The 144,179-nt window shown below is 42.4% G+C and overlaps 1 protein-coding gene across 2 annotated transcripts; it reads right to left on the bottom strand.

The window, feature by feature from the left end:
• Positions 1–28,215: 28,215 nt before the first annotated feature.
• LOC126094979 (tropomyosin-1) lies at positions 28,216–140,881 on the bottom strand. 2 transcript variants are annotated; one of them, XR_007521901.1, is made up of 11 exons: positions 140,725–140,881; positions 100,891–101,053; positions 99,220–99,345; positions 96,941–97,074; positions 88,398–88,515; positions 82,794–82,864; positions 81,045–81,120; positions 80,867–80,929; positions 75,452–75,521; positions 67,843–68,168; positions 28,216–29,026 (listed from the first exon to the last, which is right to left on the bottom strand). XR_007521901.1 is itself a non-coding variant. In XM_049909634.1 (10 exons), the coding sequence occupies exons 2-10, from the start codon at positions 101,002–101,004 to the stop codon at positions 28,944–28,946; spliced, it is 855 nt and encodes a 284-aa protein (XP_049765591.1). In that variant the 5' UTR covers positions 101,005–101,053; positions 140,725–140,881; the 3' UTR covers positions 28,216–28,943. The 2 variants fall into 2 exon arrangements, 1 of the variants encoding a protein (XP_049765591.1); XM_049909634.1 differs by lacking the exon at positions 67,843–68,168.
• Positions 140,882–144,179: the final 3,298 nt, after the last annotated feature.

Raw genomic sequence — 144,179 nt, 5'->3', positions numbered from 1 at the left:
TGTCTCAAGCGATTTGGGGAAATCACGAAAAACCTAAATCTGGGTGACTGGACGCGGGTTTGAACCATCGTCCTCCCTAATGCGATTCCAGTGTGCTAACCACTGCTCTACCTCGCTCGGTCTGTACGCTGTGACGTGCTAAGGGCGTAGTTACATGTGCCATGCAGCTTCTTCGCCTCCCCACAGCGCGGAGCTCTCGTTGTTCGGTAGCTGCTCCCGGACTGTTGTTGCCCAGTAGTGTATTGTTTGCTGCACTACAGACCGACTGTTGACCCTTAAAATTGTCAACACGTCATCGCTCTCAACAGTCGACTCTGGCACTGGTTGATTTCCATAACTCGAGAATTCAGTTTGCAGCCTTTTCACATGAAGACAACAGTTGACTCCGGCAGTGCGTATTTTCGCTGACTCGAGGTACACACGGACAGGTAAAAGAACAGTGCAGAACGAATCTGGAGGTTGAGGTTCCCACGTGTCGGACACCCAAGATCTGGCTGTGTTCAATGTGTATTGTGCACACAGTGTGCTCAACTACGACTTCGATAGGTGGGACAGGGTCTCATGCAGTAAGTTACACATACCAGCAGTTGCGAAGGCAAATAGAGGCCACAGGGGTGCTGAACTGCCAGAGAAGGCGCACACAGCAGTTTCTATTATGCTAGTCACAGGCAAAAGAGGGCCACTGGCGCATCCGAGTTTGTGACTCAGAGCAGCGCGTTAGTGAAACAGAGGCGCACAGCCGAGTATAAATAGGTGTCGTTTTCTAACAAGATTCATTGATGTGTGACAGCTCTTCTGGACGACGGGGCATGTCACACTGCGGGGCTACAAGCAGTAACAGATGGGGCGACAGCATCCCAGTAAACAGCGGGTCATTGGTTTGACCCTCTGAGGCTGACGCAGCGTCCGCAGCCAGCCAGCGACGGGCCACTCTTCGTCTTAGTATACGCAGGCAGTTTTTTCAGCTCCCGACACACACTGGAGACTTCCGGGGCGAGGGCCGCAGATTCGGACGCAGGATCGTGGGCGGTCATTGCCACCACATTCTCAGCTACGCCACTGGGGAAGAAGCAGCAGTGGGGCTGGCCTATGGCTCCCAGCACAGAGTCAGCGGGGATGGTGGCCGCTGAGTCAGCTGCTGGCTCAGCCATTCTGACGTAATCGGAACTCTGCAGCTGACACAGCATTGGGTTGCACAGGCCTTTTGGGTGCTTCCTCAGCATTGCGGGGCCCTGTGATACAGACCGAGGCGAACGGAGCACTATAGTGGAAGCAAATAAATCATTTGGAAAGTTCTCACCGAGTTTTAATACGCAACTTCTGGCACCCACCCACTACATTTAGTGCCTTCCCACTACATTTGGTCATCCTGATACATTCAGTGGTGAAGTCGCCACAACAGTACGCCGTTTGTAGCTGGGGAAGTGGGGGAGGGAAGGTGGAAGTTCTGAGAAGAACTGTGAGAGTTCACGTCTTGTAATAAATTCATTTTAGTCAGAAGATCGATATTATCTGGCTGCCTCTTCTTCTTGGCTCTAGATATTTGCCTTGAAGTGACTGTTCTTTAGCAAAAACCTCGAGGATATGTGTTACATATACATCCTAAATACCTTGGGATCACGTTAGATAGGACAGATTCTTGTAAGTAGCACTTGACACGAACATCTGTTAAGCTCAAAACCAGAAACTATTCTCTATAAACTCTGTGGTTTTCGTTGGGGATTGTCAGCCTACACACTCTGCGAATCAGCATTCAGATTGGTGTAGTCAGAAGCAGAGTACCTTGCGCCTGTCTGACTTAATATTCCACACATAAAAACGACAAACATACAACTTAACGAGGCCGTGCGCATTTTTAGTAGGTCAATACGATCTACTCCCACATACTAGCTACCTATCTTGAGCCACAGTCTATCTGCTGATGTCAGATGGAAGAGTGCGCTACTGTGTGAATATCAGAAGATTGCTGACAGTACTGTTCTTCCAATAATAGACGACGTATTCCCTGCAGAGCAAAAAAGGCTAAGATCAAGACATCCGACTCTCATCACAGCCAGGACTCTCATGAAAACTAAATTCTGTACAATCGATGAAAGGAAACGCTGCTGGCAACAAAACTGTTCTCCACAACGCCTGAAGCTTCCTTGCATCCAGAAGAAACCCCGTAGATTCGACCAGCCTCAGGAAATTAGGAGTCCCTTGAACAGCATCCGAACGGGCCGCAGACGATGTGCAGACACTCTTTATAACTGGGACAAATATTCATCACCATCACGTGACTGTGGTGCGGAACGACAGGTAGTTGTTCGTGGTGTATCGACATGGCCCGCACGTGCCTACAAGGGTCCTTTTGAAGATTTCCTGGCAGCGACGAGTGATGTTATAAAATACTTAAAAGACTTGTCATTTGTGTTATTTTATGCTGGAGAGCTGTGCTTAAATGCTAACCTTTAGTAGTTCCGTAATCTTTGTACATGTATTGCCATACGATAAATAAATCTCAGAAGGGCACCGCACCTACTCGTCACCACCAGTTTCATCCAAATGTGACGGAAGCAGAGGAGTTAGAGGGCCAAGACTTCACAAAAATTGCATTATTGGCGTGGATCGAGCGAGGAATGCGCAATTTATGTTAGCATCGCTTCCACGCAGCGATTGTCCGAGTAGAAGTAGTACGGAACGGACATCCAAGGGTCTTGGAGTCGAATCTCTATTTGGTACCATTTTGTATAATTTTTCGTGTTACTTGAAATGCATATAAACGGAAATAATATTGAATACGTTTTGTATTTATTAATATTTTTATAAAACACATGAAAGGAAGTCAAAGAAAAATCTGGGTTTACAAATAAATTTTAAATAAGAAACTGTAATTGAAACACAAAGGGCTTCGTTACGAGTGAAACATGCAGGATTTCGTTCCTAGTGGTTCGCTCCCAAACTTTCCAGTGAGAGAGAAACTTTTATAAATATAAACCACATTTGTTGTGATATAGAAGCTTTCAAAACAACAATACTGTAACTGTAAAAATGTAGCGTTTATAACGTGTACAAGGTGCCGACATAATTACTGCGTGTCCTGGTTTTACAATAAATTTCACCAAAGCGCTGTAAAATAATAAACTACCTAATTTTATATATATACGAAGGTCGCGTATACGCTCTGCAATCCCTTCCTGGAAATTTATTTGCACTCCCAAATTTTCCTGTGCCTTCCCTGTTTATGCCTTTTATGAAAGTGTTAATAAATACAATATACTGAGCATTATTTCGGTTTATTTTAGGTATTAGTAACACAACACTGAAAATAGAAAAGCTTCCGCATAGAGACTCGACCTCACGACCCTCGGATTACCTTTATATACTCTTTCTTCCGCGCCAGCCGCTGCCTGAAAACTACACTAACATAAACGGTTGATTTCTCGCCCGACTGGCGTCAGGAACGCTATCTTTTTCTAAACGCTCGGCCATTTGGAGCTCTCACTTCTGTCACTTTCGCTTCTGGCCATGCCTTTCATATACAATACATTTGGACGAAGTCGGTGTGTATGTGCAGGCGCGGTCCATTTGTGAGTCATGAGAAATGCCGAACGGCTCTGTTCTGGGTGGTGACAGCAACACTCGGTCTCCTACACAGCAGCTGCCTCTAGTCAGGATGTATCATAGTTAGTAGCGAAAACAGGCACAGTTGTTAGTAGAGGATAATAGAGGAAAACACATTCCAATAAATATGGGACCGCAAATTAAACACGGATTTCAATATGAAATATTGTCATAGTCAGTTGAAATGTATTGAACATCATATCTTTTCGATGAAGTCTCCATCTCATTGGTCTCAAATTTCTCCCATGGTTCGTGGTTTGGGAATGTGGTAGGTGTATGATGAGGCTGTGACACTCTTTGCTGCTGACGTAATACTACGTCTAACTTGGTGATGTGGGTACGTCGATAGGGGCCTTCAAGGTCACCCGACCTTAAACCTACGAATTATTTTGTGTAGGTTGTAACGGGACATCCTCCTCTAGCGTTACTTTTTCTCAACAGTGGTTGTCGAAGCCAGTATTATTTGTCGAATTTTGGACAAGCCAGTACTATCTCAGCGGCTATTCTGAAAACTTTCATATAATTTTATACACAGTATGTTATATTTCAAGCTAAAATGTATGAAAAGGAATTACTTAATTTTGGTTGATAAGTAGTAGTTTGGAATGCACAGTTAAAATAATTTTTTTTAGTAACAATTGAAATTACGACTTATTTGGCATACTTAAAATTTCTGTTATTAATTACTCATTCTAGTACTGTTTACTACGTTTATTTCTGGATTCATTTATGAAATAATAATCGTCACTAATAGAAATTCGTTTGTCAAGAAAAATTGTAAACCCTATGTAATATTGTTATTTCCGCTGAGTGAGATAGTAGTAAACGTGCCTCTGATTGATCGGACGTATTTTTGTATTTTGTGCGAAAAATGTAATGTCGGCTTTGTTAACGTGAAAAACCAAAGACTGTATGATATACTAAAATGTGACAAAATATATTAACGTAACAGCAAAAATTCTGCAACAACAATCTTCGAATTTATTTAGATCAATTTAACCATGAGAACCTAAAATACGAGAATTTTAGCTTCAAGAATCAGACTCCTAGACAAGATGAACTGGAGCCAACTCTAAGTGGAAAGATAAGTTTATTGTAATCTGCGCTCCTCTCAAACCTTCATAAACGACTGATGTGGAGAGTAGCTGCAACTTGGAAAGCCGCGCGGGGTAGCCGCCGGGCTGGGGCGTCCTGTCATGGTTCGCGCGGCTCCCCCCGTCGGACGTTCGAGTCCTCCCTCGGGCATGGGTGTGTGTGTCGTCCTTACCGTAAGTTAATTTAAGTTAGATTAAGTAGTGTGTAAGCATAGGGACCGATTACCTCAGCAGTTTGGTCCCATAAGACTTTACCACAAATTTCCAAAATTTTCCAACTTGGAAGGAGGGGGTAGATTACAAGGTCATCTCCGAAACAGAAATGAATAACACTGCCGCCGGTACGTTTGAAGAGCTGGAGCAGCGAATTTTTTATTCTTGTCTAGCTTTACCTTCTCCTCGGTCTGCCCCGACCGAGGAGAAGGTACCTGGATTCGGTTAAGAATGATTTTGAAGTAATAGGTTTAACATCAGAAGAGGCACCAATGTTAGCACTGATTAGGGGATCATGGAGGAACTGTATAAGGGGGGCTATGCTCCAGACTGAACGCTGAAAGGCATAATCAGTCTTAAATGATGATGATGATGATGATGATGATGATGATGTCAAGCTTTACGAGATTAACCAGAAAAATTGAAAGAATGCAGGAATGACTACAGTGGGTATTCCAGCCAGTCACATTGACTGACTTCCCCGTAGATTCTTGATAGAATACATTGACAGAAAAAATCACAACCCCCAAAAAACTAATTAATGTAAAGTAATGAAATTTCGGGAATACATTTGTCTAGGTGATATATTTAAGGAATTAACATTGCAAGACCAAAGGTCAATGTAATCTCGAGATAAGCCATTGAAAAGGTGAAATGCTGGTGCATTAATAACCGGTGTAGCGCCACAGTGATGAATGCAAGATGCAAAAGTGCATTCATTGTGTTTTACAGGTATCGGATGTCAGTTTGTGGGGTGAAGTTGCATGACGGGTTGGTTGATTTGCGGGAGAGGATCAAACAGCGAGGTCATAGGTCCCATCCGGTTAGGGAAGGATGGGGAAGGATGTCGGCCGTGCCCTTTCAAAAAAACCATCCTGACATTTGCCTGAAGCAATTTAGGGAAATCCCGGTAAAACTAAATCAGAACAGCCGGACGCGGGATTGAACAGTCGTCCTACATCTATATCTACATTTATACTCCGCAAGCCACCCAACGGTGTGTGGCGGAGGGCACTTTACGTGCCACTGTCATTACCTCCCCTTCCTCTTCCAGTCGCGTATGGTTCGCGGGAAGAACGACTGTCTGAAAACCTCCGTGCGCGCTCTAATCTCTCTAATTTTACATTCGTGATCTCCTCGGGAGGTATAAGTAGGGGGAAGCAATATATTCGATACCTCATCCAGAAACGCACCCTCTCGAAACCTGGCGAGCAAGCTACACCGCGATGCAGAGCGCCTCTCTTGCAGAGTCTGCCACTTGAGTTTGTTAAACATCTCCGTAACGATATCACGGTTACCAAATAACCCTGTGACGAAACGCGCCGCTCTTCTTTGGATCTTCTCTATCTCCTCCGTCAACCCGATCTGGTACGGATCCCACACTGATGAGCAATACTCAAGTATAGGTCGAACGAGTGTTTTGTAAGCCACCTCCTTTGTTGATGGACTACATTTTCTAAGGACTCTCCCAATGAATCTCAACCTGGTACCCGCCTTACCAGCAATTAATTTTATATGATCATTCCACTTCAAATCGTTCCGCACGCATACTCCCAGATATTTTACAGAAGTAACTGCTACCAGTGTTTGTTCCGCTATCATATAATCATACAATAAAGGATCCTTCTTTCTATGTATTCGCAATACATTACATTTGTCTATATTAAGGGTCAGTTGCCACTCCCTGCACCAAGTGCCTATCCGCTGCAGATCTTCCTGCATTTCGCTACAATTTTCTAATGCTGCAACTTCTCTGTATATTACAGCATCATCCGCGAAAAGCCGCATGGAACTTCCGACACTATCCTCCCGAATACGAACACAGTGCGCTAACCACTGCGCCTCCTCGAGCGGTGGCGTTGCATCCCTGTTGCTCCTGGTCAGTCACCTGCAGGGGCGGGTAACGCTGTGGACGACACTGTAGTTGTCATCCGATGATGTCCCGTAGGTGCTCGACTGGAGATAGAGCTGGTGATCCGAGCAGGCCAAGGCAACGTGTCAACACTGTGTAGAGCATGTCTGGTTACAACATCGGTATTTGGGCAACCGTTATCCTGATGGAACACGCTCCCTAGAATTCTGTTCATGAATGGCAGCACGACAGGCTGAATCACCAGACTGATGTACAAATTCGCAGTCAGGGTGCGTCACACCGAATCGCAGCCCAGGTCGCAGCTCCAGGTATAGGTCTATTTTGTCTAGCGTACAAACAGGTTGGTTGCAGGCCCTCAAATGGCCTCGTTCTAACCAACAAACGGCCATCGCTGTCACCGACGCAGAACCAGCTTTGTTCGGAAAACACAACAGTCCTCTGCCCTGTCCTCCAATGAGCTCTCGCTTGACGCCACTGAAGTAGCAAACGGTGGTGGTTTGGAGTCAGTTGTACGCACGTTACAAGGCGTCTAGCTCGGAGCTGTCCTTGAAGTTAGCGATTTGTAACAGTTCGATGTGTCACTGTGGTGCCAGCTGTTGCCCAAATTGTTCCTGCAGATGCACTACAATGCATCAGAGCCATACGCCTAATACGATAGTATGACCTTGTAATGGTCGCCTAGTCGTAGATATAGCTAATTGCTATAATCGCACTATTTCACTCCCATTTACGGAGCTTGTTAGCACTTGATGTTAGGTTGGCACCATTAAAATGCATTGTGTTGTGGTAATCGCTGCTACTTGCTGGATCGCTGCTTTGTCTCGATGCTGATGCTGGCTCTAAATCTGGTTGTCCAGGGTTAAAAACGTGAGGTCCCGTGTTTTTTATGTGCTTTTGATGATAAAGAACGATCGAAACCAACAAATATGTAAACTTCAAATATTTGTTACTCTGGTGGCCATCTTAATTCCACTGTCCACCACAGACCATGACACAACACAAAGTAGTATTTCCTTTGCATGTTCTTTGCATTGTTTATCCACCTCAAACAATAACACACAAACAGTGACATTCCGACTGCGCCCCGACCCTTCTTGCTGCTTGTATTTATAACATTGTCAAAGAACTACTAAAAAGAGATATAGTTTATAAGTCACATGTACATCTGTTATCATAATTTGTGCAGAAAAGTTATTAATTTGCATCGAGTGACATAATTTAACATGTTATTAAAATGACAGACAGATTTGTTGACTTGACAGAATAATTCTTTGTTACAAAAAGACCGTGTTTTAGAAGTTTGTCAGTTGACTTCGCTAATTTGCATAAATAAGTAAATAACATGAATTATTAAGAATTACATTGGTTTTCATCTAAAATAGGATTGATTACATGAATACTGAGTGAAAACGCTCCTAGTGAACAAATAGGTTTCACTGGGTGATTTTTATTTAAGGAGCTCCAAAATACCTAAGTTGGCCACTATTTTTCGTACTTCATATTAATTATTTAAGATGAACTTAGCGTTTTTACATGATGACATTTGCTGTATCAGTGACCAAGTGATATTAACTTTTGTGTGGGTCAGTTATTCAGTATAATTTAAGGGGTGGACTGTTTATGGAGACATGTTATGCAATCATTGTTAACATACACAATAACTTTTCTATAATCATAAATACTCGTTAAACTGGTTGAATTTGGAGGGTATCGCATACTTCGGTAAAGTAAAGCCTTTAATATGTTCCGTTACAACCTCCAGGTAGCTCCACGTGGCCTCCGGAACCCTGTCTTCTTGTGACTGTACATTCTCGTGACCACCGGTGTCAGCAATCATGCGCAGTGGCTACATTCCTGCCAGGCCATTCTGCAATATCACTGAAGGAACTTCCTGCTTCTCGGAGTCCTCTTACAAGACCTTGCTCAAACTGAGTGGTGTGTTGATAATGGCTTCTTTGTCACTTTAAAGGTATTCTTGAGTAATATCAGTTCACCACGTCCAGTCTCAAAGCCAGCTAACGTTCATGACCGTTACAGCGTGTATTTAAAACAAATCTGATTTGCATCCTCATAGTAGGGTTAGTAGCGTCACTCTTAAGTGACTGACGCGAAATTTGAAAAGACATATTCTTCCATATGTAGAAACACGCCTACCAATTTTCGTTTATATGGCACAACTCCTTCTTGGTACTGAGAACATTTTTTTCCGTCAGGGAATTTTATACATTATGAATGAAAACAAACACGACACTGGTGTAAAGACAGAAGTTCATGTTTGGAAAAATGTAAAATATACAAAATCACTAGTATTCTACGAGGGTCAGTCCAAAAGAAATGCACACCATTTTTGTAAAAATACAGTTTCCATTCTGCATGTGTGAAAGTTTTACAGTGTGTAGATACATCCTTCCCGCTTTTTTTCAAACTTAATTCAACCTGTTCCCGTTAGTGGCGCCGTAACAGCATGTCTTAAAGATGGCTGCTTTACTTGACGTTCGTCAGGAGCAACGTGCTGTCATAGAATTCCTGTACTGTGAAAACGAGACAGTGGGAAACATCCACAAGAGGTTGAAAAAGGTGTATGGAGATGCTGCTGTCGATCGCAGTACAATTAGTCGATGGGCAAGCAGCTTACGTGATGATAGCGGGCACGGCAATATTAAGGATTGAAGGATTGTCCCCGCAGCGGCAGGCCTCTTACTGCATACACTTCAATGTGCTGAGAGTTGACGAATTGGTGACTGTTGACAGACGCATCACAGTGAACGAATTGTCACGCTACGTTGGGATAGGGGAAGAAAGTGTTTACAGAATACTGAAAGTGTTGGCGTTAAAAAAGGTTTGTGCCAGGTGGGTTCCCAGGATGTTGACAGTGGCTCACAAAGAAACAAGGACGGTATGCAGCGAACTTTTGGAACAGTACGAGAATGGTGGAGATGAATTTCTTGGAAGAATTGTGACAGGTGATGAAACATAGCTCCATCATTTTTCACCAGAGACGAAGAAGCAATCAATGGAGTGGCATCATGAAAATTCACCCAAGAAAAAAAAATTCAAAACCACGCCTTCTGCTGGAAAAGTTCTACGGGTTTTTCGATTCCGAAGGACTCTTGCTTGTGGACATCATGCCAAGTGGAACCACCATAAATTCTGATGCGTATGTGACGACACTGAAGAAGCTTCAAGCTCGACTGAGTCGTATTCGACCACATCGGCCAAACAAGCATGTTTTGCTGTTGCATAAACAATGCACGGCCACATGTCAGTCAAAAAACCATGGAAGCGATCATAAAACTAGGATGGAGAACACTGAAACACCCGCCTTACAGTCCTGACCTGGCTCCATGTGACTATCATCTCTTTGCGAAACTGAAAGACTCTCTTCGTGGAACAAGGTTTGAAGATGATGACTCCCTTGCGCACACTGCCAAACATTGGTTCCAACAGGTTGGTCCAGAATTTTACCGTGCGGGTATACAGGCGCTGGTTCCAAGATGGCGTAAGGCAGTTGAGAGGGATGGAAATTATGTGGAGAAATGAAAATATTGTTCCTAAAGGATGTATCTACACACTGTAAAACATTCAAACATGTAGAATAAAAGATGGATTTAAAAAAAAACAGTGTGCATTTCATTTGAAGTGACCCTCGTATATAGGTAAGTTTGGCATGGCAATATGCAACCGCTTGAAGGAACACCGTAGAAGTGGGAAGCTAAGAAAAGGAGACTACTTTTGCAGACCACCTACTTACGGAAGGCCATAGTTACAAGGTGCTATACGAAGTGTAACATCACATACATAACGGAAGGAAAATGGACTATATTGAAATAATGGAAATTAATAAACATATGTCCATCTCCCCAAGCTTAGTACTGAATGACCAGGTACATTTCCGTTAATCGCCACTCACTTGTGCCATGTTTTCATTTATTTCAGTTACTACAGTTATTCATGCCCTGTTAAGGAAAAATTACTTTTTATAATCACAACTGCTTCACTTACCTGCTTAATCTGTCTAGTATATCTTATCTGTTTGTAATTTAGGACCTGTTAAAGACAATTTTTTTTTCAGCCACTGTCTTTGAACACGTCACTTATGTCTATTGTTCAGTTTGTTTTCTTCTAAGAACAACTGGTGCAGTCGTGTTTGAAAGGGCTTTACTTCGAATTTTGACAACATGAGTTAAGAACGGTACCAGATTTTGTATACATAGATATATCATTCTGCAAGAAAAGGCCTTTATCCCACACAATGTAATTATGTTTTTGCGACTTTGTTACAGAGACTTCATTTTTGAAAGGGCTTTACTCCTGTAATCATCTTCCCATCCCAACTACTGAATACATGATGCAGTATGCGTTACGTTTCCCCCTTCGTGGTTCAACTGTTGTAATTTCTGAACAGTGCAAGATCCTTTTATTTCCAGAAGCGTCTGTTGTTTTTAACTTTGAAAACGCGTACACTGGACCAGCGACTATTGACAAGAGCAAAATGCAAGGCATACAACGTTTACTTGCTTATATTCTGCACGAACACAGGCATTTCTGTGATGATCTGATGAAATGCCTAGTACGTAACAGTGCTGCTGCTGGTAATGGTCAGTGAAACCATTTTGTATGTACTTTGATCAGAGTTACAATATTGTGCAAATGTATGAGTAAAAAAGGAAACAACCTAAAAACTACTAAAAACGTAACCTAACCATGCGAATGAATTGCTTCCTTAAGAAAAGGATCTGATTCCAAGATTTTCGACTTGTTTTTCTTTTCAAAGAGACTGCAAAACATAGCAACTGCGGTAACTGCAAGATATCCACTTTATCATGTTCCTTAAACGTTGGAAAGCCCAACCAGTTACGTTTCATATACTCTCTCGTAGAATGGTTTCCTTAGTTCCTGAAAACCTAAGATTTTGGAGTAAGGTCCTTTCATAAATCACTGTATCAATTGTTCTAATTTATTGTACAGTTCACTGGTTAATGTGTTACATATTTCCTCTTAATTAAATAATCTTACATCGCATTTTCACTGGAACAATTCCTCTCGTTTTATTCCTAAATCTGACATTAACCGTTTCTACACTACTGGCCATTAAAATTGCTACACCACAAAGATGACGTGCTACAGACGTGAAATTTAACCAACGGGAAGAAGATGCTGTGATATGCAACTGATTAGCTTTTCAGAGCATTCACACAAGGTTGGCGCCGGTGGCGACTCCAACAACGTGCTGACGTGAGGAAAGTTTCCAACCGATTTCTCATGCACAAACAGCAGTTGACCGGCGTTGCCTGGTGAAACTTAGTTGTGATGCCTCGTGTATGGAGGATAAATTCGTACCGTCACGTTTCCGACTTTGATAAAGGTAAGATTGTAGCCTATCGTAACTGCGGTTTATTGTATCGCGACATTCGTGCTCGCGTTGGTTGAGATCCAATGACTGTTAGCAGAATATGGAATCGGTGGGTTCAGGAGGGCAATACGGAACGCCGTGCTGGATCCCAACGACCTCGTATCACTAGCAGTCGAGATGACAGGCATCTTATCCGCATGGCTGTAACGGATCGTGCAGCCACGTCTCGATCCCTGAGTCAACAGATGGGGACGTTTGCAAGACAACAACCATCTGCACGAACACTTCGACGACGTTTGCAGCAGCATGGACTACCAGCTCGGAGACCACGGCTGCGGTTACCCTTGACGCTGCATTACAGACAGGAGCGCGTGCCATGGTGTACTCAACGACGAACCTGGGTGCACGAATGGCAAAACGTCATTTTTTCGGATGAATCCTGGTTCTGTTTACAGCATCATGATGGTCGCACCCGTGTTTGGCGATATCGCGGTGAACGCACATTGGATGCGTGTATTCGTCAACTCCGTACTGGCGTATCACCCGGCGTGATGGTATGGGGTGCCATTCGTTACACGTCTCGGTCCCCTCTTGTTCGCATTGACGGCACTTTGAACAGTGGACGTTACATTTCAGATGTGTTACGACCCGTGGCTGTACCCTTCATTCAATGCCTGCGAAACCCTACATTTCAGCAGGATAATACACGACCGCATGTTGTAGGTCATCTACGGGCCTTTCTGGATACAGAAAATGTTCGACTGCTGTCCTGGCCAGCACATTCTCCAGATCTCTCACCAATTGAAAACGTCTGGTCAATGGTGGCCGAGCAACTGGCTCGTCACAATACGCCAGTCACTACTCTTGATGAACTCTGGTATCGTGTTGAAGCTGCATGGGCAGCTGTACCTGTACACGCCATCCAAGCTCTGTTTGACTTAATGACCAGGCGATCAAGGCCCTTATTACGGCCAGATGTAGTTGTTCTGGGTACTGATTTCTCAGAATCTACGCACCCAAACTGCGTGAAAATGTAATCAAATGTCAGTTCTAGTATAATATATTTGTCCAATGAATACCCGTTTATCATCTGCATTTCTTCTTGGTGTAGCAATTTTAATGGCCAGTAGTGTATATTTGGAAACGGAAATACTCTGTAGAAGCATTAGTTTAAAATCTTTGAGTGTGCAAACATTTCACTGCACCGTATATTTATCTCTATACCTGACGCTGGCTAACAGCCGAAAACCGTTTTGTAAGATAAAATCATCCCAGCGTCGTTTGTGTTTCCATTCATAATGTATTCCATCCAAGTGCACAGTAAATTGTAGCATGCAGCGGGCTGAAGCGGTATTGTAAATCTCGGTCAGGTAGGCAATTGATGAAGCTTGAAATCGGTTACATAAGTTCGCATTTTAAATACATTTGTACTAATTATGCATACTGAAGTCTGAGTCACAGATTCCTAATTATCTCGTAAACGGCTCGTTTGTGACCCTACGTATTCCGAGAGCTTTTTGCTCTATTATCTGATACTATCACCCATGTCATTCTTCACTATTAATCATAATACACGATGCATATGCACTGTTCTATGATTCAAAAGTTTATAATTACTTCGTGCATTCGCCTAATTATCAGGGGCCACGAAAAAGTTTCCGTTCAGAGATCCAGCAGACCAGAATCGCTATGTCAGTTAGGCGAAATCGCTGTGAGCATTAAGGCAATCAACGCACATACGCTCCGGCTTCAAGATAGACGTTTGGTAAAACACAGTGTCCTGCTGTGCGAAGAAGTCCGTAACTGCTTGCTGCTCATCTTGATCTGGCAGGAATCGTCGACCTTTCAAGATCTTATTTAAGGGACCTAATGCGTGATAATTGCGTAAGGAGGGATCTTGAAATGGCGTAACTTCTGCGTTACGACATTTGCTGTACAGAGACGTGCGTTATCATAAAGCATCAGCGTTCCTTGTCATAGTTTTGCATAACGATGGTTTTCGACAGATATGCTGGCCCATACACATTCTTTATTATCCGATGGACATCTACCGGTGTTTGTCCTTTGGCAGCCAAGAAGAGAATAACAACACATTGGTTCCGTTTGAACGCATTTGCTAATAACGTTGCCATAGTTCACGTTTCCGCATTTGCCGCATGCTGGCCGGAAAGACACAAAACCCACACTAATCCTTTGCCTAAATGTCGGTAGCCGGCCGACGTAGCCGAGCGGTTAAAGGCGCTACAGTCTGGAACCGCACGACCGCTACGGTCGCAGGTTCGAATCCTGCCTCGGGCATGGATGTGTGTGATGTCCTTAGGTTAGTTATGTTTAAGTAGTTCTAAGTTCTAGGGGACTTATGACCACAGCAGTTGAGTCCCATAGGGCTCAGAGCCATTTGAACCTAAATGTCGGTGTTTATATATGCAAATCGGAGTCGCGATACGATGCATGTAAGCTGCAGCAACACCATCAAACGGAAGTTTTTTCATCGCCTGTTGTACAATGGCCAAAAAACTAAGTTTTTTAATGTTAAACGAAGTGAGCCGTGTTGCGGCTCGCGTTGGTACCCATGGTAAGTTGGCATCGTATAATAGGGATAGTGGCGTCTCGCATTCTTCTCGTGTTTAGTGACACCGCTACGTTTGTTAGCACTGTCTGTCCGAGAGTGGCAGCAGCAGCGGTTATCGATATCTAGTACCTTAGTGCTATCTTTGGAAGGGCGTCGAGTGTTTTCAGGATAGTAGTGTTTTGGGTAGTTCGGTTGGGGCAGAGCAGCAGTGAGGTCCATCAGCGCGAGCACATGCCAGGACCTCTGGCGGCACGCAGGCACTGCCGGATCGAGGGGCTGTAGTTGCGAAGGCCACAACCTTGTTGTCCACTGGACCCAGGGTGTTTGAGTTGAGTGAACATTAATCCACTATTTTGAGACCACGCCGTTTGTTCGCGCGTTGCTGCTCGCAGGGTCACTGAGATGAAGAGCTACGAATAGAGTGCTTGGATTTGGCGAAATTAATTAGCCGTCCTCCACTTCTTATTATTAATCATTGAATTCCTTGTGTTTATTGATGAAGTTCAACCAGCGGTATTTTTCTGCCTAGTGGCCGCTAACGCCCCAGTTAGCTGCCCTGGAGGTCAGCGTATTTCCACGGCATTTTGCCTTTCCTCACCTTGCCGCTGCTGTCCGGTAAGGGCTGTAGTTCGACAGCCTCCTTGATTGTGGTTCGGATATTTTGTTCTTTTGGACTACCTTGGTCGTAGTGGTTCCTTTTGCTGTCCGCCAGTTCCGCCGTGCCTGGGTTATTCCGTCGTTGTGTTGGTTAACAGATTTTGCAAGAGTGTTGGTCTGCGTTTAAACTGTCACTAGTTTGAGTTGCCATCCGGTTAAGTGAATACAACTCTTGGCTGTTTGTCTCATCGTGTACGAAGTAGAGCGACTTTCACAGGCCGATCCTTGGAGCACTGTGCGTGGCCCACTTCTCTCTTGGTTTGCTCAGATTGTGATGATTGTTTAAAAAATAATTTCAATTTTCAGTTATTACTATTGGGACCTTCAGCCAACAAATAATTTGAATTTCTTGCCAATAAGGCCTTCAGCCATGAGTGCAACTTGGTTCAAATGGTTCAAGTAGCTCTGAGCACTATGGGACTTAACATCTGAGGTCTTCAGTCCCCTAGCACTTAGAACTACTTAAACCTAACTAACCTAAGGACATCACACACATCCATGCCTGAGGCAGGATTCGAACCTGCGACCGTAGCGGTCGGGCGGTTCCAGATTGTAGCGCCTAGAACCACTCGGCTACAACAGCCGGCTGAGTGCAACTTGCTTAAGAATTTTTTATTTAGACATTGTGTCTTATCAGTCAAATTTGATAATTGTTCGTTATTGTCAACCTTATTTGCAATTGGTTCCAAATAAAGTGTACATGATTTAAAAAAAAAAAAAAAACTCAGCAACCAACGGTAACTGAGTAAGGCTCCGTCCACACCGAATCTTGCCTTTACTTAAGTCCCATGTTTCAAGATCACTCTTACATAGATAATATTGTGGGTAGAGCAAACCAAAGGCTGCGATTCATTGGCAGAACACTTAGAAGGTGCAACAGGTCTACTAAAGAGACTGCATACACCACGCTTGTCCGTCCTATTCTGGAGTTTTATTGTGCCGTATGGGATCCGCATCAGGTGGGATTGGCGGATGACATCGAAAAAGTACAAAGAAGGTCAGCCCGTTTTGTATTGTCGCGAAATAGGGGAGATAGTGTCACAGACATGATACGTGAATTGGAGTGGCAATCATTAAAACAAAGGCGTTTTTCGTTGTGACGGGATCTTCTCATGAAATTTCAATCACCAGTTTTGGGAAAACATTCTGTTGGTACCCACCTACATAGGGAGAAATGATCATCACGATAAAATAAGAGAAATAGGGATCGCACAGAAAAATTTAAGTGCTCGTTTTTCCCGCGTGCCGTTCGAAAGTGGAACGGTAGAGAGACACCTTGAAGGTGGTTCATTCAACCCTCTGCCAGGCACTTTATTGTGAATAGCAGAGTAATCACGTAGACGTAGATGTACTGAATTTTTTGTGCTGATTGCAAATCTTTTTACATATACTTTCCATCAGCTACCGTTTCTGAGTAATCACACTAATAACATTTCTGGTAATTACGCATTTGAATAGCTGCAAACCCTTAGCTAGAATACATTGTATCTACTTAAAATGTATGTGAATTAGATTAGTGACTCTGCCTGAAGACCATCTCTCTTGAGCGTCCAACAGTAGTCCGCCAACACATATGGATTCTATATCCGTGGTAGATTTCATTCCATTTCCGCGACGTCCTGATCGGAACGCTTGCCAAGTTCGTTGCTGACAGCGCAGAAGTTCTCAGGGAAGAAATCAAAATTAGTCTGACACGTGTATTTTGAACGACATATTACATCTCGTTAACTTGTAGTCCTCAGTCAACTCACTGCCAAGTTCTCTGTAATTTTCAGACCTCTAGTTTCGTAGAAAGTTTATGACAACGTTTTTAAAAGAAAACGAGCAGCCGATCCTTGTACATTAAACAGGCTTTCAAACTGCGAATATTTCATAACTTTTCTAATTTCAGCACCAACGGATATTCTCTATTTCAGTTTCACTTCACTACCCTTCGGGAACTTGGTTTTTAGGAAAGCAAATGTACTCTTGTCACAGCCCATTAATTTCATAAAACTCTTAATCAAACCTAGTTTGATATTTAATAAAGGCAGTAAGATTTTATCAGCACTTATAAGTGGCTGATGAACAACATTTTCCTTTCCTGGATTGAATGATCTCTCTCTCCTAGCTTTTCTTAATATAGTGATTGCTTCTATCTCTGCTAACCCACACACAAGCAGCAACATTTTCCGTAGTCAAGTTGTAATCCAAGCAGAGTAGCTATCACTTTAACATTTGCAATATCTGCCGTGAGTAGTCATCACATCCGATACTGGATAGAAAAAGATGCATTTTCTTGTCAAATTGTGAGCTATAGTAATGAATGGAAACTTTATTTTCATTATGAATAAGGTTCCCCAAACAAAGGGCAATCTTCAGGTTTATGTTCAATGATTCAGACAAAGAATTAACATTACTCCAGAAGACCATGTCCTCCTGTTTAGAAAATAAATGCTCAAATTCCTTTTGAGCTGACAGAAATAACTTACATCAGTGCCATGCTGGAAGAGATGCCAGCCTTTTAGCCTTGTAGTAATTATTTTTGCTTTAACTTATGGTAATCAGAGATCACGAAGCAGGTCATTTAGCTCCTCCTGTCTTACATAGTGAGGTTCATTTGCAATTTATTAACATCATCAAGACCTTCAGTATCTAAAGTCTCATGTTTGGCGTCTGGTGGTGTTGTTTTGGGAAGGTCTATTCCATGAGGCATTGCTCGAATTGCTGATTCTAAAGATATTTAACAGTATGTTTGGACTTTGAAATAATTTCAGTTATATTTCTCAAGCAGCAGTAACAGTCCAATACATCATCATTAGGATCCTGCCTTATCACAGGAATTACAGAAGCGTACGATCGTGGTATCATGTGACATCCGAGGAGCCCCCAGCACCAACCATAGGGGGCCAAAAAAATTCTGAAGATTGCTTGTATATAAAGCGAAACCGATTAATTAAGAAATATTATTGCGATCTCGACTGTTTATGTTAAATTAAATTGCAGAAGGCACATGACAGGACCCTTTTAACCAGACAATTAGTGAAGTTACACATTTGGTATAACAGATTTCTGGAGTCCTTAACGTATGCTGTTGTATTTTACTGTAAAAACATTCATAAGCTATTTTAATTCGAGAAGGAATATTCCGCCTCTGCACTTTTAAAATGAATTCGCCACACACTACTTAAGAAAACGCACTATGAGATGACACTACACTTGTCATTTCACATATTAGGAACACACACGACAGCTTCTTTCATTAAATAAAACTTCTACTCCTCTGGCAACTAAGTGGGAGATTTTCTATCTATAACAGGTCTTCTTACGTATGTATTGTTCGAGCCATTCTTGGCGTGGGCGGAAAAGCCATTATTGTGAGAAAAAGTACATTGTTGAACATTATTATAATCACTGTAGTCACAGACAACGATCGTCAAAGCTAATTCGTTAATTGTTGACCCAAAAACAAAATTATATTCTTTTACTCATTGCACTGATCACCCAACGCTAATAAAAATGAGAACATTTTTTTTATATTATAAAAAAGTGATAGGTGATGGATCCTTTCTAACTCCATTTTTGTTTTTGGCAGATGAAAATACATAAGAATGACCTGAAATTATTTATTTAACACTTTCTTTATCAGCCAGTGTTACTTTTGGAAATGTATGTTCAGAAAAGTCAAGTAGATGTTTACGCTTTCTACAGTTTAATGCGGGACATACTACAGAGGTGGGCTAGGATGTGCCCTACGCTTGGTAAACTTGTAATTTGTGCAGCTGAGAAGTAGAACAATTCTTCTTTCCTTATTGTCGAGACAGAAACTGATTCTTTTCGATAATGGGATAGTATTATACTGGGTGAGCCATAACTCAACCGTTAATACTTCATATGTTGTTCAGGGATATTATCTCAAAATATCGGTATGAGGAACACGTGGTCTGCGGTGGTTGGTTACACAATATTTGCATTTCGTTTAATTTCTTACCTTATTTTATCTGTGTGTCTGTACAATACCACAAATGTCGACGATATGCGCTATGTGTCTTATTTGGGTACAAACTTGTTCTATTCACTCACGTTAGCTGCTGTTGGCAAAAGTAATGCCCACTTGACTTTTTACCTTCAAACTTACATCCAGTATTGCTCCTTTCTGTCTCAAGAAATATTACAAGGGTAGCATAGAGAGATGGAAAGACCGCGAGAAATGCATACTTGAACGTAAATGCAGATTCTGTGCAAGCCTGCACGGGACGTTGTTGTACACTCCTGGAAATTGAAATAAGAACACCGTGAATTCATTGTCCCAGGAAGGGGAAACTTTATTGACACATTCCTGGGGTCAGATACATCACATGATCACACTGACAGAACCACAGGCACATAGACACAAGCAACAGAGCATGCACAATGTCGGCACTAGTACAGTGTATATCCACCTTTCGCAGCAATGCAGGCTGCTATTCTCCCATGGAGACGATCGTAGAGATGCTGGATGTAGTCCTGTGGAACGGCTTGCCATGCCATTTCCACCTGGCGCCTCAGTTGGACCAGCGTTCGTGCTGGACGTGCAGACCGCGTGAGACGACGCTTCATCCAGTCCCAAACATGCTCAATGGGGGACAGATCCGGAGATCTTGCTGGCCAGGGTAGTTGACTTACACCTTCTAGAGCACGTTGGGTGGCACGGGATACATGCAGACGTGCATTGTCCTGTTGGAACAGCAAGTTCCCTTGCCGGTCTAGGAATGGTAGAACGATGGGTTCGATGACGGTTTGGATGTACCGTGCACTATTCAGTGTCCCCTCGACGATCACCAGTGGTGTACGGCTAGTGTAGGAGATCGCTCCCCACACCATGATGCCGGGTGTTGGCCCTGTGTGCCTCGGTCGTATGCAGTACTGATTGTGGCGCTCACCTGCACGGCGCCAAACACGCATACGACCATCATTGGCACCAAGGCAGAAGCGACTCTCATCGCTGAAGACGACATGTCTCCATTCGTCCCTCCATTCACGCCTGTCGCGACACCACTGGAGGCGGGCTGCACGATGTTGGGGCACGATGAAGACGGCCTAACGGTGTGCGGGACCGTAGCCCAGCTTCATGGAGACGGTTGCGAATGGTCCTCGCCGATACCCCAGGAGCAACAGTGTCCCTAATTAGCTGGGAAGTGGCGGTGCGGTCCCCTACGGCACTGCGTAGGATCCTACGGTCTTGGCGTGCATCCGTGCGTCGCTGCGGTCCGGTCCCAGGTCGACGGGCACGTGCACCTTCCGCCGACCACTGGCGACAACATCGATGTACTGTGGAGACCTCACGCCCCACGTGTTGAGCAATTCGGCTGTACGTCCACCCGGCCTCCCGCATGCCCACTATACGCCCTCGCTCAAAGTCCGTCAACTGCACATACAGTTCACGTCCACGCCGTCGCGGCATGCTACCAGTGTTAAAGACTGCGATGGAGCTCCGTATGCCACGGCAAACTGGCTGACACTGACGGCGGCGGTGCACAAATGCTGCGCAGCTAGCGCCATTCGACGGCCAACACCGCGGTTCCTGGTGTGTCCGCTGTGCCGTGCGTGTGATCATTGCTTGTACAGCCCTCTCGCAGTGTCCGGAGCAAGTATGGTGGGTCTGACACACCGGTGTCAATGTGTTCTTTTTTCCATTTCCAGGAGTGTATTTGACCACGACCGGCACCTGTCCAATGCCTTCAATACGTTGCAAGCGTCAGTCGTCGTAACAACACAGTTCTGTGTCGTTGTTAGTGAATTGTGTCGGACCTGAGTGAATTTCGAAGTTGGGAAAATTGTTGCTGATTTGCTGATCGTATGGTTGGTGCTTCCGTAACCAAGATAGACGAAGTGTCTTCTGTTTCAAGAGGCTCTGCACCAAATATTGATACCACATACAGGGAAAACGGAAAGACATCATCCGTTAAGTCACAATGTGGACGAAAGAGTGTGTTAATGATCGTGCGAAGCAGTCACTGAAGAGGAATGTGGCGAGAAATAAGAGGACGACACCTGCAAAAGTCACTGCTGAAGCGAATTTAGTACTCACAAACCGTGTCAGCACCAAATCAACTCAAAGGTAGCTCCACAAGCAGGGAATTTCAGGGTGGGCTGGAATTCCAAAACCGCACTTCAGTGATTCAGATTCCCATAACAGGAATACATGGTACAGACGTCATTAAACCTGGACTGTAGAGTAATGGAAGAAAGCCATTTGGTCGGGTGTATCTTGTTGCACACTGTTTCCAACTTCTGTTCGAGTTTACGTCCCAATAGTGAAAGATGTTGGGAATTCAGTGATGATTTGGGCAGCCATGTCTTAGAATTACATGGATCCCATGGTTAGTCGCTAGTTCGCAGTACTATCAAGAATTATTGGCCATTTTGGCTGACCAGGCCCATCCCATGGTAAAATATTTGTTCCCCAGTGGTGATGCTGTGTTCCAAGACAGGGCTCTTGTTCACGTTGCTCGCATTGTTTTGTGGGTAAGAGTACGAATTGTTGCATTCCTCCTGGCCACAAGAGTCACCAGATATATTACTGACCCTTTGTGGTCTGCTTTGGAGACAAGGGTGTGTGATCGCTATCCATCTCCATTACCTGAACTAACCACTATTTTGTGGGAAGAGTGGTGTAAGGCGCCCTTGAAAACAGTACAGGACCTGTATTTATCCATTATGAAAGGACTGGAAGCTGTTTTGACTGCCACCGGTTTTCTTTCACCGCGGTACGCACTGTATGTATTGCCTTTTTGGTGTTTCCATTTTTGTGTCCACCGCCTGTAGTTGTACGTTAACAGTCATACGCGGTAGTACGGACAGGTTCACTGATGAAGGGTTGACTGGTATGCACCTCGTGTATGAGGCACCTAAAAGCAAAGGAAAAGTGGCCGCCGACACAATACTGACCTTCTCCCGCTGCAACGGCGATCACATCACAGTACTTTTACGCCTAGACATGTGTTCTAACGTAACTACAGATCGGCAGTTTTACAACAGTACGTAAATGACGTAGTAAATGGTAGGGTTACCAGTATTTCTGCTACCATTTGTGAGGAAAGAAACATAAATGAAGTGCGTGTGAGATAAAATGGCTGCCGACTATTTCTCTTTGTTTTCTGTTCCTTTGTTTGTTTTGCTCATAATTAGAATCGCACATTATTCAGCGTTACTCCACTGTGAATTTTATACCTTCACAAGATATAAATTGCATTTTATAAGTAATTAAAATTAGTTGTTAACGTAACTTTGGCGATCTTATGAAACGAAAGCAATTACTTTTGCCGCGCGGTTAGAGACGGATTGCGCGGCTCCTCCCGCGGGAGGTTCGAGTGCTCCCTCGGGAATGGTTGTGCGTGCTGTTCTTAGCATAAGTTAGACTCATGCTCATAAATTAAGGATAATGCTGATACATGGTGTAACAACGCTCTGGTGGGCGGTTTGCGGGTTTAAATCACCTCGGGGTATGACCACGCGGTGCATTTGACCTGCGGTCGTCGCACGGCGGCGCTGGCAGCAGTCCACATACGCAGAGGTATGTTGGTGCATGTCAGAGTATGGTGCAGCGAGTAAGTGTGCAGACGTTTTCAGACGTGCTAATGCTGACTGTGTGTTGAAAATGGCTCAAAGAACACATATTGACGACATTATGAGAGGTAGAATACCAGGGCAACTGGAGGCTAGTCAAACACAGCAGGTCGAATCACGGGCCCTCCGTGTGCCACAAAGTGTGTTCTCATGAATACGGCAATTATTCTAGCAGACAGCACTACAATAAGGGAAGTCCACAATGTACAACACGACAAGAAGACCGATACCTCACCATCAGTGCCCGCACACGGCCACAGAGTACTGCAGGTAGCCTTGCTCGGGACTTTAACGCAGTCACTGGAACTGTTGTCTCCAGACACACTGTTACAGACGACTGAACAGACATGGTTCATTCGCCCGGAGACGTGCAAGGTGCATTCCACTGACCCCTGGTCACAGGAGAGCCCGTAATGCCTGGTGTTACATGGTCATTGGAACAGTGGTCCCAGGTTATGTTCACGGGCGAGTCCAGGTATGGTCTGAACAGTGATACTAGCCGGGTTTTCATCTGGCGTGAACCAGGAACCAGATACCAACCCCTTAATGTCCTTGAAAGGGATCTGTATGGAGGTCGTGGTTTGATGGTGTAGGGCGGGATTATGATTGGTGCACGTACACCCCTGCATATCTTTGACGGAGGAACTGTAACAGGTCAGGTGATCGGGACGTCATTTTGCACCAGTGTGTCCGCCTTTTCAAGGGTGCAGTGGGTCCCACCTTCCTCCTGATGGATGATAACGCACGGCCCCACCGAGCTGCCATCGTGGAGGAGTACCTTGAAACAGAAGATATCAGACGAATGGAGTGGCCTTCCTGTTCTCCAGACCTAAACCCCACTGAGCACGTCTGGGATGCTCTCGGACGACGTATCGCTGCATGTCTTCAAACCACTAGGACACTTCAGTAGCTCCGACAGGCACTGGTGCAAGAATGGGAGGCTATACCCTAGCAGCTGTCGACCACCTGTTCCGGATTATGCCAACCCGGTGTGCGGCCTGTGTACTTGTGCATGGTGATTATATCCGATATTGATGTCAGGGTACATGCACAGGAAACAGTGGCGCTTTGTAGCATATGTGTTTCGGGACGGTTTTCTCAACTTATCACCAATACCGTGGGCTTACAGCTCTGTGTCGTGTGTGTTCCCTATGTGCCTATGCTATTAGCGCCAGTTTTGTGTAGCGCCACGTTGTGTGGCACCACATTCTGCAATTATCCTCAATTTATGGGCATGAGTGTAGTTTAATTTAATGTAAGTAGTGTGTAAGTCTAGGGACCGATAACCTCAGCTGCTCGGTCCCTTACGAATTCACGCACATTTCAAAATTTTTGAACAATTACTTTTGATGCAAGTACAATTTACAAGCACAAACATAAAAAATCTATATAATTATTGTTGTTATTTTGTGCTTAAAAGTACGTTCTTCATAGTGATCGAACCTAAGAGATTCCCGTCATTATTAATAACAGCGAAAGTTGTTCATAATAACAGAAATGTGTTTTTCTGTCAGCTTCACCGAGTAAAATTGATGCAGTGTTTGACATATTTTTGTTTTGCATTATTTTTTAAAAAAATACGTAATTTTTTTAATGGAAGTAGCGTTTCCACGTTAAAAAACAACAATTTCCGACTAAAACCTGAATTAAAAATTTAAAATTTCAATTTTTCTATAAATATAGTTTATTTGTAAGTAGCAGATCGGAGAATTACTATGTAGAACAAAAATTTTCTGTACGTTGCACGGCGGTCACTTTCTAGATGGTTTACCGTGCCTATTTTCTAGAGGAATCTAGTAAGAAAATGATCGCATACGTAAACAAATTGACTGAAATGAGATAACGCCCGATAGGTATGGAACACATCTACATACAGTTGACGCGGTTACGATCGTAAACATGGCCACGAAAATTACTAAAGTCTACACTTGCTTATGATAGTCTGTGGTAACCAACGGTAGTTGTACAACTCTACTTACACCTGTCCATGCACATCACCGCATTTTGTGTTGTACTACAGGCTATTTAGCTATTATGAAGATATTTTCCCAGATAAAAACGTGATTGCGCAACAAACCGAACAAATCATAATTATATCATTAATCTGAAACGAAACGCCGGAATCGACGGACCTCTGATACGAAAATACTAAGCAAATATCAGGTTTGATGCTCTAGTGGTGAACTGCGTGCCTAGAAACAATAAGGTCGTAGGATTGAATTGTAGTCACACGCTGGCATTTTTCAGTCTACCGTTAAACTAGCCTTTACGTCTCAATGATGTGAAAATATGCCACGGTTTCGATTCCACATTAAATTATGGGTCTCCTTTACCCAGCAGGATTACTGTATGTTCAGGTATTTGGACGTTACTGTAATAGAATCATATTAACGAATTTAGCAGATATTCATTACAGCAATCAGGAAAGAACGCAACATTCTTGCGTGGATACAGTGCTCATCAGCCTCCAAGAGAGCCAAATTTAAGGCCCAATGACGTCGTTGCTGACATCATCGTCTTGCATACAGGGGTTGAGTATACTAACTGTGGTGTCCCGCCCGCTAGTGTCTTATAGAGTGCCTAGGAAGCTGTTTTCGGATAGTTAGACAACATACAAGCAAATCGTATCAATTGAGTTTACTACAGTAATTGAATTGACAATACTTAACTTTGATATACAATGTCGTATCGAAAGCAATTGGCGACATGCAAATAATCAATGTCTTTCGCTGTATACAGGGTGAGTCACCTAACGTTACCGCTGAATATATTTCGTAAACCACATCAAATACTGACGAACCGATTCCACAGACCGAACTTGAGGAGAGGGGCTAGTGTAATTGTTTAATACAAACCATACAAAAATGCACGGAAGTATGTTTTTTAACACAAAACTACGTTTTTTTAAATAGAACCCCGTTAGTTTTGTTAGCACATCTGAACATATAAACAAATACGTAATCAGTGCCGTTTGTTGCATTGTAAAATCTTAATTACATCCGGAGATATTGTAACCTAAAGTTGACGCTTGAGTACCACTCCTCCGCTGTTCGATCGTGTGTATCGGAGAGCACCGAATTACGTAGGGATCCAAAGGGAACGGTGATGGACCTTAGGTACGGAAGAGACTGGAACAGCACATTACGTCCACATGCTAACACCTTTTTATTGGTCTTTTTCACTGACGCACATGGACATTACCATGAGGGGTGAGCTACATGTACACACGTGGTTTCCATTTTCAATTACGGAGTGGAATAGAGTGTGTCCCGACATGTCAGGCCAATAGATGTTCAATGTGGTGGCCATCATTTGCTGCGCACAATTGCAATCTCTGGCGTAATGAATGTCGTACACGCCGCAGTACATCTGGTGTAATGTCACCGCAGGCTGCCACAATACGTTGTTTCATATCCTCTGGGGTTGTAGGCACATCACGGTACACATTCTCGTTTAACGTACCCCACAGAAAGAAGTCCAGAGGTGTAAGATCAGGAGAACGGGCTGGCCAATTTATGCGTCCTCCACGTCCTATGAAACGCCCGTCGAACATCCTGTCAAGGATCAGCCTAGTGATAATTGCGGAATGTGCAGGTGCATCATCATGCTGATACCACATACGTCGACGCGTTTCCAGTGGGACATTTTCGAGCAACGTTGGCAGATCATTCTGTAGAAACGCGATGTATGTTGCAGTACTCTCCGATACACACGATCGAACAGCGGCGGAGTGGTACTCAAGCGTCAAATTTAGGTTACAATATCTCCGTATGTAATTAAGATTTTCCAATGCAACAAACGGCACTGATTACGTATTTGTTTATATGTTCAGATGTGCTAATAAAACTAACGGGGTTCCATTTAAAAAAACGTAGGTTTGTGTTAAAGAACATACTTCCGTGCATTTTTGTATGGTTTGTATTAAACAATTACACTAGCCCTTCTCCTCACGTTCGGTCTGTGGAATCGGTTCGTCAGTATTTGATGTGGTTTACGAAATATATCCAGCGGTAACGTTAGGTGACTCACCCTGTACAGTGTCCACGCAAGTAATGCTTATGGGTCACAAGACACGGCTCTTCCAGTGCTCTCTTCTAGTCTGCGCGTCTTCTACTGTCCGTCCGGCCAAGGCTGGCAGAAGCGGCGGTTATGTTCTCTTCGGAAAGAGGCCGATCCTGTCGTGGTGCGGTCCTAGTCAGCGTACTATCGACTGACTTCGTCTCACAGCCTTCTCTGCTCTTTCTTTCTTCATCTTCGTGCAGGCGCTTGTCGTCACGCCGGAACACTGACTATTCCATCTTCATAAAGTTCATAGTCTCCTTTTCCCTAATCGATTTGTCTCTTATTCATTTCGGAAAATATCTCGGCATTATCTGGCGTGTCTTTCTTCCCTCATTGTATGCACATATTATTTCTACCTACGTCTGCATTCAACAGTTTCGTTGTTGTTAGCGAATACATTCAACTCACCTTGAACTTTAGTTCTATCAGATCTATTCCAGGACAGCTCTTCGCTCTCCTTAAGAGTCCCGTACCTTTTGCTTGTATTTTTCAGTCATATCCCTATTTATTTAACCAAATTTTGCTTCGATACAACAGTAATGTCATCGCAACAGTTTAACACAATTCTTTTTACTCTCCTGATTTTGCATCTAAATATTCTGTTTCTGTTCTTAAAACTGCTAGAATTTGTGCATAATTTACTTGTATCATTATCGTAACTCATATCTCAACCCATATATTTAAAATGTGATTACTCTTCAATTTTTTTGTCCTTAATTGCTAACTCTTTCATTACTTTGTAATTATGTTGAAAGGCCATAACTTATGTTTAACGCAAAGAGATTCTAAGATTGTGTTCTGAATTTTTTTTTTTTTTTTTTTTTTGTATAAGCCAGTCTACTAGTAACAGGAATTTATTTTCACTTTCTTGGATTATTACTTTATCACCAAAAAGCAGTGCACTTACACTGGTGTACTTACCGATTTAAATCCTCCATAATTTTATGACTTCCATTGTTTGAAGACACCGTTAGTACAAATGTCAAAAACAGGCACACTCAATTATTTATTTTTATCTTATCCGCCCTTTCCTGCTATTCGTTTATTACTAACCTTGTTTCACGGTATAAATTGTTGATGCTCATCATGAGGTGTGGTCAGTAAAAACTTTTTTCATTGTTGCCCAAAACTTTGATGTAAAACTGTAAAAATTTGTGTAAAATGGTTAAAGGTAAAATAATTCAGAGCAAAGCAAAGCTCGTTGAACGTCACAGTTATTTTATTCGAAAAATAAAGTGGACAGTAAACTTCTGGTTTAGTTCAATAATTTAATTAAAGAACTAAAATTTACAGATATTGAGCTTTTAGTTGACATATCTGCTCTATATTTAACACACAAGTACTCTCAACATTGTCAATATGTTACTCCATATCAGAACTGGTCTCGAGTATTGTCCAGTTAACTTCTTACAACAAAACTGAAAGAAGATACAGAAAACATAATAGTCATATGATATGTTGAATGTAATGTTTGCACGCGTCTAATTTTATGCAGGCTTCATTCGTGGTATGTGATGAAAAGTGTGAAACATCATTCGGCGCACTTAGTTTTGAGAATGCGCCTCCCGTAAGAGCCCCATGGACGTCAGAATGAGTGGACGATTGCCTGTAAGTTTCTTTTCCCGTATCAATCGATTGTAAAGCAAGCCGAAATGGAGAAAGACAGAGAGAGAAAGATAGAGACAGGAGCTGCTGAGCGATTTTACAGCTAAATTAGAGAACGAACGTAGGAGAAAGAGAGAAGCGACAAGAAAGTAAGAGAGGAAACACACGAAAAGCATTGTTGTGAGTGGCAGTGCCATTTGCCAGTTGGTCGTTGTTGCAGGACTCTCGCTGCCTTTGGTGGATGTCGGAGGAGATGCGGCAGCCTGCGAGATGATGGCGCTGGTGTCGGTGGCAGCAGTGACGTCAGAAGCGGGTGGCAGCGCTCTAGTAGCCGGCCAGCTCGGCGAAAGTGGAGTCCATCTCGTCGGCCAGCGACTTGTATCTGTCCTTGTTGATGCCCAGCTCGTCTGCGGAACAAAAGGTACGTCGCACCAGTTAGCGAGGACAGACTGGCAAAGCGTGCTTGCAAACTGTCGTTCGTCATTTCCTTTTATATCACTACCTATACCCAAATATTGTCACAGAAACAGCTTCGTAAATGACTCGCGCTGAACGCTGAAAGTATATGCTTTCTTCCAATCTAACGTATAAATACTGTATGCGAATGGATGTTTTCTCGGTAAATTACACTGATAAAATCATGTCGGGTAATCAGCCGAGTTGCAGCGTGTTTTTTAGTAACGTTCCAACGAGTTTCCTTCTCGTCACAGTCGCCTTGTAGCAACACTGCAACGTATTTCCTAATACGCATCGTTGCCTGAAGATAACGAGTAGGAAACTCGTTGAAACAATTTGCTTGATATCCCTAGAAGGCTTCAGAAATCAAATACTGCATTGGCTAGTTAAATCTCAGCTAGAATTCCAGCTAACGAATATATGCAGGGTTGGTGCAAGAACATTTTTCCATACAAGTTGCATATCATCATCTTGTTTCCCCACCCCCTCCTCCCGCACACATTCCTCAAGCGTTAAATACAGTGATGCTGCAAATAGATTTGCTTATTTTATTTTAAACTAAGAACTACAGAGGCAATCATCTGTAGCAGAAACAAGTTTCTTTATCTTATTGCAGTGCTAAATACAAAAAGAGGAAAAAAATCCAGCATAATGTTGTTTCTGAGATCTTTAAGTGAAAACAGAAAGAGGTAGAACCATCGTATTGTTCTAACGTTAATAAAAATGTGCTCTCTCTTAAATTTTGTAGAAAGAATGCTAATACACAATTTGTGTTATATTTGAGTTTAGTAATGCAGCTGGTAAATAATATTATTTTGAAATTGTTTCAATTTACATCAGAAAAAGTGCTACAGAATGCAAAAAAATCACGTAATGTTTTATTGATATCCGTAGCCAAGCGTCTCTGTATTTGGTGCAGAAAGATCTGGCTTCGATTCCTGGTACCTCCTGAGTTGTTCTGAGTAAAGAAACGCTCGTAAGGGGTCCACTCAGCCCTTGTGAGGCCAAGTAAGGAGCTGCTTGAATAAAGAAGTAGCGGCATCGTCAGGATTCGTCTACTGGTAATAACGGCTGGAGGGACTAGCGGCATGTTGATCACACGTATCTCGATCATAGATTGCTCCTCGTACTGTCGTGTAGGCAGCAATCGGAACAGGCTCAAGGCCTAAGGCCTAATGCGTGAGTGGTGTTTACTTACTTTACTTGCCTTAAACATAAGATACTATTTAGCTGTGTAAACTGTATGTTACACGTGAAGAAACTCAATAGCAAGTAGTTACATTTTAGAAAAAGTGTAATGAAAGTAGTTAGAAATTGACAAACATGGTCAACCGGCCGCTTGGGCCCTAAACCGGCCCCGAATACAGGAAGACGACATGTCGATACTCAACTTTATGGTTTAAAAGCATCAAGGCTATCGTAAATATTTCCTTATATTCATTATAAATGAAATAGTGGAGACATTTAAATACTTAAGAGAATGGATCTGACTCAGAAAAAAGATGCTGTGAGAGCACTCATAAACGAGCTAAATTTAGCATACTAACTCACTACGAACACCTACAGTAAAAAGAAACATTCGATCAACGTCAAATTAAGACGTTACTAGACGTGATAGATCCTAAGGCTTTAGTATTTATAAAGTCAGAACCACGTAGGAACAGGATTATGTAGGACCCAGCACTTGCGGAGAGAGGGACCTGAGCACATTAAATATTGAACTTTCTTGTGATCCCGAGAATTGAAGTACGCGCGATCTAAGAGGTACACAGGGATATGACAGAAATCGGAAAACAGGCAACAGATATTTTCTGCAGGATAAATTACACATCACAAATTGATGGTGCCATAGGTTTCTATAATTGGATTAGACCAAGGAAAATGAAGTAATGGACAGTAGAGCAAAGAAGGTTGCAAAGTATGACAACGAAATAATATTGTGAGAGAACAAAGACAAGAAGAAAAGAAGCTCATCCGAATTAACGAGTTCTTAATATGGGCAGAAAAGAAACAAAATGCTATGGCATCATAGAGACGAATTCTTCCGCTAAACCGAGCGAGGTGGCGCAGTGGTTAGCACACTGGACTCGCATTCGGGAGGACGACGGTTCAATCCCGTCTCCGGCCATCCTGATTTAGGTTTTCCGTGATTTCCCTAAATCGTTTCAGGCAAATGCCGGGATGGTTCCTTTGAAAGGGCACGGCCGAATTCCTTCCCAATCCTTCCCTAACCCGAGCTTGCGCTCCGTCTCTAATGACCTCGTTGTCGACGGGACGTTAAACACTAACCACCACCACCACCACCACCATCTTCCGCTAAGAAGACATTGTCTTAAATCAACTTGCCAATTGTGAAGCGTGAGGAAACGTCAGTTAGGTTGGTATACTTCATTTTGAGAAACGCCGTATCGCGCATTAGGCTGTTTGCAGTTGCAGGCAACACACAACAACACACTAATATAAATTTTTTGTCAAACGTTATTAGGGGTGACCATACGTGGCGTCATGAGTGCGACCCAAACACCAAGCAACAGCAGAGAGAATGGAAAACTGTCTCATCACCACGATTATGTCCACTTCTGCAGCAGAGCGCTCAGCGTCTCTAATTTCCACGCAGAAGACCTGGCTTCAATTCCTGGTGCTTCCAAGGATTATTTTCTCTTGAGACCAACTAATGAGCTACTTGCTTGAGAAGTAGCGGCTTCCAGGTTCGAAAAGCTGCCGACAACGTCTAGGAAAGCAGCATACCGACCACAGACGCCTCCATATCACATCCAAATGACTCCATTAGCAGAGGATGAAACGGCAGCTGGCCAGACTCGCTTAGTATTCAGGACCCGACCGGAACGTTCATTTTTGTCTACTGTGACTACAGACAGTAGCTGATAGCAACGGAGAAAACGATGCTGGTTTGTCTTTTCGACGTGGAGAGGGCAGTTCACCACGAATTTGTCCTGCGATGTGTCGTAGTTAACCAGCCAGTGATGTGTGACACATAAAAGTGCTACTAAAATGTTTGTGTGAAGCATTATCTTCTCCAACACGACAATATCGCCATCCACAAAGAGTTTGAGAAACTCATGTGACGATGGCATACTTGGGCGGAATATTTTAATAAATGGCTTTGGAAATGGCTGCCGGTGACTTACATTGTTCTCTAGAGTGAAAAAGCGTAAATCTTTCTCGGGAGAGAAGAGTCGTCAAAAATCATCTAAGGAACTTTCTGAAATAATTTTGTGTGGATTTCAAAACAGTTTGCATCGACGGATGAAACGTTGAAACAAGTGTATTAGGTACTACTTTGACACTATTGTCAATGTGATCCCAAGTTCAGATTTTTCTTTGAAGTTGAAAGTGCATAACTAATTGTAAAGTCCCCTCTCGAATTTACAATTTTCTCGTCCCCAAGTCTGTTACTCGATTCTTCTAGCAACTACCAAATGAATTATCGATAAGAATAATAAACTCATCCCAGTAGGTAAACACACTTCTCCAGCATAAAAATATTAGCTGTTCCCAAAAGAAGCAGCAGTTACAATTTTAATTATCACCTACATTGGAAGATGCAAATTGTATTATGCATTTTTATAATGTCAGACAGTGTACACATTACATATTCGAAGTATATTTATCTTAATTGATGGATCTTTTATATATTTAAAATAACTTACATTAATTTCTTTCTTAAAACAAATACTATTGGGGACAGCCGCAACACACACACTTATTTAGAAACACATCGAAGTAAGGATTTTTACTGTAATAATTCATCGTCAAAACTATGTAAATAGTAAGCTGCGTTCGTCCAATCATATTGGTCGATCTACTGCTTATATTTTCATTAATTCCCTGCTGTGGTACGACAGTGTTCGCTTCAACTTTTTGAAGAAGTGTTATTTAGTTATAATTCGACATTTTTGCATAGTAATTTTTCTTTCAATAATGTTTTCCAAAAATCTGTTGTGCCAGGATTTGGTCAAAAAGTTTTCTTTTTGTTTTGTGTATATCCTGGAGGAGACGACTTTTTCTATTCATTTATTTTCTTTAATTATAAAAAAATCTCCTTATAAAAATGTGCTTTCAGTGTTAAATGAAATTTTCATGTCGTTTTCATGTGGAAAATACGTTACCTCATGAGCCACAATGAGAATACTTTCATATATTTCGAGCTTAGTGAACTAAAACTAATTATGTTACAGTTTGAGGCTTGCATGCCAGGGTTTCTTTTTAAATTAGCTAGGAGTGAATAAAATGAATAATTTTCTATTCAAAAAGTGTAAATACCACACTTATATTATAAATGGAAGTATAACTTCATTGGTGCTCTTCTGTTTAGTAAATGTGTTTTCTTTTCTCTACAAGTCAATTTACCTCCTTCTGAGAAGTTAATGTTACACTCGCATAGAAAATGCACCTTTCTGTCTGAAACTCAGAATCTTTTTCCTTGTTTGCTCTCCATGACCAGTGTTGGTATTATGTAGATTATTTTGAGGAAATATTGATGGTCTAACGACCGCCAAATTTCATTAGTGTTGTCCGTGTTTAGTGTTATTGCCATGCCTTGTAGGATATAGAAGGGGGCGTGAACGGCGTCAGACGTAGAGTCATCACTGTAACGCATACTAAGATACCGGGTACTCGTATGAGGCAGCATTATCAGTTGGCGGCGACATGGGGACGGAAGCCATTTTTCCGATGATGTGGAGATGCACAGCAGTGTTACATCTTACGTCGTGGTGTGGAGAGCCATCGGGTATGACTTCAGGTTTTGGATAGCACAACGGTACACCACGGACATCCTGCATCCTTATGTACTACCTCTCATGTGACGGTATAGTGGTACCCCTATTCAAGAGGACAATGCTTCTCTACACGTGGCACATGCCTCTATGGACTGTGTGAGTGATGCTGAGGTACTCTCATGTTCAGAAAGATCTGGATCTCTGTCTGGAATAGAACATTCGTGAGACCAGCTCGGCTGTCAATTCCGTCCCATTGTTAGTGTCCAGCATACGAAGAACCAGTTATAAGAGCTGTTGGCAGGCCTGATTCAGGAGAGTTAAGGTGGTCTCCCCCCCCCCCCCCCCCCCCGTATCGAATCAGTGCGTGCATCCAGAACAGAGGGTGTGCAGCTTCGTATCGATAAGTGGACTTGTATTGCCCAGTTGGTTGTAAATTAACTGCATTTTGTAATTGCTGAAATAGTACCACGTACCAACTCAATCCGTGAAGTTTCGTTTCGTCTCCTCCTTCTCTCATGGGTGTTTTGTTTATTTATTTATTATGCAATATATTATATTTCTAAAGGTGGCAGGAGTAAAATACAGGGAGCCAAGGCTATTTACAATTTGTACAGAAACCAAATGGCAGTTATAAGAGCCGAGGGGCATCAAAGGGAAGCAGTGGTTGGGAAGGGAGTGAAACAAGGTTGCAACCTCTCCCCGATGTTATTCAGTCTGTATATTGAGCAAGCAGTAAAGGAAAGAAAAGAAAAATTCGGAGTACGTATTAAAACCCATGGAGAAGAAATAAAAACTTTGAGGTTCACCGATGACATTGTAATTCTGCCAGAGACAGCAAAGGACTTGGAAGAGCTGTTGAACGGAATGGACAGTGTCTTGAAAGGAGGATATATGATGAACACCAACAAAAGCAAAACGAGGATAATGGAATGTAGTCGAATTAAGTCGGGTGATGCTGAGGGAATTAGATTAGGGAATGAGACACTTAAAGTAGTAAAGGAGTTTTGCTATTTGGGGGGGCAAAATAACTGATGATGGTCGAAGTAGAGAGGATATAAAATGTAGACTGGCAATGGCAAGGAAAGCGTTTCTGAAGAAGAGAAATTTGTTAACATCGAGTACAGATTTAAGTGTCAGGAAGTCGTTTCTGAAAGTATTTGTATGGAGTGTAGCCATGTATGGAAGTGAAACATGGACGATAAATAGTTTGGACAAAAAGAGAATACAAGCTTTCCAAATGTGATGCTACATAAGAATGCTGAAGATTAGATGTGTAAATCACATAACTAATGAGGAGGTACTGAATAGAATTGGGGAGGAGTTTGTGGCTCAACTTGACAAGAAGAAGGGACCGGTTGGTAGGACATGTTCTGAGGCATCAAGGGATCACAAATTTAGCATTGGAGGGCAGCGTGGAGGGTAAAAATCGTAGAGGGAGACCAAGAGATGAATACACTAAGCAGATTCAGAAGGATGTAGGTTGCAGTAAGTACTTGGAGATGAAGAAGCTTGCACAGGATAGAGTAGCATGGAGAGCTGCATCAAACCAGTCTCAGGACTGAAGACCACAACAACAACAACAACAACAACATTATATTTTGGGGACTTCTGAATACCATCGTATTTGGATCTGGCGATGGGTGACTCAACAGGGTGTCAGTGGTGTTAATGGACTGCCAGTGCTGCTTTAAGGGCGCTCCATGGCGGGTGACCTTACGGACACGCCGACGCCTCTCTACAGATTACCAACAATGCGGACGCCGTATCGAACGGAGCTGTTGGCGTGACTCACTGTGCGTGTGGTGTGGCAGCGAGGAGAAAAAACGGCGAGCCTGAGGTGAGGCGAGGGTAGGGGAGGCGGCTAGGCGCCTGTGTAGACCATCCCAGCCCAGCCCGGCGAAGCGGAAGAACTCGACGCGCCACGCCCCTCCCAGTTTGCGTCTCTTCTCACATAAACGCTGCCACAGCGCGCCTCGTTCTCATTACAGGCGTCACATCGACAACATGGCCGCCAACGGCAGGTTCATCTCTCTGAGCGACACTAACGTTATTGCATCAACAGCCAGTTTCTGTAGAGATATCTCGCCGACTGACATCCCACGGTAAAAGCTTCGTTTAAAGGGGAAAGAAATGGTGTTGTATATGCATTTGCAGTATACAAAAAGAACGTCCTTAACCCTCGAAATACCAAGGGGCCATTTGGGTTCAAAATCGTTCAAATGGCTCTGAGCACTATGGGACTTAACATCTCAGGTCATCAGTCCCCTAGAACTTAGAACTACCTAAACCTAACTAACCTAAGGACATCTCACACATCCACGTCCGAGGCAGGATTCGAACCTGCGACCGTAGCGGTCGCGCGGTTCCAGACTGAAGCGCCTAGAACCTCTCGACCACATCCGGCTGGCAGGCCAATTGGGTTTGGGGGTGGGAGACCTGTACTTTATGCCCACCTTTTAAAAATATTGTAATTTAGTCAGTCAATATGTATTTTAAAGTTCTGAAAAAATACTTATTGTTTTCAACGAATTCTTATGTCGTATTCCATAAATCTTTTACATTTCTCAGTTAAACATAATCCAAAAATTTAGTTCTTAGAAGTGATCTCACTTTCTGCAATCAATGTCATATTCTATATTTTCAAGTTCAGGAACTTAGTTACACATGATTATCTCTTCAGAAAGTATGTTAGAACTAAAAGTGAACAACAATAAACAAAATGTTCATTTTTAAATTTTTTTGTTGGTGGTTATAAATGACCCCAGCTTAGTAGTTCACATTATTGAAAATGTGTTGATATTGATACGAGTGAACTTAAGGGACATTTTCAGGTTCTGGACTCTGCTTAGACTTATGAACCTCTTTAAAAATCATATTGTTAATGGAAATCAAAAACAGTTAAAGATTTTTTTCTATTTTTTAGGGTCGTAGCCTATCCACGATGTTATTCAATCTGTACATTGAACAAGTAGTAAAGGAGACCAAAGAAAAATTTCGATTAGTAGTTAAAATTCAGGGAAAAGGAATAAAAACTTTGAGGACTGCCGACAGCGCTATAATTCTTTCAGAGACAGCAAAGAGCAGTTAAACGGAATGGACAGTGTTTTGAAAAGAGAATATAAGATAAACATGAACAAAAGCAATACAAGAATAATGGAATATAGTCGAATTAAATCACGTAACGTGTATCCACAGGACATGTGGCCTGTAACTGAAGAAGTGTCATGATGATCTCTACATTGGCAAAAGATTCCGGAATAGTCCCCCATTCTGATCTCCGGGAGGGGACTGCCAAGGGGGAGGTTACCATGAGAAAAAGATTGAATAATCTACGAAAGGATAACGTTCTACGAGTCGGGGCGTGGGATGTCAGAAGCTTGAACGTGGTAGGGAAACTAGAAAATCTGAAAAGGGGAATGCAAAGGCTCAATCTAGATATAGTAGGGGTCAGTGAAGTGAAGTGGAAGGAAGACAAGGATTTCTGGTCAGATGAATATCGGGTAATATCAACAGCAGCAGAAAATGGTATAACAGGTGTAGGATTCGTTATGAATAGGAAGGTAGGGCAGAGGGTGTGTTACTGTGAACAGTTCAGTGACCGGGTTGTTCTAATCAGAATCGACAGCACACCAACACCGACAACGTTAGTTCAGGTATACATGCCGACGTCGCAAGCCGAAGATGAACAGATAGAGAAAGTGTATGAGGATATTGAAAGGGTAATGCAGTATGTAAAGGGGGACGAAAATCTAATAGTCATGGGCGACTGGAATGCAGTTGTAGGGGAAGGAGTAGAAGAAAAGGTTACAGGAGAATATGGGCTTGGGACAAGGAATGAAAGAGGAGAAAGACTAATTGAGTTCTGTAACAAGTTTCAGCTAGTAATGGGGAATACCCTGTTCAATAATCACAAGAAGAGGAGGTACACTTGGAAAAGGAGATATGGGAAGATTTCAATTAGATTACATCATGGTCAGACAGAGATTCCGAAATCAGATACTGGACTGTCAGGCGTACCCAGGAGCAGATATAGACTCAGATCACAATATAGTAGTGATGAAGAGTAGGCTGAAGTTCAAGACATTAGCCAGGAAGAATCAATACGCAAAGAAGTGGGATACGGAAGTACTAAGGAATGACGAGATACGTTTGAACTTCTCTAACGCTATAGATACAGCAATAAGGAATAGCGCAGTAGGCAGTACAGTTGAAGAGGAATGGACATCTCTAAAAAGGGCCATCACAGAAGTTGGGAAGGAAAACATAGGTACAAAGAAGGTAGCTGCGAAGAAACCATGGGTAACAGAAGAAATACTTCAATTGATTGATGAAAGGAGGAAGTACAAACATGTTCCGGGAAAATCAGGAATACAGAAATACAAGTCGCTGAGGAATGAAATAAATAGGAAGTGCAGGTAAGCTAAGACGAAATGGCTGCAGGAAAAATGTGAAGACATCGAAAAAGATATGATTGTCGGAAAGACAGATTCAGCATACAAGAAAGTCAAAAAACAACCTTTGGTGACATTAAAAGCAACGGTGGTAACATTAAGAGTGCAACGGGAATTCCACTGTTAAATGCAGAGGAGAGAGCAGATAGGTGGAAAGAATACATTGAAAGGCTCTATGAGGGTGAAGATTTGTCTGATGTGATAGAAGAAGAAACAGGAGTCGATTTAGAAGAGATAGGGGATCCAGTATTAGAATCGGAATTTAAAAGAGCTTTGGAGGACTTACGGTCAAATAAGGCAGAAGGGATAGATAACATTCCATCAGAATTTCTAAAATCATTGGGGGAAGTGGCAACAAAACGACTATTCACGTTGGTGTGTAGAATATATGAGTCTGGCGATATACCATCTGACTTTCGGAAAAGCATCATCCACACAATTCCGAAGACGGCAAGAGCTGACATGTACGAGAATTATCGCACAATCAGCTTAACAGCTCATGCATCGAAGCTGCTTACAAGAATAATATACAGAAGAATGGAAAAGAAAATTGAGAATGCGCTAGGTGACGATCAGTTTGGCTTTAGGAAAAGTAAAGGGACGAGAGAGGCAATTCTGATTCTGGAAGCAAGGCTAAAGAAAAACCAAGACACTTTCATAGGATTCGTCGACCTGGAAAAAGCGTTCGACAATATAAAATTGTGCAAGCTGTTCTAGATTCTGAAAAAAGTGGGGGTAAGCTATAGGAAGAGACGGGTCATATACAATATGTACAACAACCAAGAGGGAATAATAAGAGTGGACGATCAAGAACGAATTGCTCGTATTAAGAAGGGTGTAAGACAAGGCTGTAGCCTTTCGCCCCTACTCTTCAATCTGTACATCGAGGAAGCAATGATGGGAAATAAAAGAAAGGTTCAGGAGTGGAATTAAAATACAAGGTGAAAGGATATCAATAATACGATTCGCTGATGACATTGCTATCCTGAGTGAAAGTGAAGAAGAATTAAATGATCTGCTGAACGGAACGAACAGTCTAATGAGTACACAGTATGGTTTGAGAGTAAATCGGAGAAAGACGAAGGTAATGAGAAGTAGTAGAAATGAGAACAGTGAGAAACTTAACATCAGGATTGATGGTCACGAAGTCAATGAAGTTAAGGAATTCTGCTACCTAGGCAGTAAAATAACCAATGACGGACGGAGCAAGGAGGACATCAAAAGCAGACTCGCTATGGCAAAAAAGGCATTTCTGGCCAAGAGAAGTCTACTAATATCAAATACCTGCCTTAATTTGAGGAAGAAATTTCTGAGGATGTACGTCTGGAGTACAGCATTGTAGTGAAACATGGACTGTGGGAAAACCGGAACAGAAGAGAATCGATGCATTTGAGATGTGGTGCTATAGACGAATGTTGAAAATTAGGTGGACTGATAAGGTAAGGAATGAGGAGGTTCTACGCAGAATCGGAGAGGAAAGGAATATGTGGAAAACACTGATAAGGAGAAGGGATAGGATGATAGGACATCTGCTAAGATATGAGGGAATGACTCCCATGGTACTATAGGGAGCTGTAGAGGGCAAAACCTGTAGACGAAGACAGAGATTGGAATACGTCAAGCAAATAATTGAGGACGTAGGTTGCAAGTGCTACTCTGAGACGAAGAGGTTAGCGCAGGAAAGGAATTCGTGGCGGGCCGCATCAAACCAGTCAGTAGACTGATGATCCAAAAAAAAAGAAGCTAAGGGAATCAGATTAGGAAACGAGACACTTAAAGTTGTGGATGAGTTTTGTTATTTCGGTAGCAAAATAACTGATGATGGTACAAAATGTAGACTGGCAATGGCAAGAAAAGCATTTCTCAAGAAGAGAAACATGTTAACTTGGATGTAGATTTAAGTTCCGGAAGTGTTTTCTGAAGGCATTTGCGAGCCATGTATGGAAGTGAACCATGGATGATAAACAGTTTAGATAAAAAGAGAATAGAAGCTTTCGAAATGTGGTGCTACAGAAGAATGTTGAGGAAACCAATTAGGAAATACTGAATGCAATTGGGGAGACAAGAGGTTTGTGACACAACTTGGTCAAAAGAAAGGATCGGTTGATAGGACACATTCTGAGTCATCAGCGGATCGCCAATTTAGTATATGGGGGAAGTGTGTGGCAGGGATCGTGGAAATCGTAAACGGAGACCAAGAGACGAATGGAGTAAGCAGATTCAGGAAGATATAGGTTTCAGTAGTTATTCGGAGTGGAGGCGCTCACACGGATAGAGTAGGCAACAACACGGGAACACGGGTATAAAGTAGCCCCCCCCCCCGGTCCTGTAGGTAATGCATGTTTTGCAAAATATGTTGATACTAGTAAAGTAAAAAGAGAAAATGAGCTACCACTGTTCATGTCGCTCTTCTCTTTAAGCCTGGACGTTACAAATTTGACGGCGGTGTAAAAACATTTAATATAATTACCATAAGTTAATCACTTTTTAATGAAAAAGAGCGCTTTCATTGACAGATCATTCAGCCAATAAAAGCCAATTTAATAACGAATGACATACTGTCACGAGAGGTGTCACAGATGAATAAATTTTTTTCAAATATTTATTGTAACAGCCTTACGTGCAATTAGTCACATTTCATAACTTGATTCGATCACTTTCAGTGATCATGTTCAGATCTAAAAGTAAAATAAAATAAACCATTAATAAATAACTATTTAAGAAGATAACATAGACGGAAAATATTTAAAATTTAAAATTCTTAAAATTTTATCTAAATAAGTAAATAACAGTGATTGACACAACTTAAAACTTAAAATTCTTAAAGCTTTAACTGATTAATGACGAGTTGTGGAAAATCAAACACCTTTTAAAAAAGATATAAGCTTTAAAATAAAAAGGAGAGGACTACAGTAAACGTGTGGCAATATTCAGCGGTACCCAGTGTTATACTAACTCACTTGACATCATACAGCCTCATATGTAATGGATAGTGTGTATGGGGAGGAAGACGGCTTTGAAGAGTGGCCGCATGCACACTGAGTGCACTGTACACAAACAGAAGAAGCACACCTCAAACGCCCTCTCGTGAGTGCTTCGTGCAATCAGTATTTTAGACCAATGCTGTAATTCAATTATAAATTTTAAATTAATTGCATTACTCACTTCAGGTAACATATTTGTTACATTTTAATAAACTATAAGTGTCTCTTCTTCTTCCATCTTTCTCTCTCCTCTACCCATCATCCATGACACATGGTTCTGTATGATGCACGGTGGGTTTAGTAAAATGCTGCATGCAACTGAATGTTGTGTCAAGTGTACTATATTGCTGTTCCTTTTATTTTGCAGCTTATGATTATGTTCTTTTTAGAGAAAAACTTTTAGAGAGAAATTTGACTTTTCACAACACATGATTAATTTTAAATGTTGTGACTCTATGTTATCTACTTATTCAGGCACAAATTTAAGAATTTTAATTTTAAATATTTTCATTCTACGTTATGTAAATAAGTAGTTATTTATTATTGTTTTGTTTCATTTTATTTTTAGATTTGAAGATGATCTTTAAATCTTATAGAAACTTGTTTGTTATCAAATGCAACTGCAGCTGAGAAAGTTACAGTACACATTTTAAAAACTAGTTTTTTCATAAATACCTGATGTAACGATCCCGGCCAAATAAAGGTTTTTAATAAACATGTGATTGCTTATTGTGTCTTGAAACGAGGATATAAGACGAACACCAACAAAAGCAAAACGAGGATAATGGACTATAGTCGAATTAAGTCGGGTGATGCTGAGGGAATTAGATTAGGAAATGAGACACTTAAAGTGCTATTTGGGGGGCAAAATAACTGATGATGGTCGAAGTAGAGAGGATATAAAATTTAGACTGGCAATGGCAAGGAAAGCGTTTCTGAAGAAGAGAAATTTGACAACATCGAGTACAGATTTAAGTGCCAGGAAGTCGTTTCTGAAAGTATTTGTATGGAGTGTAGCCACGTATGGAAGTGAAACATGGACGATAAATAGTTTGGACAAGAAGAGAATAGAAGCTTTCGAAATGTGGTGCTACAGAAGAATGCTGAAGATTAGATGGGTAGATCACATAACTAATCAGGAGCTATTGAACGGAATTGGGGAGAAGAGGAGTTTGTGGCACAACTCGACTAGAAGAAGGGATCGGTTGGTAGGACATGTTCTGAGGCATTACGTGATCACCAGTTTAGCATTGGAGGGGAGCGTGGAGGGTAAAAATCGTAGAGGGAGACCAATAGATGAATACACTAAGCAGATTCAGAAGGATGTAGGTTGCAGTAGGTACTGGGAGATGAAGAAGCTTGCACAGGATAGAGTAGCATGGAGAGCTGCATCAAACCAGTCTCAGGACTGAAGACCACAACAACAACAACAACGTGATTGCTTTTAGTTTGACAATGTGGTGAAATATCTAAGAAAACGTAATATCACAACAGTTTAAAAATGCGAGGAGGAGTTAAATGAAAACCAAAAAAAAATTTAATAAACACACTCTTTCTTGTGCCACTGTTCTATAAATTAGCAGCACTGTTACCAGTGTTCTAAACAACCTCCAGCAGGTAGCAGCATGCAGCAGACAAGCGAAACGCTGCCACGATACCCGTTTACAGCGATTGTCCCGCTTGCGACATGCACCCACGAGGAATAGCATTCTATCACACGTCTTCTGAGCAGTGGAGGGACGGAAAATATTGAAATTCTTTTTCGCATAAGTGTACAGTTGGTTGAAGCATGTTTATCACAGCAACAAGTGTTTGGAACACACAAAATTTGAAATTGTTACACTTCTGCAGTGTATATAAACAGATGTCTAGAACAACATATTTTGTTACATCGTCTCGATATTGCGAGAACTGCACTCATAACATGTCATCTTACTGCAAAATGCTAAATTCAAATTGCATAAAGTTCAAGCTGACAAGATTCTGAAGGTTTTGTTTCACTTTAGTGGTAGCAACGACGCAGCAAAAGCTTGGATATTCGAAGGACAGCGCTCCGTCCTTTGCAAAGGAAATGTGCCGACATTCGTGTTAATCGATTTTAGAAAACAACGAAAATCCTAAATCTTGACAGGTCGGACATGGATTGAGCCGACGTCCTCCCAACTGCGTGTCCATTGTCCTAACCATTACAGCACTTCCTCAGACGGAATTTCTACGTTGTGCTGGATCATCTTTCCACGTCAACACATCTTATATCTTGAGACAATATAATTCACAACATATGCGTTTTTATAGCACAAACTGCACATTCGTTTGTGTCCTACCCATTTATGTAGCAACGAAAACTAGCAGGTAGTTATATTACATAACCATCCATAACTATTTTGGGAAAGTAATTCGTCGGCTATTCTAGGACAAATATTATTGGAAATAAACTCACGCTAGTGTTGGATGAAAATGAGGAGGTACAGGCACATTTTTTACATTATGTATAAACTTTACATTATGTATGAACCCCCTGATGAACCGATTACGGAATATCACACCAACTATGTGAGTGGACTGAAGAGTTTCTAAAATTCTCAACGCAGAGAAGCTTTCAGACGTAAAAGTAACTTCGGGTGTGCCAGGGAGGTTTTATAGGACCACTACTTTTCACAATATGTATAAAAGACACAGTAGGCAACGTCGGAAATCCATGACACATTTCGTGGATGATGCTGTTGCGTACAGAGAAGTCCCGGCGCTAGAAAATTGTAGCGTAATGCATGAAGACCTGAAGAGGATCGACATTTGGTGCAGGGAGTAGCAAAGGGACTCTTAACATAAAAAACGTGAGATATTACGAATATATAGACAGAAAGAGGCTTTATTGTATGATTACAAAATTGTAGAACGATCATAAAATACCTAGGAGTTTGAGTATGGAAAGATTTGAAGTGCAATGACCACTTAATGTTAATTGCGATTAAGGCGGATGCCAGACAAAGTCTTTGGGAGACCTCTCAGGAAATGTAGTCCATCAACAAAGGAAGTAGCTTACAAAACGCTCGTTCGACTAATACTTGAATATTGCTCGTAAGTAGGTGATCCATACCTGATGAGAGGCCGGCCGTAGTGGCCTTGCGGTTCTAGGCGCTACAGTCTGGAGCCGAGCGTCCGCTACGGTCGCAGGTTCGAATCCTGCCTCGGGCATGGATGTGTGTGATGTCCTTAGGTTAGTTAGGTTTAATTAATTCTAAGTTCTAGGCGACTGATGACCTCAGAAGTTAAGTCGCATAGTGCTCAGAGCTATTTGAACCATTTTTGAACCTGATGAGACTGATAGAGAAAATAGAGAAGATACAAAGAAAAGTGGTGCCTTTCGTTAGAGGTTCATTTATTAAGCACGAAAGCGTCACAGAGATGATCAACCAACTCCTGTGCCAGACGTTGCAAGAGAGGTTTTCTGCCTCACAGCGTGATTTATTCTTAAGGTTCAGATTGCGCACCTTCCCAGAAGAGTCAACAAATATGTTGCTTCCCAGCGTGAAACACCTTCCTCGAAGTGGACGTTCTCCTGCGCCTCAAGCACTTGTTGACAGATGCAAGCTACATTTCAACGCACCCCATATTGGAGTTTCAGTATGCAATATGCACTGAATAACATGATTCCTGTGAGGTTGAAGATCTTGATGCTCCACTTCGCACGACACCTGCGCCCAACGGATAGACTATTTCTTGCAAGGTTAAGTCAAGGATTTCAAGTATGCAACAGTCAATGACATTGTTCCTCTCCGTGGGCGAATCAACAAAACAGAAGTGTTGACTCTGCGATGCTGGCCTGTACATAGCCGGAACTCTAGTATCATCTTGATGTTCCACGGCCGACAAGTGGATACACAAAGAAATTCTGGAACAACAGAAAAAAAACTTGGAGAGCTGCTAAACGTTTTGAAATCTACAACGATGCTATAATAAACTAATAGTTTCCAAGTTATTATCTTTTTGAAATGATAGCGGGACTTTGTGGACATACTATACGTTCCAGCTCTGCGTACTGGCCACGAGGGACCGATCGGCCGCCGCGTCATCCTGTGCCAATGACGTAATTAAGGTGTGGTATGGATAGGCTCCGGTTCAGCGCACCACTCACTCGGGCGTTATCGATTTCCCTAGCTACTGTTCGGTCAAGTATCTGCTCAGCTTGCATCACGAGGCTTAGTGCATCCTGTTCAAGTCCTGCCTCTAAGAAAAAATCCCTGGAAGTACCGGTAATTTATCCGGTTCCTCCACACAGCATTCTGCAATGCAGGCAGACATCCGTAACATATGTTGCAATAAAACCTAACCATTGTATTGTATTGTATGTTAACCCGGGGCCTAGAAACGACGGAGAGGCTCCTTCCCCGCCGCAACCGCAGTGGTCCGCAACCCCACGACGACTACCGCAGTCCACTTCACCCCTCCCCCGCCCCACGCCGAACCACTCTTTCAGAGTTGATTGTGCGGTTCGGTCCCCGGCCCGGTGCACCCCCCCCCCCCCCATCACCCCACCCCCTCCCCCAGCGAACTTCTCACGCCAGACGACTTGTAAGTAGGCTGTTTATGTTTTCTTATTGGCAACGTTACGTAGCGCTCTGTACGAAAATCACTGGCTGTGCTGTGTGCAGTCTGTGGCTAGTTTGCATTGTTGTCTGCCATTGTAGTGTTGGGCAGCTGGACGTGAACAGCGCGTAGCGTTGCGCAGTTGGAGGTGAGCCGCCAGCAGTGGTGGATATGGGGACAGAGATGGCGGAGTTTCGAAATTTGTAATACTGGATATTATGAACTGCTATGTATATTATGATTTTTCAACACTATTAAGGTAAATACATGGTTTGTTCTCTATTAAAATCTTTCGTTTGCTAACTATGCCTATCAGTAGTTAGTGCCTTCCGTAGTTTGAATCTTTTATTCAGCTGGCAGTAGTGGCGCTCGCTGTATTGCAGTAGTTCGAGTAATGAAGATTTTTGTGAGGTAAGTGATTTGTGAAAGGTATAGGTTAATGTTAGTCAGGGCCATTCTTTTGTAGGGATTTTTTAAAGTCAGATTGCGTTGCGCTAAAAATATTGTGTGTCAGTTTAAGGACAGTCATGTATAATTGTTCTAAGGGGACGTTTCAGACTGTAACCCCTACGTTTGCGTGGTAGATTAATGGTGGTGTACGCGTACGTGGAGAACTTGTTTCCGCAGCAATCGCTGACACAGTGTAGCTGAGGCGGAATAAGGGGAACCAGCCCGCATTCGCGGAGGCAGATGGAAAACCGCCTAAAAACCATCCACAGACTGGCCGGCTCACCGTATCTCGACACAAGTCCGCTGGGCGGATTCGTGCCAGGGACCAGGCGCTCCTTCGCAATCCGAAAAGCAGTGAGTTAGACCGCATGGCTAACCGGGCGGGCAAACCTAACCACGCATCCGTGAATGAGTCGGAAATTAATCTTATACAACAAAAAGAAAGAAAACTGAAAATATCAGGCAGGATACAGACAGGGCCGTTCTTGTCCAGAGCAGACGTCAGAGGATTTGTAACAAAAACTGAGTCTGCAGATTTGTTAATTTCAAAAAGGCCTATGACGCTGTTGACTGCGGATCACTCTTTTCGATATTAAAAGAATAAGGTCTACATCTGAAACCACCTGTTGTAGCCATAAAATAGTCACTGATACGCTCAAAGTCCAAGGCTAAATTTATGGGAGAAATCTCACATCCTTTCGAAATCAAAACGGGTGTAAGACAAGGAGATGGGCTGTTTCCATTACTTTTCAACTGCGCCTTCGAGGAAAAAGTTACAATAATGATGCAAACAGGTATCAATCTTCAAAGTTGAGCAACCACTCACTTTAGGCGGAAGAAAAATATCCATAGATTGTCTACCTTAGAGACGATTAAGCAATCTTAATTTGTAATATTCCATCAGCCCAAAACCAGACTGAATTCTTGAAAAAAAAAATGCTGCGGGAAAGTCGTTCGCCATATATCTTTTGAAAAGACACTATAAGTGACAGGCAACAACCGAGCACCAAAATTTGTGGAGACGTAATATGGCATAATTAAAGAAGATACACAGTTTAAATATCTTGGTGAAACAATTCTGGAAAATGGAATCGAAACGAAAGGAATCGATATTAAATACCAAAGGTGGAAACAACATATCGACTTACCCAAGATATTCTACAAAAAGAAATGTATCTCCAGGTACAAAAAAATTCAGATATTACAATACAGAAATTAAACTAGAATGCCGCTATGGATCAAAAACATTGAGAAAAAGGAACGCAAAATCATAAGAAAAATTGTTGACCAAAGCGTGTAAGCATGTAAATGAACAACATCGACTTAGACACAAACAGGAAATTAAACAATCCGTAATGATATTAGCAAACGCTGGTTAGGATTCTGTGGACACATTAAAAGAAGGAACCCAGGAAGGCTTACAAAAGCGAAAACGGATAAGATCAAATAAGCTGGCATAGATAAAAAATGATCCGTAATTTACTAATTTCCAGGATTCTGGAAGGCATGACGTCAGCAATTCTATGGTTTAGGAAATTATGGAATAAATTGCAGAGAAATGTCGAAGTTGCTAAGTGTTAATCCTCTGTATTACTTAATGGCTAGTTTCGAACCTAAACTAGTTATCAAATCATCCTTAAAAAGAGAAACCAGATAACAAGTACTTTCCACCTCACGAAACAGTGCCACACTACAAAGATAACTTATAATAACTGGTACGTAACACAAACCTATGCAATAACATCCATTATAGCAACCACATAACTTTCCAGTTAAACACATCTTGTAAATTAGTGCGGGGCTGAACTCGATCCACATAGCTGAGGCATCACTCTGTGGAAGCTATTAGGAATATTACAATGGGAGCGCTTATCGGCACTCCACCGTCTAGCAGTAATTTTATTTTACGTATTTTCTTCTTTCTCTCTTATTTGACTTTTTTATAAAGTGATTAACTGCACATGCGGTAACAAGCTTTACAAAGTAAATATTTAAAATATAACAAAAATCTTTGCAAGAAGATATTTAAGCTACAGTTTGTAACGAACGCAAAAAGGCGTCTCGACGTCAGCATTCTGGCATCGATGAATAAAATTTTGAAAGCCTCCATCACGCTAGTAATAGGAAAACAAGTTTTCAAAACACAGACAAATAGATCCATAATCAAATTTTTACCCACAACTTAGTGCGATATGGCAGGATAAGAAACTCCTACAGTATCGAAACCATACATTCAGGTAGCAAACAATTACATAAAGTCAGACACAAAACAGTTGTAAGACCACATCGTCAGGTATAAAATATTACATACAGTCAGAAATAATTGCCAGAAGCTACACCAGATGACTCCAAAACGGCGAAATCTTCGGGTCCAAAATAAATGGCAAGTTGACTAAGAGAAGAAAAAGAAAAGCAGAAGACTGGAAAAACGAATTCTGAAAAGAGAAAAGAAGCACACAGGAAGAGTACGAAAGAAATGTGGGCACGAAGGAACGCAAATGCCCACTTCTAAATGCATTGTTTATTCGCGCGTGACAAAATAACAATAAAAAGTAATTATCTTCTCATATTTTTGTGGCTACAGTCGTGTAATAAAGACGAAATGATAGTTTCGCCATTTTAGTGTACAAACTCCTTTTATTTTATGTTACTGTCATGATTTCGGCCTTAAGTCACTATGAAGTGCAGCAACGGTGGGTATAATTTGACTTAACTCAGTCTAATAATATCCAACAGTTTTGTACCTGACGATGGCTTATGGCCAAAATCTGATAGTAGTCTGTTTATAAAAGGCGAAGTCTCGACTGGCTGACTCACTCATTCACAGATTCATCATCACCCAGCCCAAACCGCAAAGGATAGAAACTTTAAATTTGAAAAAGGTGTTGATCTTATACTATAGACGCCGTTTAAGTAGTGGTTTCTCGAAGTTCCAGCCGTAAGGGCGAGGGGGGGGGGGGGGCAAAACAGGGGATAGAGGTTTTTTGAAAATATGTCGCTATTAAGGCAGTTTTTCTAGTCAGACCTACGAAATTTGCTATTTGGTTTCTCGGTCAGAAATAAAGAAATACAAGTTTCAGCATTATTGTACATTTGACCCCTATGTGGATAAAATAGTGGGTAAAAAGGTTTTTGAAAATAAAAGATTATCGAAGTACTACTATAGTTTTTTTAAAGTAACATCTACGAAAATTGGTATTTGAATTTTCGGTTGCAAATACAAAAAAAATACGTGCTGCAGCATTTTTGGAAATTCAACTCCCAAAGGGTTGAAATAAGAGATGAAATGTTTTATAAAATGTTTCATTATGAACGCATTTGCAGAGCTAAATCTACAAAAATTTGCATTTGGCTTATAGGTTAGAAAGTTAAACACCTAAGGGGGTGAAATATGGCCAGACTGACTCAATGACTCATCATCAACCTGCCGAAATCGTCAAGGACACGAAATTGAACTTTAGAGAGTGTGTGGCTGCCAGACTGTAGGTATCGTTTAAGAAGGGATCATTCGAATTTCCACTCCGAAAGCGGATGAAATAGGGGATGGAAGGCTTTTTGAAAATATGTCGCTATTTCGAAGACAGAACTATGAAAAATCAGTATTTGGTTTCTCAGTCAGGAATAAAAAAATATGTGTTTCAGCAAAATTGGTAATTCAGCCAAAAATGGGTTAAAATAGCGGAGACAAGTTTTTTGGAAATAATTCATTATTAAAGACTAAAGCCTTTTTAAAGCTACGTCTATGAAAAATGGTAACTGACTTCTCAGTTACAAACAAAAATAAGACATGTTACAGTGTTTTTGGGTGTTCAGCCTCTCAGGGGGTAAAAATTACAAAAAAAGTACTTTGTTATATTGAAAAGTTTTAAAACTGGTGTTTCACTTCTCAAATAGGTGTAAAGTAATATGTGTTAGGGGATGAAAATTCCTGTGGAAGTATGACCACAAGAACGCAAAAGGCATGGTTAAACAGAATCGCTTTTTGGTCAGAAGTACATTCGGAAAAGCCGTACTTCTGTGGCCTTAATTAGCATGAAAAGCTTATAAGATATTGCAATTTGTGAACAACATAAAAATTTGATTAGAGAGGAACAGAAAACAAAAAGTCTGTGCAGACCATACAAACTACGCGGGCGAAGCAGCGGATGCTACGATTGAGTAAAGTAAAGAAATTTGAACAATCAAATGCGTATCATTAAAAACAATAAACAGTAACCCTGCCGTGTACTTCACGGTGATTCGGAGAGTATGGATGTAGGTGTAATGCGTAGTACGAGATTTGTGTGGCGGAGCCGGAGAATGAGGTCAAGCGGGTGGAGCGCAGGTGAAGAGCAGGTGCGGCCAGGGTCAAGGTGCGCGCCGGACAATGGCCCTGGTGGTAGGTAGGCCACTGCGGACAGCCGCGCGCGCCGAAATCAATAAAGAGCCCCAAACAGCCACCGCAGGCCGGAAGCGCGCCACCACCCAACCGGCTGGGAGCTCCTCCTAGGACTCCACCACGCTCAGGTAGGTGTCAACTGGGGATGGGCTAACAGCGAACTTCTATTAATGTTATTTTTCTGTAACTGGTATTTTTAGTTGTAATTTGTTACAGTTTGAAATAATGGTTTGCGAATTCACGAGCTGTATGTTTCCGCACTCCACCATCTTTTTTTTTTCCTCTTGTTTATCACCGTAGCTGTCACACTTCGATTTTATTTATCCATTACTGGCACTGCGAACGGCCTTGCTGCAGTGGTAAGGAAAACATCACCCGCTAAGCCACAAAGATGACGAAAATGCGTGTTCAGTGACCGTGACAGACGGTCATTGAAGAGACTGTGACGAGAAAGACGAGGACATCTGCAAAACTATCACAGTCGCCAATTCTGTCAGCACCAAAGCAACACTAAGGGAGCTCCATAAACTTGGAATTCCGGGACGAGCAGGAATTTTAAAACCACTCACCAGCGATGCAAATACTCGTAACAGGAACATGTGGTGCCGAAGCCACATAACCTGGACCATGGAGCAATCAGACAGAAAATCCTGGGAAGTTCTGGTCTTACGTTAAATCAGTAAGTGGATCTAAACAGCGTATCCAGACACTCCGGGATGATAAAGGCAATGAAACAGAGGATGACACGCGTAAAGCTGAAATACTAAACACCTTTTTCCAAAGCTGTTTCACAGTGGAAGACCGCACTGCAGTTCCTTCTCTAAATCCTCGCACAAACGAAAAAATGGCTGACATCGAAATAAGTGTCCAAGGAATAGAAAAGCAACTAGAATCACTCAACAGAGGAAAGTCCACTGGACCTGACGGGATACCAATTCGATTCTACACAGAGTACGCGAAAGAACTTGCCCCCCTTCTAACAGCCGTGTACCGCAAGTCTCTAGAGGAACGGAAGGTTCCAAATCATTGGGAAAGAGCACAGGTAGTCCCAGTCTTCAAGAAGGGTCGTCGAGCAGATGCGCAAAACTATAGACCTATATCTCTGACGTCGATCTGTTGTAGAATTTTAGAACATGTTTTTTGCTCGAGTATCATGTCGTTTTTGGAAACCCAGAATCTACTATGTAGGAATCAACATGGATTCCGGAAACAGCGATCGTGTGAGACCCAACTCGCTTTATTTGTTCATGAGACCCAGAAAATATTAGATACAGGCTCCCAGGTAGAAGCTATTTTCCTTGATTTCCGGAAGGCGTTCGATACAGTTCCGCACTGTCGCCTGATAAACGAAGTAAGAGCCTACGGAATATCAGACCAGCTGTGTGGCTGGATTGAAGAGTTTTTAGCAAACAGAACACAGCATATTGTTATCAATGGAGAGACGTCTACAGACGTTAAAGTAACCTCTGGCGTGCCACAGGGGAGTGTTATGGGACCATTGCTTTTCACAATATATATAAATGACCTAGTAGATAGTGTCGGAAGTTCCATGCGGCTTTTCGCGGATGATGCTGTAGTATACAGAGAAGTTGCAGCATTAGAAAATTGTAGCGAAATGCAGGAAGATCTGCAGCGGATAGGCACTTGGTGCAGGGAGTGGCAACTGACCCTTAACATAGACAAATGTAATGTATTGCGAATACATAGAAAGAAGGATCCTTTATTGTATGATTATATGATAGCAGAACAAACACTGGTAGCAGTTACTTCTGTAAAATATCTGGGAGTATGCGTGCGGAACGATTTGAAGTGGAATGATCATATAAAATTAATTGTTGGTAAGGCGGGTACCAGGTTGAGATTCATTGGGAGAGTCCTTAGAAAATGTAGTCCATCAACAAAGGAGGTGGCTTACAAAACACTCGTTCGACCTATAATTGAGTATTGCGCATCAGTGTGGGATCCGTACCAGATCGGGTTGACAGAGGAGATAGAGAAGATCCAAAGAAGAGCGGCGCGTTTCGTCACAGGGTTATTTGGTAAACGTGATAGCGTTACGGAGATGTTTAACAAACTCGAGTGGCAGACTCTGCAAGAGAGGCGCTCTGCATCGCGGTGTAGCTTGCTCGCCAGGTTTCGAGAGGGTGCGTTTCTGGATGAGGTATCGAATATATTGCTTCCCCCTACTTATATCTCCCGAGGAGATCACGAATGTAAAATTAGAGAGATTAGAGCGCGTACGGAGGCTTTCAGACAGTCGTTCTTCCCGCGAAGCATACGCGACTGGAACAGGAAAGGGAGGTAATGACAGTAGCACGTAATGTGCCCTCCGCCACACACCGTTGGGTGGCTTGCGGAGTATAAATGTAGATGTAGATGTAGAATCAGAAATGTCATTTGGTCGGATGAGTCTTATTTCACAATGTGTCCAACATCAGGTCGAGATTAAGTCCCGAGAGCGAATTGCCGTGAGGGATCTGTGATGATTTGAGCAGCTATATTGTAGTGTTCCGTGGAACTGATGGCTACTCTTGAAAGGTCGTATTATAGCCTAGGATTATGTAACCATTGTCGCAGGTCAGGTTCATCCCACGGTACAATATCTGTTTCCCAGTCGTGATGCTGCGTTCCAAGACGGAAGGACCACTCTTCACATGTCTCGTATCGTCCAAGACTGGTTTTGAGAGGAGGAGGCTGAGTTTTCGCATCTCCTCTGACCATCTCGGTCACCAGATCTCAATATTATTGAGGTCTACTTTGGAGAGAAGGATGCCTGATCGCCATCCACCAACGTCATCATTAGCTGACAGTGCAGTTATTTTGCACGAAGAATTGTATAAGATTCCCTTGAAAATCATACAGGGCCCGTATTTATCCATTTCGAAATGACTGAAAGTGTTTTAAATGGCAACAGGTTTCCTACACCGTATCAGGTCTAGTAACTTAATGCATTTATGGTGTTTCGATATTTTTCTGAGTTGGGTTGAGTTGTTTGGGGAAGGAGACCAGACAGCGAGGTCATCGGTCTCATCAGATTAGGGAAGGACGGGGAAGGAAGTCGGCTGTGCCCTTTGAAAGGAACCACCCCGGCATTTGCCTGGAGCGATTTAGGGGGTTGGGTTGTTTGGGGAAGAGACCAAACAGCGAGGTCATCGGTCTCATCGGATTAGTGAAGGATGGGGAAGGAAGTCGGCCGTGCCCTTTCAAAGGAACCGTCCCAGCATTTGCCTGGAGCGATTTAGGGAATTCACGGAAAACCTAAATCAGGATGGCCGGACGCGGGATTGAATCGTCGTCCTCCCGGTGATATTTTTCTGCCCCCGCCCCCCCTGTATATCTGCTAACTGGTACATCAGGGCAAATAAAATGTGTCTAATCAACGGAAGTGATATGTTCTCCCCTCTCCCCTGTGAAAGTCATCACTTGTCAGAATATGTTGTCCCCTGTGAAAGTCATCACTTGTCAGAATCTAAGTGTAGCGCTTTTATTAACGCAAATGACTAAAAGTTACATGAGATGAGGCTGTTATTATTTGCAAACTAATCTTCACCGGCTGTGACGTGATAGGCTAGGGTGAGATATTGTAATCCTCAACGAAATCTTGGCTGTGCTGGCAGACTGATCTGTAGCGTAGCCCGAGGTTTAGGTTAGGCTGAAAGGTTATAATTTGGTTGTGAGTTGGCAAAGCCAACGAATGTGATTGCCAAATAAAGGTTATGGAAACAGATTAACCTGCAACGTAGCCTAATGTTTACGTTCACGCCATATTTAAAAACCATTTGCTACATTCAATGTCCTTTTCATCACAAAAACTAAAACTGCAATGTAAATGCAATCTTATATAATGTAGAAGACTCTGACGAGTATTTTGATTCATATTATACATCGTACATAAAATTCGAATAATGTAGCGGGTGAGAGTGGGGAGGGGTGTGCATTACGTAAATTTTACCATGTGATAAACAAAAGTTACATGAAACGTAGACTTGAGCACAGAGAAAATTTTATCCTAACAGAACAGTCTGTAGCCAGTATGGTTTACATTTGTTCTACCTTTGGCTTCAGATTATGTAGTAAAGAAACAAGTGTGAAAATATTAATAGTGACATGTTGAGAGTCGTAAAATAAATTTCCACGCAGAATAGTACGAGTTAGTATTCAAAATACGTGATTCACTTTTTCAACCATTGATAGGTTATACTTCTATAGCGTGAGAAACAAAATTCTTAGAACAAAGTACAAACGTCGGTCAACTAATGGCATATGGCGTAGAATGTTATAATGCTACTTTTAGTCGTTATTTGTGATTTATACTGCTGTTGATAAGAGTCAAAATAACATTATAAGAGTCTACACTCCATAGCGTGACACAATATTTTTAGAAAGAAGTACGAACTTCGCTGGCACAGGGCGTTGAATGTAACAATGCTATTCTTAGTCATTGTTTGTGGACAGTATAAATAAAGTTTTTACAGCCGAAATAACTTTATAGCAACCGAAGTAATATGTAACGTCCACGGTAGTAAGAATACAGTCAAAGTACTTATAGATGGCGCGTAGTCTAGTTGTGACTGAAATGACAGACAGATATTGATAATTTGTTACTGTGAAAAATGTGATCTCTGAACCACTTGTGATCTGCATCATTTAAGTTCTTTCTTGCCCTTCCCCACCCCAGTGTGAACACTGCGAACACCTACTGGGGCGTCCTTCACACATTAGGAAACACTTCACGAATCTTGCAGTCTTGAAGCACATTGCGTGTAAGATTTCTTTATAGATCTGGAACCATTGATAGAGATAGCACAGTACCAGTTGTTTACTCTAAGAAGAATGATGGCCCAGTGGCTCATGGGAGCAGAAGTCGACTGTCTGCGGTCGGCAGCGGCAGCTTTCACGACGCAGCCAGCCTCATCATTCTCAGAGAACAGACGACGCGTCGTTTAATTGCTTCTGCGAAATCGTAAACGAGGCCAGACATAACACGCAGAGTTAAATGTTACAGAACTGTTGCATGGAATAAAGTTCTCTGTTGGTTAAATTTACTGATATAATCAAGGTAGACACCCTTCGCACACAGTATTCCAAGCTAAGGGTACCAGCCAACGGAAAAAAATGAATACTGTCCAAAGTCATACACCGCTACTTTCCTCTGTCACCCCACCTAGACTGTTCTTAGAGCGAATGAGTAACACATGTAAAATCATACAGCTTCTCACGTGTGTGGTTACGGCACAAAGCTTCATATCGGTAACACGCAGCGGAAAAGTTGGGGAATTTAACTCTTCTCGAGGAGTACATATGTTTCCTTTTTTTAACCATTAGTAACCGGGATGAAGCATAGATTTTCATCTTCATGGAATTTTCGCTTCTAAATGGAAATAATTTAAGGGGGAACTTCCGAGAAGTTTGGCAGGAATAAAGCTGTGAGGACAGGTTACACTCGTGTCTGGATATCTCAGAATATTTGCCTGCGAAAGACAAAAGCTTCGGGTTCGAACCCCGGTACATCACCCAGTTCTAATCTGCCACGAAGTTTCAGATTGCAGGTTTGATAGCTACTAACCTCTTCAACTACGTAAACCGAGCCCCGTGAAGGCAAATGAGAAGACGCTTGATAAAACATGTAGTGAAACTGAAGCGCAATCCACCGAACGGGTATCAAATAGAAAGACATGCACCATGCTACATGCCACAAGTGATTTATTTGTGTACGATAACTCACATCGCACCCGTAACGATGCAACGTACAGTGATAGACTGAGCTAGGGAGTAGGAAGCGTTCAGTACTATAATAGAAGTGCTCTGAGATCCAAGGAGGTCCAGAATTGTCAGAACAGCAAAATATCTCATTTGAATAGCTCAGCTGTTGTCGATCCATAGCTAATATTTTAAATCTTTATGAGTTATGGGCCAAAATGTATGAAAATATAAACAAGTAATCGTTTTTCCGTAAAAGCGTTATCCACAATCGGCCGAAGAAAGAATGAGCATGTCAACATGAGTTTTGCTGTTTTGGCAGCAAAGCAATCGGAGATGGCAGAAGTGAAGAGAACGTAAAATGCTGACTGGCAATACCAATAAATTAAAACGTAAGTATTAGGAATTCTTTTCCGCAGGTATTTCTCTGGAAAGTAGCTTTGTACTTAAGTGAAACGTAGACGATAAACAATTCAGATGAAATGAGGAAAGAAGATTTTGAAATGTGCTGCTGCAGAAGAATGTTGTAGGTCAGACAGTCAGATGAAATATATGCTGACGAGGTGCTGAATAGAAATGGAGACAAAAAAAATTTATGGCACAATTCCACTAAAATTTGGGATCGTTCGATAGGACACATTCTTAGGGATCACAGAATCGTGGAATTGATAATGGAGGGAATTACGGTGAGTAAAAATTGGGAAGGAAGACCTAGGTTTTACTGCAGTTATCACATTCACATATATGTGCAATAGTTATGCAGAGATGAAAATGCTTCCAATGGATCAGTAGAGAAATTTAGGAATCTGAGAGATACGTTTAGGTAACATTACAGGGAGACTTAAAAAGAAACAAACACGTGAAACCAATGACAACAAAACGAACGGAGGACCCAAATTTGTTCAAAGGATTCTGCAACAGTGGAATGCATCTTTTACAGTAACTGCACGCAAGTTGTTGTACGACAAATTCTAAATTTCAGCTTAAGTGCGGGGGGTTCTGCCAAACCACCTTCGTTTCGTGGATGACATTGTCCTGTTTCCCTCTAGGATAGGTAAACGTCTACAATAAATGGAGGAATTTAACAAATAAAGGATGCAGGTCAGAAAATCAGTTATTCGACTGTCGACCGGAAAGTAATTCCGCTCATTTTCTTTCTCAGCCGACTGCAAAATTGCGAGTTTGAAACGTCAGGAATGAATTCTTTGAAGTTTCTTTATTGCGCACGCAAATTTCCTTTTCCGTTGACAGATAAGATTGCTGCAGCAATGTTTCGAAATAGCGTCTGTAAGCGAAGTAGGTTACTAGCAGTGTGTCATTATTGCATTTGTCACTGTGGAGAAAAAAGCTGTGGGGAAGGTCCACAAACGTTTGTATTAAGTCTGTGGAGCATCTCCGGTCGACAGGAGTACAACTGGTCACTGGATACAGATGATAGAGCCATCAGAAAGCCATCGGCGGAGGTCTGTAATTTGGAGCGAGCAGAGAGGTCATACACACCTGTAATGTTGCCGCGGGACAATGTTCTCATTCGTGAGGATCGAAGCATTGCGATACGGAAGTTGGCGTTGCTGCAGAAAATCAGCAAAGCAAGTGCTGGGGCAGTTATCCACTGTCTTCAGTACTTAAAAGTGTGTGCAAGATATGTCTCAGCACTTCTGATCACATTACGAAACAGAATTCGACAGTGACACCCCATCCACGCTACAACCCTGACCTAGCTCATAGTTCCACTTGCGTGGGCCATTAAATGATAGAATTTGTCGAAGACATTTTGAGGACGACAACGAGGTGACTCGCGCAGTGAAACAATGGCATCATGGCCAGAACAAGGACAGGTACCGACAGGGCGTACACACCAATGTGTCTCGCTGGAGGAAATCCATAGAACAGGAAGAGGATAACGTGAGAAAATAGGATGTGTAGATAAAACATCATTCTTTCACGTGTATAATTATTGTTGCGTGGAATAAATAACTGATGAAGCAAAAGATGTGGGATATTACTTTCTGGGCAACCCTCGTAGTGACACTAAATTGTTGTGTAACCAACATACACTACTGGCCATTAAAATTGCTACACCAAGAAGAAATGCAGATGATAAACGGGTATTCATTGGACAAATATATTATACTAGAACTGACATATGATTACATTTTCACCAAATTTGGGTGCATAGTTCCTAAGAAATCAGTACCCAGAACAACCACCTCTGGCCGTAATAACGGCCTCGATACGCCTGGGCATTAAGTCAAACAGAGCTTCGATGGCGTGTAAGGGTACAGCTGCCCATGCAGCTTCAACACGATACCACAGTTCATCAAGAGTAGTGACTGGCCTATTGTGACGAGACAGTTGTTCGGCCACCATTGACCAGACGTTTTCAGTTGCTGAGAGATCTGGAGAATGTGCTGCCCAGGGCAGCAGTAGAACATTTTCTGTATCCAGAAAGGCCCGTACAGGACCTGCAACATGCGGTCGTGCATTATCCTGCTGAAATGTACGGTTTCGTAGGGATCGAATGAAGGATAGAGCCACGGATCGTAACACATCTGAAATGTAACGTAAACTGTTCAAAGTGCCGACAATGCGAACAAGAGGTGACCGAGACGTGTAACCAATGGCAACCCATACCATCACGCCGGGTGATATGCCAGTAAGGCGATGACGAATACACGCTTCCAATGTGCGTTCACCGCGATGTCGCCAAACACGGATGCGACCATCATGATGCTGTAAACAGAACCTGGATTCATCCGAAAAAATGACGTTTTGCCATTCGTGCACCCAGGTCCGTCGTTGAGTACACCATTGCAGGCGCTCCTGTCTGTGATGCAGCGTCAAGGGTAACCGCAGCCACGGTCTCAGAGCTGACAGTCCATGCTGCTGCAAACGTCGTCGAACTGTTCATGCAGATGGTTGTTGTTTTGCAAACGTCCCCATCTGTTGACTCAAGGATCGAGACGTGGCTGCACGATCCGTTACAGCCATGCGGGTAAGGTGCCTGTCATCTCGATAGCTAGTGGGATACAGCACGGCGTTCCGTATTACCCTCCTGAACCCACCGATTCCATATTCTGCTAACAGTCATTGGATCTCGACCAACGCGAGCAGCAATGTCGCGATACGATAAACCGCAATCGCGACAGGCTACAATCCGACCTTTATCAAAGTCGGTAACGTGATGGTACGCATTTCTGCTCCTTACACGAGGTATCACAACAACGTTTCACCAGGCAACGCCGGTCAACTGCTGTTTGTATATGAGAAATCGGTTGGAAACTTTGCTCATGTCAGCACGTTGTAGGTGTCGCCACCGGCGCCACCCTTGTGTGAATGTTCTGAAAAGCTAATCATTTGCATATCACACCACCTTCGTCCTGTCGGTTAAATTTCGCGTCTGTAGCACGTCATCTTCGTGGTGTAGCAATTTTAATGGCCAATAGTGGACTACACTCATGTTCAGAAAAAGCGGAACGCCTTGAACGACTTGAGATAGGTCGTTTAATATTCACAGGACATGTACATTACTATGTTGTACCGAAATGATGAGCATTTTGACCATTGATATCGTGGCGCAACACCGCCCGCCAGTGAAATGTGCCTGCAGCTCTGGTTGTCGCTATGAACCGAAGGTAATGGATCAGTGTGACTTTAGCAGACTTTCAGGATGTCTCGCAGACATATGTGCGAACGGTACTGTCAAATCAGCGACTTTGAAAGAGGGCGCCTTATTGGCATGAGAGAGTGTGGTGCATCCATCCGGGAAATCGCTGCTTGTGTTGGACAAGGTGTTGTGGCAGTCCAAGCTTCTGTGCAGAACGATTCACGGAAAGCCGTACAACACGGCGAGCAGGGTCATGTCGCACTACTAAGCAGTGGAGCAGTGTAACGCATCGTATATCTACCTTTGACGAATGCGCAGAAACATGCTAGACGCAATGGTGAATGGAACGACGTCACTGGGGACAGGAATGGCATCAGATAGTGTTTTCGGACAAATTCAGTTTATGTTTGTTTGAAAATGATGGCCGCATTTGGGTTTGGCGCAGACAAGGGGAGCGCCATCTACTGACTGCATTCGCACAAGACCACACCGCCAGCTCAAGGCCTTATGGAATTGGGTGCTGCCGCGCGGGATTAGCCGAGCGGTCTAGCGCTGCAGTCACGGACTGTGCGGCTGGTCCCTGCGGAGGTTCGAGTCCTCCCTCGGGCATGGGTGTGTGTGTTTGTCCTTAGGATAATTTAGGTCAAGTAGTGTGTAAGCTTAGGGACTGATGACCTTAGCAGTTAAGTCCCATAAGATTTCACACACATTTGAACATTTTTTTGGAATTGGGTGCTATTGGGTACAACCACAAATCACAGTTGGTGCATATCCAGGACACTGTGACCATTGTGACTGACGTGAATGACAACCTGCGACCCGTAGCCATTACCTTTCTGCACAACATCCCGAGACGCCATTTTTCAGCTACCAATACACGACCACGTCTAGCTGCACGAACACTTCTTGGTGTCACAGAATGTCAACATTTTTCCCTGGCTTGCCAGATCACCAGACTTGTCGCCAATCGAGTATACAGGGTGTTACAAAAAGGTACGGCCAAACATTCAGGAAACATTCCTCACACACAAATAAAGAAAAGATGTTATGTGGACATGTGTCCGGAAACGCTTAATTTCCATGTTAGAGCTCATTTTAGTTTCGTCAGTATGTGCTGTACTTTCTCGATTCACCGCCAGTTGGCCCAATTGAAGGAAGGTAATGTTGACTTCGGTGCTTGTGCTGACATGCGACTCATTGCTCTACAGTACTAGCATCAAGCACATCAGTACGTAGCATCAACAGATTAGTGTTCATCACGAACGTGGGGTTTGCAGTCAGTGCAATGTTTACAAATGCGGAGTTGGCAGATGCCCATTTGATGTATGGATTAGCACGGGGCAATAGCCGTGGCGCGGTACGTTTGTATCGAGACAGATTTCCAGAACGAAGGTGTCCCGACAGGAAGACGTTCGAAGCAATTGATCGGCGACTTAGGGAGCACGGAACATTCCAGCCTCCATGGCCTCCACGCTCTCCTGGCCTCAACCCTCTTGACTTTCATTTATAGGGGCATTTGAAAGCTCTTGTCTACGCAACCCCGGTACCAAATGTAGAGACTCTTCGTGCTCGCATTGTGGACGGCTGTGATACAATACGCCATCCTCCAGGGCTGCATCAGCGCATCAGGGATTCCATGCGACGGAGGGTGGATGCATGTATCCTCGCTAACGGAGGACATTTTGAACATTTCCTGTAACAAAGTGTTTGAAGTCACGCGGGTACGTTCTGTTGCTGTGTGTTTCCATTCCATGATTAATGTGATTTGAAGAGAAGTAATAAAATGAGCTCTAACATGGAAAGTAAGCGTTTTCGGACACATGTCCACATAACATATTTTCTTTCTTTGTGTGTGACGAATTTTTCCTGAAAGTTTGGCCGTACCTTTTTGTAACACCCTGTATATGTTATATGGTGAAACGGCGGGAGCAGTGCTTTGCCCCAGTGCTAACCGCCACAGATGAACTTTGGAAACAGGTGAATGCACCATGGATAGCTATAGTACAGGACGCTATTCGCGCCTTCTACACGTCGATGCTATCACGCGTGAAACAAGTTATCAGGGCCTATGGCGGACCCTGTACCTTCTATGTTCAAAAGGTTCAGATGGGACTTAACATCTGAGCTCATCAGTCCCCTAGACTTAGAACTATTTAAACCTGACTAACCTAAGGACATCACACACATCCGTGCCCGAGGCAGGATTCGAACCTGCGACTGTAGCAGCAGTGCGGTTAGGGACTGAAGCGCCTAGAACCGCTCGGCCACAACGACCGGCTGTGCCTTCTAGGCAAAAGGACATGTGCTGAACCTTGGTGACTGAAATGCTAATCATTTCTGCAGAACATACACGACCTTTGAGTACGAACGTCCTATCTCTAATCGATCAAAGTATTCTGGTTTTTTTATGAACACCAGTGTAAAACTAAATTGGCATGAGTTAAAAACTAAGTCACACGATCAGCTGACGAGTTTGTGTATTTAAGGCTACTGAAGAGGATGACTGGATGAGCAGCAAAAGAAATGAACAGGAGGTTACAAATCGCCAGGAATGAGTAAGGTTAACTAAATAGGATATTCACAACTAAGGCTCTGATCTGCCTGAAGAAAGAAATTGACAGACTCTATGTATTACTTGTTTTCTCTTACGGTAATGGGAAGTGGGCTTTTGATGTAGAGTTCAGCAGAAACCTGTTGTAAAGTTAAATGAGTGTATGGCATTATTGGCCTGAATGAGGATGAAATGGCGATAAGGACAACACAACACCCAGTCCACGAGCGGAGTAAATCCCCAAGCCGGGCAGAGAATCGAACCCCGGCCCGCTGCATGAGAGGCAAGCACTGGGAGTGAGGACGTCCTGGAGTGGATTATGACTGTTATGAAAATGAAGTGAAGCTGACTGGGATTTGGGATGGTCAAGTATATTATTTGTGCAATTCCACGAAAAAGTAAAACACACGTGACATCAGAAAAGGAATGATAAAGATCACGATCATGATAGTGGTGATCATGGTAATGATAATCATGATGATTATGACAGTGGGGACGGGACCTTATGGAGATTTGACCTTATGGACAAATCTTACTCAATGATTCGTCAACGATGTGTAGCCATAATTGTACTCTCACAAGTCGATAAGTGGCAAAAGGAAGTCAGAGTCGCATTCCAACAAAGGATATATGTGCGCAGTATTCTGATATGAAAGCCACGTCGGAGACCCTCTGCCAGCCTCCCAGCGTCATTTAGCCAGAGATGAGACGGAAGCCAATCTCGGCAGACAAACATTTGCTGTGGGGCACGGAGCATGCATGCACCGTGTTTGTTCGTAGCGGATCGAAGCCACTCACTCGGCTGCATCCCTGTTATCCGCCTGTCTCACCGTAGTACGTCTACCTGGCGAACATCCCCGCAGAAACTTCCAGAAATATTTACATTGTTTCTCGAAGCATTCTCTGCACACTTTAAGCTTACGGTCAGCAACAGAATAAAGATTTGTATAATACCGATAACCAGGTATCTCCCCGTTCAAGTGAATGGCATAGAGAAGAAAAAAAGACGGTAATTAGTCACAATTTGTAGTAAACACTTCATTTAACGCACCTTAGATCATAAAGCCTCACGAACAAGTACTGCATGTTACTCAAGTGCTTACCGCAAAAATATTGCAATAACAGAGTTCAGGAAATTGTTACGACGAAAACAAATGTATTCATCATAGTGAGGTCTGAAGTCGTGAAAAGTGTAACATAAAACTACAAACTTTGTGTGACCGAATAAAATGTACCATGAACCATGAATTATTTACTACACCCTATTTGCAATAATTTGTCTTGTCCGTCAAGTAATTACAAGAAAAAAATAAGGTACTTTGTATCTCATCCTCATAAAAACTCGTGGTACACATTTACTTGAAAACTATAAAACTATGAAAGTTTCTGCAATGTGTTATTGGCAGTGTTACACGAATTCATACTTCGTTAATGTTCGTAATAGCCTGACTCGTGATTTATTTCCATTAAAAAAAGGTAACTAACTGTCAGTCCAATGGGATACACAAGTACTGAATTCTAAGTGTGCCTCTCTTGGAAAACAACATACAGACGAATGACAAACATTCAAAGTTCTGGTAGTACCAAAAAGCCTTATAAACAGTCGTCGTTAACGAAAAGATGGAAAGCGAATAACAATCGAAAACCTGTTTTTAATATCTGAATTACAGAACTGCAGAAATAGATTTATTGCGTAATTAACACCTTCCAATGGGATGAGCTGATTAAAATTCTCGTGGTAAGTTGTAATTTATTAGACTATTCTTGCTGAAAAAATTCTTTTGTCCCTAAGGTATTTAAATAGCATCATATCTTACAGTACTACAACTGTATTATGTTAAAAGCAACAATTATCTCTCAAAAAACTTCATTTCATACTTTTTAAGAATCCGTTTCCCAAATATGGGCAATAATTTGGTGAAGCTGTTATTCTGAGTACTATTCTAAAAATTTCATTATGTTCAATTATGTGTAATCTGTAAGTAGCGAAACGGGTTGAAATAGGAGTCCTTCCATATAGATTTAAGTTAACTGTAGTGCCAGTTCTGTCAGTAACAGAAATGCTCCTTCGACACGAGTGCGTCCTGTTTATTTAAGGTCGTGTTGACATTCAAAGGTGATGTTTCCAATATGCTACTTGCAATCAATTTTAATAACGTAAGGATAGCTTCACACTCCCAGTATTTCCACATTTCAGCATTTATACATCACAGTCATGACCTTGAAGTCCATTCGACTATTAAAATTTTCATGCTCAATGATAAAATCCGCTACAGTTGCAAAAATTGTTTATTTCTAAAAAGGAAAGCAGAACCCGTTTTCAGGACCGGGTTGAGCTTTTCTTTTTGTTAATAGATAATATTCCAATTTTATCAGATATTATGTTACCTGTTGGTCAAAAACCATTAACATGTGTAATCTATAGGATCAGACATTAAAAATGAATGTAAGTGGCAGTGCAATGTTTAGTTTGTCAAATTCGATACATTCATGTTTATTGACCAGCGAGGTATATTGTATTTGGCGAAACATGAAACTGAACTCTTGTAGAGACTTGAATGTCACGTTTGTAAAGCACAAATGCTAGAACGTTGTTATTGACTCAGTTTGACAGTTCTATCTCTGATACCAGATACATTGCAGCTTAGATGTCAATATCACATCAAACGCTAAGGCGCACCATGAAGGAAAATATTTATTACATCTTTTTTTATAATTTTACGAACGTCGAAAGTCAAATTTTATTGCACATATAGAAACCGAGGAAACTGTCTAATCCAGTTGCAATTATTTGCTTCAGTGGCTACAATCGGTTGAAACATTTAGGTAATTATCAAGTGCGAAGAACAAGCCCATCCTTCTTCGCGACAATTCTCGGCCGCACTCTTCAGAGGCAATGACGATGCCCCTGAAGCGTTTTCGATGGCAAGTGTTTCAACACCCACCATAGAGCCCGAACTTGGCTCCCTCTGATGTCCATCTCTGCTTACATGAGCCGCTGGCCATGACGACATTTGGGCACAGGAAACGAACTGCAGACCAACGTACAGAAGTGACGGAAAGCACACGTGGCTGCCTTCTATGACGAGGGATTGTGAAGCTGGTACAACGCTAAGACCAATGTCTACGTCAGTGCGGCGATTATGTAGGATGTAGCTGGAGGATGTATCTAACTGTTGCAGAAAAAAAAATCATTTTTGATTTTCACTGTGGTTGCAATTTTGCGACCGATAGGACCTAGCTTTCAGAATAGCCTTCGTATTGCCCGAAGCCTTCCATCCTCTGCAGATCTTATCATCTCCTTGGTTTTACTGAGAGCGACGTGTTGAACCACCTGCAAACGTCACAACGTCGGTACTTCGTACAAATATTATTGATTTGTTGTCCTGCTCCGTTTTTATATCGAGAGAGCGGAAAGATGACTGTTAATGTACCTATGTAGGCACCTGAATCTCTTATTCTCATGGTCCCTATGTGAGATATGCGGTAGCGACAGCGTAACAGTCTCACAATCTTCTTCTCAAAATTTATTCAACAATGTTTCGCGACAAGCACATCACATTTCTTCACTCGAATTCCACTACTATTACTGTAACCATCCCGTGCCAGCTATTGCGACCTGTTAAGAATTTAGCAACGCGCCTTTGAATTTTTTCGATGTCTATTGCCACGTCAATTTGATAGGGACACTAAAACTCGAACCAATAATCTGGAATTGATCACACTGGCGCCTCTTATGTAATTTCGTTTACAGATGCATTGCAGTTTCCCAGGTTCTGTACAACAAATCCGTTTTCCACTGACCTTCCCTAATGCTGATTATAAGCGATCGTCCTGTTTCATATTGCTACGTAGCATTACCCCTGACTCCTATACAAAGTGATATATTCAAGGTGTTCACAACTAATCTTGTATTCGGATACCATCAAGTTCACTCTCTTTATTATTACGTGTACAGGCAGCGGACAATGTTTTTTTTTTTTTTTTTTTTTTTTTTTTTTTTTTTTTTTTTTTTTTTTTTAGAATTCCGTATCTCAGTCAGTAAAAACGGAACCCCAATAGGAATACTTTGTTGTCCGTTTGGCTGGCTGTCTGTTAAGACCCACTTTTTTTCAGTAGTGACGAATAAGAGTATAAAGTTGAAATTTATGTCAAATACTAGGGTCGACGGTCCCTTGGCGTTGTGTGTAAGAAATGTGAACTTCTAAATTAATGAGATCAAAGTATACTGCCCTTTATGTCACACATTACGTCTCGCAAACTCACTCGTCTAAACCTATAAATGAACTGTCTATTATACGTAATTACGGAACGCTCAGAGCGCAAATCCTACTCGCACGTGTCCGGTTTTTATTTTTAGTCCACCTTTCATTGTCTTGACTTCCAATTAGTGTGGCTGTCTGCAGGCTGGAAGAGAGATGAAGTTTGGGGACGGAAGTCTTCTCACAGTTGACACACATAGATGAATGCCGTCCACATAAAGCATCCCGTGACGAAAGTCTGCCTGGGAGGAGTTACTACTATGTAAGCATGGCCTAGACGTCGGTGCCGTTCTTCTGTATAGCTACATCTGCACGGAGAGAAACTTTTGTGTAACGAATATGTGCGACGTATTGAGTCCGCGAACCACACGACTATCGGTGGAATAGAGGCTAAATTCATAGGTAAACATAGCTAACAGGTTAGCAATGACTTCATACCACAGAGAGTTTGTTGACCTGTCTGGAGAAAGTTTTGTGTCTGAAATGTTGACAGTACGAAAGCGGGGTACCATTGCAAGCTGTGAAAGTCCATGTGAAGTGAAGCAGACAAACAATTTGCAAGCTCAAGCAGAACCATATTCGTGAAGCCACGCCGGACGCACTTGACATGTGAGCACCTGAAACAAGCTTGCTGCAGAGGTTGCTATGGCTATCCGTCTTTTTTTTTACTGTGGTTTGTTGGAAAGTATTATTCTTTTAACTTAGCTTGTTGCAGAGTAAATTGTAATACAAGACCATACAGTAAGTAATGAAACTAAGATCTATGCATAAGAGAAGGAAGAGTCTAGTTATCTACTGAAGCACTCTAAGCTATATTAACTACAGATCAATATTATTAATAAATGAAAACTACAGTTATCATTATATGAAAGCAGCTATTTTAGTGTTACGTACTAGCAAAAGATAGTTATGTATAGGCTTACAGATGTCAAAGCAAAGAGTAATAGAATATGACTACAATTTTAAAAGATTTGTCTAAGAAGATGTACAAAAAAAGAGAGTTGCAAATATTTTAAAAATTATATATGTGATATGGCATAAAGAAAGCTTACTACCTTCTTGCAGCAGTCCTCACGAGGCAGCAGCAGTTAATAGTCCGTCTTTTTTTGTTTGCATCACCCGGAAAAGTCTTTTTTTGGCAACAGCACAAAACACACACAATGCGTTGTTAAGTCGGACAGAACAGTAACACATTTTTGTTGTTGTTGTGAGAGAAGAACGGAGACGTGTAGACAAGTAACAGACATTTGCATGTGCAACTTTTTTTTGTTTGTTTTGGAGGCGATATTTTTTTTTGTTTAATATCCTGTAAGCTCGGCAAACGTGGAGTCCAAGTCGTCGGTAATCGACTTGTATTTCTCCTTCTCGTTGAATAGGTTGTCTGGAACACGAAGCAAGCAATGCCGACAGTTAGTGAAGCCAGGAGCGTTACATCTGGCGCAACTGCACACAATACACAGGCTATGGCAAATAGCAAAGCGTTTATGACGACACAAGTAAATATGACATTTCCAACAATGCAATAACATATTCGAAGCTCCACGTACAAGCACACGTTGACAAAACTACAAGTATTAGACAAAGTATAAACAGAAAAGCTAATTTGTTAGGTACAACAATTTCTACAAGGTGAATCAATACTACAGATCTACTTAACTACAAGTACTACAAGACGCACAAGGTAAAAGCTAACTCCACCGACGAACTTAGGAAGATCGTTCAGGGATGTAGAATTGGTGGTTTGATACTGGGAGCCTATGGACTCCATTTCATTACTAATGAAATATTTCTTTGTCTTATGGTAAAATGTATTATGATGATTGGTCCATGACAGTTAGACTATAGCACATTGAGTTTCAAATACATCTATATTCTGCATAAAGGAGCATTACACATGATAAAACATGGATAGACTTACACAGGGCCCAATGCTTTGTATTTTTGGCAGATTTATGTGTTCTGTGTGATCGTCGTATGTAGACAAACCGATCCTCCATTTTATATCATACCCGCATTGATTGGTAACTGATCCTGAGTTATTGAGCTCACAGTTATATCTCAGTTATCGAGCAGTTAAAGAAGCTGTGGAGAAACCTGACATTCAACATGACTGAGCAGATTCAGTGGCTGAGTTTCGGAGCCACAGATAACACAAGATCTTGATCCTCGCAGTGTCGGACTTCAGGATAAAATTTCAGCATGGTACAGCCGCTAATAGAAATAAAGTTATGTGAATACTGGATAAAGATCCTCAAATTGCCACGTCAAAATCTGATAAAATCCCAAGATTTTGATGATTTTACTGACCTCTTCCGCGGCTGATGACGATAATGGAGGCAGCCATCGAAATCTGGTATTTTATCCGAACTTGACGCGGCAAGTTAACTGGGAATCTCGCAGTGAAAGACTTCGTAGCCGTCCATGAATATTATTTCTTTTTAGGAAATAAACATTTCTCCGGCATTTGAAAGTAATTCGAGCTAACTCGCAGTTTTCTCGGGGAAGAAGGGAAAACGCCTGTAAATATTGATAGCTCTGTCGTGGGAAGTCTCTTAAGTAGTGAACAGTTAAAGTTCGCAGTCTACATCGTGGTTGTTGGTCTTGCATGATAGACGAAAAAGTCGTTTTGTCTGAAAAATCTAAGCAAGGGTTTACAACTTTGTGATATACAGGACATCAAATCCCGTCTGAGGCCTGCGATCATTTTTATGTTAATACTTGGCAACCAATGCCTTACAACCCAATAAAGTCATGAGATGTTCAATTGCTGCTCTGCTTCAAGACTGCTTTTGTTGCATTTATAGTTACATGTTATTGGACACTTTCTTTGAGTTGTCAAGGCTGTACGCCTGGTTCGATACTAAGGAGTTCAAGTTTGTGACGTCTGAAGATTGGTGTAATCCCGAAACACGTAACATGTTCCAATAAAAGAGTCAGTTGATCATCTTATGACTTTATTGCGGTTGTACAGCATTGTTTGCCAATTTTTTACGACTTTAATCTTTCATATCCTACTGAACTGCAGCCCAGATAAAACATCTTTGACCTTCCACATCTGTCGGAATGCCAGCATAAAGGTCATATCGTTTGTTATTCCCTGTCTGAAACAATGCTTGCAGCAAGTGGAATTAGTAAGATTTCATACGCAGCAGTTCACACAGGACACGCTACAGTGCAGTATTTCGTAGTTTCAATATGACTACATACCCTAACAATGTATATCTGAGTGTTTACGCAACCATTTGTCATATAATTTTCGTAATCCTAATCTGAAATCCGTAGATGCCCTGTACTCGAATACTTGCAAAGGCAATCCTCTCCTAAAGCAAACTTAAGAAACTCTATCTTTCCTTGTGGCAGATGCCACGATCATTATGATACATAGTATGAATATGTGGCATTTCTGTGAGGTGTTATAGCCTAACTGTCGTGGCCCAACAAACAGAAACTAAGGAATGAAACTGCTAAGTAATAATAACAATAAATGTTAGTGGAGTCCATACATTATTTGAATCACAGTACATCAGACTCCTGATCAATCACTCCAGGTTCATCGGTATAATAACTGTTCATACTTGGTACTTCACAGCTAATTACGGACAAATTGCACTAAGAAACTACAGGAAATAGGCATCACATAGACTACAACTACACATGCATTGTAGACAAAGGCATACGCTCGCAGATAGCGATCAGCATTCTACCTCGCAATTTGGTTAACAACTACTTGAGATGGGTGCGACTACTTGCTCGCTACTCTACACGTGTTAGCTCTCTTCTACAGCCACACACTACCACTACGTACTACTTTTCCGATGCCGGAATGCATCCTCGTGGCTAGGAACGCCCCGAAACGGTCCTCTTCAGGACTACGCATCTCGTCTGTGTGATGCGGGATGCTGAGCACCTCCGTTTGGTCTCCGGCGGGAGCAGAAACCTCAGTTTGTTCCCGTACAGGTATTACGACGTATCATGGGTGATATTAGTATCCTTGCGTCACACTGTTTGAGCACTAAGGTCATCAGAGCATACCAAAAGATAGTCACCCTCCAAGAATCATCACGCTGATGCCTTTAAACAGAATCTTTGCCCTTGATAATGGCATCCGTTCGACGTTGATGACAGTCTACAGGCAACCATAAATAAAATAGCCTCTGGCTGCAAGAATGGTTTCATAACTTTTTTATTACACATCGATATCGGGACTACCAGTCCTAATTTTAGATGAGCCTTAAATGCACGTCTCACTGATGTTAGCTGTTGTTTTTCTGGATCACTGCCGGCTGTCAACCGAATCATAAGATTACAAGCCCCATGTTACAATACCACACAAAATAACACCTCACTCGTCAGCAACAGACTGTAGTTTGCGGACTGTACTCTGTTGCCTCTAGCGAGCTGTCATTTTGTGTGGTACTGTGCACGTGGGGCATGCACACTTACCATTCACTTGACAGCCAACTGTGATGCAGAAAAAAATACATAACATCTGTTAGATGTTTAGTTAAGGTGCATCTGAACTTAGGACTGGCAGTCCTGATATCGAACGCGTGGTAAAAGAAAGTTATAAAACCATCCCTGCAGCCAAAGGTTATTTCACTTATAATTGATAATCATCTTTGGCTGCGTTCCGACCATCCACTACTATACACAGTCGAGAGTCTGCAAGTTTTTCTGGTTATCCATCTTCAGCAGAAGCCACTCATTCCTAATTAGACGTCGTAGAGCTACCAAATTGCAGGAATATTCTTTCCTAGGTTTCTCTTGCTGTTGCAAATAACACCATACATAATCTGTGGCATTAAAACTGGTTGATTTAGCGGGCTGGTCGAGTTGTAATAAGCGTTTAGACGTTCCTCGAACCGGGAATGCATGTGTGCAACTCTATGAACACGGCTGTTGATGTCTTGGAAGACAGGTGTCCACAACATACTCGCCAAAAAGATGTGGGAGCAAAGACAAACTCACTGAGGATGTTAAACGTCCTGCTTCACTGTGTCAGTAATCTGAATGAATAGCCCCAAGCTATGGTACAGAAAACGCCCCTGAAACATCACAGAACGATCTGTACCTAAAGTACACCTTCCACATATGATGGCCTAAATGCCTTGAGTGGCTGTAGTGTCCTACTCATACTTTGAGCAACATTAATAATTCTTTAGCAAAAATAATAAGAAGTGGTGAGGAAGCTGCGCGAAGTATTGCTGGTGGGCACTGAGATAGCGACATGTGTGTCACAATAACAAACATTCAAGGGGATTGTGAGGAGAATATAGCTGGGTTTCTGCACTGGTATACATGTCGCAAATCTCATTCTTTATGCCAACGAGAAAACGCTTACGAGAAAATAGGTGATAGCGACGTAGGGGATAAGATGCGGTAACACCGGAAGTCGTCATGCAAATGTATAGTTTGTATACCCACGTTAATTATCAATCATTTTCACCTCTGTCAAATGGTTCAAATGGCTCTCTGGATGCAGCAACAGACTGCACCAGACGGCAGTAATCATACAGCAAGTGGGTCGACGTCACCACACCAGGCCAAGTCTCCAGTTATGGGCGATGTGACTAGGTAGCAGGTTTTTGCGAAACAAATGAGCAGCAGAGGCATATAAACATGTATAAATATTGAGGTAAGGGGACTTTTCGTCGCCGGGAACCAGCAGCTCCACTATAACGCCTAATCCGGACAGCGAGTGGACAGGGGGAATAGCAGCAGCCATGAGCTCTACACCGGACTATGTATTCCGCCAGCACTAAGTCCTTCACTGGACTTGGAGCCATAGCCGCATGACTTGTCGTCCACGCCTGCTGCCGCCGACGCTGAGTCCCTAATGGGATTTGGCGCCTCAGCGGCAGCTGCCACCCGTTTGCTGCCAGAGGGGAGCGAGTCAACCCTTCTCCACATGCCGCCGCAGTGACGTGCGCAGAGCGAGGGTCACCAGGTCTCCACGCCGCCGAGGGAAGTAGCTCGCCACTGACGTCAATGGCCGTGTCCTCGAAAGGCTGCAAGCCTACTGCAGGCCTGTCATCATCATTGCACGGCACCTTCTCAGCATTCAGGGCAGAACCCGCTGCCCACACTTCAGCGCCGGCCATGGACAGCAAAGAGACTTTTCTGGCTCGCTCAGTTGTGATGCGTCTTGAATTGGAGTCTTTCTTTACTGTCAACTGTGTTTCCACGAGGCCCTCCAGCCCACCACTCACCACTCTGACACTTCACGGCCGTCGATGTACTCAACGCCTTGTATCACATCTATCTACATCTACATCCATACTCCGCAAGCCACCTGACGGTGTGTGGCGGAGGGTACCTTCAGTACCTCTATCGGTTCTCCCTTCTATTCCAGTCTCGTATTGTTCGTGGAAAGAAGGATTGTCGGTATGCCTCTGTGTGGGCTCTAATCTCTCTGATTTTATCCTCATGGTCTCTTCGCGAGATATACGTAGGAGGGAGCAATATACTGCTTGACTCTTCGGTGAAGGTATGTTCTCGAAACTTTGACAAAAGCCCGTACCGAGCTACTGAGCGTCTCTCCTGCAGAGTCTTCCACTGGAGTTTATCTATCATCTCCGTAACGCTTTCGCGATTACTAAATGATCCTGTAACGAAGCGCGCTGCTCTCCGTTGGATGTTCTCTATGTCTTGTATCAACCCTATCTGGTACGGATCCCACACTGCTGAGCAGTATTCAAGCAGTGGGCGAACAAGCGTACTGTAACCTACTTCCTTTGTTTTCGGATTGCATTTCCTTAGGATTCTTCCAATGAATCTCAGTCTGGCATCTGCTTTACCGACAATCAACTTTATACGATCATTCCATTTTAAATCACTCCTAATGCGTACTCCCAGATAATTTATGGAATTAACTGCTTCCAGTTGCTGACCTGCTATTTTGTAGCTAAATGATAAAGGATCTATCTTTCTGTGTATTCGCAGCACATTACACTTGTCTACATTGAGATTCAGTTGCCATTCCCTGCACCATGCGTCAATTCGCTGCAGATCCTCCTGCATTTCAGTACAATTTTCCATTGTTACAACCTCTCGATACACCACAGCATCATCTGCAAAAAGCCTCAGTGAACTTCCGATGTCATCCACCAGGTCATTTATGTATATTGTGAATTTAAAAGAGGCAATATTCAGACCTGTCATGGCGTACCACACGCACCCAAGCAAATACTGTCCAGTTTTTCTGATCCATTGAAGATGTGCAGCTGCATGTACGACTGCAGTCAGTGGCCCTTAGAGATGTATCAGGATCCAGATGTCCGTAGCATGCAGTGCCCTCCAGAATTCCGCTTCGCAACTGATTGACATTGATGTCCATTCACTAAATACAGCAATGTCAGTGGCTAAGTGTGACTTGTGTCTCCGGTCACTGTCACTTCCTCTGCCGGCGTCTTATTACGGCCATTGCTCTGACACTGTGTTACTTGGTAAACCATTCCTTGTAGACAAGTTGGACAGTCGACGTTGATACGTCTACAATTTGTGGAACTTAATTCACTTTCTGGTCATGGGAACGTCCAAACACGATGGATCCTGTCTGCCCTTCTGTCACGTATCCACGTCAACCTTTCTAACTCCGCTGATTGCGTACAATCGACTGCCACGTACACACCACTTAACTGCCGTGATTTACGTTAGCATTAGAGGGTGACATGACCGTCTGCCACGAGATCTTCACAATCTACAGAGCTCCAGAGCGACCACTGTGCGACTTAAATGGAGTGACTAATACTGTGTCCGCTGAGATTTGTTATCTCGATCACGTGGATGATTTTAGGTAGGGTAGCTTTCAAGATATAGCACCAGATACAATTACGCGATATTGAAGTTATGCTACAACGAAAAACAGACATAGTTACCGTTAAAACCCAACGGAATTCGAGAATTACAGTTCGCTGATACTCTGAGGAACTGGTTTACGAATAATTAGAATATCACAATACTATCGCTGAAATCTGTTGTTGAACAGCTACGTTCGCAATACCTGTCGACAAGTTTCCTGCATTCTGGTTTTAAAGCCACTAACTCTTAAATGAAATCATTTTTAAATACAGCGAAACTTTTTCATTACGGGAACAAACTCGTATATCTCCCTACGGTGACCAAACGGAGGCCTCTGTTTTTATGACACGGGGGTGGGTATCTTGCAGAATCCACTTGCAAGTTCACTGGAGAAAATAAGAAATTCTAAATACACATTAGCTAGCCGCAGTGATGAGAATTGTTTATGTACAATGGATATCACATATTTTACACAGTTCCCAGTGGTAGTGACTCGTTTCGGGATTCGGCTTTAGCTTCTCTAGTCCTTTAGAACAAATGTATAAGGAGTACGATTTCATGGAATACGATTTGTTACATCTCTGGCTTTCCACTACATCCGTACATATGAAATTACCAACCGTTAATAGAAACAGATCGTGTTGGCAGCTGATATTCGCTAACTTTACAGTAAAAAGCAACTCATGATTCACAAATCGAATATGCATAAAAAAAAGAAGGATGTGTTCAGGGTAGTCATGTCACCCAGTCCTAAAAATGCCATATTTCGGCTTGTGCGATCCGGAGTTGTCGCTACCACTGGGGGCGTAGCGGCAGAGGGCGCTAGGGAGCAGAGTGTGGAATGAACAGATGCGCTGTGTGTACCTTCCAGCCTGTCCACCTCCTTCTGCAGCTTCTTGACCGTCTTCTCGGCGAACTCGGCACGGGCCTCCGCCTGGAACATAGGCACACCAGCACAACTTTATACCATTGACTGCAGACATCCACTTGGCTCGCTAAAAAGCTAAAAACAACGCGCGCGTACGCACACACACACACACACACACACACAGTATTTTAACGGCAACAGCCTTACCATTTTAATAAACAGATGATACACGTAACTAATATCATATTTTGTTTCTGTGATCTTTACTTACAATGGGACAGCGAGTACTCGTCATAACCGATTTTGTCCATATTGATGGTAGACGTTGGTCAGAAATGAAAGTGACAGAAGCGAGAGCTACAGATTGGGAAGCATAAAAAGAATAGCAATTTTAGCATGGACCTGATAGGCATGTGTTTATGTTAGGGTTGTTTTCCACCAGCAGTTGGCGCAGCAGAAAGAGAACGGAACGGTAATCCGAGGGCAGTGGATCGAGTTTCTACCAGAAAACTTTTATTTCCTTTTATTCTTATAATTTTTACAGTTCTTTGCAAATAAACCAAAAAATGCTTAATATATTTTTTCAATTAATATCTACATCTACGTCTACAGGGATACTCTGCTAATCACATTTAAACGCCAGGCAGAGGGCTTATCGTTCGCGAGAAGATTCCGCTGCAAGAAAAAACGCCTGTGTTTTAATGCTGGCCATCACAAATCCTGCATCATTTCAGTGACACTCTCTCCCCTATTTCGCGATAATACAAAACGTCCTGCCCTTCTTTGAACTTTCTCGATGTACTTCGTTAATCCTCTCTGGTAAGGATCCCACTCCACGCACCAGTATTCTAAAAGAGGACGGACAAGCGGTGTGTAGGCTGTCTCTTTAGTAGATTTACATTTTCTAACTGCCAATAAAACTCAGTCTTTGGTTAGGCTTCCCCACAACATTTTCTACGTGTTCCTTCCAATTTAAGTTGTTGGTAATTGTAATTCCTAGGTATTTAGTTGAATTTATGGCCTTTAGATTTGACTGATTTATCGTGTAACCGAAGTTCAACGGATTTCTTTTAGCATTCATGTGGATGACCTCACACTTTTAGTTATTTAGGGTCAATTGCCAATTTTCGCACCATACAGATATCTTTTCTAAATCGTTTTGCACCGGCTGGTGTGGCCGAGCGGTTCTAGGCCCTTCAGTCTGGATCCGCGCGCCCGCAACGGTCGCAGGTTCGAATCCTCCCTCGGGCATGGATGTGTGTGATGTCCTTAGGTTAGTTAGGTCTAAGTAGTTCTCAGTTCTAGGGGACTGATGACCTCAGGTGTTAAGTCCCATAGTGCTCAGAGCCATTTTAAATCGTTTTGCAATTCATTTTGATCTTCTGATGACTTTATTAGTCGATAAACGACAGCATCATCTGTCAACAACTGAAGACGGCTGCTCAGATTGTCTCCCACATCATTTATATAGATAAGGTACAGCAAAGAGCCCATAACACTATTCGGGGGAACGCCAGAAATCACTTCTGTTTTACTCCATGACTTTCCGTCAATTACTACGAACTATGACCTCTCCAACAGGAAGTCGCAAGTCCAGTCACATAACTGAGACGATATTCCATAAGCAAGCAATTTCATTACAAGCTGCTTGTGTGGTATATTTTAATAACCTTCTGGAAATCTAGAAACACGGAATCAATTTGAAATCCCTCGTCAACAGCACTCAGCACTTCGTGTGAGTAAAGAGCTAGTTTTGTTTCACAAGAACGATGTTTTCTAAATCCGTGTTGACTGTGTGTCAACTTAATGAAAGGCTTGAAAAGGAAAGGCGAAGGAAATTTTGAATTTAAAATAAATTTCCAAGAAATCCCGAGAAGACTGCATCAAAATACATTCCACCGCACATCACCAGTTATCCTCGTAAATATCTGGCGAAGTGATGCCTTAAGCGTAGTTTGTTGCCCAAATGTGTGTTGAGAGATAACGTTTTACGAATGTAAACCAACTCCTTTTTTCTATAGAAATTTCAAAACAACCAAGTTACTGTAAAAATATAGCGTTAATATCGTGTGCAAAATGCCGGGAAAATTACTACGGCCGCTGCTTTTAGGATGAATATTACCCCAGCAATTATAAAACATAAACTGTAAAATTATAGAGCCATATACTTTTAAATGCAAAGTTCCTGGAAATTTATTTGCAATCCAAAATCTTTCTTTACCTTTCCTTGCCTTTCCTTTTCATGCCTTTTATGATAATATTAATAAATAGAATATAATCAGCATTATTTCCGTTTATTTTCGGTATAAGTGACGTAAAAACAGAGAATAAAAACAAATTTTAAAAAGTTTTCGCATAGGGATTCTACCCCATCACCCTCGGATTATTGTTCTGTACTCTTGCCACTGTACCAGCCCTCTACATGGAAACTATGCTAACATAAATGGCTCATGTCTCGTCGTACGAGCGTCAAAAATGCTATTTTTTCTTGGACATCTAGGACTCCCGCTCCTGTCACTTTCTTTTCTGGTCAAGGGTTTCATTCACAAAAAGTTTGATTGAAAACGTAGATGTTAGCTACATCAACTGAGGAAGATAGAGGAGAGAAGGAAATGGTAAAATATAGCAACAGGTGAAACGACAAGAATGTGTAGAAGACTAAATGATGAACTAGGAAGAGAGACAGGGGAAGTAAAAGAGAAATGGGTGAGGGGAAAATGTGAGTAAACAGAGAAGTTGAAGGATCAAGGTAAGTACCAACTGAGGCATAGGTAAGTCAAAAAGATAGCGTTTCAAGGAAAAAAGAGAAACAAAAGTGGACTGATAATTGGTATAGGGACAGGATTCTAGTTCGTAATCAAAAACACGTGATAAGAGTACGTAGAAGAACTAAATGAGCCAAAACAAAAATAATGTTGAATATCTGTTTAAGATGAACAAGCAATGATTGAATATGAAAAAGGGTATCATTTAATGGAAGACGAGGCGGGAAGGGCTCTTAATAAAATGAAAAATTGGAAACTAAGTAGAGCAGATGACCTGCCAATATAAGTATTTAAGAGAATTGCCAGAATAATTATTTAAGAATCCAGGAAGTAACGGAATAAAAGAGATTACATTGTTCTGTAATGAATCGTATGAGCATGGGGAATGGTCAAAAGACCTGTTACGACGATAACGGTACCTTTAATAAATGTGAAAAATTCAGGACCATCAGCATAATACTAAATGCAGTTTAAGTGTTACAGAGTGTACTGTAAAGGAGATTGTACTCAAAAATAGACAGCTAAATAGATTAACAACAATATCGTTTCAGAAGAGGAATGAGAGATACAACACTATTATTAACATCAACAAGAGAGAGAAAAACAGTGAAATTTACCTGTCTATGCCGACTTGGAAAAAGCGTTTAATAGAATACACTGGAAAACAGCTTACAAATTTTAAGAGAAAAAGAAGTAGGTTGGTGAGATATAAGCCTAATCATGAACCTACACATGGAGCAGAAAGTCAAGGTACAAATTGGAGACGAGATAACAAATTAAAGTCTAGTAGACAGAGGGATAAAACTAGGATTCTGTATTTCTTCCACTAAGTTCACTAAAAATTTGGAGGAAATTTGAAAGCAATGTTTCGAAGGGAATAAGGGTATACTGTCGGTGGGAAAATGACTTAATGTATACAATTCACTGAACATCTCGTGCTTTTCTCTGAGGATGAAATCACAATAAACCAAATGGTAAAAGATCTGATTGCAACATGCTAAGTGTATGGGATGAGAATTCATAGCAAAACAAAAACCAAGAATAAGTGCATTAGTGCAGAAGAAAAGATGATGACCTTAAGATCAGAACAGAACCCAAATGAACAAGTAAAAATTTCGAATACTTAGACACCTTAATAGAGTAGGATATGACTTGCATCCGAGAATTTAAAAGCAGAATTCCAATGGCTGAGCTAGCATTCAACAGCAGGAAGTCACTATGAGGAAAACTGAGCAGACAACAGAGAAAAAAAGTAAAATTTTCGGATGGGAGTGTAGTTTTGTACGGCACATATACGTGGACACTGAGGAAGGAAGATGACAGATTGGAGACCTTCAAAATATTGATATTGAGGCGAATATATTGGACAGAAAGACATAAGAATGTAGAAATTTTAAGAAGTGGTGCAGAAAACAGACAAATATTACATATGTTTTAGAGAGATAAAGGAATTGACAGATGCTTTAAAGGGGAAGATGAAAGGGAAAACGAATAAGGAAGGAAAACGTACTAGTTGATAGGTAAGGTGAACGTGCAAAACAATTATGTAGTGACAAAAACAATAAGAGAGGACCAAAAAAGGTGGAGAGCCAATATATGTAAAGAACGACTTAACAGGGGTAACGGTAAAATAAGGATCTAGGCAGACTGTGAGCAACAAATGGTGATGAAAATCTGTGTGATGACTGACATCACTGATGTGGGGGAGGTGGGCACTTGAGGAACTGGAAAATTCCATAAAACTGGAGCTGAACCAGTAGATTCACTCAATAGTGAAACCTCGGGAAAATTCGTTAGAGGATAATGCGTTAGTAAGAATACTAACAGTTTTAAGTCTCTCGCCCGTATGTTTCGGACTGGATTAATACGTAGAGAGAAATGGAAGAGGTAGTAGGTGGTTCCCGTAAATCACTATTGTTATTCCACGTGTGTATCAAAGAAGCGCCAGAGGAGAAAAAATTCGCACACACGGCATAGACTTTCCTGGTAAATTAAAAATAAAAATAAGCTTTAAACTGAAAAAAATACACACAGAACATAATATGTGAACAATTCACAAGTGTGAGGTGTAGAAACTACGCTAAAGCTAACTAGTTAAACACGAAACTAGGGAAGCAACACGAAACAAAATCTGCTTATGTCAACGGTAGCACAAACTTCAGAAAAAGTTTTTAAGCTGTATATTTGGGCCACAACACTATCTGAATGTGAAGCGTGCTAAAGTTTTGAAGAGGAATCATGAGGAATTTGAAAACGTTGGGCAATGGAAAGACGTTAGAAACTAATGGTTGCTGAATGACTAAATGACTAGGTGTTAAAGACCAGACCAAAAATGATGTCATGAAATCAGTGATAAACATCGTACATATAAGCAAAAAATTACAAGAACAGCAAAAATCGAAAACTATATTATTGTTTTCCAAAAGAATTCGGGTGTGTCGGATATAGAAACTAGATCACTGCAATTTCTTCCCTTCCTGACTGAACAGAGAGTCATAGGCGCAGTATATAATTAAATATCATAAACATCGGTACACATTCCTAGAGCAGGAGATAAAAAAAGTTAATGTGCTGTGAGTTCTCTAGTTCGTGAGCGAGATCAGTTCATAACCTTAAAGACCAGTGGCCGTGATCCTTGTGACGTACCTCTTTTAGCTTGACAGTCAGGGTCTTGATCTGCTTCTTGTACTCCTCTACTCGCTGGTTGGCCTGAAAGGGAAACAGGAACTGTGAGCTCTCTATTTTTTCCAAAACATACTCCAGAACAAATGTTTGGATGTAGCGCAACATCAATAAGAACATTGCTACGTTGTTGGACACCTACCTTCTCCTCTGATACTTCCAGAGATTTCAAGCTGTTGCCGACGACCTTCAACTCTTCCTCAAGCTCCATGATCTTGCTGAAAAGGAGTAAATATCCAAATTAAAAGTATTATCTAAAATAGTTAAAGCGTCACATTAATTTATTAATTTAATCAGATGTCTACGGGTACTGATTCGTACTGTGCTTAAGGACGTATAAAATCTGTCATTGTAGCTTGTTCATAACACCGCATTAATTTGCTTAAGTTCTCTGAGATACATTATAAAAAATAGTTTTGTTGTCAATTAGTATTGCTCCTCCGTAGATAATGTATTGTTTTTCTTTAGGTGATGACTTGAAGAGAATCACCTTCTAACCACAGATGTGAAACAGATAGCTTGCAGAGATAGATTTAGTTGGATTATTTCGTTGGTTCATATTCCTGGCCCCACAATTCTTTATGATATTTCAGTTAACCAATGTTGAACTAACCTAGCACTTGTTAATGCAAAAGATGAATCGAATACCTAGCTGAAGAAAACAGTAATTACTGATCCCAGTATAACCTCGTAACCTCTTTTTTTTTAACAGGAGGGGATTTGGAAACGGATCCTCTCATTAATTTTAAATAGAGAAACAAGTAACAGTCACCATCCACCTATTGGGAAAGTGCAAAAATCAGTGTACACGTCAAAAAAGAAGGACTTAAGTGTAACTGTTTCTACAGTCATTGCAAGCGACATTAGAAAGAAATTATTGTTCCGTAAAAGGACCAAGTACTATCAGTATGGAATAACTTAATTACAAGCCTTATAAAGTACTAAATGAAACGAATTTCTTTATGTTAGAAATAAAGTCACACTGCTATAGATATCAAAATGTGTATCACAGAATTATATGCAAGCACGTAAACTTATTGTGCTGATATATACTTCAAATGATTTCCCAGATACAAGGAGTTGACAGTAGATTCGCTGATCTTTGTATAAGCATGTTCATAAACTGTCGTTGGAGACTAAAACATTTAACAAACATTTGAAAACACCGCACAGCAGAGAGAAATTAGTGAAAATGTAGAAAATTAAGAGTGATAAACGTGAATAACACGCGTCGTGAAAACGAACTCCAGATACCATTGCCCTAGAACTATCACTCAAGATTTAATATTTTACATAAACGCCAATGTCGACGCTGGCAGCAAATTATGGCGGAGATTGTCAGCTCTATGAAACAGAAGTAAAAATTAACTACCTACAGAGGGGTTAAGTGTCAACATTAGCAGGGACTGTAGCAGATGATAATTCAAATACATTCATTAAATATCATTAAAGTCAGTGCTATTTCAGAGTAATGAGTGAAATGCCGAACGTCACACGAAAACCTTGTGAGTTACAATCGCAATTGTTGAACCTTGTCTTACAGGACTCTACTAACGGAATATTCTCAAAAGATAAACTACATGAAATAGGACAGTTCAAGTAAAAGAAATAAATCATGATATCATGGCTTTCTTGGTATATTAAAAATGTTAATGTGCTGGACGTGATTCTAAGCTTAGTATCTATTTCATAATCACTTCAATAAGCCTGTGACATATAAGGTTCACAATAATATTGATTTAATTTGTATTATTCGTCTTCAATTATTGTTGAGTTTGTATGTATTTGTTCCTGATGTTTGTTGTTTCCTGGAGCGGACTAATGACAGTGAAAATCAAAGTATTAGCCAGTACTTGAGCGTTAAGTCTCAACGTGTCGGTTCAGAACTTACGCATCTCCGGACTTGACTCGGTCCTCAGCCACTTCCAGCTCGTCTTCAACGAAGGCCAGCTTGCGTGACACCTGAGAACACCAATTACACTAATGACGCTCTATACCGAGGCAAGAAATATTAACAAAAAAATCAAACTGAAAGAACAAAGAGGTAAATGGTTGTAGGTTGGAAAGAAATAGTAGAAAACAGGGTGTATATGATGTACCAAAGCAGTTTTAGGAATCTTTTAGTTTGATCTTAGCGTCAGTTATGATGTTTAGCAGTCATGGGAAGGTTTACGTTTGCATTCGCCTCTTTGACGTCATTGCTAATATACAACAGCTATTTTCACCTACCTAACGGTATTCATTACCTATTTCCCCGCATTTTGGCAGCTCCACAGTGCCTGTCACTCGATATATCTTAATAGCGCTATTTTCATCATTTAGACTATCGCGAGTAATCTTTTTACTTCTAATTATGGTATCGCAATTCGTATGAATCAAACATGGCCTTCCTTTCTCTTTTTTTCTAAGAAATAGACTGAAGCTTTGGACTTCTATTTTGCACGAATTAGAGATGTTGATAATATAGCGTTAAGTAAGAACGTAAGACGAAGATATGGGGCCAAGTTACTTTCGTAATTGATTTTAAAAGTATCAGTTCAAGACAAAAAAATAGCAAAGAAGAATTAACGGAACTGAGTTTACCACCAAGTCGGCAGAAAAGATGTTAAAACCAAGTTACAGTGCCTAATAGTCAACGTTCCTCGTGAAATGAAACTACAGCACTCATGTCCAGGATGAGTAACAAATCCATCGAAAAATCTCGGAGACTATTCCGGGGAACCTTGGTCTCTGGTGGATCATTGCTTATCAATTACATTTCGTTTCATTTTTTACCCAACATTTAACTTCACATGTCCTTCACTAAAAATGTTTTCACAACAGTGCAGAGTCGGCGCATGCGCTGTGTATCATGTTTGAAAATTGTCTCATCCCATTCATTCACAGTACTTACTGCTGACAACATTAATGCCTGCTTTTATTCTTCGCTCTCAAGATTGCATTTAGCACTATTCGGTTCTGTCTCGGATTTGTTTGTTTTTGGGCAGTGTTAATTGTACGTCAACAGTGATACCCAACAATATAGTAGGTCTGCTGTTCTGCGTCTTGTGTTTGGGTCCAATGAATGCACTATGACAGCGGGGCAACGATGCTATGCTGAACTGTCCTTTCAACGACTACTACCTCCTCAGAGTGCTTTTGCATCCGTACCTGGGCGCCTCCGAGAAACTGGATCCTTCTGGATCAGAGTGAAAGCATATTACAGGCTTTTTCTCTGATGGGAAGGTGTCTTCTCAGAAATAAACGTAATTGAAATAAAAAACCGTATAAATCATAACTCCGTTATTACTGTGTAACAAACCACAGGAGATCACGCCTCCTTTATGACAAAATATCTGTGACTAACCTCCGAAATTTTTACGGTGAGGTTCGGATTCCATTCGGTATAAGAATCAGTTAGTCTTGCACGGTCTTGTGCTTCCGGGAAAGTTTCAGTGGCGTTATAGTGCTCTATCCATAACGCGAAACATTGCATTTAGCGTGTAGGAAAAAACAGTGGATAACTTCTCAATACTGACAAGTCATTCAGCTAATGATGACAAGTTCTGTAGGCACATCATATAAATGTCTACAACAAAGTAAAAACCTCGTTTTTCCGCAGCACGTTACTGAAATTTAAAATCTAAAGGTAGGTATTGGCAGTCATCGGCCTGACTGAGACATATTTGCACATAAGAAAACTGAACAACACATTCAAATTTAGACCATAAAATGTTCACTTTTTCGAAGAGAATCTAGAAACTAAACTTTTTGAAACTGAGTTGTAATAATCTACCAGGTTATGTTCATCAGAACAATACAGTTCGTTCTGAAAAGTTTTGAAGAGCCATGGGGTAATTTTTTGCGAGTAATAAAACATTGAAATTATATGCGAATGCCCGATAAAGTACTAAAAATGTAATGCTGCTTTCCAAATAAAATTTGCATTAGCTATCCCAGAGTTATTGAACGAAGTATAATTGAAAGTCCTGAGGAAGAAAGTGCTAACCCACATGAGCGTCACTTTGAGCTATTGCATGTGACGTGTTGGTTAAATTCTAAAACAAGAACATAAACACAGTATGACAAACTGTTTATTCAGGAAGCTCATTTATCTTGACCACCGCAATTAACTTTTTGTCCAGAACAAACTAAAAGATGTATAATCAACTGTTGTTTAACTATCAGTGTCACAGTAACCAGCAATGTTTGCCTTTCTTGCAACTTAATTCGCCACGACGATATGAACAGCAAGACGTATTTTTTTATGAAGAACCTTCTATTTTTTTGTTCTGTAATCCACTTCCTTTCGTCAAGACTTGTTCTGACACGTGTGACAGTTTACCATTTTAGTAAACATTATGTTATTAAAAATGTAACAAGCTCGCCTTCCTGGTAGCTGGGCTAATTCAAGTGGCTTTCTTGCTGGAAATGATAGTAAATGAACGGAAGCACAAGGAAAATGAACACGGTCACACAGTCAACCGCCTTGGTTTGAAGGATTGTGTGAGGCCAACGTACACCAACAAAGTGAAGGTGAAATAACTTCCGGGAATTCAGCCAGGTAACACTTTCAGCGACCGCCGATATTTCGGCGGGAGAACACCCCGCCATTTTCAAGGCAAACTGCAACGGACAGGCGCCGTACATGCAAATTTAATACCTCGGTTCTCGGACCGAAGCAGGAAAGATAACACACACACACACACACACACACACACAGAACACTAGTGCCACCAAAGATGACCAAAGTCAGAGCTATCGATAGTGAGACTATGAATTCGCAGGTGAGGCAGCATTGACTCTGTTCCTCTGTTTTTTGACAAGGGAGAGAGCCGGATTCCAAACAGAGTTTAAACAGAAACCTCCATCCCTGTTAACGAGGTTGCTCGCTAATTTAATCTCAACTGCCTCCCGAATCACACTGTCCCAATAGCTGGACGTGCATGCCAATATCTCGGTGTTATTATATAACATGGGGTGACCAGTATCCAAGCAATGTTCGGCAATAGCAGATCTATTTGGCTCCTGTAATCGTGTGTGCCGTTTATGCTCAGTACATCTGTCCTCCACGGTCCTGATAGTTTGACCAATATATGCCATGCCGCAGCTACAAGGGACACGATATACACCCGCCTTACGCAGTCCAAGATCATCCTTAACGGAACTCAAAAGTGCTCTAATTTTAGATGAACGTGCGTTGCGCTATCGACCAACTGTACATCAGGTGATTGATGATAATTCTGAGTCAACACCTAAGTCTACTGCCTTCTTGCCTTACGTAGGAAACACGTCCAATAAGATCGGTCGTATTTTACGGAAATACGATGTGAAATGTGTTTTCCGACCTCCATCTAAAATTAGAGCACTTTTGAGTTCCGTTAAGGACTTTGGTCATCTTTGGTGGCACTAGTGTTCTGTGTGTGTGTGTGTGTGTGTGTGTGTTATCTTTCCTGCTTCGGTCCGAGAACCGAGGTATTAAATTTGCATGTACGGCGCCTGTCCGTTGCAGTTTGCCTTGAAAATGGCGGGGTGTTCTCCCGCCGAAATATCGGCGGTCGCTGAAAGTGTTACCTGGCTGAATTCCCGGAAGTTATTTGAAAGTTGTATACGCCAGGAGAAACTCAGGTCTCACAAAGTGAAGGTGGGTGATGGTTTGTGGATGAGGGCGCTAAGCGGTAAGGTCATCAGACCCCTCAAGATGCAAATGCTGCTCATTTAAGTAGGACGTAAGTTCGCAGAGCAGTAACTGCAATAATGTTCTTATTTACAACATGGGGACAAGGTCCCCCCTCAACATCTGCACCAACGGTAGATCGCTGTATACATTCATACACTGACAGCCAAAACATTATGACCTCTGCCCAACGCCAAGTTGGATGCCGCCAGGTAGTGTTGCGGGCTTCTTACGCGGTAATAAAAGTATGTAAGCGGAGCAGACACGGAGGGGGTATCACCCTAGTGAAGATGTGGGATTGAAATGGGGAAATCCATTGAGATAAGCGACTTTGACGAAGAACAGATTATTATTACGCAGAGCCTGTGAACGCTGGTCGAATATTCAGTTCTGCTGTCGTGAGCATCTACAGAAAGTGGTAGAAGGACAGTGAAACTGCCAATAGGCGCTAAATGGTTGGACGTCCACGACTCTTGACAGAACGTAGGGTTCGGAGGCTTGTCTGCAATGTGGGACAGTTGGTGATCTGTGACATCTCTGCCGACAGAGCACCATGCTGGCTCATACGCAAGTGTTTCGGAGCATATCCTTCAGCGTGCGTTGTTGAACATAGATCTCCGCAGCAGATCTACGTGTTCACAGTTTGACCCAACGACATTGTAATTACGACTGTAGTGGGCACGGGACCATAGGGATTCGACAGGCGATCAATGGAAACATTTCGGCTCTTCGGGTGATCACATTTTTGCTCCACTAGGTCGATGATCGTGTCCACAGACGCCGTAATCGAAGTTAACGGCGGCTAGAAACGTGCAGTGCGCCACCGAAACAGACTGGTGGTAGCAGTATTATGCTACAGAGACAGTCTCCTGCGCTTGCATGAGACACGCCAACAGCTGCGAATCACCTGCATCCCTTCACGCTTGACATTTTCCCCGATGGCGATGTCATCTTCCAGCAGTATACTTGTTAGCGTCTCGAAGCCAGAACCGTGCTACAGTGGTTTCAGGAACATTATAGTGAACTCACGTTGATGGTTCGGCCACCAAATTTGCCTGATGTAAATAGCATGGAACCCATCTGGGTGACTATCGGGTGCCCACACCGTGTGTTCAAATCAGCTGCCCACTGTTTACTGGAATTACATGAGGTGTCGTTGACATTTAATGTCACATACCTCCATAAATCTACCAACAAATTGTCGTATCTCTTATACGCAGATCAGTGATTTATTTCGTTCCAAACACGGACAAACAAGCTGTTAAGTATGTGGTCATAATGTTTTAGCTCACCAGTGTACATTCAACTGAAGACGATTGACGGTGGAATTAGCGGCGTGCGTTTTCCTTATGTTTCCGTTTATTTAGTGTAACTCTAGCAAGTGGACGAGCCAAGCTATCTCAAGTAACTGCACTTATTGCTAATACGGGAAAGTCAAAGTAAATTTTGTGTTAAATTATTAATAACGTCATGTTTACGTGAATAGTGACACGTTTCAGAATATATCTTAAAGAGAGGTAATAGATTACCAAATAAAAGGTATAGGATGCTATATAAGAAAATGTCCTGCCGTTTGTATCTTCGTAATGAACAAATATGTAAGAAAAATAATCATGCTTGTTTATGTCCTCTGGTAGCTTAACAACATATACTTGTTATGATTTTATTTTGGTTCTGGACAAGAAGTAATTTGGGTTTTGAAGATAAATGGCACAGCACTTGGGGCGCTCGAAAACACAGCAGATAATGTGATCAGACCAGTCGTTGCGAAATCGAGAACTAGCACTTTCTTCCGCCCACCCCTCCATTCGTACGCTGGTGGGTGCTCGTCTGACGCACCTCGTCGGACTTTCCGTCGGCGTCCTCAGCGAGCAGTCGGGCCTCCTTGAGCTGGTTGGTCAGCTGGTCCATGCGCTCCTCGTCCTGCAAGCTGCGGTTCTCCAGCACTTTGCACATTCTGTGGACACAGTTCACCGCTCACTTAGCACATAATATCACACCTTTATCTACGCTGTTAATTGAAAAATTCTATGTAAAACGTTCCAAGCGCCATTTTTTCACAAAACAAGTTTGAGTGCTATTGTGTTCTCAGCACTTTTTTACATGTCCCTAGACTTCAACCTGGTGTCACACCACGGAGAAAGTCTTTCATAGACTACTGGCCATTAAAATTGCTACACCAAGAAGAAATGCAGATGATAAACGGGTATTCATTGGACAAATATATTATACTAAAACTGACATCTGATTACATTTTCACGCAATTTGGGGGCATAGATCCTGAGTAATCAGTACCCAGAACAACCAACTCTGGCCGTAATAACGGCCTTAATAGGTCTGGGCATTGAGTCAAACAGAGCTTGGATGGCGTGTACAGGTACAGCTGTCCATGCAGCCTCAACATGATACCACAGTTCAAGAGTAGTGACTGGTGTATTGTGACGAGCCAGTTGTTCGGCCACCATTGACCAGACGTTTCAATTGCTGAGAGATCTGGCCAGGGCAGCAGTCGAACATTTTCTGTGTCCAGAAAAGCCCGTACAGGACCTCCAACATGCGGTCGTGCATTATCCTGCTCAAATGTAGGGTTTCGCAGGGATCGAATGAAGGGTAGAGCCACGGGTCGTAACACATCTGAAATGTAACGTCCACTGTTCAAAGTGCCGTTAATGCGAACAAGAAGTGACCGAGACGTGTAACCAATGGCACCCCATACCATCACGCCGGGTGATACGCCAGTATGGCGATGACGAACACACGCTTCCAATGTGCGTTCACCGCGATGTCGCCAAACACGGATGCGACCATCATGATGCTGTAAACAGAACCTGGATTCATTCGAAAAAATTACGTTTTGCCATTCGTGCACCAAGGTTCGTCATTGAGTACACCATCGCAGGCACCCCTGTCTGTGATGCAGCGTCAAGGGTAACCGCAGCTATGGTCTCCGACCTGATAGTCCATGCTGCTGCAAACGTCGTCGAACTGTTCGTGCAGATGGTTGCAATCTTGCAAATGTCCCCATCAGTTGACTCAGGGATCGTGCTAGTGATACGAGGCCGTTGGGATCCAGCACGACCTTTCGTATTACCCCCTGAACCCACCGATTCCATATTATGCTAACAGTCATTGGATCTCGACCAACGCGAACAGCATTTCGCGATATGATAAACCGCAATCGCGATAGGCTTCAATCCGACCTTTATCAAAGTCGGAAACGTGATGGTACGCATTTCTGCTCCTTACACGAGGCATCACAACAACGTTTCACCAGGCAACGCCGGTCAACTGCTGTTTGTATATGAGAAATCGGTTGGAAACTTTCCTCATGTCAGCATGTTGTAGGTGTGAATGCTCTGAAAAGCTAATCATTTGCATATCACAGCATCTTCTTCCTGTCCTTTAAATTTCGTGTCTGTAGCACGTCATCTTCGTGGTGCAGCAATTTTAGTGGCCAGTAGTGCAATAACAGCCCTGACAGTTGAAAACTTAATGCTGTGTTTCTGTTCTTATGTTAACTTAGATTAAACGTGGTACGTCACTATTGATGGCGTTTGGAAGAACACTTCCTTTCATTTTGTCGAAAACTGACATTTTTGAGACTGTCGCTGTATACGAAATACGATTGCTCCAAAGAAGGAAACAGCAAACAGCCACTGACAATGATGTTAGTTGTTTACACAAATAACCCCGTTAACAGTTTCTAATCGAGAGATTTAGCTTAAGATGGCTGTTCACTTTTATATTAATTTGTTGTTGTTTACATTAGTGGTTGGGAAAAACAGCCAGCAAGTAACGGAAACAGCAACAAACGTAATATAAACCGAAATAGCAGTCTGAAGAAAGTCAGTTCGAAACCGGTGACAAAGCTATTTGTGTAAATAAATACCTGTATTAACAATGGATGGATGCTGTTCTCTTTTCTTTTTGCAAGAATAAATTTGTAAAAAATTTCTTTCTGCAGTTAGAACGAGTACGTTTCCCGGTATGGCACTTAGAACGTTCGTAATAAAGTATTTGTTTTCTAATTTGTCTCATTATTTTTTGCAGTGATGCGGTGAGCAGCATAATTCTATGGTAACATAATAACTTCTCAGTTTTTGGATGCAAATAAATTATGTACAAACAAATATAGATTTCTTTTTCATTCTCCTGACAAATGTCAGATTTGGCACTTAGAACGTTCTCCATGTCCACTCTTCAATTACTTTCGTTATGAGGTACGTTAGGAACTTACTAAGCAAAGCTGCTTAGGTATGGAACAAGTTACTCAATGCTGTTTAGAAAATTTATAAACAGAATAAACTAAAGAATTAATAAAGGACGATAAACATATTTTGAGACAGTATACGTATAAATAACACACTACAAATCAAATAAGAGAAAGAAGTAGTGTACAAGTAGGAAAGCTTTCAACTCTTTGTTTTATTTGAAGAGTCTCTTTTTCAGTTCTGCTGGAAGCCTATTAAAAGTGAAACCTGTTGAACAAATGCACACCTCCTTGTACAATCCATGATACTGTGTTATAGGGAAAATCGATTTTTCGTCAAGTGTTCACCGAATGAATGTTGCTGTTTTTTCTATTGAAGTTAGTATTATCAAAAATAAATCCTATGCTGGACTGCCAGAGTTAGAATTCCAAGACTCTTGGGCTACACGAATTTCACGAAACGACACCGCAGATTTGCCTAATCGCTCTTTTCTAGATTAAGAGTATTCTTGGTGATTTCACGGAATTGCCTCAAAATATGATAGCACATGAGGCAGTGTAGTGTAAACAGGTAAATTAAACAAGACTTCATATTTCAGTGTCAGAGATAGTAGATATTATTCTTAGAGCTAACGAATAACAATAGCACTACCACCATGGACTTCCTCCGCATACAGCATCAACCAACAAAGGGGCGAAACTTAGCACCTCTAAAAACATTCCGACCTCAATTAATCGGTTGATTGTTAACTGTTCCAGCTACTTAAAATGTAACTCGCTTCAGACACAGATGATACAGGCTATTGTAGCTGAGTTTGAGGCGCCATGTCACAGATTGCGCGGCCCCTACCGCCGGAGGTTACAGTCCTCCCTCGGGCATGAATGTGTATATTGTTCTTAGCATAAGTTAGTTTAAGTAGTGTATAAGTCCATGGACCGATGACCTCAACAGTTTTGTCTCTTAGGAATTCATACACATTTGAACATTTTTGAGCTGATTCACACGGAGGTCACGGAGAATTTGAAGCTTTTCGACACCGGGACATTCTAGCGTACAGAACACGCAGTATCGAGCAATATCTGCAGACAAACCACTGACAGTGAGAACAAGAAAAAAAGGAAAATCAATGCAAATGAGAATGTGTTTCTTTGGTATAAAGTTAGAAATGACAGTTGTAAATCAACATTGTCAGAAGATGTAATAATTTGACATAGACAGTGACCATAGTTACGTAGGAACTCTAAGCTACAAAATTTTGTAAAATAGGCTCATCCTCACGTCGATTTCGTTTGGTTTTCTAGTTCTCATACTTCATTTTTCATTATCTGAATGACAAAATGGTTCAAATGGCTCTGAGCACTATGGGACTTAACATCTGAGGCCATCAGTCCCCTAGACTTAGAACTACTTAAATCTAACTAACCTAAGGACATCACACACATCCATGCCCGAGGCAGGATTCGAACCTGCGACCGCAGCAGCTGCGTGGTTCCGGACTGAAGCGCCTAGAACCGCTCGGCCACAGCGGCCGGCTTCTGAATGACATGAAACACTTCATTGCTGGTCTGATAATAGATGCCAGCTGAACAAAGTCGTCCACAGTTTTTGCAACATCCATCTTACATTGTTGCCAGGAGAGTCAAATGTTCCACATCACGTAGCTAACGAGAAAGGAAGGCTGAAACCTGAAATGGGACTGATGACCATAGATGTTAAGTCCCGTAGTGGTCAGAGCCATTTGAACCATTTGAAACCTGAAAACCAAAAGAATCTCGACGTGAATATGTGCGGATATTTCTTAAGTTAAGTAGATGTGCGTTCAGCAATCTATGTCCAGATGAGAGCAAAAAAGAGATTTTGGCTGGACAGAAGAGTAACTAAAAAAATCCACTAAATATGGCGTTAATAATTCTGCTAGTTATTCTGCGTGCAGTGAGCCGTAGCGGTTAGCGCCGGTGGCTGCTGTGCTGCGGGTAGCCATTTTTCGTTTCTGGAAGGTTCTCGAAATTTTGTACATTTGCAATGTCTGTATATTCTGGGATACCAGTAAAGCCCCAAACCCTGATTCTTTAAATATTCAAAATCCAACGTATAAAAGAACTTGAAACATTTGAGTTAATGTCTTAAATATATGGCGATAAGTAAGCAAGAGAGGAAAAGTTTAGGAAAGGTTTGAAATTATATTTAAAGTTTGTTGGAAGTCGTTAAGTGCTCTCATTATCAAACACCGGATGGCACAGTCTAGGTAATTTTAATTCCGTTTGAGGCAAAAGCTAGTTTTTTCACGCATCTGCTTATTTATGACGTCATATCTCCCGAATTATATGCAGTACAATGATATAATTTTACAAGTAAATTTAGCAGCTCATTTGGATATCGTCTACAAAATGTGTTGGGACTAGGATTATTAGTAAAGAAGTAATAAATTAAATCTCATGCTTGGTGCTGAAGTTTTACTGGACGAACAGCGCAAATGCAGTAAGTAATATAATTTTTTCCTTTCCTCATTTTGAGGGCAGGGGGAGAGGGGGGGGGGGGGAAGCCAGAAAAAGTACGAGATTATACGGGGTGTTTCAAAATCACACCAACAAACTTCCAGGGGATTGAAAAGGTGTCTTGAGGAACAAACTGAGGATAGGAACACGTGTCCGAAAACAAATCATCGAACTACACTACAGAGAGTCGAAGTTATAATCGTCGGCACCTACATATGTACGTATATACAGCGTTGTTCCATGATGATGTTACAAACTTTCAGGGATGATGGAGAAGGATAAATGTACCAATTTAAGGGCCGAAGTCCGGAAACGAACGAGTCGAAAGTTATAAGCGAAAATCGTTCTGATACCTCTGTTAGTGTGATACGTGTGCCGGTGTTGCTTTTGCTGACTGCTTTCGGAGGTGATAGTGTGGACCAAAACAAGGAAAAAAAGTCCAGTAAACACGGACTCTACAACGCATACCTGAGAAACTAAGAGTGCTTGTTCCTCTTTGCTACAGTGAAACACATCCCCTCTACTGAACAAGTGCTTTTTTTCTTGTTTTGGTCCATACTGCCACCTCTGAGAGTTGCTTAGCAGCAACAGTACCCGTACACATATTTCAGAACGATTTTCGCCTCTAGCTTTCAACTCGTTCGTTTCCGGACGAGCGTCCCTTAACTCAAATTGGTGCATTTATCGTTCTCCATCATCCCTGAAAGTTATTCACATCATCGCGGAATAACGCTGTATATACACACACTATGTGATCAAAAATATCTGGACACCGCCAAAAACATACGTTTTTCATATTAGGTGCAATGTGCTTCCGCCTACAGCCAGGTATTCCATATCAGCGATCTCAGTACTCATTATACATCGAGAGAGAGCAGAATGGGGTGCTCCGCGGAACTCACGGACTTCGAGCGCGGTCAGGTGATTTGGTGCCACTGGTGTCATACGTCTGTACGCGAGATTTCCACACTCCTAAACTAAACGAGACGGGGTACGCACAATGCAAAAGCGTACAGGCCGACCTCGTCTGTTGACTGACAGTTGAAGAGGGCTGTAATGTGCAATACGCAGACATCTATCCTTTTCATCAGACAGGAATTCCAGACTCCATCAGCATCCACTGCAAGTACTATCACAGTTAGGCGGGACGTGAGAAAACTTGGATTTCATGGTCGAGCGGTTGCTCGTAAGCCACACATCACGCCGGTAAATGCTAAATGATGCCTCGCTTGGTATAAGGAACGTAAACATTGGATTATTGAACAGTGGAAAAAACGTTGTGTGGAGTGATTAGTCACGGTACACAATGTGGCGATCCGATGGCAGGGTGTGGGTATGGTGAATGACTGGTGAACGTCATCTGCAAGCGGGTGTAGTGCCAACAGTAAAATTCGGGGGCGGTGGTGTTATGGTGTGGTCGCGCTTTTCATGGAGGGAGCTTGCACCCTTTGTTGCACTATCACAGCACAGGCCTACATTGATGTTTTAAGCACCTTCTTGCTTCCCACTGTTGAAGAGCGATTCAGAGAAGGCGATTGCATCTTTCAACACGATCGAGCACCTGTTCATAACGCACGGGCTGTGGCGGAGTGGTTACACGACAATGACATCCTGCACAGAGTCCAGACCTGAATCCTATAGAACGCCTTTGGGTGTTTTGGGATTCCGACTTCGTGCCAGGCCTCACCGACCGACATCCTCAGTGCAGCACTCCGTGAAGAATGGGCTGCCATTCCCGAAGAAACCTTCCAGCAGGTGATTGAAGGCATACCTGCGAGTATGAAAGCTGTCATCAAGGCCAAGGGTGGGCCAACACCGTATTGAATTCCAGCATTACCGATGGAGGGCGTCACGGACTTGTAAGTCTTTTCCAGTGAGGTGCCCAGATACTTTTGCTCTCGTAGTGTACATATACAGGCGCCGGAGTCTATAATTTCGACAGTCTGCAGCGTCGTTGGCTGACTTTTCCAGATACGCGTTGCTCAAGACACCTTCTACAACGAGCCAAAGTTTAGCGCAGTAGTTTTGAAACACACTGTACATAATGTTTGTTGTTCAGTCGCTAATGCTCCCATTCTCAAATGCTGGATAAATACAATCAGGGTGATTTACGCTGCTTCAAAACATTTACGCAGTTTCCAATTTAATTATTTGTCTTAATGTGTTAAACCTTTAAAATAAGATTAAATTTCTTAATGAGAGGATAAAGACTAGTTTTAAATACCGTCAGTAAATATATGAATTACTGAAAACTATATTTTTGTTGTCCTTGGAAGTCGTTAGATAGGCGACCTGCTGCTGAGATCATGAACGATCAACCGTGAACAGGGTTAGTCGTTTAGTGATATAGATTCGACGTTTTTAAAAATCATTATCCGTAACTTTTGCACTTTATTAATGACCCTGATTTCTAATTCGGTCTTGATTGTGTTTACGACGTGACAATATAAATACCAACGAAACTGCAAATAAGCTTCAAATTGCGACAAAAAAACTGAGTTTGAAATTCTAAAACAAACGTATTATTATTGGACATAATTCTTCTATGCCCTCCGACATAACACCATATAGTATTCACCGATATTTGGCGCAGAAATTCGCGCTCGTTGCGTTTTTCAACTACTGCTCTGGAGAGGTATGCACTTCTCTATCAGCGGTGGGCCGCGCTTTAATGGAACACCATGGCACTGTGAGTGGCTGCTTTCAATCCGTTCTCTCTCGTCGCAGATAATTTCGTTGCGTGAACAGATTTCCCCGGCGCTCTTCTATTTTGCACTCCGGATATAGCGTCACTTTCGCAGCCCGGAAGGACTAGATAACCAGTGAAATGCATGGAGCCAAAAATACCGCCTCACTCAGCCAGGAATTGTCAATTTTGCCTTGCCAAAAGTGCTCCAACGACCGTACAGCTTCCGCGTTTCATGAACTTTCCCCCTTTCATTATTTTTTTCGTGCTATAAAACGAACTGACCTGAGGGTGTAACTTTATCAAAGTGTTGAGTAACGTATTCTGGAAATAAACCATCCCTACATGAGGTATAAGGGTAGTCGTAAAGTTGTATTTATCACCTCGAAAAATGAATCTGCGACTACGAAATCTGGTGATGTCAGCCCTGTACACATCCGCCATTCAAAGTGACATATTATAGCCAAGGATGAATAAGGTGGCAGAGAGTTTGATTGTAGAAGTTCTCACGTTATTGGTGGTCATTGAGCTTGCTGTAAATGAAGCTACACAGTAAATCTACAACACAACAGCCCATAGACAAGTGGAATATATTTTTCATCCAAGCAGTTATGTAGTTTTCGCAAAATAGATGCGGTGTCAAATGGTATGTTGGACAAGTCTTACAAGAATTGTAAGGTGGCAACAATGATGCAGCGATATTGTTCAGAGCATGTCACATTTTTGTGCATAAAAGGTGGAGGGGAAAAATCTGCAAATATTTTATTTGTTACATCCACCCTCAACCGTCACTTCAAACACACAGAGATTCGTAGACCAGCAAACCTGGACAACCACAAAATTATGCACAGAAGCGGTGGATTCGTGATTCTATATTATTAGCAGAGGCTTCGCAGTAACGCCATTTACAATAAACGTAGCCATATCTGAGGACGTTAGTGACTCGTGTAATACAGTCCGCCGACAGCCTCCAAAGTGTTGGCCACTCACCGCTTGGACTCCTCAGCGGCCTCTGATGCCTCGGCCAGCTTGGTGGAGGCGGTGGCGAGTCGCTCCTCAGACCTCTCGAGGTCCTCCTCAATCAGCTGCAGCTTCCTGTTCAGGGCAGCCATCTCGCTCTCCGCCTGTCAAACACACGCACACCCAGCACCTCAAGATAGACGTCCAGCCACTTTGTGTATCGTTTCACATTTAATTTCAGAGACATTTCGTAACTATTTTGCGGCGGTATTTTGCTGAGAACGCAACGAATATATTACCTTCTGGCTACTGCGATTGTCGAGATTCTGTTCTAGTTTTATAGCAAATTTTCATACATCGAGTGAAACAAAACAAAGACAGGTACTCAGCCATCACAGCAACACATATTTACATATGCAGGGTGTCCCAGAAACGTTGCAACAAACTTAGAAGGGCTGTAGAGGGTGTCTAGAGGAACATCTACATCTACAAATATACTCAGCTAGTCCTCAAGTGGTGTGTGGCGGAGGGCACGATTCGCGCCAAAGTCATATTCCCCACCCCTCTGTTCCACTCGCGGATCGCACTAGGAAGAAACGACTGTCTCAACGCCTCAGTACGAGCTCTAATTTCCCTTATCTTTGAATGGTGATCATTGCGCGATTTGAAAGTTGGTGGTAATAATATATGCTGTACATCCTCGGCGAAGATCGTATTTCGGAATTTAGTGAGCAGCCCCTTCCTTTTAGTACGTCGTCTATCTGCAAGTGTGTCCCACTTCAAACTTTCTATGAGATTTTTAACGCTCTCGCGATGGCTAAATGTACCTGTCACGAATCTTGCCGCTCTTCTTTGGACCTTCTCAATCTCTTGAATCAGACGCAACTGATAAGGGTCCCGTACAGACGAACAATACTCTAAGACTGGACGAACTAACGGATTGTAAGCAATTTCCTTTGTTGAAGGACTGCATCGCTTCAGGATTCTACCAATAAACCGCAATTTAGAGTTCGCCTTGGCCGTTACTTTTGTAATCTGATCATTCCATTTGAGATCATTTCGAACAGTTACACCCAGATACTTGACTGATGTTACCGCTTCCAAAGACTGGGCATTTATTTTGTATTCGTACATTAATGGAGATTTTCGCCTTGTTATGCGCAGTTGGTTACACTTACTAATACTGAAAGATAACTGCCAGTCATTACAACACTCATTTATTTTCTGCAAATCCTCATTGATTTGTTCACAACTTTCGTGTGATACTACTTTCCTGCAGACTACAGCATCATCGGCAAACAGTCTAATGCCGCTGTCAATACCATCAACCAGATCGTTTATGTATCGAGGATGTCTGGAAACGTCATCCAACGACGATACAGAACGTCGGAGTTATAGACGCCAGCATCTGCCATTATCCCACCCCTTCGGCAGCAAATGTGACTTTGACGGACCGTAGGCGGAAGTCGCGCAACGCTGTTTGTTATTCACTGATCGCGACTGATTGTCACTATCGCCAGCGGAGAAGATGGAGATAACTCCTGCGTAGAAAGGCCTTGCGTTTTATGAATGCAATGCTCTGTTGCTTCGACGGATGGTAGTTTCGGACACGGGTTCCAATCCGCTGTTTATTTTTTTCCTGGCACTTTGTTAAGTCCCCAATGTCTTTCTGTACGCAAGGAGAAAAATAAACTGCAGATGAAAACCCACGTCTGGAACCATCATCCACCAAGGCAATAGAGCATCGCATTCATAAGATAGAAGTCCTGTCAGTACAGCAGATAGCTCAGTCTCCTCCAATGGCGATCGTGGCAATCAGTCGTTATCATTGAATAATAAATAACATTACAACATGTTCCGCCTGCGCCCCGTCAGGGTACAAAGTCACGTTTGCTGCCGAAAGGATAGCCTAGTGGCAAGCGCCGGGGCCTTTAACTTCGACGCTCTGTAGCGTCATTGGATGACATTTCCGGAGTGGGTATCCTATCCTCGACTTGTTCCTCAAGACACCCTCTACAATCCCCAGTGTTTGTTGCAATATTCCCGGTACGCTCTGTATATATACTCCATTTATAGATAAGGGTAGCATACATAATGGGCACTATCGCAGGCTGACGCCAAAATGCTATTAACTTACATGCATTAACGATATTCCGTCATTTTTTGTTAGAATATTTTATTAGTTACGAATTATAAAATACATGAGACTGGTCTAATACTGTGCACTGTCTATTACTTTGCCAACCAGTTTTCAGGCGTTATGCCATCAACCTGTTTGAGAGTTACTTATGACGCCAGCGGGAACTCACGTTCTGCAGTGTCTTCTCCTTCTCCTCGAGGTCCTTGTTGGCCTGCTCCAGCTTGTTCTTGGTGTTCACCAGGTCCTCCTCAACCTGGGTCAGCTTCTTCTTCAGCTCCTGCACCTCCTCATTCACCTAGGACACAACACACCGTCTTTTAGTGGCAGAACTAGCAATCTGCAATACAATATTATACCGCAACTTACACGTCATAGATTTAGAATAGGTTTTTACAATGTTCACTGAAATACGTACTTTGGGATTCGGAACTAGCTATTGTTGCTTTAATCTCCAGTCCGAAGATTGGTTCATGCATCTCTACGAGCTATTATGTCCTGTGCAACTTCTCATCCCTGCATAGGTATTACAACATACATCCACTTGAAAGTGCTTATCGTACCCAAGCTTTGGTCTCATTCTATAATTTATTCCTTATCCCTCCTCCCCTCCCCACAACTCTATTCTCGGTCACCAAACTGACGATTCTTTGATGCCTGAGGATGTGTCCTATTCACTTCTTTAGCTCAGGTTGTGCCCCAGTTCAGTTATGTTCAAACTCATACTTACACGATCTACATATCTAATCCTCAACATTCTTCTGTAAAACCACATTTAATAAACTTCTATTCTCTTCTTGTATGACCTACTTGTCGTCCACTGTCACTTCCTTACAAGGCCATACTCCATATAAATACCTTCAAAAAGGGTTTCCAGACATTAAATTTTTTTTGTTCTCATCATTTTTATCTGTTTTTGTTCAATTGAGCCTCCAGCACAGTATACGTCAGATAACATCATTATAAAGAAGGACCAGAATAGCTGCAGTGTATTTATCGACCTTTATTTCTGTATCGGCTTTCATTGACATTTTCAAGTAACTTGCGAATACAATGTTGGGGAGACCATTATGTACATACGAGACCCATTGCACATTTGATGGATTACGTATTGACAGTTATGTCTATCTGAACGTAACGTCCATATTATATCGATAGTAAACTGTCACGTAACTGTCATTGCTCGGCCATCCCGACCGTCTGTGTGTGTGTGTGTGTGTGTGTGTGTGTGTGTGTGTGTGTGTGCCTGTGTGTGCGTCTGTGTGTGTGTGTGTGTGTGTGTGTGTGTGCGTGTGTCTGTGTGTTTGGGACGGGGGGAGGGGTGGTCAGCAAAGCAATAAAAAGTTTCGTAAAGGTCTGAAATTGTGTAAAGTTTGTTGGAAGTCTCTCAGCGCTCCATTCTCAAATACTAGATGAATTTCGTGTGGATAATTTGCGTGAGTTACGTTGCCTGAAGGCTTACGTACAAATTCTAATTGTAAGACTTGTCTTCCTGTGTCAAAAGGTAAACTACTCTCAATCAGTACACTATGAAAGCATCTTCAATTTATAAATTCGGTCAATAGTTACATGAAGTAATCAAAATCAATTTTTTGTTGCCCCTGGAAGCCGTTAGATAGGCACCTTGAATTCTTACCGTGCGTCATTAGCCGATTAGTAGTACACGAGATCATATAAACGGTTTTAGTTATAAACTTGACGGCTATTGTTAAAAAAATTAATGTTTTGTGATTCCTCAAGAGGTCTTGCTTTATACAGGAGTTGACTGCTGTTCCGTTAGCAGCTTTCTGCAGCTATTGTTACGCCTGTGCGGTCTGAGCCGCAGTCACATTGGGGTAGGCACCTTGTCTGCGCGAGCATTGGCGTCCTTAGCCTGCTGCTCGCAGGTGTCTGCCTTGTCCATGGCATTGTCCTTCTCCAGCTTCATCGCCTGCATCTTCTTCTTGATCGCGTCCATGGTGGCGGCTGTTCTTTTCTTCTCTGCTCACGGGAAAAATTAGTCCACACTGCAACAAACCAAACAAACAACCGTCACTCAGGCAAATGTAAACATGCTTCATTTCATACTTATAACTACGATGTGCGACATTCATTCGACTATGTGTAAATATATTTCATTTTCAGCACTTAATCTTTTCAAAGCAATTTCTCTTGCACCAGAAAGATCTGTCTCGTGCGTTTATAGCAAGAAAGAAACACTTTAATTGATGCACAGTTGTTAAACCTCTTTATAAGAAAACCGCTAAGAAAGACTTCATTAATAATCACCCAGTTTCCTTACTGCATCTTTTTCCAAAATATTAGAATAAATAACATACTCAAGAGTAGTCTCACATTTTAAACAGAAACAATTACTGAGTACATGACAGTTTGCATTCCAGAAGGTTTCGAGAATGTGGATGCTATTTAACATTCACTCATCAAATTTATAGTCCTTGAATAATAAAATGTGGCTAGTTGGTTTCTTTTGAGATCTTTCCAAGTCGTTTGATTGCATGGATTGTGTCACTCTCTCAAAATACGTTTTAAGGAATTGATGGCTTTATTCAGAAGTGGTTTGAGTCATAACAAATAGAATGCAAAAAGTTGTGCTCAATAATTCAAACAATGCTAGGAGCAGAGGACTGGGGAGGATTCACGCAGCGACTGGCACAAGGTTCAATTATGGGCCCACTCCTATTCCTTTTGTATATGATTGAGCTTCCACTTAACATTCATCAAGCAGAAATGGTGCTTCCTGCAGACGATACTAGTGCTATTATAAATCCAGTTACGGAGAAAGCAACAGAAGAGATTGTTAATGAAGATTTTCAATGAATTCTTAAGTGGTTCTCCTAAATGGACTCTTCTTACATTTTGAAGAACCACACTGTATGTAGATCTCTACAACAAATACAGTAACAACAAAAACTAAAACAGCACATGACCAGAAGTCAGTAAACGGGGTAGAATGTTCCAAATCTTTGGGTGTGTATTGACAAAAAGTTGAAGTCCAAGAAGCATATTACCGAATTGTTCAAACAATTAATTTCAGCTACGTTTTTTCTTCGCGTAATTCCTACTCTCGGAAAAAAATGAATTAACCTCCTGACATATTCTGTAACTCATTAACGTCTTGCGGAATAGTTCATAAGTTAGAAAATACGACGGCATGAAAGCGAGCAGTAAAAATATCATGCACTGTTCACTTGCGGTTGCCTTGTAGGCATCTCTTCAAGCAGTTAGGCATTTAAAGTGTTCGGTCACAATACAAATATCCGTTAATGAAATTCGCCATAAAAATCAAAATCCATCATAATTTGAGAAGAATAGTAATGCTCATACCTACACCATAAGAGGAAAACGTAACCTTTATTGCCCATTATTAAAGCTGTCAGTGGCTCAGAAAGAAGTTTAATATGCAGCAACAAAAATTATTGGTCATTTGTCCAACAACATAGTATGTCTGACAGATAGCAAAGCAATTTTTCAAATTTAACCTAAAATCAATCAATTATTTGTTCTGGATAGCCCATTCTATTGCAGGGGCACATTTGTTTATTGTATGTTGTAGGTCATTCGTAACAGCAAAGAACTTGCATCAGAAGAGATATATTTCGCAGTAGTTCTTGAGGTACGCATTTTAAAGCCCATGTTTTCTGGACATTTTTTTCTTGTTTTTGCCCTTATTGCCACCATCTTAAATTACAGAAACCTTTTTTTTAACACTCCGTACATGAATTTTGTTATTGTTATTTGTCATAAATTGTAATACCATGATATGTCCAATATCATGGATGGATAAAACTTCTAGTACTGCTACGTCACCGGCCGGTGTGGCCGAGCGGTTCTAGGCGCTTCAGTCTGGAACTGCGCGACTGCTACGGTCGCAGATTCGAATCCTGCATCGGGCATGGATGTATGTGATGTCCTTAGGTTAGTTAGGTTTAAGCTTTTCTAAGTCTAGGGGACTGATGACCTCAGATGTTAAGTCCCATAATGCTCAGAGCCATTTGAGCCATTTTTGAACTACTACGTCAACAAGTTATTTCCCGATGTGGACTGGTCTACTCTTCACTTCCTCGAGTAATAAGCTATAGCAGTCGCTGGATGTGCACTGTGGTCGATGACCAACCGCTCAGGGTGCCTTCGCTTACACAAGAGTTTAATTTTATGGTGAACAAAGTACAGTCTATTGGACGCAGCGGCGGCGAATACTCCCAGTCTGCCCTATCTGCCTACCCAAACTCTATCAGCCCCCGAACATCCTCCACGACGCGTTTTACGTTTATTAGCCGAGCTAAGCAACTGGTGTGGGCCAGCCGGAAATTGTGCCGGGGTTACATGACGTCAGCATCTGTAGGGTACCACCCTCGCCGTGCTGTTGGGTGCCGAAGCATGCAGGCGTTCGCGAGATGTTCGAGGGGTAGGTGTTAATTAACAGCGCCCTTCCATCTCGGCGCCGCGAGGTGGGAACACTGTTTCGCCAGCAGCAGTAATTACTAAGTTTTGGCGGCAACGGTATCAGAGAATACAGGGGCGAGGCTCTGGCACTTGTTAGAGCGTGCAGCTAGCGGATCTGCGAAAATACACTACTGGCCATTAAAATTGCTATACCACGAGGATGACGTGCTACAGACGCAAAATTTACCGACAGGAAGAAGATGCTGTGATATTCAAATGATTAGCTTTTCAGAGCATTCACACAAGGTTGACGCCGGTGGCACCACCTACAACGTGCTGACATGAGGAAAATTTCCACCCGATTTCTCATACACAAACAGCAGTTGCCTCGTGTAAGGAGGAGAAATGCGTACCATCACTTGATAAAGGTCGGATTGTAGCCTATCGCGATTGCGGTTTATCGTATCGCGACATTGCTGCTCGCGTTGGCCGAGATCCAATGACTGTTAGCAGAATATGGAATCGGTGGGTTCAGGAGGGTAATACGGAACGCGGTGCTGGATCCCAACGGCCTCGTATTACTAGCAGTCGAGATGACAGGCATCTTATCAGCATGGCTGTAACGGATCGTGCAGCCACGTCTCGATCCCTGAGTCAACAGATGGGGACGTTTGCAAGACAACAACCATCTGTACGAACAGTTCGACGACATTTGCAGCAGCATGAACTATCAGCTCGGAGACCATGGCTGCGGTTACCCTTGACGCTGCATTACAGACAGAAGCGCCTGCGATGGTGTACTCAACGACGAACCTGTGTGCACGAATGGCGAAACGTCATTTTTTCGGATGAATCCAGGTTCTGTTTACAGCATCATGATGGTCGCATCCGTGTTTCGCGACATCGCGGTGAACGCACATTGGAAGCGTGTATTCGTCATCGCCATACTGGCGTATCACCCGGCGTGATGGTATGGGGTGCCATTGGTTACACGTCTCGGTCACTTCTTGTTCGCATTGACGGCACTTTGAACAGTGGACGCTACATTTCAGATGTGTTACGACCCGTGGCTCTAACCTTCATTCGATCACTGCGAAACCCTACATTTCAGTAGGATAATCCACTACAGCATGTTGCAGATCCTGTACGGGCCTTTTTGGATATATCTCGTGGAATGACGACGAAGCTCAAATTGGAGAGATTCGAGCTGACACGGAGGCTTACCAGCTATCGTCCCTTCCACGAACCGTTCGCCACTGGAACAAGAAAAGGGGACAGTTACACTGGTACCCGAAGTATCTACATCTACATCTACATCCATACTCCGCAAGCCACCTGACGGTGTGTGGTGGAGGGTACCTTCAGTACCTCTATCGGTTCTCCTTTCTATTCCAGTCTCGTATTGTTCGTGGAAAGAAGGATTGTCGGTATGCCTCTATGTGGGCTCTAATCTCTCTGATTTTATCCTCATGGTCTCTTCGCGAGATATACGTAGGAGGGAGTAATATACTGCTTGACTCTTCGGTGAAGGTATGTTCTCGAAACTTTATCAAAAGCCCGTACCGAGCTACTGAGCGTCTCTCCTGCAGAGTCTTCCACTGGAGTTTATCTATCATCTCCGTAACGCTTTCGCGATTACTAAATGATCCTGTAACGAAGCGCGCTGCTCTCCGTTGGATCTTCTCTATGTCTTGTATCAACCCTATCTGGTACGGATCCCACTCTGCTGAGCAGTATTCAAGCAGTGGGCGAACAAGCGTACTGTAACCTACTTCATTTGTTTTCGGATTGCATTTCCTTAGGATTCTTCCAATGAATCTCAGTCTGGCATCTGCTTTACCGACGATCAACACTATATGATCATTCCATTTTAAATCACTCCTAATGCGTACTCCCAGATAATTTATGGTATTAACTGCTTCCAGTTGCTGACCTGCTATTTTGTAGCTAAATGATAAAGGATCTATCTTTCTGTGTATTCGCAGCACATTACACTTGTCTACATTGAGATTCAATTGCCATTCCCTGCACCATGCGTCAATTCGCTGCAGATCCTCCAGCATTTCAATACAATTTTCCATTGTTACAACCTCTCGATACACCACAGCATCATCTGCAAAAAGCCTCAGTGAACTTCCGATGTCATCCACAAGGTCATTTATGTATATTGTGAATTGCAACGGTCCTATGACACTCCCCTGCGGCACACCTGAAATCACTCTTACTTCGGAAGACTTCTCTCCATTGAGAATAACATGCTGCGTCCTGTTATCTAGGAACTCCTCAATCCAATCACACAATTGGTCTGATAGTCCATATGCTCTTACTTTGTTCATTAAACGACTGTGGGGAACTGCATCGAACGCCTTGCGGAAGTCAAGAAACACGGCATCTACCTGTGAACCCGTGTCTATGGCCCTCTGCGTCTCGTGGAAGAATAGCGTGAGCTGGGTTCACATGACCGTCGTTTTCGAAACCCATGCTGATTCCTACAGAGTAGATTTCTAGTCTCCAGAAAAGTCATTATACTCGAACACAATACGTGTTGCAAAATTCTACAGCATGACTGCAAGGTGGCTTGCGGAGTACAAATACTGATGTTTTGGGGTTAGACGAAAATACGGAAACACCGCAAGAAATGCATGCTTGAACATAAACGCAGATACCAGTCAGGCCTGCAGGTTCCGCTTTGTGTTTGTTGTGAACGCTGTAAGGATCAAAACAAAACGAAGGGAGCTCCGTACTGTTTCCGACTTCTGGTCGAGTTTACGTCCGAAGACTAAACATGGCGAGGATTTGGTGATAACTGAGCAATCATATTGTGGTACTATATGGACCCCATGTTCCTCTGTAAGGCGGCGTTACTGCCAGGGATTATGTGACCAGTCTGCCTTATCAGTTCCACCCCATGTACAGTGCTAGTTCGCGAATGATGATGCTATGTTCCAATACGACAGGGCCCCTGTTCACACAGCTCGTCCAGGAGCGGTTTCGTGAGCACGAGCATGAGTTGTCGCATTTCCCCTGCCCACCACAGTCTCAATATTATGGAGCCTTTGTGATCTACTTTTGAGAGAACGGCACGTGATGACTATCCACCACCATCGTCGTTACCTGAAGTTCGCACTATTTTGAAGTAAGAGTGGTATAAGGTTCCCTTTAAAGCCGTGCAGGACTTGTATTTATCCATCCCGAGACGACTGGAAGCTCTTTTGAATGCCAAAGGGTTTCCAACGTCGCATTCGTCATGGTAAGGTGTTGTCTTTTTGGTGTGTCTACCTTTGTAGATGTAGTCACAAAGAGCCGCCTAGAGATCGGCGGAACAAACTGCAAAATGAGAAATTTACGCAGGATGGAGATGGACAAAGTGATGATGTCAGAGTAGGATGTAAGGCGATGAATCGAGGAAAATTTCCAAAGCATCTATCGGCCGTAAGACGACAGCCAATCAGCGACGGGCTCGAGGATGTGTACGCATTTAAACTAACTTGCCCCAATTAATACTTATTACCCTGAAATTTGGAGTTACTAATTAAACTACGTGAAGGTAACAGTCAAATCCAGCAAAACTTTAAATTCTCATGCATGCCGGGATACGTTAGGTACGACTTTTCAATTATGTTTACTGTGTACAAATGACTAATAAGTCAACTACGCAAAATTACCGCAATGTATATATCAAGACAATGAGCTGTGTTGCAGGAACAGCACAGTGGTAATACAGACTGCATGTGATGCTTTATGATGCATTTTTATTAATAATGACGTCTATAGCTCCAACTTTTGCTAATGTAAAGGGAGCATCGATGAACTTCATTCTAACACAGCCTCCCTAGATCAGTTAGTGTGAATTATGACAATGGTGAATTGGTGAATACGAAAACCGAAATTCAATTCTGAACAATTTTTTCTCAGATCACATTAATTATAGCAAATGCTCGAAATTTCTTCCTCCAAAATTCACAACGACTACAGCATAATACATCAGCAGCTTAGCCGAACAAACCATGATTGGCACCCTGCGAGATGGCGCGGTGGTTAGCACACTGCACTCGCATTCTGGAGGACAACGGTTCAAACTCGCATCCCGCCATTCTGTTTTGTATTTTCCGTGATTTCTCTAAATCGGTTCAGGCAAATGACGGATGGTTCCTCTGAAAGGGCACGGCCGACTTCCTTCCCATCCTTCCGTAATCCGATGGAACCGATGACCTTGCTGTTTGGTGCCCTCCCAAATCAACCAATCAATCTTCTGTATTGGTAGATACACCGAGGCACTTTCGCATACTGCACAAACTAGAGGGTTCTCGTCGGTGATTCTTCTTCTTCTTTTTCTGTTTTCCCAGTTTCACCATTATTTCGAGATGTAAGGCTACCGTAGGCTAACCATAGACTATCGTAAGTAAGTTCAGACTGCAGATTTATCATACATCGCTAGAAAAGGCAATTTCCTCGAGAAATGGTAAAATTTGAAGAAAAACCGCAAAACAGAAACGTGTCAAACACCTTTTCAATACTTCGTCAAGTTTGTGTAAAACATGTTTCTGTTATTCATAAACAACTTTCATACTTATCAATAATAACAGGAAATTCTCACCTTTGATCATAGTGAAGTGCAAAATAACATCAATAATTATATAGATTTTTTAATGTTTGTTCGTGTAAACTGAACTGGCATCAAAAGTATTGTTTCGACCACATGAAAGTTCAACTAATTTACCTAATTTATAAAATGTGATTTATAATTTATAAGGATATAAACTACACAATAGACTAACGGTGAACGATGTATGTTTCTATGTGCAAAAGAAAAAAAGAAGAAACAATAAACAAAAATAAGTTGTCGGCTCCTATTTTCCCTCTCACACATTTATTTGTTTCTTTCCTTACCAATGCTACCAATACCATTTACTACATCATTTATATACTGTACTATAGCTAACGAACCAGAATTTTAGAAAAACGCAACTTTACTACTATTATATGTAGAGTTTAATGTCTACAAATGCCATGAAAGACAGCTATCACTCGGAATTCCTACATTCGATGCATTTGCACGTAGCAACTTTCGATATAATTCTCTTAGTCAGCGGCAGTCCTCGTTGAGCTTTGCTCGAAGCCGCAACGCCTGCCGGAGGGCGGTAATAAGCGAGGCTGCGGTTCTGCGACGCCCTCCGTGTGGTTTCGCTTCCACGGCTGACGAGGAAATCCCGTGCGGCAGGCAATGGCAGCCCGAGGAGAAAACGCGATTGTCTCGCGCCATTTCGTGCACGAGAATAGCGTTTCCGCCATCCGTGCCGCGTGTGCATTTAAAGAGGACAAAGCTGAAAGGATCTGCCAACGTCGCACCAGGACACCACGACAAACGCGGTTGCCTGTAACAAGCTGTCATTAGCTCAGAGTGTTATTATCATTAGTGGTACAAGGCAACAGTATATCAGAATACAGCTATCAAAGGCTTCCTAGTGATACGAGGAGTTTTATTCGCCCTCATTGACAAACAGTACACAAGACTATCATACGACAATGACTGTCATAGAAAACAGTTGGCCAAATTACGTCTGAGTCAACACGAACGATTCCAATACGCGAGAAATAACGAGACAGCATTTCGACTGCCCTGTAACAAATACAGGGTGTTTCAAAAAGAACTTTACAACTTTGAAAATTCATATAAATTAATTCATAGTACCTACAGAGGTGATTGTAGTGTCAATTTTGAGGAAAATACATCAAGATTCTCGTGTAGTTTGTTAGTGCCGAATCGCACCGTAAGGAGTGCTAGCGGCAATTGTGTTAAAGATGGCTGCCTTTACTGGACCAGAGCGTGCTAGCTGTGTGTTTTAGTTTGAAGAATAGAAGTCGGCGACAACAGTACACGTAACTGTAGGATTTGGGGCACTAAAATTCGACATGAAACGTTGCAACATGTTCGTGGTAGCCCTAAACTGAACGGTTTTTGTGCGTTGAGCAAGGACAAAGTGTATGCCCCTTTTTTCCGTGAAAGAACCACCAACGGGATAGTGTACCTGGATATGTTACAACAATTTTTGATACCACAGGTCGATGAGGATGACCAGGGACGAAAAGTTTATTTCATGCAATATGGTGCACCACCCCACTATCTGGCTGACGTCCGGGATTTCTCAGTGACCGCTTTCGAGGTCTAAGTATTTGCCGTGACGCGCCAATTTCATGGTCCCCACGTTCCCCAGACCTGACACCACTCGATTTTTTTTTATGGGGATTCATCAAGAATATCATGTTTGTACCTCCTCTATGGACATCTGTACCTGAACTTAAAACAAGAATTTACGCTGCCACTGAGCAAGTTACACTCACAATGTTACAGCGAGTTTGGGAAGAAATTGACTTCCGATGGGATGTATACAGGACAACCAACGAAAGCCACATACAATGTCTCTAGTAAAAAAAACTTGAGGTGTCTCCCTACAAAATACCAGTAAACCAGCGCTGTATCTTCTTTCCATTAATTTATCTGAATTTTTAAATTTTGAAAGTGCTTTTTGAAACATCCTGTGCTGCTTGGAAATACGCTGTACTTACGTAGCTCAACAAGTAGAATTGGTGCTTTTTGCAGACGATACTAATGTTATAACATAAGCCGCGATCAAAAAGTTTCAGTTCAAAGGCTGTGCAGTCCAGAATCGGTATACCAATCAGACAAAAGAGCTGTGAGCATTGAGCTAATCATCCTACGGACGCACGACGGTGACGACACCCGTTTGGTAAAACATCGTGTCCTGTTGCGCGTAGAAGTCCGTAGCTGCCTACCGCACATCCTCACCCAAAAGGGATCGTCGGCCCTTCAGGGCCTTGCTTAAGGTTTCGAAGGGGCTATTATCGCGTCGGGGGAGATCAATAGTATAGCGCAGGTTCTCGAGTGCCTCCTACTTGACTTGGTGTTGGTCTGAAATTTCGACCGGCATCTTGTGTCGAATCGCTACCAACACGGAACTATTCCACACCGGTGGTGTTGACAGACACGCAGCCATATACATTCTAGATTCTCCGATGGATGTCTACCGGTGTTTGTCCTTCGGCAACCAATAGAAGAATACGTTGAGCCTATAGAGGCGCATTTGGTAACGACGTTGCCGTAACTCACGCTTCGGCAGTTCCCGCACGCACGATGGAAAGACACGAATGGCACTCTAATCCCTTCCCTGTATGTCGGTGTTTCTATATCCGCATCGGAGTCGCTCTGCGTTGCATATACGTTGCAGCAACGCCCTCAAGGGGAAACTTTTTGATCGCCCGTTATAAATCCCATTAGAGAGAAAGCAACATCAGATATTCTTAATGATGTTTTTGAAAGGATTATTACGTGGCTCGTTGAAAATGGGCTTCCCTAAATTTTGAGAAAATACACTATCTTCACTTCTGTACAACACATAGAGTCATACCAACAATGTAATACATGAATGGCGGTCAATAAGTAGGATAGAATACTCCAACCTTTTAAGTCTACAAATTGATGAAAATTGAACTGGAAGAAGCATTTTACAGAGCTTGTCAAGCACTTAACTTCAGCTACTACTGTTCTTCGTGTGATGACTACTCTTGGAAATAAACGAATTAACTTGACATACTGTGCACTTTTCCACTCAGTAATGTCTTCAGGGGTAATTTTCTGAATAACTCATCTCCTAGAAAGAAAGTATTGATTACCTAAAAGCGAGCTGTAAGAATAACATGGGTGTTCAGCCGCTGTTGTCATGCAAGTACCTCTTCAAGAAGTTAGGGAATTTAACTGCGCCATCACAATACGAGTACATATATCAGATAATGAAATACATCATAAATAATCTATCACAATTTGACAATAACACTCATGTCCGTACCTATAACACTACAGGAAAAAATATCTTTATCACCCAGTATTGAAGCTGAAGTGGCTCAGAAAGGAGGTCAACATATGGCAACAAAAATTTTTGATCCTTTTCCCAATAACATAAAACGTCTGGCTGGCAGCAAAGCAAGTTTCATATCTGACCCACAATCGTTTTCCTGAACAACACCTGCTATTCGAGGTAAGAATTTTTATTTTAAAGCTTGTAGCATCAGAAAAAACTGTTAGCATGAGAAAAAAATGAGAAAAAGATAAAACATACTTTTTAAATGTAGTCGCCTAAGTAAGACATAAAAATATTATGCCCATTCATGTTAACACTAATCGCGAATATATATCCTGTAAACTGACTCATTCCGCATTGTTTCGATGAAAGAATCGTTCAAATGTTCTATAAAACACGAAACTAACTAGTTAATGAAGCATCCAGGTACGGCACTGATATGTTAGCTATTCGATAAGCGCCTAACTATGAAATAAATTTCTAATCTTCATAGACTTTTAAAGTACTGTACAGAGGATAGGAACATCATATCGGAATGTGACAGCCCATGATTATATCCAGAAAATACTAAGTCTGGTTCATCCAGCAAGGGAAGTAGGCATTGAGGTAAACTTCGTGTGGACAAAAGGACATTTAGGTATCAGTGGAAAAGGTAGCCACTAGAAATGTTTAAGAAGGTATCACTGAAGGCAAGTTCCAAGGAATCAGACTCTCACGTAGTGACTTAATATGGGAATACCCCTAAAAACTGAGGAAGAATGTAACAGAGAGTGAACACCACCCCAAAGCAACAAAGGAAGAATTCACTCTCATATTCAGCGGGAACTAATCAGGAGGCCTTGGTTCAAAGGCATGAGAATGAGTAAACTGCACCAGAGCTGCATAATATGAATACGGTTACGACGTGGATGTTAACATACTCACTACTACAAAATTAGAGTTTTAGACTCTCAAAATACAGGCATGACAGTAAAGTGAAGAAGAAGCCGATAAATGACGTTATATTAGCATGCGGTAAATACCGAACATAGCATACAAAATTATGCCACAAGCTAAACCGGCTGAAAGTACCATTACCTACAGACGTTACAGTCCTTCTAAATGATGTAGGGAACTATCACATGATATGAATCTACCTAAAAGTTGACATTTTCCTTTAGGTGGTACGAGGTTAGCAGCAAATTGTTTCATTTGACCCATGTTGATTACTTTGATTCACAATGAGCTCGCTTCAGTGGAATTGTCAGTTTCAAGTGCTCCAGTTGAGACGTTATAACTGTTATATGTGCTATTACATGATATTTACGACTAGGAGGAATGACGCCCATAATGCTCCTTGGAGCAAGATTTCTGTCTGGTAATATTTCGTTATTATGAATCTCGTGGTTTCCCTTACAGTGATTTTAGATAGTATTTCTTGAAAGTTCTTTGGAAGTTTTCGTTTCAGCAATGCTTTATGTTTACAGGGTAAATTTTATCGTGGAAGTTCAGGGATAGTGTTCCAGTTTCAGATATCGTAAATTTGTAGTTATGCGAAGCTTAAGGTTATCTATTCTTTTTTATGTGCGGTGTCTTTTTTGTCCTTTTTCTTTTTCTATTGTTTCGTTAAAGTTTTGTTAGTCACCTTTATGATTCAGATCTGTTTGTTCGCTAAGAATGTCATTCGAATATTTTTTCGTATGTGTATAAATCTCGAACTGTTCTCAGATGTCTATAGCATGACCTTTAGGTGTTGAACGTAGAATTTGCAAAGCATTATCGATTTGTTCTGCATTATGATTTTGGCTTTGCAGGTGTAAGGAAAAACTTGATTGGTTACTTTCGAAGTTGCTTACATGTTCTCTAAATCTTATTCCAAAGTTTCTTCCTGCTTGTCCGATATAATTTGCTCTGTAAATATAAAGAACGCCAATCAGACAATTGTCGTAAACTGTTATATAAATTCACCAAAAAGTCCACTACAAAAGAAACGACGTGATTAATAATAACGACATATTACCAGACATAAAGCTCCCTCCAAGGTGCATTAAGGACGTCATTCCACCTAGTTCTCATGAACAGGGAATCACGCTTCAGCCATCCAGTCCAGGTACGTATTTTATCCACGATACCTCTAGGAAGGCATGCTGCTGAACAATTAGAAAAAGAAGACAGAAAAAATATTGTGTCCATAAGGAGGTTGTGAAACTGGATGCGAAGACCTATGGAAGTAGCGTACTGTAAAATGAGGACGATATCAGAAATCAGACTGAAAAGAGCAGTATTTGTGAGACATGTAACCAGGATGATTACTGAATGACCAAAAGAAGGATAGGACTGGAGGAAGGTCAGGAACCAAGAGGGTTGTTGAAATCAGGAACGGTTCTTCAGAACTGGTAATGAAGGTGGAAGAGAAGGGAAATTGAAGAAGAAGTTACACGCCGACTAAAGTGGCAGAGGTCAACGTTAGAGTAGGACACAAGAAAGCAAGAGAGTCACCAATAGAGCAGGCAAAGCAGTATATCAACAGATAATTATTTAAATAAAATTTTTATTAATATAACACATTTTGAAAACAGACTAAGAAGTATAAAATAATTTCTCCTAGACCAATCACATTCCTAACACGATATAGATAGTTCTTAAAATCTGTGCTTGCGAATTTTCAGTAACTATGAAAATACTTGTAGAATTTAAAACGAAAAACATAGGACGCATACAATAGATAATAGTAATGAGGTGAACTATTAATGCATCAGTTTCGTACCGCTTGCGCCCAACGTTTTTCGTTTTAAGTTTTACAACTATTCTCACACCTATTAAAAGTTCACAAGCATCAATTTTCAGGGCTATCTGTATGGGGCTAGGAATCTGTATGGGGCTAGAAGAAACTACTTTATACTTATTAGTCCGTTTTAAAAACGTGTTATATTAAATAAAGTATTTAAATTATTATTTTCTGTTTTTTAGTCTTGTCTGTATCATTTTTCAATAGGTTTCAAACATTTTGATGAGATTACAACACAGACGTATGATAAGTTTCGGTTTTATTTCAGTTTCTCTTCACCTCGGTAACCCAATACATTGCTTTCTCCGACGATTATCTCACGAAGACTTTGAAGGTAATAATTTGACAGAATCGAACTCACACAGGTACTTACTAGCAACCGTTGTTACCACGAAACTTTCCTAATTCGAAAAGGAAAAGCGGGAATTAACAGTAGTACACAAATTGCCCTCCGCCACACACCAGACAAGAAAGCGAGTAAATATTGTATTGCCATACAGTTCTGAACTATGTTAAAAGTTTCAAGTGTCTAGCTCATCGAGAAGTGATAGCAGTAAGCAAAGTAACCTCCGCCACACAATAATGAAGATCTCAGAAGAAGAGACGAAGGGGAGAGGGAAAAGACTGAAGGTGAAAGGAGAAAATGTGACGAGCCAGTTGCTCGGCCACCATTGACCAGACGTTTTCAATTGGTGAGAGATCTGGAGAATGTGCTGGCCAGGGCAGCAGTCGAACATTTTCTGTATCCAGAAAGGCCGGTACTGGACCTGCAACATGCGGGCGTGCATTATCCTGCTGAAATGTACGATTTTGCAGGAATCGAATGAAGGGTAGAGCCACGGGTTGTAACACATCTGAAATGTAACGTCCACTGTTCAAAGTGCCGTCAATGCGAACAAGAGGTGACCGAGATGTGTAACCAATGGCACCCTACACCATCACGCCAGGTGAAACCCGATGACGAATACACGCTTCCAATGTGCGTTCCCCGCGATGTCGCCAAACACGGATGCGACCATCATGATGCTGTAAACGAAACCTGAATTCATCCGAAAAAATGACGTTTTGCCATTCGTGCACCCAGGTTAGTCGTAGAGTACACCATCACAGGCGCTCCTGTCTGTGATGCAGCGTCAGGGGGAACAGCAGCCATGGTCTCCGAGCTGATAGTCCATGCTGCAAACGTCGTCGAACTGTTCGTGCAGATGGTTGTTGTCTTGCAAACGTCCCCATCTGTTGACTCAGGGATCGATACGTGGATGCACGATCCGTTACAGCCATTCGGATAAGATGCCTGTCATCTCGACTGCTAGTGATACGAGGCCGTTGGGATCCAGCACGGCGTTCCGTATTACCCTCCTGAACCCACCGATTCCATATTCTGCTCGACCAACGCGAGCAGCAATGTCGCGATACGATAAACCACAATCGCGATAGGCTACCATCCGACCTTTATCAAAGTCGGAAACGTGATGGTATGCATTTCTCCTCCTTACACGAGGCATCACAACATCGTTTCACCAGGCAACGCCGGTCAACTGCTGTTTCTGTATGAGAAATTGGTTGGAAACTTTCCTCATGTCAGCACGTTGTAGGTGCCGCCACTGGCGCCAACCTTGTGTGAATGCTCTGAAAAGCTAATCATTTGCATATCACAGCATCTTCTTCGTGTCGGCTAAATTTCGCATTTGTAGCATGTCATCTTCGTGGTGTAGCAGTTTTAATGGCCAGTAGTGTAGTACCTCGCAACCATTTAAAAGCAAGCATGTACCATGTGAGTGATACAGCTTTCTGCATTTAAACAATTGAGGTCGCACTTTGGAACTTTCCTTTCCTAATATTTTATGGAGTCGTACTCCCTTTAGACTATGGACACCAAACTCAATAGCCGCCAGGCATGTCTGCTTCGCGGTACAGACCTTTCGGCTGCTCTATTTCGCCTATTTGAGAGTGACGTCAGTTGTGATTATTTCTGGAAAAATAGTGCGGTACGTCGGTTTCGCGTTTCACTGGAAGTGCTCTTCCAGGTGAGTTCGTGCAAGTGCCCCGCTGGACGAGAGGCAGCGCTGCCCCTCCTCCCCCTCTGCTTGACCCTCCCTCGCCCTCCCTCTGCCCACTCGAACCGCCTCTCCCCTCCCCTCCGCTTCTCGGAATGGACCTGCGGACTATTCCTGGCCTTCTCCTTTTGCTCCCGGCGCTGCCTGGGTGCTCGAAAATGATCGAGTTGCTCGTCCGACGGTGCTCCTTGAAGTGGAACCTGTAATTCGCTCTGGCGGCAAGCATCTCATCCCTCTCTCTCCCTGTCCTCTATTTCCACCTCTGTCTCTCTCGTGTGTGTTCACGCATAAGCATATGTGAAACAAGGGTGTTGTGTGTGTGTGTGTGTGTGTGTGTGTGTGTTTGAGCATCAGCAATAGTGAGCAGTTCGTGGAAATAGGTGGAGTTCGACAAGCGGTCAGCCACTACACGGAACGACCACCAGCGCCGACAGCACTGCGCGAGGCGAAATATCCAACTAACATTCTGCGAATTCTTCAGCAGAGTGACTACCTGGAACAACGAAATTCCTCGAGTGCATTTTGATCCTCCTGGTTTCGGCCCCTATCTGTAGTTCATATACACAATATACAAGGTGATTCAGTACCCCCTGCTGCTGTCGTTTTACGCAACCCGCTGTGTTAAAGATGGATTTCATAAACCATTCGCGAGATTTTCATATTCTCTCGCTAGCTACGCGCCAAATATTAGTCCGACAGAAAAATGTGCAGGACTCTTTTGTAGGAACTTTAACCTAGCTAAATTTTGTACTGGGATGCGTTTTCGCTGGAGACCACGATTTTCATTTATTCAAGAATGGCGGTGCAAAAGAGACCTTCAAACGCACTTACACCCTACACCCATCTCTCATCAGTCAGGGTTTCCATTATGCTGTTCGAGGTACCCTCTCCAACCACTGTACAAAAATTTCCGACTACACGAACTATTTCCAGTATTAGACCAATTTTCTTCTCTATTGGTTGAGGTATTACGCCACCAGCATACTCGGCTACTTCATTAACATTATTAATTTAAACATGCCCGTGAGGATAATGAACGAAGCACGACTTTCATAAACGTTGCGCTAAAACTAATTACGCTGACAATTCGATCCAAACTTAACCCTTACAAGCACAGTAGTATCGTAGTCAGAAGACCTGACGAATGCAACGATGTCATTGTTTATTTTATGCTGTTAAAATGCACAAAATTGTTAGGTGAAATTTAGATAAATGTCAGTTTTACAATTTGTTAGTGCTCGACTAAGCCAGTGTCATAATAAGGCAGGTCAATGTAGACCAAAATAGGTCAAATGTGGCAAATAATTCATCCAGTCCCACTTATTTGTACTGCAGTAGAAGGGAGAGCCATGAACAATGTACTGAAAACCCTGACCAATGGGAGTTCTGTGTGGGGACTGGGTGCACTTTAAGGTCGCTTTCGGACGTTTGCCTTGAATAACTCAAAAACTGCAGCCTCTAACGAAAACGTTTATCAGAACAAAATTTAACTACATTAAATTTCCTACAAAATATTCTTGTTCATTTTTTCTCTAGGACTAATAGATTTTTGTAGCGAGTGAAAGAATTTGTAAATTCCACACGTGGTTTATGGAAGCCAGCAATAACATTGCGGGTTGCTTAAAAAACAGCGACACGGGCAGCTGTATTAACCTGTATGTACACAATGCTTCAAAGTCTTTGCGACAAACGTCTAGACACAAAATTTTTGCTGAAACTTCCCAACAACGCTAAACGTCGTTTGATACTCGACAGCTCTGGAATGATGAGTTTTCGCTGAAATATCAGGGTCTACCACACAGGTAATCCAGTAAATTTATAGAGTAATTTTCAACTAGAAAACCATAATAACGAGTGGAGAAAGATATTTCAGCGAATCAGGAACTTCTATTTTGTGTCGCCTATAGCTTTTCACAGGAAGTTGATGACTTTGAAAGAACCTGTATACACAGAGTGGTCAGAAACAACCTGAAAAGCTCGTAAGGGTGTTGCAGAATACATTGTGCTGAGAAATAATTGTTCAGAAAAAAATACTATACGTTCCGCCGTTTCCGAGCTATTAAGCATTGGTGATAGCCAACAGACAGTTGCGCGCACAAATTCAAAAAATGGTTCAAGTGGCTCTGAGCGCTATGGGACTTAATATCTGTGGTCATCAGTCCCCTAGAACTTAGAACTACTTAAACCTAACTAACCTAAGGACATCATACGCATCCATGCCCGAGGCAGGATTCGAACCTGCGACCGTAGCGGTCACGCGGTTCCAGAATGTAGCGCCTAGAACCGCACGGCCACAAATTCAAACGTCCCGGAAGAGGCAGTGTCGCCAAACGTATTCTTCGTTTGCTTCCCTAAAACCTAATAACAAAGTGATACAAAAATTGGACGTAGGCCGGTAGTAAGGATCTAACCTGAGCCAAAGGTTGAGCTGTGAAGAGCACTATCATCAACGCTACGAGAACACTGTATCTGGAAGGATGTTTGAATTTGAGCACAGAGCGACCTAGTTGGCTAACTTCGATCATAAAACAATCGGAAACGGCGCAACATATGGAATGTTTTCCTTAATAATTATTTCTCAAGACAACGTCCCCTGCAACCCTCTTACAAGCTTTTCGGACTGTTTCTGATAACCCTGTAATGATCTACATATTTTTTACACCAAATAATTCGTAAGAAATTCCAAGCAAAGGAATATGATTTCTGACAAATTCTAGTGCACAAATGGGCAAGCAATTCGTTGTATTGGTAACACTTTCATCTGCATTATACACTGAGATTCTGAATCAGTTATACATATTCAGAATAGAAAGACATTTTTTAATGACATTCGATGGCTCTTAGGAAGAGAACTTCAATGACGTAACAGTTTTTTCGTTTTGCAGTGTAACTTGTGCAAAAACAGGTAATTAATTTCTAAATACAAATGCTGATGCGGAACAAGACGCTGAAGGCATAGATATCACAGAACAGGGTTCGGTCCTTTGTCGAAAACGCTGCACTATGACAGCACCTCACAACTTCTCTCGGTCCTTATATTTATAAATTTATGCAGGGTGTACCACCTCTTCCCAAAATATGGAAAGCAAAGAGCTTGCAGTAATAGAGATTTGCTTCACAGTATCGAAGTTGTGGAAGTACTCACAAGTCTTAAGGTCCACATTGTAGAACCCATGTTTACTGGACTTTTCTTCTTCTTGTTATACGAAACATTCATTTCCGAAGTTTTGCCGTCAATTTTTGATAATATGGGCGACTACCAGTTTTGGCCTTTATTGACCACATTCAGGTCTACAAAAAGGACCGAAAACGACAAATATATAGAAAGAGCCAAGAACATAGAGAGAGTCAGTCTATCTTACAAGAGATCTTGGTTTTTCCTATATTTTTGTCATTTACGTTCCATTTCTTCTAGATCTGAAGGTGGCTCATAGAAGCCTAAGTTGAACAGAAGAAATGAATGTGACCGACATAAGTAATTATCGGTATTTTTTTTTATAAAATTATCTACCTATTTTTGCGAACGTCACACTGCAGATCTCATCAAATCTTATGCCATTGAACTCGTTGTTCCATGAGGTCTCAAATATTTTTTAAAATGGTATACAATTCCACTTACATGTGCGATACTTCTTCAGTATCTCGACAGACACAAGTATTATCTATACAGCATATTACTTAGCCCATTAGTGACTATTATCGACATGAAATTTCGTTTCGACGCCTAAGGTTATCTACGAAACATTTTCGATGCTCAACTAACGCTGTTCACCCTGTAGATACACCTAGCATTAGGCTTCGCTATATTGGATACATCTCATAATCAGGATTGCATTGCTTAAACACCTTTACTTCGCTTGTTACCTAGTCCTGGGCAAACGTAACTGAACTTAAATGCAACAAAGGACTCTTCACAGACGTGCTGCCGCAGAATACATCACATATCGCGGAAAAACGGTGAAGGTAAAGTTAGAGACTTTCGGATTCATAGGGGGACAACGTGAACTTGTCTTCACCGAGTTGATTCACATTTACGGGACACGACTAGAACTTCGAGATATGTAAAGAGGAATACGTAACTCTCAACCGTTATCGAGAAAACTGAGTTCAAAAATTTTAGATTGCTTATGTAATTTGTATTTATCGCAACTAGTCCGCAGCCAAGCAAAAAAGCGCTTAGTCCCGTAAGCGTGAGATCTCTGGATCTAATATCACTGGTGGTATTACTATTGTTTGTGAGCTGTCTGCACCAATATCCGGTGATATACTTCGAGATGAGTTGTACACCGCGAAACTTCGTGACGACAGAGAAACGTTAAAGAATTCATATCAAGTTTGTAACAAAAACACTGAAAAAACCATGCACGTGAGAAAATTTGGCGTTCATTACATGTGCTCTATGTCGCAATAATTATCGTTTTCCATGTTTGTACGACTAGTCTCATCCTGCATTGCGCAGTGCTCCATGGATCACACATTACATTTGGCACAAATGTAGATAGAATAAAATAAATAAAATGATTATCGTCATTTGATTGAAAGTTATCGAGAATCCTTTTCTTACTTCTAATCTCCTTAAAAAAAAAAAAACTTTTTCTCTCTTACAGGATAAAGACTAGGAAAATAGTAACGAATCATTAAATATGATTACTTGCACGATCATAATTAACTTGTTACTGGAATTACTTGAGAATTAAAAAAAAAAAGAACTACCAACAGTGAAGTTCCATCCAGAGACGTCGTGCTTATGAAAGTAAGCGCTTACTCGTTCGACAGCCGGTTCCTTGAATACGAGCGGTCCTACAAAGTATATAAGCACGGCTACGATGTTCAAACTTTTCTCGAAAACTGTTGATAGTTGTGTCTTCCCGCCTGCATATGTTGAAGTCCTGTCAATATGAATCAAACCGGTGAGGGGAAGTTTTTACAGTACCCTTGTAAGATGGAAGATGGAGGCTTACCAACAATCGTTCTTACCACGCGCCGTTCGCGATTCGAGCAGGAAAGAGTAAAAGTGACAGCGATACACGAAGTACCCTCCGCCATACGCCGTAAGGTGGCTCGTGGAGAACAGATGTAGATGTAGACTGATGTGCCAAAGGAACTGGTATAGGCATGCGCATTCAAATACAGAGCTATCCAAACAGGCATAATACGGCGCTGCGGTCGGCAGTGCCTGTATAAGACTACAAGTGTCTGGCGCGTTCTTATATCGGTTACTGCTGCTACAATGGCAGATTATCAAGATTTAAATGAGTTTGAACGTGGTGTTATAGTTGGCGCACGAGCTATGAGACACAGCACCTCCGAGGTTGCGATGACGTGGGGATTTTCCCGTACAACTATTTCACGAGTGTACCGTGAATATCAGGAATCCGGTAAAACATCAAATCTCAGACATCGATGCGGCTGGAAAAAGAGCCTGCAAGAAAGGTGTGGTGTCACCGCCAGACACCATACTTGCTAGGTGGTAGCCTTTAAATCGGCCGCTGTCCGTTAGTATACGTCGGACCCGCGTGTCGCCACTATCAGTGATTGCAGACCGAGCGCCGCCACACGGCAGGTCTAGAGAGACGTCCTAGCACTCGCCCCAGTTGTATAGCCGACTTTGCTAGCGATGGTTCACTGACAAATTACGCTCTCATTTGCCGAGACGATAGTTAGCATAGCCTTCAGCTACGTCATTTGCTACGACCTAGCAAGGTGCCATTATCATTTGCTATTTATCTTGTGATGCATGTACCGTCAGACCGATGTTCACCAATTATGGATTAAAGTTAAGTATTCCAGAAGCTACGTACCTTTTTTATTAGACTCAACTCCTATAACTGTTCCAGACCTCACGCCAGCCCGCGTGAGCTTAAACGCGTGCCTTTCGGCTTCCTCAGAGTGGCTTGGTTGTCTTGCCAAGTCACAACAAAAGGGACCAACGACGACATGGGAATCGTTGAACGTGAGAGAAGTGCAATCCCTCCACAAATTGCTGCAGATTTCAAAGCTGGCCCATCAGCAAGTGTCAGCGTGCGGACCATTCAACGAAACATCATCGAGATGGGCTTTCGGAGCTGAAGGCCCACTCGTATACCATTAATGACTGCACGATACAAAGCTTTACACCTTTCCTAGTCCTGTCAACACTGACATTGGACTGTTGATGACTGGAAACATCGGACGAGTCTGTTTCAAATTGTATCGAGCGGATGGACGTGTACGGGTATGGAGACAACCTCATGAATCCATGGACTCTTCGAGCTTGTGGAAGCTCTGTAATTGTGTGGGGCGTGTGCAGTTGGAGTGATATGGGACCTCTGACACGTCTAGATACGACCCTGACATGTGACACGAAGGTAAGCGTCCTGTCTGATCACCTGCATTCATTGCTGTTCATTGTGCATTCCGAAGGACTTGTGCAATTCCAGCAGGACAATGCGACACCCCACAGGTCCAGAATTGCTACAGAGTGGCTCCAGGAACATTCTTCTGAGTTTAAACACTTCCGCTGGCCACCAAACTCCCCAGACATGAACGCTGTTGAGTATATATGGGATGCCTTGCAACGCGCTATTCAGAATATACCAGTTTTTTCGGCTCTTCAGTGTAGAGCTCAATAATAGATCGAGAACACACAATGCAGCAGCGAGTGTGTAAGAGAGCATCTGAGTCGTTTAAAACAGTAGTACCTGAAGCTCAAAACTGCGACAGAATCTGTTTCTGGACTTGACACGTCACCACTTCAAAGTCACATGTCTTACACGTGATAACATTGGCTGTTGTGACGTCGTTGTATTCTTCAGGCTGCAGACTGGTTTGATGCAGTAGATGACAAGGTTCGCCTGGGGAAACATCTCACCGTTTATGGAATATCTTTGGCCGTTTAAATTCGCAGCAGATACCGCCACACGAGGAAATGCACTGCACTAACCGATATACGGCGGCCTGTAAAGGCACGAGGCGCTCTCTGGTGCGCACGCAGGAGGAATACGGGAACGGTGGCCGCCCCGAGGAGCCGGGATCGCTGACACAGCACTTAAGGACGGCGCCCCGGCGGCGATGCCCTATAAATAAACATGGCGCCTTCCGTGAGGTCGCAAAGAGAAGGGACGCAAGTTCCCAAAGGATGGAGGCAGTTCCGCAGTATTCGACAATACACCTTTTCGATTTCAACTCTCGCATCTAAACCTCTCTCATATGCGATTATACGTACTTTGTAGAATTGTGCGCTACCAAAACTATGTACAGTTCGGTATGCTTGGTAGACTACATAAATAACACAGTACCGGTAGTACTGGAAGGGAAAGAAAAGTAAATGAATATGTGAGAGAGAAAACAGGAACTGACGACTTCTCTCTGTTTTTTTTTTTGTTTATTTGTTTCTTTTGCACATAATTAGGAACGCGCATCCTTCAGTGTTAAACAGTTGTATTCTGTATACTTACTAAACATAAATTACATTTAGTAAGTAATAAAAATTAGTTGATTGTGTAAGATGTCCGCTCTTATGTAACTAAAGCAATTACTTTCGATGCAAGTACAGCTAAAATGCACAAACATAAAAAAATCTATACAAGTATTGTTATTCTGTGCTCAATAGAACGCTCTTCATCCTGAACAAAGATGAGTTCTCTGTTATTACTGATAAGTGCGAAAGTTGTTTATGAATAACAGAAACATGTTTTATCTAAGCGCGCCGAAATATTGAAGTGGTGGTTGATATGTATTTGTTTTGTGTTTTTTTTTAACGTTTTTGAGAAAATTGCGTATTCAGAGCTATATAATAAATCTGTATATTTTTTTATTTATATTTTTATTGCAACACCCCTCTTTTTCGGATAAAATCAGAATTAAACATTAATTTTGCTATAAATACTGTATCTGGAAGTAATAGACAGAAGGATAACTATGTAGAATAGAACTTTTGGCCGTTCGGGTAGCCGTCCGGTCCTAGGCCCCTTGCCATGGTTCGCGCGGCTCCCCCCTCCCCCTCCCCCCGTCGGAGGTTCGAGTCCTCCCTCGGGCATGGGTGTTTGTCTTGTCCTTTGCGTAAGTTAGTTTAAGTTAGATTAAGTAGTGTGTAAGCCTAGAGACCGATGACCTCAGCAGTTTGGTCCCATAGAGACTTACCACCACCAACAACAGCTCTTTTGCCCGCATCTCGTGGTCGTGCGGTTGCGTTCTCGCTTCCCACGCCCGGGTTCCCGGGTTCGATTCCCGGCGGGGTCAGGGATTTTCTCTGCCTCGTGATGGCTGGGTGTTGTGTGCTGTCCTTAGGTTAGTTAGGTTTAAGTAGTTCTAAGTTCTAGGGGACTTACGACCACAGCAGTTGAGTCCCATAGTGCTCAGAGCCATTTGAACCATTTTGAACAGCTCTTTTCCGTAGGTTGCACGGCCCTTTATAATCCTCACACAGTTTCTAGATGGTTCAGTGCTTCCGGTTTATAGACTAGAAAAACTACCGTAAAGAGTTACCGTAGTGTAAACTCACATATGATAGTCTATGGTAGCATGCGGTAGTTTATTACACATATAACGAAAACGTAGTAAGTGATATTTAACTACTTTGTGAGGGTTTCAGAGAGAAGAAGTTTCGAGAAGGCTTGTAAATATGTGTAAAGTCTGTTGAAAGTCGATAGGTGCTCTGAAATACTGAAGATGAGTATAGTCTGGGTAATTTGCGTGCACCGATTTACCCTGCTTCAAGACGTATGCACAGTTCCTAACTTCGATATTTAACTTAAGATTATACCTCTTTATGAGTAGATTATGAGAGCATTTTAAATTCTAGAATTCGATCAATAGACATATGAAATACTGAAAATCAAATTTTTGTTGCCACTGGAAGCCATTAGATAGGCTAACTGCAACTTGTCTTTCGTGTTAGCCGTTTAGCGATACAGATTTTTCTCCACTCATCTTTCTTCATCGTTTTCTTCTTTTTTTCGATTTCGAAGCGACTGGACCTTCATCTTCTGGCACTAACAGCACTTCAATAAATGTAATATGCCACTTCCAGTTTGTCACATCAACCACAATGCAAAAGAGCCACAAGATTAAGAAGCAGTTGCTTCGAAATCAATAGTAAATATATAAAAAATATACGCAGCTGACTGGAGAAAAATTATAAGAGAATAGCATTTATTAATAAAATAAACTATTAGGTCTACAACTTTCCTCCCACCCATTTTTCTCCAAGTTCGAGGCTTTATTCTGTAAAACTTACAAATTATTTACTTTCCCACATCTATAGGGCAGCATACGAATCCCACGGCGATGAACTGAGCGTATTTTGAGATCCATGAACTGATTCAATTTTGCACTTGTTCATATGACTGTAAGTGCTGGTCAGCCAGGCCGTGTGTCATTGATCGAAAAAGGTGTTAATCAGAGGGAGCAATGTCTGGAGAATACGGCGGGTGGGGTAAAACTTTCCATTTCAACGTTCCCAAATACGTTTTGACAGGTTTTGCGACTTAGTGTTCAGCTCTGCGACGCTGCAAAATCAGTTTCCGTGTTGATCTCTGTTCTTTGTTCGTTGGTCTTTCAGTGCTCGACTCAAACGCATCAATTGCTTTCGGTAACGATCTCCTAGAATTGTTTCCGTCGCTTTCAGTAGCTTCGAAAACCTTCTCTCTTCCACCGCCTTCTCGGTCTTAGACATCAAAATCACCGTTCTTGAAGCGTTGAAACCATTCTATACAAATTCTTCCAGTGATAGGAGCCTCACAATAGGTCACATCCATAATTTTATGATCCGCAGGCACAGTTTTTATCATGTTCATCAGAACATTAAAACCTCCAGCAAATGACGAGAATTTGGGTGGTAAGCCGACACATTCAACCTAAAATAACTTTATGATACAATCACAAATCGACTAATATTTTGTTTGCATTGTATTTACAAATGCCTCTGTTATTCTATGACACTTATGACCTACCACCTGCATCACCAATTGCCGCTACTGCCATCTATTGTAAAATGACGGAAGCAAAATTGTAGCCCTATACTTTTTTCCTGCGTTTCCGCGAATCAATAAGACAAAAGTGGAATGACTTAACATCTATAATCGGCTGAACTGAACATGAAATTAATGGAATAGCGATATGCACGTTTACAGATGGCGCTAATATGGTGTACACAAGTTTTAAAAATGGTTCAAATGGCTCTGAGCACTATGGGACTTAACAGCTATGGTCATTAGTCCCCTAGAACTTACAACTACTTAAACCTAACTAACCTAAGGACAGCACACAACACCCAGTCATCACGAGGTAGAGAAAATCCCTGACCCCGCCGGGAATCGAACCCGGGAACCCGGGCGCGGGAAGCGAGTACGCTACCGCCCGACCACGAGCTGCGGACACAAGTTTTAAAAGGGCAGTGCATTGGCGGAGCTGTCATTTGTACTTAGGTGGCTCATGTGAAAAGGTTTCCGACACGATTATGGCCGCACGACGGGAATTAACAGACGTTGAATTCGGGATGGTAGATGGAGTTAGGCATGGGACATTCCAGTTAGTAAATCTTTAAGGAATTCAATATTTCGAGATACAAAGGGTCAAGGGTGTGCCGAGAATACCACACTTTGGGCATTACCTTCCACCATGGACTACGTCTTTCACTTAAAGACGGAAATCACCGGCATATGCCTAGAATTTTAGGTGCTAATAGACAACAATACTGCGTGAAATAATCACAGAAATCAATGTGGGACGTGCGACGAACATACCCGTTAGGACAGTGCGGTGAATTTTTCCGTAAATGGGATTAGGCAGCACGAGTGCCTTTGCGAACGGAACACCGCCTGCAGCGCCTCTCCTGGGCTCGTGACCATATAGGTTGCATCCTAGACGGCTGGAATACCGTAGGATGGTCGGATGAGTCCCGATTTCTGTTGATAAGAGCTCGTGGTAGGGTTGGAATGTGCCAGCCGGCCGGAGTGGCCGTCAGGTTCTAGGCGCTTCAGTTTGGAACCGCGTGACCGCTACGGTCGCATGTTCGAATCCTGCCTCGGGCATGGATGTGTGTGGTGTCCTTAGGTTAGTTAGGTTTAAGTAGTTCAAAGTTCTGGGGGAATGATGACCTCAGATGTTAAGTCCCATAGTGCTCAGAGCCATTTGAACCATTTGGAATGTGCCGCAGACCCCATGAAGCCATTGACCCAAGTTGTCAACAAGGCGCTGTGCAAGCTAGTGGTGGTTCCATAATGGTGTGTGCAGTGTTTACATGGACTGGACTGGGTTCTCTGTTTCAAATGAACCGATCATTGTCTAGAAATTCTTATGTTCGACTACTTGCAGACCATTTGCAGCCACTTCATGTTCCCAAACAACGATGGAAATTTGTTGGATGATAATGCGCCATGTCGCCGGGACACAATTGTTCTTGAGTGGTTTTAAGAACATTCTGGACAGTTCGAGCGCATGGTTTGGCCACCCAGATCGGCCGGAATGAATCCCATCGAACATTTGTGGGACATAATCGAGAACTCAATTCGTGCAACAAATCCTGCACCGTCAACACTTTTACAGTTATGGACGGCTATGGAGGCAGCATGGTTCAGTATTTCTGCAGGGGATTTCCAAGTATTTGTTAGGTCTGTGTCAATTGGAGTTACTGCACTACGCTGGGCAAAAGGACGTGTTAGCAGGAATCCCGAGAGTTTTGTCACCTCAGTGTGAAGTATACCCGTTACGATAAGCACCCAATCATCATGGTTATTTACTGAATGTTGGACTAGAGATCTTTTTTATGTTTTGTACTTACTGATATCATTGTATTCAATACAGCCAGCAGGCCCTGCATTCAGACGCTGGCACTCATAATTAGGTAGCTAGCGCGGCTGAGGAGCGTAAACCATCCATTTTCGTTTGCCTGAGAAGCCGTCTCCGGCGCTCTTTGCTTAAACTCAGTCCGTCTCTTTGCGCACTCGAAAGCCGGGCGGTCTTACGATGAAAGGCGATGAAAGACGCCGACGCGAGGCGCAGAGAAAGTAGCTTGCCTTAATCATCGCCGCCTCAGCCCGGATGAGGACTCGGTGTTAAATACTCGCAACGACTCAAGGCGCCGGTCCTTCGCAGAGACGGCGGCAAAGGCTAAAGTGTTCATTCCCATTCCTACAGACGTTCGCGGCTTGAGATAATATTATTAAGGAAGTTTACAACCGCAAAACTGCTTATACTGTTAGCTAATTTTTCTTCTTGAACTACGTCTTTAAAACTCCTTTCTATTATACTTCGCAGCGTGCTGTTACTGTAGCATAGGCAGAACAAATGTCAGTTTTTACTCGTGAGAGTAAACAGTCGACAGAAAATCAAATGGCTCTGAGCACTATGGGACTTAACTTCTGAGGTCATCAGCCCCCTAGAACGTAGAACTACTTAAACCTAACTAACCTAAGGACATCACACACATCCATGCCCGAGGCAGGATTCGAACCTGTGACCGTAGCGGTCGCTCGGTTCCAGACTGTAGCGCCTAGAACCGCTCGGCCACACCGGCCGGCCAGTCAATAGAATTCGTGTGGCTAGTAATCTGATCGTTTTGTAGAATATGCTATTCCTGGCATTGGTGTAAGAGGTTGGTAACAATTGACATGATTTAACGCATTGAAAACACGCCGTGCTTCACTGTATACGATTACTGAACGATTTCTTCACGTCTACAGTTTTCTTACCCTGAGTGTCGCATAATTTTAGGCACAATTAACGCAGTGAAAGAGAAACTCTCTCTCCGTCAGATGCCGATAGACGTCACTGGATGCGGACCGGGGGGGGCATGTGGTGAGCACACAGCTGTCTCGGCCGTTGTCAGTTTTTGTGATGGAAGCCACTACTTCTCAGTCAAGTAACTGAGTGCATCCAGCTTGCCAACAGCGCTCAGCAGACCCGGACGGTCACCCACCCAAGTGCTAGCCAAGCCCCACAACACTTTACTCCAATGATCTGGCGAGAACCGGTGTTACCACTCGTGCAAGGCCGTTGGCACTGAAAGAGAAACGATTCCTCGATATTTATGTATGTTAGCGATAATATGAAGCGAATATTTCAGCACTAATCAGTACCTCCAAGTGAAAATGCATCGACATTAATTTTCCAAACGCACACGAGTATAAGTTTTACACTCTTTCTGTTCATAACGTAAATGGAGGACTGCATTTTTCTTAGCGGTTTGAACTTGCTTTTTGGAAACGCAACTGCGTTTTCTAGGCTTTGTCTTCCTCTACAGATTTTTATGCAATACCCTTCCTACCATTAGAAAATTATTCCTTGATAGAGTTTCCTGACAGATTAAAACTGTTTGCCGGATCGGGTCTGGAACCTGGGACCTTTGCCATTCGCTGACAAATGCTCTACTTACTGAATTACCCAAGCACGACTAACAACCTGTTCTTACAGCTTTACGAGATGGGGTTCCGGCGGAAGTAAATCTGGCGGAAGGAGTTGTTAGTCGCCCTTGGATAGCTCAGTGGGTAGAGCATTAGACCGCGAATGGCAAGGTCCCTGATTCGAATGCCAGTTCGGCACACAGTTTTTGTCTGCTAGAAAGGTCCATATCAGCGCACACTCTGCTGCTGAGTGAAAATTTTCATTCCTATTCCTTGATGGCTTAGAATGTGTCCTATCAACCTGTTATTTGAGTCAAATTGTGATAAAAAGCTTTCTCCTCCCAAATTCGTTTCCTCACCACTTTATTACTTATTTTACCAGCACGTCTAACGTTCAACATTTTTGTAACAATACATTTTAAAAGCTTCTTTTATTTTCCTATCCATATTGTTTATAGTCCAAATTTCGATCGAAATTTTACCGTTGCATTATTCCGTGACTGTTGTCACTCCGAAATAAAATATTTTTTTTTTATAATCTTGCCTAAATTTGCTATGTTCCTAAATTATTTATGCTGGCTTGTTTATATACACCATATAAATTTCATTAACTCCTCAGCGTTTATCATACAATATAGTGAGATTACAAGAAAGTTTTCATTTGCTTACTTCTCAATATCTCCGTTTACGCGGACCTTCTCGCTACATAAGGCACGAAAAATTCGACATAATTCTATATTTCCAAGTAACTGAGGTTGTTGGTATAGAATGAACACGTTATGGTGTATTTTATATTGCTTATCAGAAAGTAAATGGAAACCGCTCACAAGTACGGCAAAACTGTTTATAGAGATAAAATTATGCTGTTGCAATAGCTTGTCCCGTCACTTACTAGTAATTACCTACTATTACTGCATGCAGTAAGTTTTCCGATTTTAATTCCGACGCTTGCGAGTTACGTGCTCTCTTTCTAATCTACTATATCTGCCTTTTAGTAACAGGCTAATTGCACTGCACGTCGAAACTTGTAAGTATACTTTTAGGCTGTCCGTTATAAAATACAATATTTTTGTATGTCAGTAAGCCAAAATTGTACTTGTTGTATCTTGGATCTGTTTCTTTGTAGACTATGCTTGCAAATGGACTGTAAGGCCAAAATTAGCCAATCGTGCAAGATATAACAAAGTGAATACTGTTGTTAAGGGGGGTAGGACGTCATACGGGCCGACTTGGAGCAGGAGAGGCACCACAGGACATTTTAATTTCCACTGTCTATACTTTTACAAATAGATTCATAAAACTTTAACAGAATGACCAGGAGGGATTCAGGATTCATACCCATAGTAGTGGAAGATCAAAAACGTAACAAAACACATTTTTTTACATGTGAAATTTCATCATTTTTCACTTACCACTGGCTGCATTTGTTGCTATAGGTACACTTTTCTTCCTAAGTAAGAGAGATTCTTCGATGACTTTTGCACAGCATGCAAACCATAGCTACAGGTGTATGAAACTCTAGAAATTATTTAATTTATGAAAAAATGAATGAACTGTTACATTTTAAATTTCATGTTTAGAAAAAATTCAAGTTTTATAGTTAATTATCTCAATTTTCCACAGTTTTTTAATAGATTTGGAAAATTCTAGAGTTTCATACACCTGTAACTACTGTTTTTACGCAATGAAAAATTCATCGAAGAATCTCTCTTACGTAGCAAGAAAAGTGTACCTATAGCAACAAATGCAACCAGTAATAAGTGAAAAAATGATGAAATTTCACAGGTAAAAAAAGTTATTATGCAACGTTTTTGAACTTCCACTGCAATTAGTGTGAGTCCTCAATCCTTCCTGGTCATGGTGACAAAGTTTTATGAATTTATTTGTAAAAGTATACACAGTAGAAATTAAAATGTCCTGTGGTGATTCTCCTGCTCCAAGTCGGCCCGTTTGGCGTCCTATCCCCCCTTAAGGTAAGGCCACCTTTGGTGGCTGGTTTTCTCTGTGTGTGTTGAGTCATTTACATACTTTTAATTATCGGCGATCTTTAACAGCCGAATGGGCTGGTGCCCATTTGGCCTACTATGGTAATTTCTGGTCAGTCTTTTATTGAATTATCATCTCTTACAATGCATCTAGGGACACTTATCCACCGCTACGTATTCCAGATGCCTTGACGTTGGTTTTAAACGATCGATCTTTTCTAGCAGTCTCCTGCTCCTCTTTCTTATTTGTCTTTCGTATTTGCTTTTTTTATTGTTCACGAACTGTTGTCATATTAAGTTAAATGTGCACATCTAGTGTGCGTTCCCAGCATGGTACCTTGAGAATAATCCGGAAGGAACAGTTTTCAATTGTTTGTAGCATTCTTATATTAGTATAGCTGGTCGTTCCTCATGTGGTACATTCTTACGACATTGTTTGTAGTATTGTCGTTTTGTGCAGTACGAAATTTGTGTGTACTCCTTTCTGAACTTGCAAGAAACGGGTAAAGTTTATGAATTAGCCTTATTACCGTGACTTTTTTGTTATTAATATTATCTTTGTATATTTACTATCGAGTGTTATTCCGAGATATTGTACATGGTGTGCCCAATTAATGTTCATGTTATTACTTTATAATGTCTCTCTTACATTCGGTCTTCTTATTGTAAATAGGATGGCTTAAGTTCCTTCATGTTTAATCTTATTCAATGTAAATCAGTGGTATGATATTTACTTGGAAACTGATGTGTCCCTGTGTGTACGAAGAAAAATTCTGCGTCTGAGAATGTAACAGAGTTGCGCTTAAAGCGGTAAGGGCACCGCAGCACGACACCCGGTACTAGTGGGCAGGGAGTGTTCACCGGGTTGCCAGCACGCAGGCGCAGCGCGGCTAGCGGGGCTATACGGCGCTGTCTCCCCTGCGGCAAGCTCTGCAATCGAGGCCGCCGAAGAGGTCAGTCGTCCCCAGGGTCCCCAACAGAATCTGGGTCACCGAGGCCTCGTCTGCAGGGAACTGGGAGGACCGTGACGCACTTCTACCAGATCTGCTTCTTGTACTCCTTCCCGAGCGTATTCTTGATCAAATGTTTGAATCGAAGCGAAACAAAACTCCCTATAAATTCTAGATTGGAGCTTTTTACGAATTTTCGTAGCCGTGTGGAGAGTGGGGAATGTACAAACGGGGTAGGGAAGTGACTACCGTGAGGGCTAGTTAAAAAAAAATAAAAAAAGTTTAATTGCTTGACAGTAATTAGGATCATTAACGAAAACTCAATTACGAAATGGATTCGCAAATCGTGAATACGTATTGACGTCAGCTTTGCATTTGATTGATGACACGTGAAAATTTTTGCCCGATCGTGACTCGAAACTGGATTCCCTGCTTATCGTAAGCGGTCGCCTTAACCATTTTGAATATCCGTGCACGCCCGCCGGACTGACCCAAATTTCGGTGTGTCATATTTTCCCTAACCTCTATGTTCGCACTTTGGGATCCCACAGGAGGAGAGAAATTCTTTTTAATACCGCCATTCTAGCCTGTCGATAATTTTTTTTATTTACAACAGCTGTAAATCGCCAAAACACTGTCTGTTCCTTCAGACAAGCGTGCTGTAATATACAGGCACTGTATAAACACAGACATTGTGAAAACGACTAGAAAACTTAACAGGGATTTGAGGGAAAATTCTTGTCCGAATTTTCATAGCCAAACGAATGGTGGGATATGGACAAATGAAGTATCAAACTGACCAGCATGAGGTCTACTTTTTAAAAAAGGAAAAAAAGAATTTAATTGTTTGAAATTAGTCACGGTAATTAAGAAGAACCTTACCAGTGGTTTGAGAAGCAACTGAAATATTTTACGGCTAACAATGTAAATGAAGTGTCAAAAAGTTAGTCTCTCCAAGGCCTAGTGTTTCACGCATAGTAAGTTACATCTGTTTGATACTAAACTGTCGAAAGCGCTTCCTTCGAATCAAACAATATATTCAGGTCATTTCGAGAACAGAAGACGCTTTGAGGTAAATGAAGTGTCAAAAGGTTTATCTCTTCGAAATGTAACTGCTTTATGCATAAAACGTTGCATTGGTGTAGTATTTAACTTTAAAAAAGGCTTCCTTCGAAAGAAGTACTAAATTCACGTCACTTCGAGAAGTTGCTAGGAGAATTTTTGAAAAAGGAACGGTCAAATGTTGTGTGAAATGATTTGTCTAAAAGTGAGAAATAAAATAGATAATAGGAAAAATTGACGCTCTTTTTTATGGTGCTGGAAGGCATGTACAGCAAATGAGGTGCTGACTAAGAATTTAAAGTTCAGTTTTTAACATCTGCTGTACATGATAACAAGCATCATTGAAACGCACTTCAAATGTTTCTGTAGTTATGTTATTTCTTTCTTACCCATACCCTGTCACATGAGTAAGTTCCTACAGCGTGAAATCGATCCGGGATCGAGTCCCAGTTTTAATCTGACAGCAAGTTTCAAATGGGCGCACATTCCCTTGCAGAATAAAAATTCATTGTGATCATTTTATTTCAGTGAATTTATTTAAACCGACACTGCTTATTTTTTATGTGGGAAGAGGTTAAAGTAGGAAAATAAATTTCTAGAGGGGCCTTCAGAATAACTAATGGACTGAATCAAGCCTCCCACATCCTTTAAGATCTATGAGCAGAAAACTGTGATTCTGTGGTGTAGGAAGCTCATGGGCGTGGGGATTTCGGTAGGGAATCAATGTATGTACACACTTTTCTATACTGAGGACCGCGCCATTGCTGCAGCCTCCTGGAAGGAGACGAAGAGGAAGACCACGGAAAGTGTGGCTAATTGATATCCAAGAAGCGATGGAGAGAAGAGGAATTGAAGAGGATGAGGACGAATGGCGAGATCGAGGCATTTAGCCACAGAGATGCGGGATGCAGCGACAGTTGTAGGATCCCCGTAACAAGGAAGGAAGGAATGGAAGCGTTTACAATCTGATATACAAATGCCCTCCATGTCTAGTATGGCAAGATGCAACTCCACAAGAAAGTTGCACATGAAACAGCATGCATGTACTTAGGAAGTTGTTAGAAGAGTACAGAATGTGAGTTCCGAAAATTTATTTTGAGAAGACAGGATATCTTATTTAAGTGTATAAAGAGTTTAAGCACCTGTCACGTGTTGGTAGATGTGACAGAGATATCCGACAACGGATCACGCAGGGAAGGGCTGCTATCCAGAAATTAAACCCTGCACTTTGGTCTTGAAAGACGAGTTTAAAGGATGAAATTCATTAATATAAATCCATCGTGGAACCAATGACAACCTAGAAATTGATCAGCTGAGAAGAGCCTTCAGAATTTCCCACATTAAACACGTAAGAAATGAGGAAACAAGAGAAAGGGCGCAGATGCACTATATAGTATTACGAATAAAGTAGAAAAAAGGTAGCTTGGATGTTTTGTGCAAGTCAAAAGAATGGATGATAATGAATGGAGAAATCAAGACATTTGGCGACAGAGATGCGAGATGCAACGATAGCTGTAGGATCCCTGTAACAAGGAAGGAAGGAAGGGCAGCGGTTTCAGTTTTATACACCGATGACCTTCAGATCCAGTGCTGCAAGAAGCAACTACCCAAGAAAGTTGCACAAGAAACAGAATAAAATAAATACCGTGCTACACTACTGGCCGTTAAGATGACGTGCTACAGACGCGAAATTTAACCGACAGCAAGAAGATGCTGTGATATGCAAATGATTAGCTTTTCAGAGCATTCACACAAGGTTGGCACCGGTGGCGACACTTACAACGTGATACACAAACAGCAGTTGATCGGCGTTGCCTGGTGAAACGTTGTTGTGATGCCTCGTGTAAGGAGGAGAAATGCGTACCACCATGTTTCCGACTTTGATAAAGGTCGGATTGTATAGCCTATCGCGATTGCGGCTTATCGTATCGCGACACTGCTGCTCGCGTGGGCCGAGATCCAATGACTGTTAGTAGAATATGGAATCGGTGGGTTCGGGAGGGTAATACGGAATGCCGTGCTGGATCCCAACGGTCTCGTATCACTAGCAGTCGAGATGACAGGCATCTTATCCGCATAGCTGTAATGGATCGTGCTGCCACGTCTCGATCCCTGAGTCAACAGATGGGGACGTTTGCAAGACAGCAACCATCTGTACGAACAGTTCGACGATGTTTGCAGCAGCATGGACTATCAGCTCAGAGAAGATGGCTGCGGTTACCCTTGACGCTACATCACAGACAGGAGCGCCTGCGATGGTGTACTCAACGACGAACCTGGGTGCACGAATAGCAAAACGTCATTTTTTCGGATGAATCCAGGCTCTCTTTACAGCATTATGATGGTCGCATCCGTGTTTGACGACATCACGGTGAACGCACATTGGAAGCGTGTATTCGTCATCGCCATACTGGCGTATCACCCGGCGCGATAGTATGGGGTGCCATTGGTTACTCGTCTCGGTCACCTCTTGTTCGCATAGACGGCACTTTGAACAGTGGACGCTACATTTCAGATGTGTTACGACCCGTGGCTCTACCCTTCATTCGATCCCCGCGAAACCGTACATTTCAGCAGGATAATGCACTACCGCATGTTGAAGGTACTGTACGGGCCTTTCTGGATACAGAAAATGCTCGACTGCTGCCCTGGCCAGCACATTCTCCCGATCTCTCACCAATTGAAAACGTCTGGTCAATGGTGGCCGAGCAACTGGCTCGTCATAATACGCCAGCCACTACTCTTGATGAACTGAGGTATCGTGTTGAAGCCGCATGGGCAGCTGTACCTGTACACGCCATCCAAGCTCTGTTTGACTCAATGCCCAGGAGTATCAGGGCCGTTATTACGGCCAGAGGTGGTTGTTCTGGGTATTGATTTCTCAGGATGTATGCACCCAAACTGCGTGAAAATGTAATCAAATGTCAGTTCTAGTATAATATATTTGTCCAATGAATACTCGTTCATCATCTGCATTTCTTCTCGATGTAGCAATTTTAATGGCCAGTAGTGTAATTCTCTATAATGAACTTTTTACGTGTAACCAACACTGCCTGAGGTGTTTTATTCGAAAGTGAAAGCAATACAGTTTGTATCATAGTCCCCGTCTAACTACACCTCTTACCCCTTTTTCCCCCTCCCGTCCCCCCTCCCCGCAGCCACCTACCCCACGCAGTTTAGTGCAATGTACTGTTAGTGATCACCTACTGTTAGCTACGCTGCGTACACGTATTAGAGTCTAAACACGATGGAATAAAAACTTGAGCGTTTCGCTTCTCCGCAATGTGTTTGACGGTTTCTGCCCGCCAGAAGCCATACGCGGACCTGCAGCCACGCCCGGTATGAAGCGCGGCTATTATGAAGGCGGACGCGGGAGAGCGGCTATCTTTAGCGCCTCTGCGAGCCCGGCCGTCCCAGACACCCGATAGCGCCAGCGCCGTGGCTCTGACCACGACCACGTCCTCCATGCCACCGTGCTGGCCAAAGTGCCAACAGCTGACCAAAGAGGCTCTCTCGTTAGACTGCATGGTGTGCATACGGAAAATACTAGGAAAGATTAGGATGCATCAAATTTCCCTTACACCTTTCGCGAACAGAACAGAAAAGGAACGGACGAATAGTGTGACGATAAATCTTGCACTTCCTCTATACAGTAGCTTTTGGTGCAGATAGTACGTTTTTTTAAAAAAATAATTTATTGGCTTTCGGGGTGTGTCCATACAGCCATCTCGTTAGTGGAATGTCAGTTACGACAATGCGAATGTCAGGACAACACGATACCCAGTCCCACAGCGGAGAAAATCTCCGACCAGACCGGGAACCAATCACGGGCCCTATCGGTTAGCAATCCTCCGGGCTAATCGCACAGCTACAGAGATGGACTGGATATTATGTTTCGGTAGATAAATATAGGCTGTTGGAAAGGCAATGATTTGAATAAGGTCCCATGTCCTGGTGACGTGCGTCCGTCGTGCTACAGGAACAAACATGTAAACACCGAGCGTGAATACTGCAAGTTCGTTGTTTACTTTAACGCTGGGTGTTATTATCTCATCAGTATGTTACAAAAGTTATATTTACTAGTCTTACAGATAACTGTTATCGCCCCTTAGAGCAGCTGACACAGCGCACTAGAAGATAATTTTAACTTGTTTCTTCACGTATCTCAGAAACTGTACGTATCTGAACACTGTTTTCCTTATACCGGGCCCGCCGGGGTGGCCGAGCGGTTCTAGGCACTACAGTCTGGAACCGCGCGACCGCTACGGTCGCAGGTTCGAGTCCTGCCTCGGGCATGGATGTGTGTGATGTCCTTAGGTTAGTTAGGTTTAAGTAGTTCTAAGTTCTAGGAGACTGATGACCTCAGAAGTTAAGTCCCATAGTGCTCAGATCCATTTGAACCTTATACCGGAAGTGCTTAACCAGCAAGGTATGCAAGAGCGCTATTTCTGCAAGGTATGCAGGGGAACTACTCCAGTAAGATATGCAAGAGGGCTCGTCTAGCAAGGTATGCCTTAGGCTATTCTAACAAGATATGCGAGCGTGGTAGCCTTGAAAGGTATGTGGGAGGACTAGTCCAGCAAGGTCTGCAAGAATACTAGTCTAGCAAAGTATGCAGGATGGATAATCTAGCAAGATATACAAGAGTGATAGTCTTACAACGTACGCAGGAGAAACATTCTAGCAAGTATGCAAGAGTTGTAGTCTAGCAAAATATGCAGGAGAACTGTTCTAGAACCGTATGCAAGAGTGCTAATCAATAAGGTATGTGGGTGTGCAAGTCCAGCAAGGTATATGTGAGTACTGTTTCACATAGGGAGCCAGGAATGCTAGTCAGCTGGGCAATTAGATGTCCTAATCCGGCAAGGTGGAATGAACTCCAAGTCAGTAATGCTAACTCCAGCAAGGTATACAGTAGACCAGTGAAACGAAGGAGAGGCACTGGTAAACTGAAGCAGTGGAGGTCGTATGTGAGCCGTATAGGCTAGCTTAGGGGGTAAGAGCGTGGCAACGCTTCAGGTTCGAACATCAGTCCAGTAGGCAGCTTTACTCTGTCTGGAAGTTGCAAAACAGCGCAGACTCCGCTGCATAGTAAATGTTTATTGTGATTTTATCCACGTAGGGTGCTCTATACGCTATAGGAATATTCAAGGCAGAATTTCAAATACTGTGAATACGTAGATACAGTTATCGCTGAGATATCAGGTAACATTCTCGTCGTTTCTATGAGTTCAATCTCTGTCAGGGTATACAGCGTCTGAGTGTGGAAGATCACAAATTTTCAACGTACGTTTCATCATTTCTGTAATCTTTATTGTCTTAATATCGGTATGATAATCAAATTGTATGGGGTAGTGTTTGTAGACCAACTGTACTTTTATGATTTCTTTGATCTTATATTTTTATTTACTACTGTACAATTCGGACATTTATGCCCTTTATCTTTCCTGTTTAGACAAGCAGCGAAGACATGTCAAACGTGATCCACAATATCATCACAGTGTGTGTTACATACAGTCAAATTTAACTTGTTACTGATCACCAATTTCATGTGTACAGTTTCATCGCGACGCTATTGCATCCTAATTTTCAGATATTGGGTGTAATGCTTTTTAACGATTGGATAAACGCCGCATTTGCCACATCTTTGCCTCCTTGAGGTGGTGTTTAGTCTTTTAGAAACTGTACTTTTCTTCCTTTGTTCTTCGTTATTAGGCAATGTACGTCACTGCCCCACATTACTTATCTTGCAGACTGGTAGCGGTGTGGATATTAAGTAGCGAACTAAATATATTTTTTCATTCGTACATAAGAGGCTGCAGTTATACCCTTCAGGGCATTTATATTAAATGATTATAATGTTAGTGGTACAACGGAAACTATGTTGATATTATCGTAGACATCAAGAAACGCTCACCGCTTAACAGTAGTACTATGCACATGAAGGATGACAGGTTATGATCTTCTCGTGGTTCTTCATCCTTTATCACTTGTCTTGGACATAACAAAATCTAATTTTTGTTTGTAAAACAACTTAGCTGATTGGTAACAAATTTAAGATGCCCTTTCTTGCGTCAAAATTCGTCGCAGGGAATACAGAGTTGTAGCACTAGAGTGGTAGATTATATTGCTTCTAACAGCATAGTGTGTTATGGCTATTTTACAGCATGACACTGGTGTTACTGGTACAAGTGATATAAGAAATGCTCTTCAGGTACTGTGCAGCGGTGGTAACACGCTTCCCGTCAGATCCCAAGTCAAGAGCTATCGGGCTTGCATAGTACTTCGATCGGTCACCGTCGAGATCTGTTTGGAAGCCCTTGTGAGGCCAATCGGGGAGCTACTTGATTGAGAAGTAGCAGATCCGGTCACGAAAGCTGATAACGGCCGGGAGAGCTGACCAGCTGCCACTCCGTATCCGCATCCAGTGACGCTTATCGCCTGAGGATGACACGGCGGTCGGTCGGTACCGTTGGGACCTGCGAGGCCTATTCGGACGTAGAGAGCTCTTGAGGTACAGCTAATCATCCGCTAATCCTCGTTGCAGGCACTTTAACGTACCACTTCCGACGGTGTTTGTATTCGACCTTCATGCTAGAGCCTACCTAGCACTCCCAAGTTGGACACCCACTGATTCTCGCCTTCGTCTTCCGAATTCCACTCGCACTAAGAGACATCACTGTACTCCATTATATTATAATCTTCGGCTGCACTTTGTCCATAAAATTTAGGTTACATCAACTGGATTTCGTGGTTAAATAGCTTCGTCCCTATCTAGTTCAGGCACAATTGGGCATTAACACATATCTTGTTTTCACATTATGTCACTTTGTAGGTGATAAATCATCAAACTTCCGCTCATTCTGGTGCCGGAAGGATTGCTTTCGTGGTACTTACTTCAAACTGGGGAATCAGATGACTAGTAACTAAACGGCGAACCAAAATAACTGAACTTCTGTCAGTGGACTTGCCATCGGTCAGCTTCACATAAATCATGACCAGTCGTCTATGTTATTGTCTCAAGTTAGTTTGCTCTTCCGTCAGGCACGTTGTCACAAGGAGATAGGAGTTGTGTATGTTAGTCTGGCGCTGGGCCGCACAGCTGCGTGGTTTGTTGTTACTCCTCTGCGACGGAACACGTTATCCTCAACGTGCAGAGCGAGGCTGGACATTTTGCGCAGAACTCGCCGCCGCGGGGAGGAAGTCGGTTAGCGGTGGCTGTTAGGAGCGAGGTCCTCTGGTTAGGCGGCGGCGCGAAGACACCTGTTACTCACCAGAGCAGCGGCGGTGCCGGGGCGGACGAACAAGCGAGTGGCGGCCGACGCAGCGTCTTGGGGCGCACTGCTCAACACCGGAGAAGGCCCGGGCGGGCCCGGCAGGCCGCTCCAAAAATGGGCGCGCCGCCCTCAAAAGAGGGGCGGGGAGGGGGAGGGGCGGCTCGGCCGGCGCCGACGCGACTCCGACGTCGACGGGCGACGCCGATTTGGAAGAGGCTTTAATTTCGCGGCGCCTCCCCCACTCCAGAGCCGTGGCGGCCCCACTTCTCTCCTCCACGAAACCAAAATGTCTCTCTGCTCTCCACCCCCTCTCCCTCGATCTCCTCCCATAATCCCCACCTCAGCCTCAGACGCCCACGCACCTGCCATTCCCACACGTTGGTAGCCTGCGTAAGGTGTAACTTATAAACACACTCCTACGCACCACTGACTTCACTTTCCAACCCTACCGGAGAGGACAGTACCAGGCAAACAGTACCTCACGAGCAATTTTGTAAGGGCTCGGAGTGCTTCACTTCAAGGGCCATATGGCTTCTGGTATCTAAGTCTCCTGTAATTTGATAATGTTGAGTTCATTTCTCATTGTCTCTTGGTCTTGACAGATCGATTACATTTTTCTGCGAGCCTCAGTCTTCTGATCTTTAATGTGGCCAGGCATGATTTCCAGTTATGAGCCAATTTCTTCACCTCACAGTACCACTTACACCCCATGTCTTCAATTATTTGCTGTGAATGTTGCAATCTCTGTCTTCCCCGTCCGCTCCGACAGCTGAGTGGTCAGTGTTACGAATTGCCGTGCTACGGGTCCGGGTTCGATGCCCGGCTGGGTCGGGGATTCGCGCAGGTCGCCCAATGTGGCGTCGAATGTAATAAGACCTGCACTAAGGCGGCCGGACCTGCCCCGCAAGGGGCCTCCCGGCTAATGACGCCATAGGCTCTTTTCCATTTTTTCTGTCTTCCTCAACAATTTTGCATTACAAAAGAAGTTATTCCTTGATGTCTTAACACATCTACCGCCCTGTCCCTTCTTCTCGTTCCCCACACATTTTCTTCCTCGCCAGTTCTGCAAAGAAACTCGCGATTTCTTTCGAATTCTTTTAACTTTCACTACGCTTATATAAAAACCACAAATCTCTTATTCGTTCAATTTTCGTTTCTGGTTTTCCCACAGTCCATCGTACACATCCTTACAGTGCTATATTACAGACATAATGGCTCAAATACTTATGGCTCAAACTGACACCTGAGTTTGATACTATTCCCCTTCGCTGGGGAATTCTTCCTTTTCCTGTGCTAGTGTGCTTCTTATGTCCCATTACTTCGTCAATCATCTTTCATTTTGCTTCCATTTTAGCAGAATTCCATCAGCTCGTATTCTACATTCTCCCCAGTTATGATGTCAATTTTGTTGCTAAACTCATTTGAGTTACTACTCAATATTTTCCACTGTTCACTGTTTATTCAATTCAACAGATGCTGCAAATCTTCCTCACTTCCACAGAGGATAACGACGTTATTTACTTTTTCATTGATGTACTCTCACCTTTAACTTTAATCTCAGTTTCCAGTCATTCAATTATTTGTTTCATTCTGTCTTCGAAATAAAGGAAATAAAGGGACACTTTTCTGATCGCCATACTTCTGATAGTTTTGATGTGGCCCATCACGTAATACTCTCCTGTGCTAACCCCTTCACCTCAGAGTAGCACTAGCACCCTAGTCCTCAATTATTTGATGCTTATATTCTACATCTACATCTACATCCATACTCCGCAAGCCACCAGACGGTGTGTGGCGGAGGGTACCCTGAGTACCTCTATCGGTTCTCCCTTCTATTCCAGTCTCATATTGTTCGTGGAAAGAAGGATTGTCGGTATGCTTCTGTGTGGGCTCTAATCTCTCTGATTTTATCCTCATGGTCTCTTCGCGAGATATACGTAGGAGGGAGCAATATACTGCTTGACTCTTCGGTGAAGGTATGTTCTCGAAACTTTAACAAAAGCCCATACCGAACTACTGAGCGTCTCTCCTGCAGAGTCTTCCACTGGAGTTTATCTATCATCTCCGTAACGCTTTCGCGATTACTAAATGATCCTGTAACGAAACGCGCTGCTCTCCGTTGGATCTTCTCTATCTCTTCTATCAACCCTATCTGGTACGGATCCCACACTGCTGAGCAGTATTCAAGCAGTAGGCGAACAAGCGTACTGTAACCTACTTCCTTTGTTTTCGGATTGCATTTCCTTAGGATTCTTTCAATGAATCTCAGTCTGGCATCTGCTTTACCGACGATCAACTTTTGATCATTCCATTTTAAATCACTCCTAATGAGTACTCCCAGATAATTTATGGAATTAACTGCTTCCAGTTGCTGACCTGCTATTTTGTAGCTAAATGATAAGGGATCTATCTTTCTATGTATTCGCAGCACATTACACTTGTCTACATTGAGGTTCAATTGCCATTCCCTGCACCATGCGTCAATTCGTTGCAGATCCTCCTGCATTTCAGTACAATTTTCCATTGTTACTACCTCTCGATACACCACAGCATCATCTGCAAAAAGCCTCAGTGAACTTCCGATGTCATCCACAAGGTCATTTATGTATATTGTGAATAGCAACGATCCTATGACACTCCCCTGCGGCACACCTGAAATCACTCTTACTTCGGAAGGCTTCTCTCCATTGAGAATAACATGGTGCGCTCTGTTATGTAGGAACTCTTCAATCCAATCACACAATTGGTCTGATAGTCCATATGCTCTTACTTTGTTCATTAAACGACTGTGGGGAACTGTATCAAACGCCTTGCGGAAGTCAAGAAACACGGCATCTACCTGGGAACCCGTGTCTATGGCCCTCTGAGTCTCTTGGACGAATAGCGCGAGCTGGGTTTCACACGACCGTCTTTTTCGAAACCCATGCTGACTCCTACAGAGTAGATTTCTAGTCTCCAGAAAAGTCATTATACTCGAATATAATACGTGTTCCAAAATTCTACAACTGATCGACGTTAGAGATATAGGTCTATAGTTCTGCACATCTGTTCGACGTCCCTTCTTGAAAACTTGGATGACCTGTGCCCTTTTCCAATCCTTTGGAACGCTACGCTCTTCTAGAGACCTATGGTACACCGCTGCAAGAAGGGGGGCAAGTTCCTTCGCGTACTCTGTGTAAAATCGTACTGGTATCCCATCAGGTCTAGCGGCCTTTCCTCTTTTGAGCGATTTTAATTGTTTCTCTATCCCTCTGTCGTCTATTTCGATATCTACCATTTTGTCATCTGTACGATAATCTAGAGAAGGAACTACAGTGCAGTCTTCCTCCGTGAAACATCTACCTTCCCACACAGTGCAGTCTTCTTCTGTGAATCATCTGTCTTCCCACACAGTTCCCTCTAGTACCCTGGAGTTTATTCTCTGATGTTTTAATACATGTCCTAGCAGCCTG

This window comes from Schistocerca cancellata, chromosome 8 (genome assembly GCF_023864275.1).
Source record: "Schistocerca cancellata isolate TAMUIC-IGC-003103 chromosome 8, iqSchCanc2.1, whole genome shotgun sequence".
NCBI lineage: Eukaryota > Metazoa > Arthropoda > Insecta > Orthoptera > Acrididae > Schistocerca > Schistocerca cancellata.
Note: the sequence above shows the minus strand (reverse complement) of the source record. Positions and strands in the feature narration are given on the sequence as shown.

Excerpts from the sequence above, each read along its gene's own strand:
- LOC126094979 (XM_049909634.1), bottom strand. The coding sequence starts at position 101,004 with ATGGACGCGATCAAGAAGAAGATGCAGGCGATGAAGCTGGAGAAGGAC. Across the intron at positions 82,865-88,397 it reads CCGACGGAAAGTCCGACGAG|GTGTCACGCAAGCTGGCCTT; the intron begins GTGCGTCAGACG and ends TGGTGTTCTCAG. Across the intron at positions 80,930-81,044 it reads TGGAAGTATCAGAGGAGAAG|GCCAACCAGCGAGTAGAGGA; the intron begins GTAGGTGTCCAA and ends TTTCCCTTTCAG.